This window comes from Eucyclogobius newberryi, unplaced genomic scaffold, assembly GCF_026437365.1.
Source record: "Eucyclogobius newberryi isolate DKJ021-1_F unplaced genomic scaffold, fEucNew1.0.hap1 SCAF_1, whole genome shotgun sequence".
Taxonomy (NCBI): Eukaryota; Metazoa; Chordata; class Actinopteri; order Gobiiformes; family Gobiidae; genus Eucyclogobius; species Eucyclogobius newberryi.
This window is the reverse complement of record NW_027315723.1, coordinates 16,058,066-16,202,244: the sequence shown is the minus strand read 5'-3', so window position 1 is coordinate 16,202,244 and position 144,179 is coordinate 16,058,066. Positions and strand designations below refer to the sequence as shown.

At 41.0% G+C, this 144,179-nt stretch overlaps 5 protein-coding genes and 1 long non-coding RNA gene across 17 annotated transcripts in view; 3 read left to right on the top strand and 3 right to left on the bottom strand.

Moving 5' to 3' along the window:
• The window catches only part of LOC140353968 (RCC1 and BTB domain-containing protein 1-like), a 10,068-nt gene extending 7,889 nt beyond the window's left edge, over nucleotides 1–2,179 (bottom strand). Inside the window, exons 1-3 of one of the 3 annotated variants that reach the window (XM_072438807.1) lie at nucleotides 2,089–2,164; nucleotides 1,978–2,007; nucleotides 772–1,111 (exon numbers count right to left, since the gene is read on the bottom strand). In XM_072438807.1, coding sequence (XP_072294908.1) covers nucleotides 772–1,111; nucleotides 1,978–1,994 — 357 coding nt within the window. In that variant the 5' untranslated portion in view covers nucleotides 1,995–2,007; nucleotides 2,089–2,164. Of the gene's footprint in view, nucleotides 1–771; nucleotides 1,112–1,977; nucleotides 2,014–2,088 lie in introns of those variants that run through there. The other 2 variants (XM_072438963.1, XM_072438881.1) reach the window with 2 other exon arrangements.
• A 1,748-nt stretch (nucleotides 2,180–3,927) lies between these two features.
• On the top strand, nucleotides 3,928–31,033 carry LOC140353765 (fibroblast growth factor 14-like). Of its 3 annotated transcripts, none has more exons than XM_072438534.1 (5): nucleotides 3,928–4,646; nucleotides 22,774–22,884; nucleotides 26,738–26,841; nucleotides 29,258–29,456; nucleotides 30,441–31,033. In XM_072438534.1, the coding sequence occupies exons 1-5, from the start codon at nucleotides 4,079–4,081 to the stop codon at nucleotides 30,584–30,586; spliced, it is 1,128 nt and encodes a 375-aa protein (XP_072294635.1). In that variant the 5' UTR covers nucleotides 3,928–4,078; the 3' UTR covers nucleotides 30,587–31,033. The 3 variants fall into 3 exon arrangements, with proteins under 3 accessions (XP_072294635.1, XP_072294793.1, XP_072294711.1); XM_072438692.1 differs by lacking the exon at nucleotides 3,928–4,646 and adding an exon at nucleotides 11,007–11,117 and having other exon boundaries at nucleotides 30,441–31,026; XM_072438610.1 differs by lacking the exon at nucleotides 3,928–4,646 and adding an exon at nucleotides 16,552–17,205 and having other exon boundaries at nucleotides 30,441–31,022.
• A 7,163-nt stretch (nucleotides 31,034–38,196) lies between these two features.
• On the top strand, nucleotides 38,197–40,997 carry LOC140364741 (uncharacterized). Its single transcript, XR_011927730.1, has 4 exons — nucleotides 38,197–38,852; nucleotides 39,488–39,640; nucleotides 39,831–39,987; nucleotides 40,311–40,997. It is a non-coding gene; the product is annotated as an uncharacterized lncRNA (long non-coding RNA).
• Nucleotides 40,998–43,627: 2,630 nt separating this feature from the next.
• On the bottom strand, nucleotides 43,628–60,483 carry tubgcp3 (tubulin gamma complex component 3). The gene is made up of 23 exons (XM_072438407.1): nucleotides 60,272–60,483; nucleotides 59,171–59,278; nucleotides 57,556–57,623; nucleotides 57,398–57,478; nucleotides 56,799–57,046; nucleotides 56,264–56,469; nucleotides 55,794–55,909; nucleotides 55,177–55,302; nucleotides 55,027–55,095; nucleotides 54,578–54,713; nucleotides 53,350–53,516; nucleotides 52,305–52,415; nucleotides 51,685–51,793; nucleotides 51,130–51,319; nucleotides 50,794–50,929; nucleotides 50,651–50,719; nucleotides 49,310–49,445; nucleotides 49,036–49,124; nucleotides 47,902–48,033; nucleotides 46,778–46,918; nucleotides 44,900–45,016; nucleotides 44,501–44,595; nucleotides 43,628–43,985 (listed from the first exon to the last, which is right to left on the bottom strand). The coding sequence occupies exons 1-23, from the start codon at nucleotides 60,345–60,347 to the stop codon at nucleotides 43,919–43,921; spliced, it is 2,793 nt and encodes a 930-aa protein (XP_072294508.1). The 5' UTR covers nucleotides 60,348–60,483; the 3' UTR covers nucleotides 43,628–43,918.
• A 3,592-nt stretch (nucleotides 60,484–64,075) lies between these two features.
• On the top strand, nucleotides 64,076–113,276 carry LOC140353147 (phospholipid-transporting ATPase IH-like). Of its 8 annotated transcripts, none has more exons than XM_072437968.1 (33): nucleotides 64,076–64,272; nucleotides 79,412–79,534; nucleotides 80,306–80,395; nucleotides 80,486–80,566; nucleotides 80,743–80,850; nucleotides 81,429–81,557; nucleotides 82,157–82,260; nucleotides 82,344–82,391; nucleotides 83,463–83,527; nucleotides 86,459–86,540; nucleotides 88,059–88,209; nucleotides 90,039–90,236; nucleotides 93,378–93,491; nucleotides 93,976–94,032; nucleotides 94,139–94,305; nucleotides 94,788–94,859; nucleotides 94,969–95,042; nucleotides 95,133–95,236; nucleotides 97,217–97,398; nucleotides 99,440–99,691; nucleotides 99,805–99,991; nucleotides 101,153–101,255; nucleotides 101,412–101,557; nucleotides 102,591–102,650; nucleotides 102,730–102,857; nucleotides 103,078–103,213; nucleotides 103,946–103,969; nucleotides 104,479–104,544; nucleotides 104,945–105,048; nucleotides 105,646–105,811; nucleotides 108,133–108,260; nucleotides 110,859–110,924; nucleotides 112,184–113,276. In XM_072437968.1, the coding sequence occupies exons 1-32, from the start codon at nucleotides 64,228–64,230 to the stop codon at nucleotides 110,908–110,910; spliced, it is 3,546 nt and encodes a 1,181-aa protein (XP_072294069.1). In that variant the 5' UTR covers nucleotides 64,076–64,227; the 3' UTR covers nucleotides 110,911–110,924; nucleotides 112,184–113,276. The 8 variants fall into 8 exon arrangements, with proteins under 8 accessions (XP_072294069.1, XP_072293987.1, XP_072294148.1 ...); XM_072437886.1 differs by having other exon boundaries at nucleotides 108,133–108,296; XM_072438047.1 differs by lacking the exon at nucleotides 112,184–113,276 and having other exon boundaries at nucleotides 110,859–111,739.
• A 19,927-nt stretch (nucleotides 113,277–133,203) lies between these two features.
• On the bottom strand, nucleotides 133,204–134,617 carry LOC140352988 (transcription factor Sox-1b-like). The gene has a single exon (XM_072437791.1). It carries the CDS (start codon nucleotides 134,228–134,230, stop codon nucleotides 133,331–133,333), a length of 900 nt encoding a protein of 299 aa, XP_072293892.1. The 5' UTR covers nucleotides 134,231–134,617; the 3' UTR covers nucleotides 133,204–133,330.
• Between the last annotated feature and the right edge of the window lie 9,562 nt (nucleotides 134,618–144,179).

The following is a 144,179-nucleotide window of genomic DNA, read 5'->3' as shown; positions in this document are numbered from 1 at the left end:
GTTTTTTGAAACGTCCTATAAGTTATCTGTCCTTTCCCCTGTATCTACTGCGTTGTAAAACCGAAATTTCCCCATGTGTGGACATTAAAGGATTATCTTATCTTATATCTATTTATTTTATTTATTTATTTATTTGCAAGGGAAAGTGCACATTAATAAACACAAGTGAATTACAGTGTAAATATGGCAGATTATAGAAAAAAAAAGGCTAATTTCCATCTATAGTCACAAGGTAGGTTACACAAAATTAGGACACAGGACAATAAAAAGCCAGTTACAGGTGCTCCCAGACCTGGTTTTCCTTCATCTACAGTTGAAGGTGGAGTTTGAAAGTAGACAGTGATAGACATTCTCTTGTCTATTCCAATAGAAGGAAGAGATGGGAGAAATGCACAGAACAACTCTGGCTATGATTTATGGACTTAAAAACGTCACAGATCGGTGAAATTCAGAATGGAGTGTTTATGATGCTTGGAGGGGAGAGCACTTTTTAAACCGGATTCATCAAATAGCATGAATGAGGCTAAATGATACTCCAGGTATGTTTTTGATGAGGGAACAATGTTATAACATGGTTTAAAACTCAAAACAATTAAGTTTAGCATATAATGTGTCCGCTAAATTGAAGATTTAGTTCACGAGAGAGGACAGAAATCTGAACAGCTAAAATTATTCCATGCATTTTAGATCATATTTGCAGAGGTCTAAATTACAAGCTCAGCAGCTTTAACACAGAAAATGACCACATGAGGGAGGATTAGCGCTCTGTACCTCGTTGCTGTGAGTGATGTAAATCACTTCATTGGCCATTGTCCCAAACACACAGGCCTGTCTGATGGCACCAAGCTCCTCCGGGTTCAGCAGCGAAAACAAGGGCCAGCGACTCAAGTCCACCATGGCTCCCCCCAGGCTGGGTCCAAGTCCTGATCCAATTCCTGGGTCAAATCCCAGTGTGGGAGTTTCGGAGCCTGAGAAGCAGACAGGAGCAGAGCTGGGGGTGCAGGGCCCAGCAGAGGAACCAAAGCTCAGGTGAGAGCGGGGGGAGCTAAAGAGGGGAGAGAGGGAGACGTTTGGGGGGGAGGAGGGAGGAGAGTCAAGGGTATCTCTCAGACTAGGACAAGAGGGAGAGCAAAATGCAAAAACAACAAATGTTGTTAGAAAAATTTGCAAGCATTATAAGTTGATAAGTACCAACCCCATGCAAACTAACAAATAATCAAATAATACATTATGTTATTTAAATTAAATGATTTGTAATTTGTATTCTGGAAATGCAAGCAGTTTTAACAAACGGTTGGTGCAATACAAACTCAATAGCGCACGGGATTGTGACGTCATAGCATTTTCAGTTTGCCAAATATCAAAACAATGGACATTAGAGACATTTATTATTAAGCTTAACGCTCATTAAAAAGTATTCGAACACTGTAGATTGTTCTCTGTGTAGATTGTCCCCCCCCCCATTTTGCATAGCCTTTGCTAATGCATCTTTTATGCACATTAAGCACACCAGCAACAAGCGTGGCAGATTTCCATGGTAACGAACCTTTTTTTAAACTTTCCATCTCGAGCTTTATAGCAGATTAACACAATAAACGATAACACTGCAAGTTCCATCATCAAGCTATTGTCAAAAATGCATGTTTCCTTTATTTCCCATAAAGCCACCGAAAAAAATCAACACACAAGTAGTGATAAAAGTGATAAAATGAAAGCATAAGTACTTTGTTGCTGTTTACATAGTTAGCACTAATGGGACATAACGTGATGCTAACATGGAGCAAAGCATTTGAAGCGTGTTTGTTTTCAAAGCCGCATACACAATCTTGCCATCTCTGCCGGAATCATTCTTTGTTGAATGCAATGAGAGGTGAAAACAAAAGCAAAATACGAAATGAAACCTTTAAAACGCGTTTGTTTGGAGCAAATGTGTAGCCAGCAGCGGCTAAAGCTACTAGTTATTTCAGCTTTATTTACCTACAACACCGCTCCATCACCACGACAACGCTGAGAATACGTAGAGGAATATCAGGGAAACAAGTACGTAAATAGTTTTAATGAGATTTAAAGTGAAAAGATCATAATTACCGACTAGAAACGCGCTCATGTGGACGCTGTGCTCAAAACATGATCCAGATCCGCTTCCTCTCCAGTCCAACAGTGACCTCTGCGGGCGGGGAGAGGAGCTGCAGGCGCGCGCAGGACCCAGCCCGGAATCCTTCTTATTTAGATATAAGTCATTGAATGGCATGAGGAAGGCATATGGTCCATAATGCATCAACTTAAAAACACTGGTAATCTACATTCACTGGAGGCTTTCAGCAATGAATATAGGGTTAGGTCAGAATCACAAACGGCCCCGTAATTTCTGTGTTGAGAAACGTTTGGTTATTACACGTTTACATTAATGTGTAGTTTGTGGAGTGTTCAGTAGAGGGCGCTCCAGCCTTTCTAGTTCTTCTTCTTCGGTGTTGTAGTAGTAGTAGTAGTAGTAGTAGTAGTATTTGTTGTTGTTGTTGTTGTTGTCTTCTTCTTCTTTGGTGTTCCACGGTGGCCGGCATCCATAGTGCCACACCACAGCCACCCACTGCAGCCGCGCCTCCTGGAGTCTTCTCTCCGTTGCAACTGTCGCCCTCCATGTCAGATTGTAGTGTAACATGTCAGATTGTAGTGTAACAATCTAGTGTAACACTACAACGACGCACCAAACTCTATAACCTTCCACTTAACCCTGTGTTATATAAGTAAGTAACTATAGCCTTTCATAATCCCTGTGACTGGATTGTATGAATATTCATCAGATTGAATAAACCAGGCTTTTAAAAGTTGCGGAGCTCCTGCTCTTGTTGCTCAGGTCACAAGCCATAGGCTGCCAGTGGAAACGGGCCTACTGCCACATTAAACAAGTTTTATTGCCATTTTCAATTAACTAAATTCCCAAAACAGGAACTTTCTTCGCTGCAACAATCGAATCTCTTGCTTGAGGGAAAAAACGTCATCTCAAGAAAATGTTCAGACAAATAATTTCACTTGACACTTGACAGAACAAACTTCAAAAGGTTATTGTGCATTTGTTAACTAATTTTTCAATAAAAAAAGTTTTGGACAAAAAAATCAATGTAGAAGAAGGCTCGTCTCAAACCCTTCGACGTCTGACTGACCTTTTAATGTGTAACTACTGGTTTCAGGACCTCGGACAGAGACCATAATAAACGAGGGACGAAACCATGATAAAGCAAGCAAGACTAAACCAGGCCTAAAGCAAGACTAAACCAGGCCTAAAGCAAGACTAAACCAGGCCTAAAGCAAGACTAAACCAGGCCTAAAGCAAGACTAAACCAGGCCTAAAGCAAGACTAAACCAGGCCTAAAGCAAGACTAAACCAGGCCTAAAGCTGAACTAAAGCAGGTCTAGACCATGAAGCAACAGGTTCAATATTTATTGCAGGAAGTTGTTGGAATTTCACCTGCTACTGCAGCGCTTGTTGGGCCCACGCACTGAGCCCGCGAGACGCACGTGGGAAAATGCGTAAAAAACAGGTTTCCACGCGTCACTGCGTCAAGATGCACGAGCGCATCAGACACACTCCGTCTCTCTGGACTTCAGAGAAGTACACTTATAAAAACTGGACTGTATCTGAACTTTTAATTTCGATATGATTCGCGTTATTTTGACACATCAATATTCAGCGTTTTGTTTATTTTATGGTCAATCTTCTGACATCACCAGGAAAGACAGTTTAGTGAGTCCAGACACTTGTTATTAAAGGGAATCTCCTGCACACGAGGTGAGACTGTGCGGACTCCTCGCGCCTCCCGGTGCTCCGGAGTGAAAGAGTGGGCGAGAGGAGAGACATCCCCTGCGTCAGTGGTGGTTCCGCGCGAGTCTGACGCAGCGCGCGCGTGGATCAAATATTCATCAGAGTTTGTGAAGAGCGCGCGCAGAGATTCCCCGCAGTGATTGGAAGCGCACATACCAGCGCAGATCACTCTCGCACTGCGGTGCGGACACATGCCACCGCGCTGCCGCTGACGGACGGACGGGCGCGCCGACCGCTGCCGAAACACGAGTCTCTAATATGCAATGTTTTTTTGGAAAGAAGCCCACAGCTGCCGCGTACAGTCGACTGCACGCTAGTGCCGCCGCATGTCTGTCCGAAGACGCGCCGCGCGGCAGACGACGCCATTTGAAGAAGAGGAAAAGCGCGCGAGGGCTTTCCACGGCGCGGCAGAGACACGAGGAGGGCGACACCGCGGGGAGGCACAGCAGGCACGCGGCAGAAGCGTCGGTGCTCCTGGGGCTGGAGCAACGCGTCAAGGTGCGCGGCGAGGCGGAATTCCTCCTGCTGCTCTGGTCTATGGTGCAGATCTACGCACTGAACGCGCGGTCCAAGCCCTGCCACTGGCCGCCTCTGCTGCGGGCGCTGCTGGCATGTGAGCGGCACGCAGGACCGGGCTTCATGCGGTGGCTGGTTCTGAAAGTGCAGCATCGCACCACCGCCTCTGCTGCATCCGCCGCCTCGTCCTCCTCCTCCACAGTGTCGGCCAAATCCATGCGGTTTATTTGGAACAACATCTTCAGTAAAGGATCGCATATGCTGCAGTGTCTTTGTGGCAAGAGCCTCAAGAAAAACAAGGACCCAACCGGTGAGTTCTGACGCGTGTGCGTGTTGCACTGCTGTTGACGCGTTTGCCGCGCGGCTCCGGGTCCGCATTGGTGTTGTGCAGACAGAGGAAGTTCAAACTGTCTGCGGCACGGTGTGGTTTACTGCGGAGACTTTGCACTTCGACTTGGGCTGGGTTTGGTGGGATCATGTCTAAAAGTGGGTCTATGGTGCAGATCTACCGGGTCTGAACCGGGACTTAAAGCAAATTCACGTTCTACCACCAACACGCGTGTCATTGAGATTCCGTGCACATCATTGCTGTTGTGGAGTCGCGTGGACAGTTCCTGCTGTGATTGGCCGCAGGCGCAGATGTAGGTCACGTGCTGTGTACATTGACGGCACGGTTTGGTCTGACCTGGTTCTGTTGGACTCAGTGGAAAAGTTTGTCCTGTTTTTGAGTGTTTACGCGCCAGAGGGGCGGGTCCGCGTGCAGCAGGTTTAATCACTTCCCTATCGAATCGAGTTTAATACAGTTTAATAAAAGATGAAGAAGAATTATGGTTTGGACCTGGTTTGTTTCTGGTTTGGTTTAGTCCTCGTTTAGTCTTTTTCTGGTTTTCTAGTCTTAGTTCTGGCTGTCCTGGTTTATTCTGATTTACTCCTGGCTTAACCCTGCATTATCCCTGGTTATATCTGTTTTTTGTTTTACTTGGTTTAGACCTGGTATAGTTTCTGGTTACAGTTTAGTTCTTATTTACCTCTGATTTAGTCCTAGTTTATCCTAAACATAGTTCTCCTGGTTTTAGTCCTGGTTTAGTTCTTCTCCCTGTTCAGCCCTGGTTCGCAGCTGGTTTAGTCCCAATTTATTTCAGCACCATGGTCAGCGCTGTGATCTGATTGCATTTAATATAATTTTGAATTTAATCCACAATTTTGATGGTGCCTTTATTTTTCCCGTCCATAGTGCCATCGTTTGGACACTTCATACTTGTTGGTGATAAGATTTTCTCTACCAAACTTGACCCAGGGCAGACTGCAAAATTGTGGCTGCCAGTCTGCCTTACAACCCCCCCAACCACAATCACCAATCACTCACACAACGCATGGGCAAAGCGGTCAAATGCCTAGATATTGTGATGTGGTTGAATAAATATATCAGAATAATAACTGATATAAATGATCTGGGGCCTCATTTATAAAGTGTCAGTACGTTCAATACTGTGAAGTATAAAAATACTTTACTTTACTTAACTTGTAAACTTGTCGTCCATTTCCAAAACGTGAAGCTTTATGTGTGTGGGCTTTCATTGACGAGCCAAAAGGAAATCTGAGGCCAAAGCAGAAAGATTCTCACTTAAATCAGGAAGTGTGGGATTTTATGCTTTGTCCTTAGGTACAATTGTAGTTGGACTTGTAATTTTATGTAAAGTTTTTTTAAATGAGACCCCAGGTTACTTTAAGTCCTGGTTTAGTCCTGGGTTTAGTTCTGGTTAAGTCCTAGTCAGCCTGAACATCTGCTAAAGAGCTTTTGTTCAAAAGGGTCAAAATGTCACACAGAACATATATGTTGTGAATGAACTCCCTCCATTCCTTTCCACTCCCGTTCTCTCTTCTCTCTCTCGTGACATGTTCTCTTCTCCCACGCCTCCTTTCTCCATTAGAAACTTTATGTTTAATTCACAGACACTCTTCCAGCTCTGGTGCTAGTTCAGGTTATTTTAGCCCCACGTGTGTAAATAATGCATGTGTGTGTAAGTGCAAGCATGTGAGGGCTGTTGAGGAGCAGAGGGGACCCCAGACTGGATGGCGGAGGTATGAAGAAAACAGTCTGCTGGGGAACAGACACAGTCATGAGCAAACTCGTCTTCCAAGAAATACATTCTGGATTAGTGGACTAAAGTATGGACTCTAACATTGAAAACGTAGAAAGGAAGAACGACTGTTGCATTAAAGAATGTTGGGGGCTGTGAATGTGGTGGATAAGTATGTGTATGTGTCAACAGTTGTGTTTAGTCCTGTTTTGAGACTGTTATTTTAAGGACTAAACCTGGACTAAAACTAGACCAAATCAGGACTTAACCAGGATTAAAATGGAACTACACATCAGGACCAAGCACTAGACCATCAAAAAGATATCAGGACTAAACATGTACTATGGCTATGAGTCTCTGCAAGACATTTTTGAAGCTTTTAACATTCAAAACTAAATTCTTATCAATGAATTTAACATACAACACTTTTCTTGTGTACATCTAAAACTGTGATTCAGTCGCTAAAGCATGTTTTACCTGAAAGTTGATTTGAACAGGACAGCAAAATATGGAGTAGAGAGTGAGGAGACATTCAGGAAACTGGAAGTGCAATATGCTTTATGGCCTAGCCTCAACGCTACCATGCAATTTGAGTATAAATACAGGGCTGTCAAAGTTAATGCGTTATCTCATGCAATTAATAATAGAAAATTGGCTTTCCTATAAGCCTATATAATACTTCGACTATTTAAGTAACCTTAATATATTCATCCCAGGATCTCTGTAAATTTAACTGTAAACCTAACTGAAAAATTCTGAATTGTCAATGAACAGAATTCACAACATAGAAACTTGCTTTGGTGATTCGGTGCAACATAAAACAATGAACAATGATAAAACAACCTATATAAAAATCAAAAAGGGCATGTGTTAAAGAAAAAATATTTAAATCTGCTATAGGATAGAAAATAAAAATAGGCTTACTATGTACACAACATTTACAGTTAAATTTGCAGCTTTAGTGCAGAAAGTGAACAGTGCAGTGAATGATTGATTAACTTAGTTAAAGTGTCAGTGTTTAGGAAGTGTTCATGAGTCCAACGGCAGAGGGAAAGAAACTGTTCTTGTGGCGGGAGGTTCTGGTCCGGATGGACCGTAGCCTCCTGCCTGAGGGGAGTGGCCTCCTGCCTGAGGCCTCCTGCCTGAGGGGAGTGGCCTCCTGCCTGAGGGGAGAGGGGCCAGGGTGAGAAGGGTCGGCTGTGATCCGACCTGCTTGTCGTACAGTATTGTGTACATACTAAGTCTATTTCTATCGTATTAGTAAATTGAAATCGTTTTTTAATGCAAGCCTTATTTGATATATTTTTGGTCATTATTTTTCATTGTATGTTACACTGAATCACCAAAGCAAGTTCCAAGCCTGTGAATTTTGGTCACTGACAATGGCAATAAACCTTTTCTGATTCTGATCTGATTCTGGTTCTAAAAAGATGTACTTAATAATGTGGCTATTGCCAGCTGTTTCCTGCTCATAAATGCCTTTAAATTGTCACAGCCTTTAATTTAGGATGTGTTCTTCTTTTGGAATGCATGTGCTTTTATAATCCATGTGATGTAACACTAGTGCATTGATTTATATATGAAATATATATCTATACAATTATGTTCTAAAAAGATATACTGACTAATGTTGCGTCGTCTTAACTCAGAACTCCTGCCATGGACACAACCAGCAGCTCTCTCTGGAGCCTCTTCCTGGCTGCACCAAAAAAAGCCCTCACAAAAAATATATAACACAAAATGCACCGACAATCAATCAAGGACTGGACCGACATTATAATGGACATTCGTAAAATGGAAAGGATTCATTTCTGACTTAATTTGAAAAGGAAATTCGACAGACTGTGGACTAAATAGGATGTTTTTTGGGGGTTCTATATCATGATTTCTCTTTTTTTGTTCTGTTTTTGTCTTATGTCTACATATTTTGGTTTATGTCTTTTCTCTCGTGTCTTGTTCTCATACTCTGTTATTTTATATGTTTATTAATTTGGGGGAAAAAACTTTAATGAGGACATCTGGACGTTTTATGTGGCTCTTCATACAATTGAAAAGTGTATAGGGGGATATGAAGCAGATTTTTTTTTTCAAACGGACCTGCAGCATGCACTGGGGCAGTTTACAGCCGAGTGTGAAGCAGCTGGGATGAGAATCAGCACCTCCAAATCCAAGGCCATGGTTCTCAACCGAAAAAAGGTGGCTTGCTCTCTCCAGGTGGGTTTCTTGGGGTCTTGTTCACGAGTGAGGGAAGGATGGAGCGTGAGATTGACAGGAGGATCGGTGCAGCGTCTGCAGTGATGCAGTCGCTGCATCGGATCGTTGTGGTAAAGAAGGAGCTGAGTCGAAAGGCAAAGCTCTCGATTTACCGGTCAATCTATGTTCCTACCCTCACCTATGGTCATGAGCTTTGGGTAATGACCCAAAGGACAAGATCGCGGATGCAAGCGGTCAAAATGAGTTTCCTCCGCCGTGTGGCTGGGCGCTCCCTTAGAGATAGGGTGAGGAGCTCAGTCACACGGGAGGAGCTCGGAGGAGAGCCGCTGCTCTTCCACCTTGAGCCAGCTGAGATGGCTCAGGCATCTGTTCCAAATGCCTCCTTTGGGCATGTCCCACTGGGAACAGGTCCCATTGAAGACCTGGACACGCTGGAGGGACTATGTCTCTCGACTGGCCTGGGAACGCCTCGGGATCCCCCCAGAGGAGTTGGAGGAAGTGTCTGGGGAGAAGAAAATCTGGAAGTCCCTGCTTAGACTGCTGCACCCGCGACCCGGCTCCGGATAAGCGGAGGAGGATGGATGGAGATCATCTCTTTGGACTCTAAATTGTTCTTGCTGTCATTGATGTCTGACTGTATGGGAGCTACACAAAGGGGCAGGGCGCTCCTCGTGTCATTCTGCGCTCTTGGAACTTGCCTCTTGTGCACAGCTGATAAAGGAGCAGGTTTGTTTCACTCAAATGAAATGGGCATGTGCAAAGAGGAAACCTTTGAAGTGGGAAGCGCCCCTTTGTCCCAGTGTCACCGCAGACACCGGTCCTGTTGGTGCCCCGATAACAGCTTTACATGTGTGAATCATGTGTCAATCTGTCTCTCGCCCTCTTCTCTCTCTCAGCCCAGTGCTGACCTGTTACTCATCTCAGTCACTGATGGGGCCAGCACAGTTTGTTCTGGCGCTGTGCTATAAAATGGTTTAATAGCCTACACGTTTGTGCGCAAAACAAAAGCACAAAATCAGAAACACACATCAACATGTTGAACCCACTATCTCCTTGTTTGTTCACGCACATTTACCTGAAACCTGTGACCACACATATCATGTCTTAACTACAGATTGTAGTTAAGCTTTTAAATAATTTATTACATGACTTTTTTGATTAAGAAAATGCAATTAATCGCAATTGTCAGCACTAAAATATGTTTGACCTGAAGTCCTCTCTGTGTGGAGCTTTTATCTGCTGTTGTGTCTGAGGCTTTGAAGCTGTGAGGCGTTCAAGAGCCTTGGGACACACCACACTCAACACTGGGATCACTCACAGCTCCTTAAATACTCCCTGTCTATGTTTGAAGTGCACATGACAGGTTAGACTCATTTCACTAAAACGTAATAAACATGATTATTTTTCAGATTTAACACAAATCTTACCTAGTTATCTCAAGTTTCACAATGTTGGTGAAGTGTATCATTTCTCCTTCCCTTCCTGGTTAGACATGGGCAGCAGATGTGACAACACAGAGGTAATTCCTCAACTGTTACTTATGGCAGTGTTGGGAAGTAACTAAATACACGTAAATACATTTTGCAAATACAAAATGCATAGAATATGTTGTTGTAATTGATCCTGTAATTTAGGCTTCAAACTGCTCAGTGTTAGAGAGAAAAATAGAAAACACTGCTTTTGTTGTGAGAGTGTTTACATGTTTTCCTTGTGTAATCAATGTTGGTAAATGCACAACAAACATAAAGCAGTTTTACACTATAATAAAATGCGACCTCAAGTGAGTATTTAGTGAGTAAGCATTCTAATTATTCAGATGTTACAAATACATTCAGTTTTCTGTGACTAAAAGTTATTTTTTATCCGTCCCATCACTGTTACCCAGCAGCCATACTATAAACAAGGACTAATACTTGTCTAATTCACATAAAAATAAATGGCAATGCCTTTATTTTGCTATAAATGTTTGTTTCTTGTGGATTTGGATGGACGTTTGCACATTGATGATGACATAGATGAAGGGCATCTGACACACAGGGATACTGGAGGATGGGAGGGCATCTAGTGACTCTCTCCTATCTAATCTGCTGTCACTTTGGAGGGTGATGGTTCAATCCCCACTGAGTGTCAGACCCTCAGCCCTTCAGAAACACACTTCACTCTCAGACATGACTCACAGACGCTCGACGTCGGCAAGATCAGAACCGGTCTTCGTAACACCCGTCCCAAGATAGGGCCAGAACAGGGTCTACAAGTGGACCAAGTTTTAGACCTGCTCAGAGTCCGGTTTTCAGACAAATCAGGGACAGCAGCGGGATTTTGAAATAGCATTAGCAGGAAGAGTAGAAGTAACTCCAGTAGTTGTTGTAGTAGTAGCAGTAGCAGTAGTAATAGTAATAATTGTAGAAGTAGTATTATGGATTTTGATTTGATTGTGAACATGGCAGAGAAGAGACTGAGAGTTGCTCTGGGGAAACTACCGGCCGGTAAGACTAAAATAATGTAATACCGTTAAAATACCTTTACCCTTTAGCTTTCCGTGTCCCACCAGATATAAACCAGATCTATAACAGGACTATACCAGTTCTAAACTAGGGCTAAAGCTGGTCACAAGTAGGACTACACCATTGCTGCAGAAGACGAAACCAGAGGTGGGGAAAAATATGGATAAAATTGATTATAAATTAAGACTAGAACTGAAGAGAAGTCTGCGTAACAACAGCGGAGGGTGTAGAGTAGCTGGAGCAAAGTAAGAGTAACTATTACTGCAAAAATAATTACTCAAGTAAAAAAAAAAAAGTAATAGTGCTGTCTGGGTATAATATCTGAATTATAATTTGGAATTAAACAATGCTCAAAATCTGGTATTTTAAACACAAAAATAAGAAAAATTGTATTCTATTTGAAGAAGTGGTGCAAAAAAACTCCAATCTTCATCTTTTTAATATTGTCAACATAAAGCTTTTGTCACTTATAGACTTAAACTAGAGCTAAACCAGGTCCCAAAGATCTGTTGGTACTCGGAAAGCCAAACGTTTGCTTGGGTGGTGGTGTGAAAAGTTAGCATCTGTAAATTATTTCAGAACACTTCTTAAAAAAATGATTGAAACAATGAAGGTGCCCTAAGCCGTCTAGTCGCCACCTGCTTGTTTCTATGGCGATGTCATTTAATCCAATAGTCCATGGATCTATCAAGCCGGTGATGCCTCTACGCCAAGTTACAGGAAAGATCTGTGACGAGGCGACCCAGCTTACAGTGAGAATGTACGTTTTACGTAGGTATTTTTGAGCAATGAAAATACCTGTAGTAAAATATATGTCATATATAAGCAATAACACCTCTATTTAGAGTGTTAACAGCTTCTGAAAAGGTGATTTCCCTGCTCCACTTCCTGTTTGCAGACCAAGACCATGATTGACTTTTGTGATAATTCTGTCAGACAAGTTACACAACAGTTTGTCCTAAAATCTCACAAAATCTCACTAAAACATGTATCCTTACAGTGAGGGAGCTTCTCCACAAATCTGACCTGCAGGAGCCTCCTCTTGCTTGTTGCCATGGAAATGTCATTCCTTTGGCTATAATATTCCACAGTATGGGATAAAATGGAGAATGTTCCGTAGTATGGTTTTAACTTTCTAATTCCATGTGATCATGCAGGTGATGTGCCACCTCCAGAAAGTTACATATTGTTACGTTATGAATAAAGTTGATGTGACTGTGTTTAGGGGATTGGCACAGAAAACATTATTAATTGAATCATGTGTTTTATGATTAATTAATCCCAATGAATCTGACTTTATTCAGGTTGTGAAAGTGTTTGTCACAATGTTAAGTCCTGAGGATGAAGGTTAAATAAAAAAGATAGCCACTGTGCATTAACATTCTGACAGATGTGACCTCGCCCCAAAGCTTTGTTTTATCAGAAGGAGTCTATAGCCTGCTCTTGTACTTGTGTCTCTCTGTGGACACAGCTGTGATCTCACACTTGTGCTTAGCACAATTAAACTAGGGTGAAACCGGACTAATATGACTAAACCTGGACAAAGGCAGGTCTGAACCAGGATTGATCAGGGTCCATTTGAATTGAATATTATAGCTATATATAATATCATTATTTTGTAATTTTTCAGTATTTTTAGTATGTGTAATATTTGTGGTATTTGCAGCATTTGTCGTATTGTGTATGTTTTTGTTGTACAGAGGGTCTGTTTTTGGACCTCATCTGAATGCAGCAAGTGAATATGTCTCGTTCTCGTTTGTGCGTCACCAAAATCTGTCTCCATAGAAACACAGGACTTTCCCAGTTCATTCCTTCTTTCTCTTTCTCTCTTCTGTCTCATCCATCTCCCCTCCCTCCCTTTCTCTCCTTCTCCCCTTCTCCCACACTCTACTCTCTCCCTCCTTTTCCTCTTCTCCTATTTCTTTCTTCTCTCTCTCCTTCCTCAGTCTCTTAAGTCCTCTTTCTACATGTCTTCTAATCTTGTTTCCGCCCTCTCCTCTCTCATGCATTTTCTATCCTCTTTTCTCCTCAATTTACCTCTTTCTTTTACCTCTTTCATCCTTCCCTCCCTTCCCTCCCTCTTTCACCCTATTTTCAGCTTTCTCTCTCCTCCCTCCACACTTTTCTGTGTGTGATGTCTGCTGTGTTTTGCGTAGGAGGCCAACATGACTCATCCTTGGTTCATTTTAAACGGCTTCCCCAAGTCTCTCCTCTCTCTTTTGTGAATTAATCATCTAAAGTCAGTGCAAAGCTCTCTTAGCGGACAGACAACGCCATCATCAGGGCAACTTCAGAAGTGCAGATGGGAAATGTCCAGGATATCAGCGGCAGTTCTCTCCTTATTGAACCCTTATAAACATGCACTTCAAACGCCTTCAAACTAATTTGTTGACCTGGTTTATGGATAATATATCTATAATTACTTTTTCAGCTTCCTGTCAATATAGGCGCCATTTTCAGGACTTTTCACCATTTCAATATTTTTCTATATTTTTTGGCAAATATCAAATCATAAGTAAAACATGCAATGAAACCAGGAAAAGTAATACCATCTCCATGGAGACAAGAAGGTGGTAAACCCTCACCAGAAAAGCAAATTGTTGAGCTAATTTTATTTACTTGACAGCCATGGCTTGAACAGGTGGCTTTTCCCCCCTTGTGAGTCCTGTAGAGGGCGCTGCAGGCCGTGAGCAGAACAGCTGCCGATCTTGAGCCTCTGGAAACATCTGGTAAATGAGAGCAGGCTTTTACCACCTTCTAAATAAATCTAAAGAGAGAACATTCATTTTATTATATCATTCACTTGAGTAGTTAAGGTTTAGTCCTTGTTGTAATTCCTGGTTTGGGACCCAGTTAATACTCGTTTAGTTCTTATTTAGACCCAGTTAAGTCCTTGCTTTATCTTCTTTTAGACTCTGGTTTGGACTTGTTTTTCTTTTTTGGCCGTCACAAATAGATACTTTCAGGAAATCCATAAAATTGTGACCGTTCTTGTGAAGAGTCCATCACTGAGGCTGTGATCCTTTATTGTCCCACATGGGGAAATATTAATTGATGCAATGCAGGTAGATACAGAGGTAGATACAGAGGAAAAGAACAGATAACTTATAGGAAGTTTAAAAAACACTCTCAATAGAAGATCTCTTATGAACAAAAACTCCTATAGACAAAACCTCCCATTTCCCAACAAGGGATGGAGGGGAAAAATAATAAAGATTTAAAATAAATAATAAATAAATACCATTGCATGTGATCACGACAGTAATTGCACATGAATATGTGTCATTTTTAATATAATTATAGCCACATGTCTTGGACAGGGGCTGAGCTGTCAGCCAATCACCACTTGATGGTGAGTCTCTGAATATTTTGGGACCCTTGACTGACACTTCTCAGCAATATCGCGCAGCGATCTGGGGAAAGTACCTCTGGACTGGCAGACCGGGGTGGTCCTTCTGTTTAAGTAGGGTAGAATGTGTTCCAACGATCAGAATCAGAAAGGGGTTTGTCAGTGAACAGAATGGCAATAAACCTAGAGGGACCACACACCTCAGCCTCCCCGGTAAGGTCTATTCCCTTGTGACTGTGTCTAGTCTAAGCCCATGGCCTTTTACCAACACCATCATTAACTCACAGCCAACAGAGCAATGGTTAAAGTTGCACAATTTGAAACTACTGCCTCCTTTTGTTTGTTTTTTGTTTGTAGTGGCTGTTTGTGTGTACTGTAGTAACTGTCAGTAGTAGTACTAGATGCTGCAGGTATTTTCAGAAGCTGAGGTGGTACAAGCAAAACTCTTGGAATTGGAGAAATAATAAACTACACAATTTAAGTCTGCGTAATCCCTCATTTAAAACTTTTGTATCTCCATGAAAACACAGGATCACGTTACCGTCAAATCTGTGGAGCTGTGACCTAAAAACACCTTTACCTAAATAAATGCTAGATAAGTATAATGCCATACTGTGGAACATTCTGGGGAAAGCAATGGAGACAAGCAAGTGGCAAGCAACCCAACCAGAAAGGTTACATAGTGCACCTTTAAAGTACATGTACAGACAATTATGAATATTATTATGCAAACATTTTATTGATATTCATAGACAGAGGTTTTTAGGTTCTAACTTAATAAAAGAGATACAATTCCACCCATCCATCTTCTTCCGCTTATTTGGGGCCAGGTCGCGGGGGCAGCAGTCTAAGCAGGGGGTTCCCATGGCGTTCCCAGGCCAGCCGAGAGACACGAGTCCCTCCCATGTCCTGGGTCCTCCCAGGGGCTTGTTCCCTTTGGGACATGAAACACCTTCCTAGGGAGGCGCCCAGGAGGCATCCGGAACATCCTTCCGTGTGACTGAGCTCCTCACCCTATCTCTAAGGGAGCGCCCAGCCACCCCGCGGAGAGAACTTATTTCGACCGCTTGCATCCGTGATCTTGTCCTTTTGGTCATCACCCAAAGCTCATGACCATAGGTGAGGGTAGGAACATAGATTGACCGGTAAATTGAGAGCTTTGTCTTTCGACTCAGCTCCTCAGCTCCACAACAGTCAAATACAGCGATCCTATCACTGCAGAGCAGGAGGAGCTGTGTCCGCATTGCCGGCAGTTAGTCAGACCTGTTCCCAGTGCGTGTTGGACTCTGCCAGGGCTGCCCTTTGACAAAGATACAATTCTCAAAGTTAATTACTCATAACAAATACACTGAAATGTTTCAAAACGTCTCATAAGTCTAGAACAGTGTCCCGTTTCCTGGTCTGTGTGCTGTCCATGGTGCTGAATCATCCTCGATAGCATGGCCTGGATTCTCCCATTATTATTTCATTTGTGCCTCACCTGCCCCTCGGGGGCTTTTAGCAACAAAAACATGGAAAACTCAGGAATTAATACACCTTTTACTTATTCAAACATATTTAATTTTTCATAATGCCACAGAAGTCTATTATTGATGGACAAAGGGGATTCCAGGAGGAGTTTTAGGTAGAAATAAAATGGAAACCAAGTTTAAAGCCTGGATCATGTAGGAAGATTAAATTTGACAAATAAAAGAGCTTTGAGATTCAGTTAAATGTTTTATTGGTTGAAATCCCTGACTGACAATCCAAACCAGGAAAAACAGACTCACAAATTACAGGTTTGGGTTTAATCAGGGACTGTAAAGCAGCAATAGACCACGAGCAGAAAGAAGACTGTAGTTCTACACCTTTTCTCACATGACCCACCAATTGATCAAAGATTATTTATCACTTTCTTATTCAAAGAATTTGATACTGGCTCAGGTCTGAAGAAGGGTCCAGTGAGAGGGAGGACATGTGCCCGGTGCCCCGACCCCCGTTTGGGAAACACCTGTCTGAACGCGCCGCTGTTGTGTCTGCGCGCCTCAGTCACCACCGATGACACAGACGCGGCTCAAACCTGACAGACACGCGCGCAGACGAGGGGCGCAAGGTGGGAGCGACAATCCGCCCCTTTCTAGCTCGAGCCGCGCACAAGTCGCGCCACTTTACGCAGCTGGAGAGGGAGGCGGCACAGACGGCACATTTGGCAGGACGCGCAGTGCTTCTCCATCTCAGACAGGGATTTGTGAGAGGAGAGAAGAAGGCGCGGACAAAAGCAGCTCCGGGCGGTGTGTGCGCGCAAAGGCGGCCGTAATGGCAGCACAGTCCGGTGAGATGTGACGGACAGGTGCACGCACAGCTCCGGATCATGGCCCCATAACGACGGGGTTTTCACAATGGGGTCGTTTTCTCTCGGACACGCGTGAGCGGCGCAGACAGGAGCGGCGACAGGAGCGGTGAGGCGGGGAGGAGTGCGTTTGTGGCGGGGAGACGGGCGGAGAAGAGTCGAGGAGTTTTGAGGAGACCAGGACGCGAGCGTCAGAGACATGGCAGCGGCGATCGCCAGCGGTTTGATTCGGCAGAAGCGGCAGGCGCGCGAGCAACATGCCCACCGACCCACCCCGCACCGGAGACGGAAGAGCCCCGGGAAAAAGCAGGGGCTGTGTAACAACAACCTGGTCGACATATTCTCCAAAGTCCGAATCTTCGGCCTCAAGAAGCGGCGGCTACGGAGACAAGGTGCGGGGGACAGGGGGAGCGGGGCGGAGCGGGGAGCGGTGACGCGCGCGCGGTGCACATACACACGCATGTGAGGAAACTGCGCGGACACTTTTACGCACATGTTACACCGCAGACAGCCGCCTCACCACGCACACACACACGCACGCACACGTGCACACACACATACACGCACACACGCACACACACACGCACATACACGCGCGCACATACACACACACGCACATACACGCACACACACAACACGCGCACACACACGCACATACACGCACACACACATGCACACACACACATACACACGCACACACACGCACACACACATGCACACACACACATACACACGCACACACACACATACACACGCACACACACACACACGCACATACACGCACACACATACACACATACACGCACACACATACACACGCACACACACACACACGCACATACACGCACACACATACACACACATACACACGCACACACACACACACACACACAGCAGTGGTCCGGTTCAGCAGGGTCCGGAGCGGAATGTGGCGGCACCATTTCAAATGAATTTTAACTGGTAGAAGCGGAATGTGGAAGAATTTCCACAAATGTTAAATACACGATTTAATGAATAAATACATGCAGCTTAATATTACCACTTTTATTTCTTAGTCATCTATAAATAGTCATTTATATGCCTAAATGTGTTCTAAAGCCGTAAGCTTAAAACTACAATGTATTGCTTATATTTTTCTGCATTTATTTAATTTTGAGCACCATTTATTTGATAAAATAGACGATTAGGTGCACGAGAAAGAGACAAAGCTGTAAGCTGTATCTCACTTATTTTCAGTTTAATCAACCATCCTTGAATGAATCAGGATGCATTCCGACCCAAAACTCTATTAAGTCAAAAGTCTGTGATATTTGTTTCCCAAAACATTCTAGTTGAGATTTGAAATCAGATTTTCCTTTGTACAGAGCTGTACCACTTGTAAAATGACTCAACCAGACACCAGAGGCCAAAATGACATCAGATTCACAAAGAGACCAGCCATTTGGTTTAGAAACAGCTTTAGTTTGAATTACGGCTCATTAGTCAGGCATTTTTTGTGAAAATCAAAGCATTGATTTAAACTGAAATCAAATGTTGATTAAATATATAATGTTTGGGCAGTACCACCCATGTTGTTTTGATCAGACAAATCAATTGAAATTTGAAATGTTCTATTCATATTCAGGCCATGTTCCATTTTTGTCCTGGTTTAGTCCTAATTCAGTTTAGTTGTGTTTTAGTCCTGGTTTGGTCCTGTTTAGTTCTTGAGGAGGAGACTGCATTAGCACAGGGTTAAAGCTTCACTGCATAACACTCACATTTGAACCGGGTTACTGAGAGAAAAGGAGAATACGGAAGGTTTAGTGCATTGTTTAGCCTTGAATGTTGAATCATGGACATATTTCAAAAGTCTGGACACTTTTCTTTTTCTCTCAGACACAAATGTGAAGAATGTAAACAGTGAATCCTCAGGACGATTCTGAAATATCTTTAATATACATTTAATATTGTCGCTGTCCGTCAGTCTGTAGATTCATAAAAGAGCAAACATGGCAAGGGCACAAGCAGCTCACAATCACTTTAAGACAAGGAACTGTATTATTTTTTATAAGGTCAGAACTTGTAAGCATTGTACCTTTGTGGATTGTCTTAGTTCTAATAGTTTGAACATTTGTGACTTACTTTTGTGGTTTGAATCTCCCCTGCTTCTGATCCGCCGTAATGATCCTTAAATTACAGGTTTGAATAAAATGAACATTGGAGGAGGAGAAACACAGCTGTGAGAGAAAGAGACAAACCTTTGAAAAGATCTCAAAAGACTCAAAAGGTCTCAAAAGATCAGCTGGAGAACGAATAAATCATTTTAGAGGAGAAATATTGATAAACATTATCAAAGAAAGAAGAGAGTTTAGACCTGGTTTGGTCCTGGGTTAGTCCGAGTTCACTCCTGCTTTAGTCTTAGAGTCTCAGAGACAGATGTTTTCTGTGGAGTTTGGCCCAAAACCCTGTTAGTGAAAGATCCAAGTCTCCCACAGACTCTGCAGCTGTGCACCTGGAGAAAAAGAAGGCTAAGCAGAAATGCAAATTTCCCCTTTTTTAAAATGGCAGACAACTTTAGACGACCACAATAACAAAATTAACTGAACAAACTGTGGACAATTTTACCTGCTACAGGATTGTCTGATTTTGAGTTTTTAGTTTAGGGGAAAAAGAGACAAACAGTAGAAAAACAAGGACATGTTGTTGAATGTGGTGGTACAAGGAGGCATGGGCATGGGATCAAAGAAATGCAAAAAACATCAGATCAGATCAGTTTTGATCAATCGTAACGCACAGAGAGAGATTGAAAGTGCTAAGCTGTTCTGGCTTTCAAGGTTATAACCTTGAAAGCCAGAACGCCCAAAAAGTCTTATGATCAGGTTTTCTATGTACTTTTAATCTCTCTGAATATCATTTATGTTGCATCAATGAAAAAGGGGGGCATTCTCTAAATAAGTTGGACGAGAGGCCTAAAAGTTGTTCAGAAGGATCAAAAGATGGCCAGGTGTTCACTGACACGATGAGTGACACGGGACTGGAATTTGTTTGTAGTGTTATCCTTTTGGGGTTTATAAGTTAATATTATCTAGGTGTTTGAGGTGTTATTTTAGTGGGATTTTGTTCATATTCATAGAGCGCTCCCTACTCTGGGACAGTTCTCCATTTGTTTAATTGCTGTGAACGTTGCTTCTTTCTGCTGGTAAAATTTAAAAAAAAAGTGCAGAAGTAACATTATATATTCTTTTTTTTGGGTAGATTACACTGTGAGTTTATGCTCTGCCAGCTCTTCATGTAGTATTATAAAATATTCCCCTTATATCACCCAAGTCTTGCTCAGAAGCCCAATCCATGTGTTAAGAATTGTTGCTTGGACCAAAAGATGCAAGACCGCTGGATAATAATGGCAGCCACATTAAAGACCCCAAGGCAGCTTGTGGCAGATTTATGAGGAGTCAACAATAGAGCTTTGAGAAGTTGTGTGATGGAAGTCATTATAGGAATGTTGGTAATGCTGTTTTTCTCTGTTTCAGTTTCCAGAATGTTAACGGACAAATAAATGTTTATCTTCATTCTCTTGGTGTGGGAGGATTTCTCTTACCTCACACAGTTAGGTGTTGTGAGGAGTCCTGGTGTTGTCCTGGTTTAGTCTATGGTTTAGTTCGCTTTAGACCTGTTTTAACCTGGTGGATACCTGGTCTGAACATGCTTTAGTCGTTGGGTAGTCTTGATTTATACCTGGTTTTAGTCCTCGTTTAGATCTTGTTAAGTCCTGGTTCATTCTAAGTAAGCCCTGCCTTAGCCCTGGTTTAGTCCTGGTTTAGTCCTAGTTTAAACTTGGTTTGATCTGATTTAGACCTGGTTTATTCCCATTAACATGGTTTAATCCAAATACCGGTACTATAGGATTGGTTACTCGCAGATAAGACCTGGTTTTGTCTCAGCCTGTTTCAGTCTGAGTTTCGTGTGGTTTTAGTCCTGTTTTGTGCTGTTTTAATCTTGGTTTAGTGCTGACATAACCATCGTTTATAGACAACGTTAATTGTTTAGTCCTGGTTTAATCAGTTGATCCAGTTCATACATACAGACATCTTTTTTGGTCTTTTGTTGAAATTAATGAGCGGAAATAGCATCTGTTTCTGAGTTTTATTATAGTATTCATGTAAATGAACATGTGTGAACGAGAGAAGAAAGAGAGAGTGTGTGAGAAAGAGAAAGGGAAAGGGAGAAAGAGAGAGAGCATCTGACACAGGAAAAGCCATACAGCTGCTTGTAAACCTCTCATGCTGCTCCCCTATTTTATATTCTGGTGTATGCGTTTCTTTACTGTGAAGAGAGAGAGAGAGAGAGAGAGAGAGAGAGAGGGGGACACGGGGAATACCCTCTTTCAAAATCCGCAGTGAACCACAAATGCAGAAATATTGATTTGATTTGAACTTCAGCAGAATCAGTATTTGTCACTGTAAAGTTTCAGACGACATCTTGTTCACTGAAGCTCATTACCGACAAAATGATCAAATGTTGCGGATTATTTTTGACTTTTTCAAAATTAGTCGATTCATCTTTTTAGCCCTACACACCACGTTTAATGATGAACCACTAAACCAGGACTAAACCAGGACTAAACCAGGTCCAAGACAGGGTCAAAAAGGAGTTTCAAACCAGGTCTAAACTAGGTCTGGTCCAGTGCGTGAGTATCTTTACTGTAGTGAGTGTGGGTGAGGGAGGGAGACGGGGAAATACCCTTTGTTTGCTGATCGAGCTGGAGTCGGTTGTTGTTTCCATGACGATGGGGTAGAGGATCAAAGGGACCGGGAATCTCCCTGGTAACAGACAGAACGACATCACCTTCAGGACAGACAAGATGGAGAGGGAGAGAGGAAAAGAGGGATGGGGAAAAGAGGAGAAAAATGCAAAACCTGACAGCGCTGACAGTTCACACACAGAGAGAGGAAGGGGAGGAGGCCGAGGACCGTGAGAAAGGCGGACATCTTTGGAAACACCAAAGATTACTGTTTATTTATTTTCTGAAACATTTCGTTTTTCATCAGACAGGAGGAGGTGGAGTCCCTCGCTTTGAATTTGAGCAGGAGATAACACTTTGGAATGTATTGAAGGGAAATGCCAGCCCAACTAACACAAAATGGTTATTTCAAATGATGTATATTTTTTATAAGTGACATTTATGAAGACATCTTGGGTGGATTTTCAAAAGGTTTGCAGCAATCTGTTAAGAATTTGTCTGCTCTATTGATTTAAGATGGAGACAGAAAACTAGGACAAGACAGGGACTAAACAAGGATTGAATGAGGAGTAAACCAGGGACTAAACCAGGAAGAAGACAAAGACTGAACAACAATTGAACCAGGGTTAAATTAGGGATTAAGGGTGCGTTCACACTTGCACACACACCACATCAAAATTGGGGCTAAACTGAGATCAATCAATCACAGAACTAAACATTGACCAGCCCAGGAATAAAGCAGGACCTGAACAGGACCAGGACAACCATGAATGCATCCTTAATAAGGACTAAATAAAGACTAAATCAGGACAAAACCAGAAATTAAACTAGGGACTAAATCAGGCCTGAACCAAGTCTAAAGCAGGACTAAACCAGCTCCTTCTCTCTCCACATTGAGCCTCTAAATTGGGTCACGCCCGCCTCATTCTTCTGTCTCTTTGCCTCTGTGTTCTGCCAAGGCTCCTAACAAAAGGGATTCCCCCAGTCCTAGTTCAGGCCTGGTTTCTGGTGGGTTTAGACTTGGTTTAATCCTAGTTCAGCCCTGGTTTGGTCTGGGTTTAGTCTTGGTCTCTGGGGTTCAGGAGAAAATGGTGGAGTGAGGTGAATAGAGAAAGGGACCAGACGAGAGAGAAGGACAAGGGGAATGCTGGAAAAATAAGAAGTTAAAAAAGAAATCTGTAGTTTTGTTGTCATTTTGTTGTTAATTTTGTTGTTTATTTCTTTGTTTACTCCTTCACAGAACCACAGCTGAAGGGAATCGTGACGCGGCTCTTCTGTAGACAGGGTTTCTATCTGCAGATGGCACAGGACGGAACACTGGACGGAACCAAAGACGACAGCACCAACGCAAGTCAGTAACTAACTAACATACTAACATACTAACATACTAACATACTAACATACTAACTAACTAACTAACTAACTAACTAACATACAATTTACTAACCTATGTCAGGAACTAACTGTGTAACGATGCAAACTTGTATCACACCTTCAAATTACAGTTAAAACAAGTGCTCATTGCAAACCAGATCTGGCAACACTAACTACACCCGCTCTCTCTGCTGCCCCCTGTAGGCCACCTGCCCTGTACTTTCTTGTAACTAACATACTGGGCCGTATTTTGCCCCCGGAGGTAGCATTAACATGGGCGCAGCAGAGCTCATTTCGTCACACCTTGCAGTCGACGCAGGGCGTGGAATTCTAAACAAGAGGTGGAGAAAGTAAACTGAGGGCGTGGGCTGGTGCATTCTGTGAATGGCCAGAATCGTAACTAATAAACTTCAAAACTAATGCGCTGGAGTTGTGTTCATAATAAAACAACCTTCATGGGCATAACTAACACAAATAAGTTACAGAATAATGAATACTCAAAATTGTATGTGGTTCTTTTTTCCCCACTCATGTAAACAGTGCAGCGCAACCCCAGCAAGTAACTAAATAACTAACTAACTAACCAACATACTATCTTAGTCCATCCAGATCAGTGTAGAGCTGAAATAAGATCTTGTGTCACAATATCTCATGAGGTAATCTTGCACAAGTTTATGCACACATGAAGAAAAGAAAGTGTGCTATGGTCTATAGTATCTTATACAACTAACTACCACCAATGTACAATTGTTTTAAAAGGTGGTCCTCTGGACACTGTTCTAAAACTCACTGCTAGTTTACAGACAGTATAAAACACCCCCGATCATTGAATTCAACACCCAAAACGGATCAGTACCTGCTCTTTGACTCTAACCAGCCATTACAACACAAGCTGGGGGTGATCATGATACTACAACACAGAGCCCAGGAAGTGCCCACCAGCTCAGAGGGCAAGAGAAAGGAGGAAAATCATGTTGGGAAAGCTCTCTCAGCCTGTGGTTATGCTGCTTGTGCTCTAACCAAGTAAAAAGGGCCAAAAAACCAAACAAAATGGAAATAGAACCAAGAAAGAATGGAGACTTGATCCCCTATGTGACTGGACTGTCTGAAAAACTACAAAGTATTTTTAGACAGTACAAAATCTTTGTTCATTTTAAACCAGGCAACACTTTAATTCAAAAACTGTAGTGTATTTTATCCAATGCAGTGAGGAAAGAGCGTTTCGTAGGTGAGACTGAACACTTCACAAGAGGCTGTATCAACACAGAAGGCATGGACATTCAGGATTACAGAGCACCATGCATCTTCACAAACCACGTTTTTAAAGGCAGTGAAGTGAATATTCTAAGCAGGAGAAGAGAGGGTTTGGAAGAGACAAGGAGGCCATTTTTGTAACAAAAGATAATCCATCTTCAAACAGAAATGGAAGTTATAAGGTTCAACTTACCCAAAATATACAGCAGCTTTTTGAAGTCATGGGGTGGTATCAGCCCGGGCATTCTGATGCTAATGAAGTATACATCAGTGATTGGGGAACTGCAGCCAACTAACAATAGGATTTCTACAGCCCATTGCAAGGCTGTTAGCGGAACAATGAAGATTAGTTTCAGGGGAAAATTAAAACTGGTCTACAAATAGATAAACAGGACAGGCAATTATCACAAGGTGCCGCACAGTGGGCACGACTTCACCACAGCAGAGAGCGAAGAGTGAGTCTGACCACAAGCGCCATCGCCTATGTTCATTATCATTACTTAATAATAAAAGTCTGAATTGAGAATTGAATTAAGGACTTTCATACACATACGTGTAGTGTGCATGTCTCCTGGCCAATCGGAGACACACATGGTCCGTCTTTTTCAAAACAAATACCTGAATGTCTGCTTACAAGGAGAAAAAAATATCAACCACAGGGGACTGAAAAACACTGCGGATTTCTGCAGAATCAATAAGCAAAGCTCTAAACTCTGGGAACCAATGAGCTCCTCCATTTCACATGCGTCAGTAAAATGAACAAATCTTATTGCACGGTTCTGTCTGAGTGTGGCTTGTGGTGCAATGGAAGAAGTGGTGACCAAACTGATATATCATTCTGTATAAAAGAATACAGAGAGACATCATTCAGGCAACATGTGTCCCGCCTCTGGTCCACAGGAGCAAAGTCCGTCCCTGCTCTGGTGGTAATGATGCGTTTATTCTAGTGAAGGATCCAAATGTCAAACCAAAAAAACAGATCGCTACGACCTTTAACGGTTTAATTTATGTATTTTATAATTAAAACTAACTCTTCGACCACAGTTCAGTTTAACAGGGAATGTAGTTCGGAAAAGTATACTTGAATAACTTGAAAACCTCAAGAAACCAGGAAAATGCACTAAAGCCTGGGTATGTTAATGTGAACTCTCCATAGTGCTGAACCAAAGTAAACTCAGTTGTTATTATGTTGCGAGAATTTAAAGGCTGGTGGTTCAATTTCAACTGGCCTGTGGATACTGCTGTTGTGTCTTGTGCTATAGTGTTAAAAATACTGGTGGAAGTAGTCATTTGAGGAAGTAACTAGTTGAAGTACTAACAGTTGTAAACCCGAATAATAGTATTAAAACTTTGACATGAGCAATGAAAAATTAGATATACCTAGCCCTGGCTTAGTCCTGTTACAGACCTAGTTTAGTCCTAGGTCTTGAAGCGTCTTTGGGTCACTGAAAAGCGCTATATAAATAAAATATTTATTATTATTATTATTATTATTATTATTATTATTATTATTATTATTATTGATTTAGCTGTGGTTTATTCTTGATTTAGGTTTAGTCCTGAGTAGGGATGTCACACGATAACTTTTGTGAGGAAAAACAACACGATTTAACAATTATTCATGATTATTGAGCCTAAAAACACAGTTATATCTTTAATTTTCTTTAATTTCCATTGTCTAACATTTTACTGTTCCTCAAGTTTGTGACTAGTTTTATGAAATTTTACTTTCTTAAAGACAAAAACAGCCAGATAAAAAAGTTATTTACATTTAGGTCTATTTATTGGACTCTGAATTGAACTAAAAATACTTAATGTTTCTTATAAAATTGTCAAGACTATTATTTGTTGGTTCTTATGATTATATTGTGACCTGAATAAATACGATTATGGATTCATATAATAATCGTGACATCCCTAGTCCTGAGTTAGTCTTGGTTTAGCCCTGGTTTAGTCCTAACTAAGGTGTAATCAAAATTACTTTTATTCATCCCCAAAGTGAAATGAATTTTGTTACAAACAGAATAAATAAAAGCTATAACAGGTCTATTGTTCTTCCCTCTCTGGTGGGACAGTTTACAAACTGTGTGAAAGTGGCAAGTGTCCTGCATCCCCCGTGTGATCTTAGCCTGCAGTCCTCGGGGATGTCAGAGAAGCTCGCTGGAGTTTCCGCTGCTTCAATACCATCAGCTGGTGGTCCGGTATTAACATTTTAAACAACGCTTAGGAATACCAAAAAGCCTCCAAAATCCTCATGTTGATGACTTGTATGGTTTACAACACTGATTCCAAAAAGTAAAAATGTAATACTAATACAAACTGCAAATGAGTTGAAACATGCACTTATTCAGGGCTATATTGTTGTTACATTTAAGATTTGACGCTTTTCTTCTAACGATTCATTATTTCTAATCAATAACTAATTCATCAGAAACAGTCCTAAAAATAAACTAGATCATCATCAGGAACATGGTCTCCTGCTCCACACCACATTCCATGTCTGAAATAACTCCAGCTGGTCTCAATGTTTTGGTCAATTTTAAAATAATAACAATATTTTTTTGTTCTTCATTCAGCTCTGTTTAACCTGATCCCAGTCGGATTGAGAATCGTGGCCATTCAGTCGAGTAAAACCGGACTCTACATCGCCATGAATGGGGAAGGGCATCTGTACACCTCTGTGAGTTCTTTCACAATAAATCTACAGCTCTAGCCTTCAAAATATGACAACCTTCAACGTAAAACTACAAAACAAATCTCTTCTTTAATTGGATACATTATAGTAGCCAATAGCAATAGTAATAGTAATAGTAGTAGTAGTTATTGGGATATTTGAGGTCACCTTTGCAAACTCCTGTCAGTCTTCAAAATAAGAGCCCAGACAATCCAATATAAAATCCCTATCCCATATGACACCTTCAAAATAAAAGGCATGAAAAGAATCAATGCTGCAGTTGAGCGGTCTCAGGTTTGGTCCCAGATGGAAACATTTATCATTTTTATTTTATTTTTCTGCTGTCGGGAAAGTTTAGTCCTGAAAATATGTGTGACGGAAAATTGAACTTGTTTCACCTGTCGGACAGATGAGGTTTCCAGTGAAGCAGAAAGTGCTAGAAATGTCTGGAAAAACTGTTCAATTATGTTTTACTTCAGGTTTATTGCTACTTTAGACACTAGTTTAGTCCCTGGTTCAGTCCCCTGTGAAAGCCGGGTTTAGTCCTGGTAAGTAAGATAAGATAAGATAAGATATTCCTTTATTGTCCCACATGGGGAAATTTCATTGGTGCAACGCAGGTAGATACAGAGGTAGATACAGAAGAACAGATCACTTATAGGTAGTCTGAAAAACACTTTCAGTAGAAGATCTAAGTATCTGTTCTGGTCTTGGTTTAGTCCTTGGTCTAGCCCCAACTCTGTGTGAATCTTATCCCTTGTTGACTGTTTGGTTTAGTCCTGATTGAATACTGATTTGGTCGTGGATTAGACCCTGATTTATTTGTTCAGTCTCTGGTTCAGTCAAGTTCTAGTCCCAGTTTAATCCTGATTTAGTCCAGATTTATTCCAGATCTTGCACTTATTTACAAATGCTTATTTGTTGACATTTTCTGATCCAAATCTCCAGGTAAACATCTTCAGATACAGACCCACTCTCCCTTCTCCCTCTTATTCATGAAGGATTCACAGATGAGTCAATGATTAAACAGGGATTTCCTCTTTTCCTCCGAGAAACAAATGATTTAGCAAGATAGACAGAGAATATCTACTCCAATATCTACTTTTAATCCAGTCCACAGAGTGAAGGAGGATGGGAGGGCATCTGACACACAGGGATATGGGGGATTGTAGTTGATTTGTCGGAGCCTGTGTTTAGAGTGGGAGTGTTTTCATTCCACACTGTTCATTATCACAGCCGTAATTACCCCGGGGACGACTAAACAATCAGACAGGCTCCAAACAACAAGAGAGAGAGAGAGAGAGAGAGAGAGAGAGAGACGGGGGGAAGCACTGCAGATGGACAATTATCTATAGTCTGGTACAGAGCACCTCTTCAATGTTTTCTTTTATCAATGCTCCTGTACATAGTCCCTGTGAAATCAAAATTGAAAAAAAAGAGACCGAGGAGAGAGAGGGAGGCTAAGCAATCAGACTCCAAACAACAAGACAACAAGAGAGACGTATTATTTAACCCTCACTGATAGTTCTGCTTTGACATGTGTTTGAGAACGAGGAGGAGACACAGCAGATCTGGCATCAGTGAGTTCAGGAGAGAGAGAGCTCCTGGTTCAGTCCTGGACCCGGCCCCAGAAAAGTGAGTTCAGTCTGGGCAGGAGTATAGACCCTTTTCCAGATCTAAAGGACTCTCTATCACATGAATACTTACTAAAACCCAACACCTTTGGTATGTAAGTAGCTATGTAACTAGCTATGCTGTCATTGGCTGAGAGTCTCGATTCCTCTCCTGATTGGCTATTGTGTTTCATGCTGAACTCTCTTTATTCCTTTACCACTTGGCGTGCGCGTCTGCACACCTTCATGTTATTGTCACTCGGCTCAGGTTTGGCCCAGTTTTCCTTGGCAACGGGAGAAAGAAGCATCACCGTGGAAACGAGCAGTGCCGTTACCCACGACTACAGCAATGTAATGACGACGCAATGACAGTGGCCAGACAGATGTGCAGAGAACATTACCGTGAAAACCTTTATCCCCATTTAAAGAAAGTCTAATCTTTTACTGGACGAGATCTGGAGAAGGGTCCAGTCGGGTCCAGTCGGGTCCAGTCGGGTCCAGTCGGGTCCAGTCGAGTCCAGTCGGGTCCAGTCGGGTTTGTTTTCACTGGTCCTGACAGCTTTAATCCAGAGAACTGAAGGATGGGGCAAATGCAGAAGTGAAATTTGTGTTTATGAAATGTGTAAAAAAAATCTTACATTCACGAACATGCTTTGGAATATGACGATAATGATGACACTTAAGGCTTCATTTTATTTAAGATTTCTACAGTACATCGAGTCTTGATCCCAAAAAATTACAATGAATGTAGCACAATAATACTACCTTACATCTTACATGTTGTGATTGTTTTTGTGATCTATCTGCAGGAGCTGTTCACGGCGGAGTGTAAATTTAAAGAGTCTGTGTTTGAAAACTACTACGTGATCTACAGCTCCATGCTCTACCGGCAGAAGGAGTCGGGACGGGCTTGGTACTTGGGACTGAATAAAGAGGGCCAGGCCATGAAGGGGAACCGCGTCAAGAAGACCAAAGCCGCCGCACACTTTCTACCCAAGCCCATAGAAGGTACAACAGCAGTATAATAAAATTGAGTAGAAACCGCGTCAAACCTGGAATTGAACCTCCAAACATTTTGTGTAGTAGTAGTAATAGTAGTTGTAGTAGTGGTGAGAAACAAATAAAATACATGTAGCTTCTAAAAGTTAATTTTGTATTAAGCAAGACAAACCCGAGAGGTCACTAATAAAGGTCCAGTTTGAGAAAAAGCCAAGGTCCGGAATCTGGAGTTCTGACACTTTTATATAACAATATATATTATTATATTATACGTAAGGAGTATTAAAAGGCCAAATAATCTAATGATATTTTTAAAATAAATGTGTTATTGCTCTTTTAAAAGTTAATTTTAGGTGGAACATAAAGCTGACATGAGATGTGGATCAGAATTCTGCTTTTGTTCTGATCAGAACATCACACACTGGACTCTGACTTTCCTCTGGATGAAACAATGCAGAGATGTGATTGTCTGATTGCCGCAATAACCTTTATATTCCTCACGTTGCACTAAAGAGCTGAACATTTTTTGCTAAGAGAACTCTCTCATCAGTCAGCGAGAGAGGGGACGCGAAGGAAAGACTCAAACTCCCAGACTATTTGAAACTGTTTCTTAAAGCCACTCATCTCTAACACAGGGAACACTTTTGCTGTTCATTCTAAAGTTTTGTCAGCGGTTTGGTTCCAGGCGGGACTGCGCCTGGGTCCGGATCCGGACTGGAGTCCACCTATTAGTGACCTGGAATCAGCTCCTCCAAACACCACCAAGTCTCACTCACATATCAGATTCATACTCGGCTCCAGAGCTCAGGCTGTGTGGAGATGAGCTCGACTAGATCCTGTCGGTTCCTCTTGACTTCCCACACAAACTTAGCTGAGGTTTTAATAAAATACAAGTTAAATTTCACACTGAAGATTGTGCACCACCTACTGGACTCATTACAACAGACAGTCAAACAAAATGTGTTCAAGTATTTTCTCTTTTTTCTTCCTCAGTTGCAATGTACCGTGAGCCGTCGCTACACGACGTTGGAGAGACTCTGCCTAAATCTGCTGCTCCATCATCTAAAAGCACCAAATCCGGCCCAGCACTGGTGAATGGAGGGAAACCAGTCTGCCAGCCCAGCAAAGACCCAACATAACAGCGCCTGTACTGAGGAGCCAGGACAGCACCCCCTAGAGGTGACCAGGGGCAGTGCATGCAACACAGCCCCCAAAAAGACACCAAAATTGGACCAAAAGCTAGATTTGAGATGGGGCCAAGGAGAAGTCCCGCCTCCTGGATGTAATTGGGCGGATCTGGAGCCTCAGCACAGGTGACAAGGTTACAACCAATGAGAGCAGAGATTGTAAAGTAAAGGAAATTTTGGTTTGAATGTGAGATGAACTTTTAAGACAGTTTCTGACAGTGCATTTAAAAAAAATTAAACAAAATGGTTGAACAATTTAGATCGAATACAACAAGGATTTTGCTTCAAGAACCAATTATTTAGAACATGCATAGCAATGTGATATAATTATGGAATAATCAAAACAGTTAAGATGTTTGTTTAAAGGCACAGCCATTATGCTTTAGTCCTGGTTTATTTTTCCATTGAATAAAGTGTCTTATCCGACCCAGGCTTAGATATGCTTCAGATAAGTCTAAACCTGATGGTTTAGTCCTCAGTTTAGACTCGGGTTTTGTCCTAGTTCAGCACAAAATTCTGTGCCCTGGGAACAATCCCTGACTATACGTTCTCTGAATGAAAAGTGCCCAGCACTGGTTCCCAGTGTGGACCTCCACCTCTCACATCCAAACAGAAAATGATCTAAACTGACATTTTCACTTAAGACACAAAATCGTGTCAAATTTATGAACGCCGTGCTAACATGTTAAAATTATTTCATTTGACAATCTTGCTGTGTTGTGTTGGTCAGTGTACGGTGTGTTTAGGAGCCGCTTGTTTCCCAACCAAAATAAAAACAGATTAAATGTGTTCAATTGTGCAAAGAAAAGCAGGATTTCAGAACAAAATGTCATCTAAAATGTTATCAAAAGTGAGCAAGGAAAACAAACTGTGCTACAAAAATGACCTTTAATAATATATACTTTTTAGAAAATGCCATTTGAAATTCACAAATAATTGTTTTCTTTAGCCTTTTATTCTTTTGAATTACCATATCTTTGGTTCAGACATGGTTTATTCTAAGTAATATCCTACTTAAGGCTTAGTTGGTTGAATCTTTGTTTAGTCCTGGTTTAGTTATGGGTTTACGTTTGACCTTGGATTAGACTTGGTTTAGTCAGGGTTCAGTCCTGGTTTAGTTATCATTACTTCAACTATAACATCCCTTAAAGTAAAAGTACTTGTCCAAAATAATCAAATTATATACAGGGGGCGGTAGTGGATGTAGCATTAGCACTTAGCAGTCAGTGTTTACATGGAGTAGCAGAAGAAGAATCTGTAGTTCTCAGATGAAAACATTTGTAGTTTTTCTGTTGCCTTCCCAATACTTGAACCTACTAATGGAGCGCATGAGGGTCGGGTCAAACAGGGTCAAACACAGCCACAGCAATGAACACTACTCACCACACATTACTGAAGGAACTACACTACCCACAATGCCAAGCGGTGGTAGAACAAGCTTATTTGAGCTTAGTTGACCTTAGTTATTAAAATAGAAAGGATCAGACAAGGGAATTTGTAAATGTTTAAGGGGCACCAGAATGTTTTGAAATATTTTACATTTCCTGAAATATGAAATATAAATATATATGAATGGTCAAAAATACATAGAAAAGTAGTTTAAGTAGTGTTAAAATTATTTGAACGCTACAGACAGACAGTTTGGGTGAGATCTTTGTTTATATCCTGACCTTGATTTGTCCTTGGTTATGTCTCAGTTTAGACCAAATTTTATTCAGGTTTAGACATAATTTAGATCCAGATATGACCTTGATTTAGCTTTGTTTTAGAAATAAGGTCCTGGGATTGATTCCTGGACGGGCCCTTTCTGAGCAGAGTGGGATCTTAGCCCTCCTTTAGATGATTTTGTCCTGGTTTAGATCTTGGTGCTGACCTGAAAAGCCTGTCTTAAACTTTCTAATTACTTAATTTTAGAAATGTTTCAAAATTCAAGAACATTTTCCAGTTTTTACAACATAATCTCCTTCACACCATACATTTTATTGTGGCTCTTATATTTTCAAATCCCTCTCTTTATCAGCTCATAAATTATTTGTACGTCCAAAAGAAAGATTTGAGCAAAAGAGAAATCAAACCAAAAATATTCAAACCCATTTAAACCTCTCACTGTGAAAATGTGAAATAAGCCTCCAAAATGTAAACATAAATTCACTGTAAAACAGAGAACGTACCACAAACTGTGAATTGTGAGTTAGAAAGATCAGAACTCAGGAAAAGAGAGACCGTTTCAAAATAAAAGACAGAAAATTAGAGAGGAACGTGAAACATTTTAAAATAAAATACATTTTGAGTCCTTAACTGTTTCATTGGTCATCGGCCAAATCAAGTTTAAAAAAAAAGGGTTAACATAATAAAATGTGTCAGTATTTTGGGACTGGACTGTTAATGTCAAAAATATAAACCATGCTTTTAAGAACCTGTTTCGTCCGGATAATGCCTGGTTTAGTCCTGGTTCAGAAGTTGCTTTTGTTGCTTGAGATCTTGTTTACACCTGAGGATAAATATAAAAAAATGTTTCTTGTCTGAGTTTTGTCCCAAACTCAGAAGTTTCATGTGAACTGAACTGTTCTGGTCTGAATGTGAAATCAAATATTTGAGGAAACTGAGAAATTTCAAAATAAATGCTGTAGATTCTAGTGCCTCTGCGCCGCGTCCATGACACAGGATTATGATTTTATTTTTAAATCAAGACCAATTTATTACTGGTTTAGACCTGGTTTAGACCTGGTTATGTCTAATTCACGACCTGGTTAAATCCGGTTTAGTCCTGGATTCAGTCCTGGGTTGGACCTGGATTAGACCTACATTGGACCTGGTTTTGTCTTGGTTTAGTTTTGGTTTAGACCCAGTTTAATTTTGGTTTTAGTCCTTGGTTGGACCTACATTGGGTCTAGTTTAGTCTTGGTTTAGACCTGACCAAGTTGCTTCAGAAACAATTACTTTGAAACAAATATAGATACTTAAAACTAAAGCCTGGTCTTGATAATTTTGTCATTAAAAACAAAACTTTAACTTTTAAAAATTTATATTTTCACGTTTAGTTTGGTTTAGTTATTTCATGAGACAGGAACAATTTATCGTTGTCATGGACGCGGCTTCTCTTTCCTCAGACCCTTCAGTGAAATCAGACTAAAGTTTGTGAGTTAATCCTGTTTCTGTATTGACATGTTTCTAATATTTACATGTATTTAATCCCATGTATGTTTAAAAGTCTGTGACCCAGTCTGTGCTGTGGAAGGTCAAACCGACAATCAAAACTTCAATGTTCACAAATATTTAAAAAACGACTGTAGAAGAATAAATGAACAGAGGGCGGGTTAAATCAAAACTTGTACACATTATATTCTGAAATCAATTTGGTCTAATCGAAGCCCCCTCAAACTGAAATAAAGGCCAACATTAGCACTTATCATTATATTACATGAAATGAATTGCTACAAATCCTAAAAATATTCTCATACAATTCAAATATTTTCTAATTTTACAAAGTGGACAAGCTCAATAAAGACTTACAATGGTTAAAATGTATGGAAAATCTTTTGAAGCTTACAATAATTGTGATTCTGGTTCAAAATGTTCCCACAATTTTACAGTATTGTGAGAAACACTAGTTGTAATAATTTACCCGGATTGTTATTTGATTAGAAAGCGCACTTTTTCTTTTTAAAGTAAATAATCAATGTTTTATTGCATTTAAAGTTTATTGTGGACAACATTTTGAGGCAGAATCTACAGAATGACTTTGGACCTGATGCTGTTTGTGTAAAGTCCTTTTCTGTATGAATATATTATTATGCAAACAGTTACATGTACATGTTTGTGTCCATTCTATACACACACAAATATTATTGAATAAAGATTTATACAAGGAAAATAAGACTTTTTATTTATTTCAGACCCTCTCCTCTCCATCCTGAAATGAATCACTGTTAAAAGCAAGCGTTCTTATTCTGCAAAACTATTATGTCTCTATGGAAACTGAACCTTGTCAATTCCATTTAGAGAAGAATGTCTTTTATTATAGCGGAAAATTACAGTGTTATTTTTGACTCTCATGAAACAGGTGAGTCAGACAGAAGAAAAATATAATTAAATATCGTTCTTGGATCATTCTTGCAGTTTCAGAGAGGGTTTTTTCTGAGTTTAGTATCTAGCTTAGTCCTGGTTTACTCTTATTTAGTCCTAGTTTAATCTTTTTTAGTCCTGGTTTAGCCCTGGTTACTTCTGGATCCTCCTTGCTTGGTCCTTGTTTAATCCCTGCTTTAAACTGTATTTAGCCTTGGTTTAGTAACTGATACTGTCCTGCTTTACGCCCAGTTTAGTTCCTGTTTAAGACCTGGTTTAATTGTATTTCATCCTATTAAAATGTACAGTATATACAAGATTCCACCTTTCATACTTTACTTTTAACGTGAAGAAGGGTCGGGGGGATGGGTTGTTTCCGCTTGTTAAGGATGCTGTTGCCGTTGCTGTGGTGACTAATGAGCAGCTGTGACGGAGAGGTGTGATTGGCCGATCAGTATTCAGGGAACGCGCTCAGTACGTGTCAATTACACCTCAGACTAATGAGAACTGGATCTGGATCTAGTTTAATTTAGGCCTTGGTTTGGTCCCTGAATTAGTCCTGGTTTAGTGTGTGGTTTAGTACAGTTCTAGCCCTGGTTTAATGCCGGTTCAGTTTGTGGTTTAGTCCTGTTTTAGCCCTGGTTTAGTCCTGGTTTAGTCTGTGGTTTAGTCCTGTTTCAGCCCCGGTTTAGTCCCAGTTTCCCCGGTTTAGTCTGGGATTTAATGCTGTTTCAGCCCGATTTTAGTCTCCAGTTTGGCCCCGTTATCGCCCTGTTTTAGTCCTGGTTTAGTCTTTGTTTTAGCCCTATTTCGGTTTGGTCTCCAGAAAGGACTTTTGTTTTTTCCTGACATTTCCAAACACTGGCTTTTCCCTCACATACACACACTCCCATTGTCCTCGTGCACGCTCTGGATCACATGCACTGTCTCCTCGTGCACGCTCTGGATCACATGCACTGTCTCCTCGTGCACGCTCTGGATCACATGCACTGTCTGGATCACATGCACTGTCTCCTCGTGCACGCTCTGGATTACATGCACTGTCTCCTCGTGCACGCTTTGGATCACATGCACTGTCTCCTCGTGCACGCTCTGGTTCACATGCACTGTTTCCTCGTGCACGCTCTGGATCGCATGCACTGTCTTCTCGTGCACGCTCTGGTTCACATGCACTGTCTCCTCGTGCACGCTCTGGTTCACATGCACTGTCTCCTCGTGCACGCTCTGGATCGCATGCACTGTCTTCTCGTGCACGCTCTGGTTCACATGCACTGTCTCCTCGTGCACGCTCTGGATTACATGCACTGTCTCCTCGTGCACGCTTTGGATCACATGCACTGTCTCCTCGTGCACGCTTTGGATCACATGCACTGTCTCCTCGTGCACGCTCTGGTTCACATGCACTGTTTCCTCGTGCACGCTCTGGATCGCATGCACTGTCTTCTCGTGCACGCTCTGGTTCACATGCACTGTCTCCTCGTGCACGCTCTGGTTCACATGCACTGTCTCCTCGTGCACGCTCTGGATCGCATGCACTGTCTCCTCGTGCACGCTCGCAGCTTCACATGCACTGTCTCCTCGTGCACGCTCTGGATCACATGCACTGTCTCCTCGTGCACGCTCGCAGCTTCACATGCACTGTCTCCTCGTGCACGCTCTGGATCGCATGCACTGTCTCCTCGTGCACGCTCTGGTTCACATGCACTGTTTCCTCGTGCACGCTCTGGATCGCATGCACTGTCTCCTCGTGCACGCTCGCAGCTTCACATGCACTGTCTCCTCGTGCACGCTCTGGATCACATGCACTGTCTCCTCATGCACGCTCGCAGCTTCACATGCACTGTCTCCTCGTGCACGCTCTGGATCACATGCACTGTCTCCTCGTGCACGCTCGCAGCTTCACATGCACTGTCTCCTCGTGCACGCTCTGGATCACATGCACTGTCTCCTCATGCACGCTCGCAGCTTCACATGCACTGTCTCCTCGTGCACGCTCTGGATCACATGCACTGTCTCCTCGTGCACGCTCGCAGCTTCACATGCACTGTCTTCTCGTGCACGCTCGCAGGTTCACGTGCACGCTCATATGACGCAGATCCAGAGTAAATATCTCCAGGTGTAAGACCCACTCCATGCAAAAGGTCAGAGACAGAAACAGGCTTCAAAATGACGACTGAAAAAAAACATTGAAAAATAAAACTTAACAAAGAAAATGTTCTGGATTCTTCTTCTTCCTCCTCATACATGTTTTACAGGTTTGATTTAAATCGCCTGTATCCAGCTGCACTGCCGTTTCTCACCGTTACCCTGTCCTAATGTCCTGGTGGTCCCTCTTTGGCCATGCTTTAGATCTTGGTTTAGTCCATAGGCCATAGGCTGTAGCCTGTATCGTTCAAGTTCGCTACACCTGTCACAAGACTAAAAAATTACTTCAAATATAAAATTATCATTGTACCATTAGCTCATGACCAAAAGTTCTCCACTCGCATCGCGCCAGTTTTTTTACGGTGATAACTTAAATGCGGAACTATATTCTCAGCCTGATAGCGCAATATCCCTACGCCTGAATCATTCCGCCTCTGAATCAGCCAATCAGGGGAGAGATTACTACAACAACATCAAACATGGCTGCTCCCGTGGAGCGGCATGTTGTCTCTCGAGCCGATAGAAAACGCTATGAAAATATGGATTACACGTGCATCACACACATTTCATCGGTAGAAAAAGAACAAACACAGCCACAGACTGTTGTCCGCTGGAGGAAGCTGGTGACTTGTGCTCGGAAGTGAATAGAAATTACGTCATAAGGCGCTGGTACAGCTAGCAGCCCGGTGTAAACGCTCTCTCTTCTTTCTCACACTTATTGTGCTTTATCTCCTATATTTTGTAAATATAGTTAGTATATTTTTTCTATTTTACTGTACGATAGGGACACACGCTGGAATAGTTTTTTAATTCAACTGTTTTTGACTTTTTTCGGCTGGATTTGAGCGTTTTTCGTTGCGTTCGTCGTGTTGTTGTGACGTGAGCTAGCTCCGAGCGAGGCCCCCCCCCGCGCCCTCCGGCCGCGCTAAAGTACGGCGTGTCGTCGGTACACGTTTATATACACGTTTATATGAAAGAGGAACTTCACGAACGATCGGGACACGCACTGGAATCGCTTTAAATTAACTTGTTTTGACTTTATTCGGCTGGATTGAGTGTTTTCGTCGTGTCGTGGCGATGTGTCTTGGCTCCGCGTTTCCACAAAGGAGGAACTCATGAAACTGCGGAGAACAGTCGTCTTACCCGGAGAGCGTCACGTTATCCCGTCGCAATACTGACCTAACCTAATACTGATGTGCAATTCTGTCGTATGTACAATTGCTGTTGGAATTCATGTGCAATTCATGTGCAATTACTGTGAAATTCATGTGCAATCTATGTGCTGTCGTGACACATATTCATGTGCAATTACTGTCGGGATCACATGCAATGGTATTTATTTATTTGTCTATGGGAGTTTTTATTTATTTATAGGAGATCTTCTAGTGAAAGTGTTTTTCAGACTTCCTATAAGTGATCTGTTCTTCTGTATCTACCTCTGGATCTACCTGCGTTGCACCAATGAAATTCCCCCATGTGGGACAATAAAGGAATATCTTATCTTATCTTATCTTAAATTGACGGAATAGACCGCGCGTTAGCGGCAGCTGTTTGTGTACACAATGACGACTTCGCCAAACAAAACTATCCTACGTCTTCTGTGGCTTCTTCGGACGGAAATCTTTCTCATTTCTGGAAAGTAACAAGCCAGGCTTTCACCCTACATGCTATAGACGTTTCACCCTACATGCTATAGACGTTTCACCCTACATGCTATAGACGTTTCATTGACAAGAAACGAATTACTAGTGCTGAAAAGCTTGCGGCAAAACAGTCGGTCTGTGGGCTGCATGGAGAGGGTGAGGATGACGCTGAATCTACCACATCAACTCTGCCACTTTCCCCCAAACGACTGAGATCTACCACAGATGTAAAGACAAAATCATCTAAAAAGTCAAGCAATGTACTTCCTGCAGTTTGCATCATTTGCAGAAGGTTGATCGCTGTATCAAAGAGGCTCACAAGACAAAGAAAGATAAATTGGTCCAAGCTGAAACTTTAACTGCTGGTGAGTAGATTATATATTGATTCTTGCATGTGTGTTTTCTCTTGCTCGTGGTAAATAGGACTAATCACAGTGAAATAAGTTGGCGAAAATATACATAGATAAGATAAGATAAGATATTCCTTTATTGTCCCACATGGGGAAATTTCATTGGTGCAACGCAGGAAGATCCAGAGGTAGATACAGAAGAACAGATCACTTATAGGAAGTCTGAAAAACACTTTCAGTAGAAGATCTCCTATAAATAAATAAAAACTCCCATAGACAAATAAATAAATACATAAATACCATTGCATGTGATCACGACAGTAATTGCACATGAATATGTGTCATGACAGCACATAGATTACACATGAATTTCACAGTAATTGCACATGAATTCCAACAGCAATTGCACATAAGATAATCCTTTATTGTCCCACATGGGGAAATTTCATTGATGCAACGCAGGAAGATCCAGAGGTAGATACAGAAGAAAAGAACAGATCACTATAGGAATATGTGCCTAGTTTATTACATGTAGGTGTAGATGTAATGTACGTAAGACTGTATGATGATGTGAGTTGAATAAAAGGGCAATACAACTTTTGCGATTGTTTACTGATTGTGCTCACCCTTGATTGAAATTCTTTTACAAGGAAGTTTGGTCAAAGCAGCTGAATAAAGAGCAGATGAATCCATCCTGATGTGTACCAGAGGTAAAGATTGTGTTGCCATTGAAGGCACCTCTATCACAAGAGGTGTTACAAAGAATACTCAAGCTTTCCGACAAAGAAGACAAGTGATGAAAGGTAACATTTTGGTAATCAAATAAAATATATATATTTCCATATATTTAGATAAATTCATAATTTAATTGAAAATTATTGTAATGACTACACGATAATTTTAACGACGTTTGAATCAAAGCAAATTTCTGTTTGTAGTGAGCTAGTATATTTCAATCACTGACCAATCACTGCATTTCCTTGCTTTATACAGGTTACCTAAAGTCTGGGAGTACGGCGATGCATATACAGTATTCTGTGACACTGTGTCATCCGGACACGACTGATTGAAAATCAGGAAATCCTCAGAAGATGCTCTTGTCCCTGTTCCAGAAATTCATCAAAAAACACCATGGTCATGGAAGTTACCGGTAATTAAATTATTCTTATTGTTTATGAAAGAAAACAAGAGACGATCAGATAAACATCACAGCTATGTTTATTCATGAAATTTCATTCAAGATCAAACCAATCCTGTTAGCTACAGGAGTCTACATATTTTCATTAATTTTATTTATTTATACAGGGAAAACCCAGTGAGAAAAGTGGTTACCCTGTTAAAACACAACACAAAATAAACAACAAACATAGGATACTAAAACACAAATAAAATAATAATTCTAAAACTAAAACACAAATAAAATAGTAATCTATCAATACTTATGAATTTCTATTCCTTCTCTAATTTTTACAGATCCGATCTTCTGAAGAAGAGATTACAGCGAGACTTACCACAGCTGAATATTCACAAACCACCAAAAAGAAACCTGAGTGAAATGGTTTCCACAGAGACGACAAGACTTCTCCACCAGGATTTTTCAACTGAAACTGATATGTCAGTTTCTGAGATGTCATGTAGTGATGGAGAAATGGTGCCAGAAAGTGGTAAAGATGCAGCACTGCGAGAGCACTCAAGGACAGTTTACAGTGCAGGTGTATTACTGAAACAAGCGGTCAAGAGTGCCCCTAGGATGGATGTAAATCTGCCTCCTACATCAGAGGATCTAAATGTTTCCTCTGCCAGAAAGATTGTGCCAATTGAACTTTATAACTTACTAGCTTGGTGTGTAGGTGCTAGTGATAAATTGACATTGTCTAACATGGTAAATGTATCCGAGGAGGTTGATCTTTATTTACTGTCAATTTGCCAATATATATATTTGTCCTCAAAAGGTAACTATCAAACCAGTGTTGTACTTACACATTTTGACATCAATCATACTTATATCATTCCTCTGTTTGTATGTATATCCTATTCTGCAGAAAGTTTGCCTTATACTAGATCGAAAGATACACATGTTAATTAACCTGTTTATCACGCTGTAAATACTGCTTTTATGATTGTAATTATTTGTTCATATTGAAAATACATTACATAAAATTATATCCGTTCTATAGAATAAAACCTTTACCAATAGCCTATGTTTTCTTTCTTCAAATGGGCAACTGGTGTTGAAAGGGTTAAAATACTACTTTTAGATTATGTTTTTATAGTGTAGTATGAATCAAGAATAGAGAATTTGTAATTGTTGAAGCATTCAGTTGAATACTAAATGTGGAGTAAGAGTTTTCAAGTGCGTAACGATAACATGCAAAATTGTTAAAATTGTTTTTTTAACTTACGTTTGCACATAAACTGAAGCACCCAGAGTCTCACCACTTTACATCCTCCAAGAAAGTAGTAATGTCTCTGAGAATCTGAATTTCTGAAGTAATCAATCAAAGAATGAAAAAAATAAGAAGTTATGAAGATGGGTGTACACCCCAATTTGTCACATATTTGGGTAAACTGGCAACTTCGACACCTATTTTCTCAAATACTGGCAGAAATCATGCGGAGAACTTTTTCCCCCAGCTCAAGTACATCTTTGAGATTGGAAAACCACTTTTGAAATGTAGTCTTGATGTGGTGGAGCGAAATTCATTTTCTAGCCACATTCTGAGTTACAGCCTATGGCCTACCAGGTTCAGTTCTTGTTTGGTTGGTTTAGTTTGGTTTATTCAGTTTTAGTCCTGGTTCAGTCCAGTCCTGAGAGTTTAGTCCTGTATCTTGTCCTGATTTTCAAATGTCCCAAAATGTCAGTCTTGAGTTTGGGCTTGAGTGCAGAGAATGTCTCGAGAGAAAGAAGGTTTTCGCAGATGTTATGTTTGGTTTTGTTTGCATTTGCCTCGAGCACTACCTACAATGCACTGCAGCAGCTTCCAAGCCACAGGTCAAAGGCCACACCTGGGGCTCTGCTTTTGTGGCCAGTTTTCATAGTACCAGGGGCTTTTCTGGCTCTGTTTCACTAACTGTTTACCGTTTTAGGCTTTTCATAATAAATTTGTGATGCGTGTTGAATAAAACAGGTTCAAATCTATTCTAGTCTGAGTCCGGGAGGTCACTGCGGACAGCGGGTTTTCAGAGAGGAAAAATATTTGTGAACTAAATACAATTACCAATATAATTTAAGAGGTTTAGATTAAACTCCAGCTTTAGTCAGAAGCTTCATGTCTCACCTTTAGTTTACATGAAACTTGTCACTGAGCTTTTTGCACGTCAAATATAAACCAGGTGCTAGTTATACTTGAGTAAGTGTCTCCAAATAGTGTTTTATTTCTTGGGCCACTATTTTAGTAATATTATTTTACAGTAGGAGAGTAAGGATGCTTTTACCCAAGTACCTTTTTGGTGCCAATTTTGTTTCCCCTGCGGTTTCAGTCCAAAGAGCAGTGTTTAGTACGATAATTGCAGTGTAGTGCCCTCTTCTGACGCAAAACATGCATTTCATTTGTTATGTTTCCATATCTTAAAAATGCATTTAATTCTCCTTGACAAATAATCCTAAATTAACTTTTTCAAATAAAAATACAAAACCAAAACAAAACATTTTTTATTAAAGAAGCAATGGTGAAATTAAGCTTGTACATTTAGCTTTGGTGCCTCTGGTGTGCCCTCTTTTTCATTGATTTTCCTCAAGTTTAAATTCAACTTCACACCAGCATCAATCCATTAAAATAATGTGAATTTAACACATGTCCTGGCTGTGAAAAGGAATATCAACTCTGTTTGAACAAAAATAAGTAATTCATGTGAGAAATGTAACTGAACGACAAGAGTTGAAACAAAATAACTTTTAAATATTTATCCATAGTCAATAACAGAAATTTAAATAAGAGTCCATATATAGACAATATTGAGACTAAACGTTTTAACAATTGCTAGTTTAAACATAACATTCCAACTTCCAACAGAATAAGAAAATAGAAAATGTAAGGAAGTCAATGGAAAAATAGTAGATATGTAAATATGCTTGCATTTTATGTAAATATGCTTGCATTTTATGTTCAAAGTTAAAATAGCCATATGTTCGTTTGTTTATTATAATGAAAACAATTTTGAGTTTAGAATATAACTACAAAATGATCAAGGAATACAAAACAATGTATATTTTAATGTTGACATTATTTGGAAACAGAATTGTGGGTTAGTTTTCAGCTCAGATAATTTGCGTAATGTCCTTTCCAATAAAACCTGCGGGTGAAAAAAATCCTTTAAAAAATGTGAATGTAACGTTCCTATACAGTAAGCAACAACAAGTCCATGGCAACAAGCAGACCTACCACCACAAAGGACACATAGTGCATCTGTAATATATTATTATATTTATATGCATGTCGGAAATATAACTTTTCCTCTATGACTTCCATTGATTTTCCAACTTCATTTGCAAAATAAAAACAAAAATCCTCAATATTCGGTGTGGTAACATATCTTATGTTCAGTCTTACACATTTTCTCTTCTTAAATACTTTTTCCAGACATATTTATAATTGTAAACAGCTTACTGGACATAGAAAAACCTGGATTGTTACAAAGCACAGTTTTTGACCAAGAAATTCTCCAGCTATAACATTTTCACCAAATGTCATTAAATTGGTCAAATAAATCCCTTTTCAACTGAGTCCCAAAGCCATTTTTATGTATATTTAGGGAAATTATATTTATAATTATGGATTTTGGAGCTAAACCAAGCAGAAAATATTTCAAATAAGGCAGATCATGTGAAAAAGTATATTTGGATAATATATTTGGCTTTGGACAGTAGTGGGAATATTAGGGGTTAAAAATTGTACTTTAATACTGTCCTTTTCTGTGTGAGATTGGTGGGCATTTTTATCCGCCATGTTTGTAGTTCTCGATGAACAATAGTCTTTTTTGTATGTTATTTACATGGCGGGCTGAATACATTTGTTGTCCTTGTTTAATTGTTCTTGTGATTTTGCAGATTTGTTGATGTAATATACAATAAGTCTCCGGCCTCAAATGCTGGACAGGCGTCGCCCTCTAGTGGTCCCTAAAGACGCTCGCAGTCTTGGCTCTCGCGCTCTGAGGAAGAATTAAGAGAAAAACATATTACAATAATATATACATTTATCATTTCATCTACTAGAAATTGCTGCATATGATGGATTATTGTTTTTTTGTCTTTAATACCCCCTACGTGTTTTCTCACACTAGCAATTATAAACAAATGTTATATTTTCAAGTTTTAACTATTTTTGATTAGAATTCAAGAGTTTAATTAATTAAAATAGGATGTCAAATGTACTACATAGACTATTTTATATTTAAATACTATTAAATTCCACCTTTCATTAAAATCTTTTAAAATTGAACTCATTCCAAGTCCCTCTGTCAAACGCTCACATGCTTAAATACAATTTCGATATAGTCTATTTCTGAACATTTCCATAGAAGACATTTATGACGAGCTGCTCAAGTTTGGGTCTGGCTTTTCCTGCTTTTGTTGTTGATTGTTTTTATATTAGGATTTCAAGTCTAACTTCAAATCCAACAAGTATTGAATCGTATTTCGGGTCTATAGTTGTTATAGTTCAAACCTGTAGTGTTCACTGAAGTCCAGTCTGAAGCTGAGGAATCGGAGACTCTCGTCTGGACTGGTCATGAGCAGAACCAGGAACTGCTGAACAACGCTCTGTACAAAACAAACAAGTCAAAGTGGTTTTATGAGCCCGGGAATGAGATGAGTTAGGATGCACATAGTCGAGTTCACTCATTTTGGAAAAGCAAAGAAGTGCCAACTATCTACGTCTCATTTAAAGTGGTAAATCAGTGCTAAAGTTTGTCCAGAGACAGGGACAGAGGAGAGAGACATGCGTGCTCTTGATTTCCCTTCAAAGTTAAAACATTTTTTTTTTACCTATCTACTTGAAAAATGGTGGGTCGGGTTACAGCAAACAGACAATTTATTTGGGGCAGCCTTATACAGTGTCTTTTACCTGATAAAAGTGAGTGAGTATTCTCAGCTGTGAGCACATCTTTGGAATCATCTCTTGAAACTCCTTGATCCTCCTCTGCTCCTCAGCCTCCTGCTCGGCCGTCACACCCCACTGACCCTGGAGCATCAGGGAAAATCAGGTTCAAAACATGATTCATATTTACAACAGTAATAACTTACGGGAATCCAGACCAAAGACAGAAAATTGGGCCCTGAAAACAATATTACTGTATTTTTCTTTCCCTCTCTCACTCCCTACATCAAGAATCCCTCTCCCCTCCACGTCTCTCTCTCCCCCCCCTCTTACACACCTCCTCTCTCTCCCCTCTTACACACCTCCTCCTCTCTCTCTCCCCTCTTACACACCTCCTCTCTCTCCCCCCCTCTTACAAACCTCCTCCTCTCTCTCTCTCCCCTCTTACACACCTCCTCTCTCTCTCTCCCCTCTTACACACCTCCTCCTCTCTCTCTCCCCTCTTACACACCTCCTCTCTCTCTCTCCCCTCTTACACACCTCCTCCTCTCTCTCTCCCCTCTTACACACCTCCTCTCTCTCCCCCCCTCTTACAAACCTCCTCCTCTCTCTCTCTCCCCTCTTACACACCTCCTCTCTCTCTCTCCCCTCTTACACACCTCCTCCTCTCTCTTTCTCTCCCTCCCCTCTTACACACCTCCTCCTCTCTCTTTCTCTCCCTCCCCTCTTACACACCTCCTCCTCTCTCTCTCCCTCCCTCCCCTCTTACACACCTCCTCCTCTCTCTCTCCCCTCTTACACACCTCCTCCTCTCTCTCTCCCCTCTTACACACCTCCTCCTCTCTCTCTCCCCTCTTACACACCTCCTCCTCTCTCTCTCCCCTCTTACACACCTCCTCCTCTCTCTCTCCCCTCTTACACACCTCCTCCTCTCTCTCTCCCCTCTTACACACCTCCTCCTCTCTCTCTCCCCTCTTACACACCTCCTCCTCTCTCTCTCCCCTCTTACACACCTCCTCCTCTCTCTCTCCCCTCTTACACACCTCCTCCTCTCTCTCTCCCCTCTTACACACCTCCTCCTCTCTCTCTCCCCTCTTACACACCTCCTCCTCTCTCTCCCCTCTTACACACCTCCTCCTCTCTCTCCCCTCTTACACACCTCCTCCTCTCTCTCTCCCCTCTTACACACCTCCTCCTCTCTCTCTCCCCTCTTACACACCTCCTCCTCTCTCTCTGTCCCCCTCCTCTCTCTCTGTCCCCCTCTTACACACCTCCTCCTCCTCTCTGTCCCCCTCTTACACACCTCCTCCTCCTCTCTGTCCCCCTCTTACACACCTCCTCCTCCTCTCTGTCCCCCTCTTACACACCTCCTCCTCCTCTCTGTCCCCCTCTTACACACCTCCTCCTCCTCTCTGTCCCCCTCTTACACACCTCCTCCTCCTCTCTGTCCCCCTCTTACACACCTCCTCCTCCTCTCTGTCCCCCTCTTACACACCTCCTCCTCCTCTCTGTCCCCCTCTTACACACCTCCTCCTCTCTCCCCCCCTCTTACACACCTCCTCCTCTCTCCCCCCCTCTTACACACCTCCTCCTCTCCTCTCCCCCCCTCTTACACACCTTCTCCTCTCCTCTCCCCCCCTCTTACACACCTCCTCCTCTCTCCCCCCCTCTTACACACCTCCTCCTCTCTCGCTCCCCCCTCTTACACACCTCCTCCTCTCTCTCCCCTTCTTACACACCTCCTCCTCTCTCTCTCTCTCCCCCCCCCCTCTTACACACCTCTCTATCCACCTCTTACACACCTCCTCCCTCTCCCCCCCTCCTCTCCCCCCCCCTCTTACACACCTCCTCTCTCTCGACCCCCCTCTTACACACCTCCTCCTCTCTCTCCCCCCCCTTACATACCTCCTCCTCTCTTTGCTTCTTCCGCTCTTCAAACTGCAGTCTCAGACTCAGCTCCCCCAGGGCAGAACGGTACAGTGAATCTTGGGCATTCTGAAACTCGATGATCTGGTCAAAGATGGACCTGAGCTGATGCAACAGCGACTGCAAAACAAAAGGACACATTCATGTGAACAGGACTTGTCCAAACCCTACAGTTATTGTCCACCAGACCTTTACAAACATGATAAAAAGGTCCACTGTGTGGTTTTCATGAGATGTTATTGTTTGGCCTGGAATGTTTCACGCATTAGACAAGATTTTTGTGCGACCAGAGTAGCAGGTCAGATCTGTGGCGAGGCAAGCCCACTCTGTCACACCATGTGACTACGTGTGCTTGCCTGGGGTGCGTATTTGACCAACACAGATCAGGTTCGCTAGAACACAGTAAAGAACTAACAAAAACAGCTTTTAAAAAACACTACAGACACACTCCAATCCTGAAAAACATCCTAATGCAGAACAGCACCTGTCGTTCTCCAAGGTCAGTGTAAAGCAACCATAGATTTTAAACACTTTGGGTGCAGCTCGTGGCATTTACTGCATGTCATTCCACAGTCAGAGCCCATTTCGTGCAGTACAGTCTTGTCAAATAAAGCCTACGAGCCTAAACACTCTTTACACTCTCGATACAGTATTTAGAGTGATTCATGTTTTAATAGTTGTTATTCTTCGGCATTCACAACACCATTGCTCTAACAATGCCAGTTTATTATTATTATTGCTTTGATACACGTACTTGGTAGCATAGACATTTTGGTACAAATAGGAAAAAAAATCCACAGCTCTCTATATTGATCGGCAGCTGTCGTCATGACGTCATGACAAAGGGGCAGGCGGAAAGCAGCGCCTCAGTTTTCAATCCGGACATCTGCAGACTCGTTCCTACGTTCAAGTCGCTTTAGACCATATTATCTGAAATGTACAATATTATTTAAAATGTACAAAACAAAAAATGATCCACCGGGTGTAATAGATAGAACAATATAGCAGACAAAAGAGTCATATTTCTCGTCACCCTCCTGCTGTTGGCGAGTACATTGAAAACGTGCATTTCAAAAGGTCACACTCTTAAACCCTGCACATACCCGGCTGTTGTTGTCGAGCAAACACCTGCAAATGACCGAGTCCAGAAAAGCCTCGTGCGCTGCAATGATGTGGTCTAAGTCCTGCGCCTGCTGCACTTTGTTCCACAGCTCGTCCCATGAACACTCCAAGACCTGAAAATCAGACAAATATAAACTCTCTCCAAATACTTAATAGCTTAAGAGAACCTGCCAGTCAAAGGTCACACAGGAAATGCTTGCTGGGGAGAACCAGGGGAGATTTAAAGTATTAAAGTATTATTGAATTGATTAAATAAGGGGCAGAACTGTGTTTGGCAGTAATTGCTTTAATAACTTCAACCTAACCTTGGGTATGTTGCAGATATAAGTTATTATGGCTGAAAATAGAAATAGAAGCCGCAGCAAAAAGATTTATCGTCAATTTCCCTGAACATGACCTCAGCAAACTCGCCTCCTGTGAAGCTACCAGACCACAAAGGTGTCCTCACTGTCCAGGGTTATTCTACAGTGCACTTCATGCACACCTGCGAGCTCTCCGATCCTCCTCCTCTCTCAACCTGACTGCACCAACATCCCGACTCAAAACTTTTGGCGACAGAGCATTCTCCCGAACAGCACCCCGACTCTGGAACTCCCTCCCCCAACCTGTCCGCCACTCTCCCTCACTCACAACATTCAAATCCCGCCTAAAAACATACCTCTTCACCCAAGCCTATGACCTCCCCTACCCCTAGCCTCCTCTACCCCATTGCCTACACTTCTACCCCCTGTTACATCCCCATCTTTTTCTCTCTACTTCTTCTGTCTTGTTCATTTTATCTGTATATTAATGTGTTCTGTACGTGTTGTCCCCCCTGTCTGTAAATACCCCCCCCTTTTTTATTATGTTCAGCGTCTTTGGGTCACTGAAAAGCGCTATATAAATAAAAGTTATTATTATTATTATTATTATTATTATTATTATTATTATTATTATTATTATTATTATTATTATTATTATTATTATTATTATTATTATTATTATTATTATTATTATTATTATTATTATTATTATTATTATTATTATTATTATTATTATTATTATTATTATTATTATTATTATTATTATTATTATTATTATTTGACTGTAGTAGGCATAGTAGTAAACAGTAGTACCTCAAAAGTTATGTAGTACTGCATCTGGTGAATGAAGTGAACCATCTCAGAGGCCAAAATGTGACACTGATGCAAAACTCCGGATAATTCTGGAATGAAAATAAACAAAAATACAAAAAACATAATCACCACAGGGATATGAGAGGGCATCTGACACACACAGGGATATGGGAGGGCATCTGACACACACAGGGATATGAGAGGGCATCTGACACACAGGGATATGGGAGGGCATCTGACACACAGGGATATGGGAGGGCATCTGACACTGTACCGGGCATGGTCTTGAGCAGTTTGGCGTTGCACATCTGTCCCTTCCAGATGTCCGTTAGCGTGTACTCCATCCTCTTTGCTCTCCATAGGAAATGAAACACTCTCAGATAATGTCCCATGCACTCCCTCGTGAACACCTGCAGTATATGTAAGAATATAAAGAAACCAATACTAAAAGAAGCAAGAAAAATCAGATTGAAAATAAAAACTAAAATTGCTGCGTAAACTTTCTTTAAAAAAAAAGTGGAAAAATATATCCATTTCTATTACTAAAGGTTCACCATTTCACTTTTGTGGTGGAGGTTCACGACCTGTCTCCATCAAGACGTTATCCATCCCATGAGATAGACACGTTTAAAGCCACACTGAGGAACATTCTAGGCAATGACATTCATGGAGACAAATAGGTGGTCTTGGCTTTAAACCAAATTCAAAACGTTATCATCCAGATTTTTTTGATTTTTTTTTAACTTTAGGGAAATTACTTAAGTCAATTTACAATGTGTATCCTGCAATATTAAAAAACAGGACTAGGTAAACAAACAAAAAAAACAATGCATGCAGGATAAAAAGAAGAATCTATTAATTATTTAAAGGTTGAATGGACCTTTTTTTTGGCACAAATCTGAGTCTTATTTCCTCGTGGTGTGGACTGCAGATTAGTCCTGCCTCGTATCAATCATAAAACGCACCTATCGCTCACCTGCAGCCGCGTGCGGATCGTCCCACGTTTCCGCGTGTCTAAGCGCATGGATCTATCATAATATAGTTCCCTCAGTGTACGGGGCAAAATGAAGACGGAAAAAGACAGTTTGAGCTGACTCAGAAGTAGACGGAAATCTACGGGAGACGAGAGATGCGATGTGATCGCACGTGTGTGTTGTATCAGTCCGCACGGAGGAGTGCGCATGCGCACTTCCGCCTGCGTTCTCAAATCGGCGAAAAATCGTCCATTGCGCCTTTAAGTTAGGAATAATTTTCATTAGGGCTGAAACTAGTTAATCAATTAATCATAACTAATCAATATTTGGAATATTTGTCTACTAATATAATAAAGAATAATCGTTAACCAGTCTACATAAGCTCCAAAACATGCCATGAGCTGAAGAGGTTTTATGAGCAGTATTTACAGGAAAATTACACGGGAAATGTGCAAATTCTGTGTTTTGGATTAAAAACTATTTTGTCTGTTAACACCTAATTGATTAATTAAAGGCTTTTGAGCTTGCTTGCTTGATTGATTGGATTGATTGACAAAATGGTCATTAGTTTCAGCCATATTTTGCAATCATCATAGTTCCTCTATTATGGCTTACATAAAATGTTCCTTTTTTAGTCTTACCGTGGCTATAGGCCCATCCACGTGGTAGTCCAGACTGAACACATCCCAGCCTGTGTCACCAGGAGAAACCTTCAAACAAAATGGGCAAAGATGTTGACAAAATTCAATCAAATCGAAAACTAGAACGAGAATGGCATTTTTACCTCCAGCAGCCTCACGTCGAGTCGTTTGAGGATCTCTACATGGTCGAACTGAGCATTTGTGGCTCGGACCGCTGTTTCCAGGATCCCTGTGAGATTGTGCTGGTACAAAGTGGTAGCAGGACGTGCCAGCTCCGGTCTGAAAACAAGAAACAGTTAATCCTCTACCTCCTCTGTTCCATCTCTTCCTCTCCTCTGCATCTTTTACTACATTTGACCCTCTTAATTGCAGCATCTGACACTCGTCTCTGCTACATCAAATCTAGTCTAAATCAGTACTTAACAAGGACTAAATCAGGTCTAAAACAGGGACTAAACCAGGACTAAAGCAGGTCTTACTTGAGCAAGTCCATGAGATGCCTGATGAAGTCCCCTTGCCCCAGCAGCAAGTACCTCCTCATGGCCTGGAGGTGTTCGAGGAGGAGGTAGTTACGGTTCAAAACGTCCAGAAGATATTTGGACGTGTCATGGTACGCAGCGTCAATCTTCTCCTGGAACGCCCCCTCCAGGTCAGACAGTAACACTGCAGCTACAACACGGAGAACAGATTTATGGTCATTTCATGGAACTACTCTGCCACCTTTTAGTCTCCGTGGAGATGCTATTGCTTTGCCTGGATTGGTCCAAATTTAACAAGCTTTCAAAACAATAACATCTCTATGGAGACAAGCAGGTTGCAGACCCTTAACATTGTATAAGTTGTCAGCTGTTCAAGTTCACATTATTGACAGTTTTGTTCCATTAAATTCCAAAGCCTCAGTGGAAATGTCTTTGGAGAGTTGGACAAGGTTAGAGAGCGGGAAAGCTTTTATACCTTCATCAATATCATAATCGATCTCACAGATGGGAGATGAGGCAGCAGATTTATATTGATATGAGGCTTAAAGGTCGTACCATCTGTTGGGTTCTCCGCCGTTTTGGAGACCGGAGTGATTTTTCCGGGAGGAGTTCGGTCTTGACAAACCTGGTGCAGGAAGTTTATGGATTTACCTATGAGAAGAACCTGGAAAATTAAACAAAAATGAACTCAACAGTTTAGAAAATGTAAGAGCAAATATTTAAAAATATCTGTATTATTTCTCTTTGATGAAAACCAAGAAAAAAGATCTTAATGATGACCAGTTATTAATGTAATTCTATGACTCCATGGAGACTGTCAGAGGGCGGAGCTGAAAGCACTGATTGTTAGAGAACACTAAAGGTGCACTATGTAACTTTTCTTTTCTGCTTCCATTGATATATTATTGCTTTGCCTAGAAGGTTCCACAGTGTGGCATTAAACTTATCCATCTCCATCATAACATAACCAGGCCAGGTATTTACTTGGCAATAAAGACATCTGTAATTGAATAGATGCAAAACAGAGGAGTTTAATACCATAATGTGGAGCAATACAGGGAAACAATAACATCTCCATGGAAACAAGCAAGTGGCAAAACCCCTACTTGAAGCATTACATAGTGCATCTTTAACAAATTGGTACATATAATAAATGTACTCAACATAACTCTTACCTTGCGTGCCTGGTCCATGGTGATGAAGGAGGGGATCATGGACTTTCTCAGAGAATACTTGTCGTGCCAAAGTCTGTCTGTTTTCACGTTTGGGTCTGAGGCCACGAAAAACTATAACATAAAACAATATCTAAAGGAGTCATTCGTGAAACTGGACCAAATCAGGATAAAACACAGGACTAAACCAGACGGATTCTCCCAATTCTACACAGATGATCTCCGTCTGGTCACCTCCTACTCCACCGCACCTCACATGTGAAACAGAGGTGCATATTGGTCATTTGGAGCTAAATTTAATTTATTTTACCCAAGACTAACACTAATCCAAGACCAAACCTAAACTATACCAGGACTAAACTATGAGAACCCCTGCTTTCGCTTTGATGAGTGCTGTGGCGTTTGTTTCCTTCACCTTGCAGACGCACTGATATACCTCCCCTCCCCAAGTCCTGTGGAGACAGTTTAAATACAGTTGAAAGTGAATTAAAGGCGTAACGTCACGAGGGTCCATTAGCTCAGGGCAGTTTAGCCTGGTCATACAGACACTTTGATGAGCCTCCTGTGTCCTCACTGGGGACAGACACGAGGATTACGCCTCAGCGAAGATGAATCTCAAATACCAGGATAACATTAAAAACTAAATAACAGTGTAATTGTTTTTAAAGTGGGGACATAATGCATTATTTAGGCTTTTATTAGCCTTTTAAAATGGTTTTGGTCGCTTTGGCATTAGCATTTATCATTCCAATTGATTTTCTCTAAAACGCCTGACTAAAATTAACCCCAATTAAAAGTGAAGCCGTTTCTGAACTATTTGGGGCACAAACAAATGACTGGGCTCTGTAGTTCTGGGCTCTGTAGTTTTGGCCTCCGCCGCCTGATTTACTTGAATGTATAAGAAGAGTGTCTTATGTGAATTGCGCAGGAGACTTCTGGGCTTCTGTAAGAGATTAGCGTTTCTTCAGAGAGTTCACTTCACTGCGATTGGTTAAATCCACCTGTCACTCAGAGCATGACAGAGTCTCATCAATGGGAGTAACTTTACCTCGTGGTAGGTGTCATCCAGCTCTCCGTCGTAGATCCAGCGACACAAACAGTGCAGGATGGGTTGAGACACCAGACTCAGGATGTGTTGGATCAGGGCTCTCATCTGAGGGTCACCAGTCTTAGTGTAGGAGTGGACCGCAGACGCCAGCTCCCCACCTTTACGACCTGCAGAGAGTCACACCCACGATTAGTTTGTTAAAACTAGAATATGTTTGAGGCCATAACTTAGGAGACCCAGAAAGCCCTTAAAGTGTCCTACATAAAGCTGGGCGTACACTGTGCGATTTTGTAAGCTTTGAACACCAAAACTCGCACTGTGATTGAATCTCATTTGAGGAGGGCCCGAGCTCAAGACAGGAGTGAGTGCCATGAATGGATACGTTTACCTGCTCACGATCTACAAGGGACATGTCTTTAGTCCAACCATCTTCTCAAACGTGTTAACTTTAGCACTGCTTGCAAAAAACCTTTCTGGCTTAAACCTTTTCTGGGTTTCCTGTGTGCGGTGATTTGTTCAGAAGCTGGTCAGAGGTGCTTGCTGTGCCGGGTTTCACCTCTGTGTCTCTGGCTCAGCTCCAGCCCCCCTGAGCCCTTATACTGCCGTCTGCAGTTGTATTTTACTGCAGCACTCGGACCCTACAACTCCCAACAAACGTCAAACCTATCTGCCCCCTGCCCCTCCCCGTCGCCGTATGATCAGCAGTCGTGCGTTCATTGTGAGCAGGTGATGGCAGCTCATAATCCCTGTACACTGCGTGATAATGACACATGGAGAAGCCAAAGTTTGTGATCTTCTGAAGTTCTGATAATTGTAAAATATTTCATTCCAAAACTGGATAATGGACTGCAGCTCACAAACAGGACTTAGGCCAGTTGTATAAAATAATTTGACTGTATTGACTATCTTAGTTGCATTATAAATGCATCAAATTGTCTTCTATGAATTATTCTACCACTTTGAATCAATATCGTTAACAAATAACAGTTTAACCGTTATTTGTTTAATCAAGATCCAATCATCAGCTTGGGTCTTTTTTAAAAGTAAGTTCAGTTGTTTACGTTCAGAAAATCATGTTGAAATTAATATGCATTTATTTTTAAATGACAAAATTAAAGTGAAAAGAAAATTGAGATCATCAATACAAGCCCAACCCTATGTGATTGTGCACATACAGTTTTTAGAGAGTTTAGTTTTATAGAGACAGTAGTTGTGAGCAGACACAAACCGTGGCAAAAGTCAACGAGTGCAGCAAGAGTCTTGAGCCTGAATTTGGGCTCATACATCCAGACCAGGAGCCTCCTCAGTGTCAGGGAGCCATCAGAGGGGAGCGCCGGAAGACCCTGCTCATCTTCCACCTGCAGCTGAGAGACGGGGGTGGGAAAAGGTTTAGAACTGTTATTTTGGAACTCGGTCGCAGTCTCGCTGTGACTAACCAATCCTCAAAGTAACAGCAAAGGATTGCAGCTGTGAACAGGACCATATCTCTCCAATTCCCCTTTATTTTTTTAAGTACAATACAACTTTGGTGACTTTACTTCACTCAGAAAAAAAAAATGCAGTGGACACCAGGCTTAATGGTATCTGACCACTTCTTTGCGCTCTAAAGAGAGATACGGTAAGGCAACAGAGGAAAAAAATGGATATAAAAGTTGGAAATGTTAAAAAGGCACGTACCTGTGAATGCAGTACCGACAGCAGCCTATAGTACTCCTTCAACTCCTCATGTAGAGACGCACAGAAACTCTAAAAACAAACAAACACACTCAAATATGTAAAAGGGGATGAGGTGTGTGACCCAACTACATAACAGAGCCCCAGACCCACCTGTCCCACTAGTCCGAAGGCCCGGTCCAGGCTCCGGGAGTCCGCGTACTTTCGAACTTTGTTATGAAGCCAGCCGAGCTCCGACAGTCTACTACTGAGGTCATGGAGAGATTTAGAGACTGCCACCTGCAGGAGACAGAGACAGGCGTCAGAGGCCCTCCCATCCTCCTGTATCCCTGTGTGTCAGAGGCCCTCCCATCCTCCCGTATCCCTGTGTGTCAGAGGCCCTCCCATCCTCCTGTATCCCTGTGTGTCAGAGGCCTTCCCATCCTCCCGTATCCCTGTGTGTCAGAGGCCCTCCCATCCTCCTGTATCCCTGTGTGTCAGATGCCCTCCCATCCTCCTGTATCCCTGTGTGTCAGAGGCCCTCCCATCCTCCTGTATCCCTGTGTGTCAGAGGCCCTCCCATCCTCCCATATCCCTGTGTGTCAGAGGCCCTCCCATCCTCCTGTATCCCTGTGTGTCAGAGGCCCTCCCATCCTCCCGTATCCCTGTGTGTCAGAGGCCCTCCCATCCTCCCGTATCCCTGTGTGTCAGAGGCCCTCCCAACCTCCTGTATCCCTGTGTGTCAGATGCCCTCCCATTGAGAGAAATGTGGTTATTTTCAAAGTCTTTACCTTGGAAGAGTCGATCTTATAGCAGTCCTCCTGGTTGCTCATTCGGATGAACTTTCCATCGATTCCCTGGAACACGTAGAGAATGTCCCGGACCAGTGCCGTCTCGGTCACCTCTCCTGAGGACAGAGAACAAATCATTTAACAAGTTTAAATGGTGTTTTAGTTGGACCAGGCAGATATTGATTTTGTTTTTGAGTTGATGCCAATGTTGAGTGACTTGGTGAATCAACTGATGTTTACATTGATTTTAATGGTGTAATTTAGCATGAATATCCTCATCACTTACAAGCTTATAGTGCGTCCCAAAAAAGAAAAGCTACTATAGTATTTAAACCGCTTACAAATACTATATTATAGTATTTACACCGCTTTTCTTTTTTGGGACGCACTGTCAACAAACTGACAGGATTCAGGAGGTTCTGAGCTCTAAATGGAGCCATGTTCATATTACAGTTGAGTTGTAAGCCGACCTGTCATGTCTCCGTCTCGCCGAGTCCGTGTCATTTTAGGCGACGGCACAGTCCTTGCTGTGGGTGGGCCTAATGCAGAAGATGGCGGCGCTGTGGCTGAAGAGGGCGGGGCCGTGGCGGTAGAGGGGGCAGGGTTTACAGGAAGAGCCCAGGCAAGACGGGAGCCCAAAGGGGGGACTGGTGCAGCAGCAGACTGAGGAGGCTGACTGGAAAACATACAGGAAAATAGATTACTGCTAAATAATGTTATGATATCAAGTAAAAGTACTCAATTAAAATCAATAAAATTACTACTACTACTGCTGCAACTAAAGCATGGACTACCATTGATACTTCAAATGCTACTGCTCCTACTACTACTACTACAACTACAATAAACTAAATAAGAGTTGTGATAGGAGTAGCAGTAGAACTAGACGTAGTAGCATTAGTTAGATACTTGCAGAATCAGTTACATTAGTAGCTTTAGAATTTGAAGTAACATTTGGAGGTAAAAAGTAAATGGTAGTTAAAGTTGTAGAAGTATTAAACATACCCCGCCAGTAGAGATTGAGGTGTAGGCGTGGGTCCATTTAAAGTGTACACCCCAAGACTTGAGATCCCGCTGGTCCCAAGACTAGACCCAAGTCCAGGACCCAGACTTGGTCCTAGTCCAGAGGTGAGACCAGAGGGGGGGCGGTCTCCGTAGGCCAGGGACAGGCTCTGTGGTCGGGTGCAGTAGAAGGGCGTGGAGTGGGCATCACGAGGGAGAGGCTGAGCAAAGAGGGAGCTGTACGGACCAACCTGCGAGAAAGAAAATACTGTCAAAAAAAACAGGGTCTAAACACAACTAAACCAGAACTAAACCAGAACTAAACCAGGAACTAATCCAGGAATGAACCAGGGTGTAAACCAGGACTAATACAGTCCTAAAACAGGTTTAAAGCAGCATCTAAAGCACCCCTAATTTTAAAGGATTAGAACTAAAGCAGATTTACGTAGATCTAAATGACTAAAACAAGGTTTAAATCTGCAAGGAATCCTTCAGTGTCTCTGGATTAAACCTGTCAGGAGCAGTGGAGCAGGATTCTAGTCAGTAGAACCTACAAATTAAAAGTATGACCGTTAGATTTGGAGTCTGTGGTCCTCTCTCACCCTAGAGGAGGAGGGCTTCCTGGGGTCTTCAGACAAACTGAGTAACAGATAAAGGACGGACCAGCGATGCTTCAACACGCCCTGAATACAAACAAACACACGCCATAATGTTTAAATCATAAATACAACATCAACATTTTATTTCAAACGGCGCAGACCTGGCCTTGCAGTTTCTTATGCAGCCCTGAGAAAATGTCAGCATCTTCTCTTCTTCTCTGCTTCAACACTGAAATGACAAAAAATTCAGTTCAGCCCCTTTTTAGTAGTCAATAACAGGCCTAAATATATCACCGTAAAAAGCCTCTCTTCCACTTTGCTCTTTTTAAACCACAGTAAAATCCATAAATACGTTTTCCATCTACACGTTGGACAAACATAAGTGGTTATTTTAAAGTGTTATTTTGAGATTAGACAAATCAATAGTTTTTGCACTATCCTGTGGGATTCACCGTTATAAAGCTTTTAGAGTTTTAGAGATCACCAACCCGCAAACAGATAAAGTGATTTATTAAGTGGGGCAGCACAATATATTGCAAAAGTATCACTACTGCAATTGGTTAACACCAAAATCTATTTTTGTGATTTGTAATTTGTGATTGGCAGTGTTCAGCTTAGGCCTTTTTAATGCAATGGTCCACAGCCAATCATCTGTCGATAAAAGCATGTGTTTTGGAGCAGAGTTCAGACTTTGGGGTGAGAAATTTTACTATTTTTGTGTTAAATGCATTAATCATTAAATGCCTGTATGTTAATGTTCTGTTAACAGTATATATTTATATAAATCGCAACATAAAGGTTGAACTTGAATCATTAGAAAAGTCCTACATTAGCCTTTATTTAATTTTGTATTGTGCAAGAAAGATTGAAGAGTTAAATCTTTGATAAAACTGGTGTTAAGATCTTGAGCATTACGAAAATAAATGTAACTGAATTAAATCAAAAATATAAATATACGTTTTATTTCCTTGGTCTCTCAAATCAAATGTAATGAATTATTTTAGAACAGGTTGTTAATAATTGATGTGTTAAGCAACATTGGAGGTTGGAAGGTTAAAAAGTCATCCATAAAATTGTAAATAATATTCTTATGTCGTGTTGAATAATTTATATAGTTTTTGCATGTTATGGGGTTTTTGCAATATTTTCGTTTTGTTTGAGTTTTTACAGGTCTTCTCAGACACCATCAATGAGACAATTGATTTTGAGGTAAATTATAGTTAAGTTTCATATAATTGCATCTATAAAATGTATTGAGACTAAATTCAATCCCGATTGTACACTTTAGCCCTAGTATTTTATTGAGTGCGTTCACAAGAGACAAAGCAGTATCCCAATTCCCATTAGCAGTGAACGGAAGGGCTAAGGCAAAGGGCTGTACACCCTTTCAAAGGGAACCAATGTACTTCAAACAAAGGGAGGAGTTTAAAGAAATAAGGACATCTTCTGGTGATTTGCAAATCTGACTTATAAGTCACTCCAATTACATTAATAAACCAATTTATTTTCCAGCAGCTCTGTGACATGTGTCGGTTAGTGGATGAACATCTCTACACAAACTACAAATGCGCTCTAATACAATTAAAGAAGCAGTTGCATAATTGCATTGTCATTGGCGTTAGTGTATCACGGTCGTTTAAACTGGCATATGCTCGACTACATTGTTTGTCTGTGCAAATAATACGCGCGAGTTAGAGCAACTAAACAAAAAATAGGTCGCTCCAGTGCCACGAGTGAAAAAGCTTAGTCAAGTGTGAAATTATTACGAGTCCTTACATTCTTGCTTGATCTTGGCTGAGACCACAATCTCATCTCGCTCGATGGTGGGGGCGTAGTTACTCCCGATCACCCGCACGGCGTATTGGAACTGATGAGCCACTTCAGCTGGAGACAAAACACAGTCAAATAATGTCATTAAACAATTCACAGAAAGTTAAATACAATTATACAATTTCATACAATTACTTTTTATTTTTATTTATTCATATATGGAAAACTGTTTTTAGGACTTGGGATTGCAGGAATTCAACAAAACAATACCAGAGCTAATGCCAATGAATTATATCTTGCAATAGAACGAATGTATACAAAACAAATGTGTCAATATAAAAGGCTAAATTTGCAGCTAACTTGGCAAACAATTCAACACAGGTCTATAGCAATTTACCACATCCCTCTAGGAACAAGTATCGGGTTAAGAAATTAATTAATTTATCCTTTTAATATCAGAGCCAATGTTTTCAGTAACCCAAGACCGAGCTGCCATCACACAATGCAAAAGATAAAACACGGGACCAAGGCTAAATACATACATTTACCTAAACAAAATATAATTCACTTCCATCTAATTTTACAATATTTAACGTGTAGATGATGCTGGCTGCCTGCAGATAACGTAACGCTAAGAGACAAACAACTTATTATTATCGGTCTTTGTGTAAGTTCAGTATTGTTAATTGAAAGATTTGACATTCGGATTTTGGGCAGCAGAAGGCTGATAGCAAATAAATGTGTTAAAATGTCATAATGTAGCTACTGAATGAGTCAATGGTATGGTGTTTAGCATGTACACGGAAGTATGTGAACCAATCAGAGAAGAGTTTTTCTCCAGTTCAACCAACCATCGTCGACTTTTAAAACATTGGTTAAAACATCAAATTTTACACTGAAAGGAATTACTTTTGGACAAAATTCCTAAGCCGAAATATGTATTATGAAAACTGGGAAATGTGAATATGTGTTTAGGTCAATCTTCAAAGGGGATGTATTTAAAAAGGAAAAATATAAATTTAAATATGAACTTTTGGGGCTGAGTCTGGGATAAACCGTGGTTCGGGCGATGAGAGCGGGAGCCCATGCTGATGTTAGCCGCCTTACCTTCGCTCTTCCCGGTCACTCTGCAGCACAGGCTTTGGAGCAGCACGTTGGGTGATTTCTGGTCCAGGGTGGCCATTTCGTCTCCAGGCCTGAGTGCGCTCTTTTTCGGGGTGTTTTGAGGGGTAAACGGTGCAGAAAGAGACGGCTAGTTCCAGCATCCCACCAGAAACAGCGCCATTTTGACAAGCGAGGAAAGATAGAACGGTGTAAACTTTTTTTCCCTGTGTTCTTTCAAAATAAGAGCTTCAAAACACAAAATAATAAACTTGTTAGCATGTTTCTTGACTGTTCTATGGTGGTTAAAGTTATATGGTTTGGATTTTAGTCAAATGTATAGAGAAATTTAGTGCAGTACTGTGCCGAACTGACGGTGTTGTCCTACAGCAGAATAATTGTTCCTAAAGTGGGACAGGCAAATCTCATCGTATTAGGCAGAGCTTCTCAAACTTTTTCTGGCGCACGTCCCTTGTGAAATTAAATAAAGTATCCTCGCCTCCTCAGCCTCTGGGACAGCGCAGAACTGGCACTTTTCTCTTTTATATAAGGTATAAGATAAGGAGAGACGCACTCACATTGTTCTCTTCACTTTTATCCTTCAGCTCCACGTCACACACAGAGCGGGACAGACTGGGACCACTGCGGTTATGGTTATGGTTGTGGTTATGAAGCGAATGCACACGCATTCTTTTCACATATGCTTTATGTCGTCAGTGAGCGGTCAGTAGCAGAGCAAGTTGAAAGTTTGTAGACAGGATATTCTATATCACATCTTCTGTTTGATACTCTCTGTCCAGAGGTGTGAAGGTCTCCTTGTGGGTTCCTGCCCATGTCAGGAGGATGGTAATGAAATGGTTGATTTTCTGGCAAAAAATTCCCATCAATTGATGTTGTTCAATCCAGTCACAAGAAATATGTAAGGCTATAGTTGCTTACTTAAATAACACAGGATTAATTGGAAGATCATAGAGTTAATAGCGTATTTGTAGTGTTACACTACAACTCATTTTAATATTATGGTTTCCGTTATCTGTCCACACTCAATCCAGTATGTGGCGGCAAATGCACCTTTTGGGCTGCCAACCGCCATTAAAAGTAACACTACTTCACTGACATAAAGGTGTACTTAATCCAGAAGAAAATCCATAGAAGATGTAATCGGACTTTTTTTCTTAACCCATGTGATGTACAGATTTCATTGGTTTAATTTACTTTCATTAACTTACGACAGAGCTATTGGCGAGATAAAGTGTCCTAAATTAGGGCATATTCCTGTACAACATACACATTTTATTCTGTAGTTACAAACCGGATGTAGTATTACTCCTTTTTCTAAACTTGCATTTGATTTTTGAAGCAAACGCGCCGAAATGAGTTCAACACAGACATCACTGGCTTCGCTTACATCATGGATGTTTCTTAGATCTATTAAAGTATCTGGATAGGGTATTACTTTTTCAAACCTGTTGTGAGTTGTCACTAGCACTGCTTAGTTAGTCCATCTGGAAGTTAAAAATCCTCTGTTGCCCAGAACGCATTTTTAATCAGTTACATCTCTTATCAGATGTAACTGTTTACAGGACATTTTAATAATCTTATAACTCCAGAAATCAGTCAATGACCAGATTTTTGGTTTGCATGTAAACAACAGTAATCAGATATAATTATTGGGTTTTCTGATTATTATAGTTATGTGATTATTTACTGGTCATGTAAGTATGAAATAATGGTATAAAGAATCATCTATGGCCACACCTTCACAGATAGAGCAGAGCTTCTGCACAGAATTGGAAGATAGCTTACACAAGAGACTAGGCTAAGAGTTTAAAGCTAACTCTGTTATGTCCACTTCAATTTAAAATACAACATAATTAATAATTCTGAGAGGCCATGTGTAAAGTGTTATACAGGTGAAAATTCTCTGGTATTATAGACCCACAGTGGGTAAATTCCAGTGTTGCAATACACAGTTCAGAACAGCACGAGAATAGAAACAATTCTTCATTGCTTCTTTTGGTGTTTAGTTGATGTTTATTTGTATTTCAAATTTCACTCTCTGGTTTTGTGCTGTTCTGTGTTTATTCTTTACAAAAATTGCCAAAAAATATATGATAAATAAAAATGATATATTTACACTGTGATCATCTTGTTCATTGTGTTTCCTTATATTCTACTTGTATAGTGATGTGTTAGTTTTATGTCTATTTGTGTTGCTGCAATCCAGTAGGGTAAAACTAACAACATAATTGACTACAAAAAATATACATAAAGCTAACACATCAGGATATATATATATATATATATATATATATATATATATATATATATATATATATATATATATATATATATATATATATAATTAGTATTGTACCAGTGATGATTGATTCACATGTTTCACGGCAGTGTTCATTGTACAGACAGACAGCAGCAGGAAGGAAAGACCTGTGAAACGTCTCCGTCACACAGCAAGGGTGGATCAGTCTGTCACTGAAGCTGCTCTCCAGAGCGGACAGAGTGTCCTGCAGAGGGTGGGACTCATGGTCCAGCATAGACGTGAGTTAAGCCAGGACCTTTCTGTCTCCCACCTCCTGAGTCTTGGTGACCTCATCCAGCTTCTTCAGCTCCTGCTCCGTGATTCTGCTGCTCAAGCAGACCACACTGTATGAGGCTGAAACCACCACACAGTAGAAGGTCCCCAGGAGTGGCCCCCTCACACAGTATACTGATAGTATTCCCTTGCACAGATGATTGTACAATAGACAGAGCATTAGGACACAGGACTAAGTTTAAAGAATCCGGTTCAACATTGTGGATTTTCTTTTTTTGCACTTTAAATTTATGGCTTTAACAAATAATGTTGAACCTATTAAAATTATAAAACAGACTAGCAGACAGGTCTAAGCAAAAGTGTGGACTGAATGATATGACATTTGAAAACACACATTTATAATTATGGCATGCTGGGTCTTGCCTTTTGGAGCCTGCTGTTTCTCTAATAATAGTAAAATGAGTTGCGAGTTTGAACATGTAAGAGGAGCGGCATGGTTTCAGGGTTTCTGTATGTGAAGAGGAAGCTTACTAAGTAATAGTCCACCTCCTCCTGACGCTGTCCACCAACATGGTGCTGAAAAGCATTTTCAATCAAGCTGAAGAGAAATCAAATGATCTTCACATCAATTATCATACAGGTTTTAGAGAGGCATGTGTCTCGCAATGAACCGAAACTTTTATTTCTTATTACAGTATTAATAATGCATGCAATATATTTTTGTTTGGGCTTACTGCATTATTTTCACTTATATATAGGAAATAGAAAATTAAAATATAGAAATAAAATACCTTAAGTGTTTCTAGTATTTATGCATTTTAAAGGTGTTGTAATTATACATTATTGTCCCCAGTGCATTTCACGTTCCAAAGTAAATCTTCAGTATTCATGCCAGTAGTTCGCTGATCCTAATTTGACCCTGTGTCAAAGCCTAAAGTTGAATCTAATCAATCTAAGGATCATAACACCGTCCACCACACTGCGCCTGCGCCGGAGCAGACCCACGCGCACCGCACCGCACGCGCACCACCTGGTTGGCTCCTCGTGACGGAGATCAAAGCAAAGCGCCTTTGGATACGGCGCGAGACCCTTTTAATCCGCGCACGAGGCTCCGCGGCTCCTCCAGACCCCGAAACCCCGAGGCTCCGCGCGCTGCCAGGCCGGATGAGGAGCGCTGACAGTGGAGTACACAGCCTCCCCGCGGCTCCTCGCCTCTGACTCACTCCCGGGTCGGACAGCGGCAGGTTTTTTTTTTTATTTCAGGAAGAAGTCTGTGTGAGAAATGGAGCGAGCGGCTGCGGAGGAAAGAAGTTAGCGAAGGAATTTCATCAAACCATTTTTTTAAAATTTGGACCGAAACGCGAAGCCGACGAGGAGCGCAGGAGCCCCGGGGAGACGCGCACGCAGGATGGGGTTGGATTTCAGCACACTCCGGACCCTCATCAGCAGATACGTAAGTTTAAAAGACATTGCAAACACTTAGAAACACAATGTATCCGTGCGTAAAAGCCCGGGCCAAAGGAGCCTGTGTCCGGGGCAGATTAGCGCTGTATTGGTTTCAGATTCCGATGGAGCCATTCACCGGGATTAAGTTTCACTTGCAAAAAGAAGGCGGAAAGAAGCGAAAATGAGCCGGTGCAAACGAGTCAACTCTCCACGACGGAGAGAGGATGTCGAATGATTTTTTGCATTTGCTCATTTCGTGTTAAACCAGTTTTAATGGCCGCAAAACGGCCCGGGACGAACGTTGGATTAGCGCGTAATACCTTCACGCTTAACGCAGCGCGTGCTCTCGATGTGCGAGGCTCCGGTTACAAGGTGAAAAGAATAGTCAGACTTTTTAATTAGAAAAGTGGAACGTGAGGTAGTTCAGGTGGCGACAAAACCTGGCACGACTCGTAACAGCGCTAAAAGGTTCAGACAGGACAGGTTCAGGTTCAAGTCGTGACTTGTAGAAGCTGGAAAGAGACGGGAAGAAGTTCGAGTTTAAGCCGCAGTAGAAGACAGTAGCCCTGCTCATTGTGTGTCGTTTTACACTTTTATAAAGACAGAGCCAACATAAATGCGACTTTACATTTTACTTTATCATAACATAAGGCTAAAATCACGGTTTCTTTTTCTAAATTGAAGAAATGTATTAAATGTTATAAAATTGGCATTAACTGAATATTTAGTTTGTTTGTGGTAATGTCAGTGCAGTGTAGTATTATTGATACACAGGGATAGAACTAACTAAAGATAGAATTCTGTAATTTTTTAGTAGTATATTCTATTTAGAGGTTGGTGAAGTTATATAGGATTTGTCGAACATAGTAGTAAATTGTGTATTTACTGTAGAAAACTGTCAAGATGAAAAACGGAAATGTAAGTGTATTTAGTGATAATGCTGCACTCCATTCACTATTTATGTGATACCGGAACGTCAACTAAGACATTTAAAAGGTTGTTTCTGCCGAACTTCAAAATATGTATCGGAAGAATAAAAATCCACACTAAGAAAATTGTGCTGCTTCATGAGAGATGCTTGTTTAGGCCGTCGACAAAATATTTAGCGTGCCTGATTCCTTAACTTCAAAGTATTTTCTTTGTACTTTGTGAATAAATAAATAAAAACGGAGCTGGATCAAGAGTTTGGAAATGTAGCATTGACAATTGAGTAAATTCGATAAGCTCTAAACTAGAAAGCAGACCAGACGGACAAAGAGAAAACTTTACATTTTCCTTTTAAATCCTACAAAGTAATTTACACTTTAATTTACAGTTGGGCAAAAAATGTAAATGAAAAATCCCCCCAAAATGTATGAAATGAGCCTTGTCAAATGAACTTTTGATTTGTTTTTAAACTGCTGCTTATTTTTCCATTTAGCCTCTGATCGTGTCCATGTGTCTTATTATTCTCTCTCTTTCTCTGGCTCTCTGGCTCCATATTGAGTGATCTGTCATAAAGCCGTATTGACAAACATTTGGACATCTTTAACCTCCTCCTCTCTCTTCCCACTTTCTGTCTGCTCCGGTGGTGTCCATCATTTCTCCTGTACAGTTTTTCCTGAGCTGAAATCCAATAAAAGCAGGGGCCTAGCGAATATTGTTAAATGCATTAGAGCTAATGTAGGTTCCAAACATCAGCGATCGATCAGGCTAAAAGTAAACAACTCGATTACGTGCTGCAGACGGGAGAGAAAGGAGAGACGGGAGGTACCGGCAACAGATCTAAACACTAAACATACACAGGTGAACCAAGCAGTCAAAATAATGTCCCAGGGAGAATGAACGGGGGGTGGCTGTCCTGGTACAGTCCTGGTGTAGTCCCTGGTGTAGTCCCTGGTGTAGTCCCTGGTGTAGTCCCTGGTCTAGTCCCTGGTCTAGTCCTTGGTCTAGTCCCTGGTTCAGTCCCTGGTTCAGTCCCTGGTTCAGTCCCTGGTTCAGTCCCTGGTTCAGTCCCTGGTTCAGTCCGTGGTTCAGTCCGTGGTTCAGTCCTGGTTTGTAAATCAATCTGCGATGAATCTGAGGTTTTTGTTCATTATTAGACTTGGATTAGATTTCTGTGTAAAATCCCTTTGGTTTGACTTGTGCTTCCATGAATACTTCAGATTACTCAGTTTACTTTTAGTGTCCGACATATTTGATGTATTAGTTTTATTTCGTCAGTACGTGAGAGAAAGTACTGTGTAGTTGTGCTGCATTCCAGTTCAAATGAGTCAGAAGTACGAGAAGACAGGAAGTTACTCTTGTCTGCTCTTGCTCCTGCCACAGTTTAGAGTGATGACCTCATAATGTTCAAGAAAACAAATTAGTTCAAGTCAATTCATTTTCTAAGCAATCGATTGATCACCACCGGCTTATTGTTGTCGTTGTTCATGACATTTTACTGGCAAACTGGCAAAAATATTAAGCACCCATTTATTTTTTCAACTGATTGAACTTTTCTTATTACAAACAAAACTGGCTTTTAATATGAATTTCCTGAACAATAATAATAATTGATAATTGCTTCACATGCTTTTACTGGCAGCTGTGGAGCTCTACATTTTTCTTTTTTTTTTTAAATTCAAGTGCATATGACAGGCTTTCATGTTTTAGTTTCTTAGTTTGGTGGGATAGTCCATGTAGTAAATATTTATCATAGTTTTACATCACTCAAGTTGCAGAAAAGATAAATTCAACTTAAATTGACAGGAAGCAGAGCAAAGTTCTAAAACTGATGGCTTCCAGGAGTTCAGAGCTCGGATCTTCCGAGTTGTCACTGGAACACACTTCTAACTTGGAATACCTGAAACTGAGAACATTTCAGAGCCAAACATGCTCCTGCTTTTGAACACCCGCCAGCTTCATTATTGATAGTAGTTATTTTACCTTTATTTGCTTTGTCCTCTCATTTTGCTTGTGTATAAGGCTCTAGTTGGCATTTTGCCTGATTTATTTATCAGGTTTATTGCACATCAGTTCAAGTATTCACTGTTTGAGGCCTCGGGACATTTCTATCTTACAATCCTGTCATATCAACACAGAGACAGGAAAAGGGGCTTTCAACAGCTTTGCTCCCTCCCTGTGGAACAAAACACAGAGACATTTTAAATAAATCATTTTATGCCTTTTAATGATTTTAAAGAACTGGTTAAGGAATTTCCCCAGTGCTGATGCACTTGTTTTATATAATTTTATCTCATGTTGTATGTGTAAATGGGTTTTTATGTATTGAATGTTTTATTTGTGGTTTAGTATCCTGTGTTTGTTGTTTACTTAGTGTTGTGTTTTAATAGTGTACCCATGAAAAAAGATAACTTTTCTCATTAGGTTTTCCCTGTATGAATAAATAAATTGAATGAATAGATTCTGAAACGTTTATACTATTCTTCTTTCTGTTGGCTCCACTGAAACGGAGCAAAGGATCATGGTTCATGATCATGGTGAGTTTCTCTGTGTTGTATGAATAGTTGTCAATCAATCATGAGTCGGTTGTTGTTACAGTAAGTTGATGTGGTTTTGGTAGCATGCCTGTCACTTCCCGTTCCCAGGCAGGAAGTGGAGGTTGGAGGAAGTAGTTTTCGTTGACTTCCTGTGAGCGGACGCAGAGGTTACTGTGGGTCAGAGAGTCTGGTTTTAATCCAGGACTAAGCCAATCTAAGACTTTACAATGCATCTGCTATTGGAGACTATACAGGGACTGGACCAGGGACCGGACCGGGGACCGAAACCAGGGACTGAACAAAGGACTGGACTTTGAGAGGAATCGGAACTAAAAGAAAAGTCTAAAGTACAGGGTCAGCAGCTTTTGGAGTAAAACCTCATGGAGACACAGGGTCACCAAGAGGACGGATTACATCAAGAACTACAGACTTTGACATATGATAATTGAGACCATTTAAATTAGGATTTTGAAATATACTTTTACGTGTTCTCATTCCTAAACAGTATCTATTGTTCAGCCTCCGCCTCACCTCGGCCGGCTATCAAACACACAGCAGTCATGTTTAAATCGGCCGCCTTTGTTTTTCGTTATTAAAGTGAATTCCCAGTAAGTCACATTGGTGCAGACATGACATGGCAGTTTATATGTAGAGTTAAGGTCGAATGCATTATCCCTGTCGTAAATGTGTTCTCTGCGTTTGCCCCATTCTTCAGTGTCTGGCTCTTGGCTCAGCGGGATTGTTGTTCATGGTGAAAGTCAGAAGTCTAATCCAGGTTAAATCCTTGGCCTGGCCTCTGGTTCTCAGTGGATCAGGATCTGGTCCAAACCATTTAGAGACCCAAACAAACATGCGTCCTCCAGAAAAAAGATTATCCTGAGATACTGAGAAGGACAACAAGAAGAAAGAAGTTACTAAACTTCTGCTACTACTACTATGTTGAAATTTCTATTTGAATGTTTGTCTCTGTGTCTAGATGGGGTCTCGGCACAGTTGTGTTGTATTTGGGAGAATGTTCACGTATGGAACATCAGAAAGTAGAAGTACATCTCCTTCTACTGTGCCCCGAGTCTGAGAGGTCTTTGTCCTGCATCATGTGAATGCCTCGTGGGCCTCGTGACATCTTCAGTTCCAGAAGCGGAGCATTCTTTACATAACTACAGAAATCAACTTTAGTCAAACAAGAGACTTTTTGTAAGGAGAAAGAAAACAGTTCCTACGACAACAATAACTACATAATTACATTCTAGACAAAGCAATAACATCTCAACCAGAAAAGTCCCATACGTACAGTAGTTCACCTTTGAATACATGGGTTACTATGGACACTATGACAGAATGCACTGCTTGGAGCTGGGATTGAACGCTCCTCTAAAGAAATCTACAGTAGTTTTCAAGCTGAGACCTGCTTCTGAGTCCTGAGACAGCTTTACATTGGGTGTAACTGAACCTAAACCACAACAAGCCGAACACGGCCAGAATGAAAAGTCAGCGCTCCTGGACAAAGTGTGGAAGCTGCTGCTCCACAATAAATATTTGATGGACTTTAGTGAAGCGGTGAATCTGCTGCTGTGTTTGAGAGACACGTCCAGAGTTTAATTCACAAATCAATAACAGCACTTAGACTCCGAGAGAGAGGGCACGAGCAAGCAGCCAAAACTCTCATGAAACAGACCTGGGTTCAGTCCTGGTTCAGTCCTGGTTCAGTCCTGGTTCAGTCCTGGTTCAGTCCTGGTTCAGTCCTGGTTCAGTCCTGGTTCAGTCCTGGTGTAGACCTGGATTTTGTCCTGGTGTAGACCTGGATTTAGTCCTGGTTTAGTCCTGGTTTAGTCCTGGTTTAGTCCTTGTCCACCCCTTGCTTGCTACACCTGGTGGTTTGGTCTTGGAGGCTTAGTTCTGGGTTCGGCCCTTGTCTGGATTTTGGTTTTAGTCCTGGTTTAGTCCTTGTGTTGATCAGTGTCTAACAGCAGTTGTGTTCTAATTAAATCAATACTTTATAATTAAATTTATTCAGTGCCTACCACTGCCACTATCCCAAAACCTACTACTACTACTATCCCAAAGCCAATGGCTTTCTCTTATGGGAGTGTCTACAGAGCCGCGGCGTGCGGCCGAAACGGCCATGTTATTTTGTGCCGCGGCTCCTGAAACTGCTGCGCTATTTGACCGCGCCGTTTTAGACCGCGCCGGGTTAAGGTTAATGTTAAGGTTAGGGTTAGGGTTAGCCATGAGGCTATATGGCCGTGCCGCGGCTCCTGAAACTGCTGGGCCATTTGACCGCGCCGCGGCTCTGCAGCCACGGCCTTCTCTTATAAGGTCATGTCTATCCATAAATGCAGCAGAGATGTAACGTTCCATGCAATGATTTTTGTCCCATTTTTCATATTGTGTCAGTGTCTGGGGGCAGGCCAATCGGTCAGTGATAAAGTGCTCTCTCTGTACAAACTCTAACGTGATGGTCCAAAAGCTCACTATTGCAAACATTTAGAAAAGTCCAATTTGATAAGTTATTACAATTTTCTAAAGTACTCTTACACAAAACTGTTAAATGTGTCAATGGCTTTGCTCCAGATATATCGCTGGTATTGTAATTAAAAGATGTCAAGCTCACGAAGTCATCACAAGGGGTGTGGCCAGTGCAGACCAGTCAGCTTGTTTGGTCAGAGCTTGCTTTAGTCCTGCTTTAGTACTGGTTTAGACTTGCTTTAGTCCTGGTTTAGACTTGCTTTAGTCCTGGTTTAGACTTGCTTTAGTCCTGGTTTAGACTTGCTTTAGTCCTGGTTTAGACGTGCTTTAGTCCTACATTAGTCCTGGTTTGGACTTGCTTTTGTCCTGGTTTAGACTTGCTTTAGTCCTGGTTTAGACTTGCTTTAGTCCTGCTTTAATACTGGTTTAGACTTGCTTTAGTCCTGGTTTAGACTTGCTTTAGTCCTGGTTTAGACTTGCTTTAGGCCTGGTTTAGACTTGCTTTAGGCCTGGTTTAGACTTGCTTTAGGCCTGGTTTAGACTTGCTTTAGTCCTGGTTTAGACTTGCTTTAGGCCTGGTTTAGACTTGCTTTAGGCCTGGTTTAGACTTGCTTTAGGCCTGGTTTAGACTTGCTTTAGTCCTGGTTTAGACTTGCTTTAGGCCTGGTTTAGACTTGCTTTAGGCCTGGTTTAGACTTGCTTTAGTCCTGGTTTAGACTTGCTTTAGTCCTGGTTTAGACTTGCTTTTGTCCTAGTTTATTTCCTGTACATGTGTCTAAATCTGGTTCTTCCTGTGGACAGTAATAATTCATAAAGTCAATAACTGTAATTAATAAAATTTCCTGTTTGAGCTGTAATTTACCACAGCTCATCAATACATCAAGACTTATCTAATACAACATTTATCTGGCTATTTAGACACAGATCACATGTTACAGGAGCATTCACATTGAGAACTGCTAAACTAATGCAAGAATCATGTATTTCAGAACATGTTTGTAAAGGCCTAAATGGGGTTTGCTGCTTTTACACTGAATAAGGCCTCACCCAGGGACATTTAGCTCTCACAGAGAAAGGGATTGCATAAGAATGGACTTTAGGATCCAGTAATTGCAATCATTGAATCTTCAGTTGACATTCTGGTTTGGAATATCAAAATATAAACATTGTGTAATTTGTGTTACAATTATTGTGAGAAGAAACATGACAATTTTTCAATTTATTGACGATTATTATCACCTTGACCAAACAAAGGTGAAATCCTTGGCTCACATAGTCTAATAGATTACTATTCCTCTAGTCCAGTGGTTCTAAACCTGGGGGACGGCACCCCTACGGCCGGGGGCCATGAAATGATTTCAGGGGTCCCCAAATGATGTGGGGATCATTGAAATGTATGCAGCCTTGCCACCCTTCAAATGCAGTGGTAAATGTATTTTACTGCTTGCTGACCTAGCAAATTCATTTATCCAGGCCTATGCCCTGAAAATAAAAACAATAGAAATAAGGCTACTTTAACACTTTGGTGGTTGTCATTATGGGGGTTGCAACTGAAAAAAAACACTGCTCTAGTCTGAGCAGTTTTATGAAATCAAATCTGAATGATAATGTAAAGTAAATATGACATAAATGGACTTAATTTTCTGAGTGCATCTTAAATTGGAGAAGAAAAAAAGCTTTTAAAAGGATCACAAACATGTTTTAATCTCATCATATTGTGACCTGAATAATCACGATTAACAATAAGACTTTAGACATGATCCTTTTTCTTTTGTACTGGTTTAGTCCTGGTTTAGTTCTGCTTTAGTCCTGGTTTAGTCCTGCTTTAGTCCTGGTTTAGTCCTGGTTTAGTGCTGGTTTAGTCCTGGTCCTGTCCTGGTCCTGGTCCTGTCCTGGTCCTGTCCTGGTCCTGGTCCTGTCCTGGTCCTGCCACTCTTTAGTCTGTGGCAGTAGCTCAGTGCTCGTCTTCTGAACCAAAGGTTGGCAGTTCGACTCCCCGCTGTGTCGGCGTACATCTGGTGTGTGAATGGGTGACTGGTTCCTTGATGTAAAGCGCTTTGAGTGCCTTGACGGTAGAAAAGCGCTATATAAATGTGTAGAAAAAAATAAAATATAAAATGTCTGTATTGTTTAACGCTTGCTGTTACTTGTTGTGAACTGAAGGGGTCAGGTGCAGGTCACATGAGGCAGTTTAGATCACATGATCTGGTCTCAGTGCTTGAGTTCTTGAGTACAAAGATCTGGGTGTCACATCCGTCTGCTCCTCTCACTCAGAACAATGGAGTTTTTCATTATGAATCTGGAGACCTCTCTATGAGGGGTTAGGGACTGGGGTTTCTCAGAATGTGTTTGGGGCCGAACAATCTTTCCTTTGAATATGTCTTAAAGGCGGTATGGACGATTTTTCGGCGATTTGAGAACGCAGGCGGAAGTGCGCATGCGCCCTCCCCGTGTGGACTGATACAACACACACGTGCGTTTGTTTATTAGCGCAACGGAGCGCATCGCATCTCTCGTCTCCCATAGATTTCTGTCCACTTCTGCGTCAGCTCGAACTGTCTTTCTCCGTCTTCATTTTGTCCCGTACACTGAGGGAACTATATTATGATAGATCCATGCGCTTAGGCGAGCGGAAACGTGGGCACGAACCGCACGCGGCTGCAGGTGAGCGGTAGGTGCGTTTTATGATTGATACGTGGCAGGACAAATGATTTATCCTCGCCACTAGGAAATATGATAAAAAATTTGGTGAAAAAAATCGTCCATACCACCTTTAACAAAATATCATAATGGTACACAATATGGCTCCTGCTCAGCCTTAGAGAAGGAGCCCACATTCCACAAGATTTGGTCCTGGTCTATCCATGCTTTAGTTCTGGGTTTGACCTGCTTCATATAGAACGGACAGAAACAAAAATACATACTGTAAAAAAGAGAGGGAGACGAATAAAGCGAGGATAAACGTAATGGGTTAGAGGCATTTCCGTGCTTCACATGGGTTTGAATAGTTCCCAAACCAAAGGGCAAGAGTTCACACTCTGATACATGATTAAACAAGGTCATCAAGGACAGCTTTCCATTTGCTTAATTCCTGTGAACATTGGTTAATCTGCTTCTCTATTTCTGACCAATGACTGTTTCATTGTGTAATTTTCTATCATACTGCTAGCAAAATGAACAGTTTTGGAAAACCCCGTGAAGCAACTGCTCTTGTGATTTTGGGCTTTATAAAACTAAATTGTTTTGAATTTAATTACCGTACTTTTTTCATAGTTTTGGCCGGGGTGCGACTTATACTTATATTTATACTTATACTGCGGAGCCACTTGTATGCAATATTATTTGTTATTTTCACACTTGCAACTGTATTTAATACTCCAGTGCAACTTCTATATGTTTTTTTCTTCTCTATTATGCATTTTTTTGGCTGGTGCGACTTATAGTCCGGAAAATACGGTAGTTATTTTTGTTCAGTATTGCTTTAGTCCTGCATGACTCCTGGTTTTAGTCGTATTCCCTGCTCCAGTCCTGGTTCAGTCCTGCTGCAGTTATTTGGTCTTGATGTTTATATTTTGCATGATACCAAATAAAACAAGCTTTTCATTCTATGAAACCAGAGAGAGATTCTTTCTTTGTGAAAGTCCATCAGTTCCTCTGACTTTCTTCACAATAAACAAGACATAACTATTTTCAATCTCCATTGAACTCAACACTTTAGAATAAAACTGTGAAACCAGGGCAGTTGATGAGTAAGGAGTGGAGCAGGGTGAATGAGGCTAAAACAATAGCTGCTTACACTTGTTAGTTATAGTGAAGGTATAATCTGATCTGAGACTGGTGAAGGTGCATGAAGTTTACACTGGAGCACTTGTGGGTGACCACCTGATGATGCTTTGAGGTCTGCAGAGGGAGACACACTAAACATGTGTGAATGAAACGGGGATGAATTTGAGGAGGAAACAATGTTAGAACAGGGTTAGCGAGTCACGTAGAATACAGAGATTTAAAAAAATGGCCTTGTCCTAATGGCCGTAGTGTCCTTTACAATTTGTTGTCAGTCTGGTCAGTAAAGATAAACCGCTGGAGAACAATAGCTCCACAGATGGATCTGGTGTTGGGCTGGAGAACAAATAAAGATATCTGCTTCTACAGACAGAGACACCGGGACAAGAATTAGAGACATTTCTGCTGCTGCTGCTGCTGCTTCTGGCTTTGTGCAGCCAAGATGTGTTCACACATGGGGCCAGATTTACCAAGCGTTTGCACAGGTGTGAAACGGGTACTGGACCTGAACTGGAGCAAAAAGCGTGTGTAGGTGGTGAGATTAGCTCCAAAGCGTAAAAATTTGAGAAAAATGCAAATTATATGTCTTTATCTAGCAATTATCCTGTAGGAAGCTTGTACTTTACTGTATTTGCTTAGTTGAATCCAAGTCATGACTTTTTTTTTGGACAGGCAGTGTACTTTTACTTTTTTACTCTAAAAGTGGGTAATGCAACACTTTCACTCCAGTCGATTTTTTTACTCTTGAATCTGTAGTAGAAAAAGCTTCAGTTGTAGTCATCTGGACTCAGTTAGAAAAAATAGACGTTTCGACTCTCATCCAAGAGTCATTGTCAATAAAAGAATTTAGATCGAGAACTCCGATATTTATACTGTTCTGTGGTAAGACCCGCCCATTGGGAGGAGCCTTCCTGAAGTAGGAGTTGTTTGTTTCAACTTGAATCTGTACTTTTACATTATTCTTCAGAACTCTCCATTTCTCTCACCTAATCGTCCTCAGAGAAACCCAGTCTAAAAATATCACAAAGAAACCAGGACTAGAGCAGGATTATGTAAACACAGTAAAAATAGGCCTGTATTTTCAATATGTTTTAAATCAGAGGATATGATTGACTTGATGCAACCTGGTTTATACATGTGGTGATATTGTATATTATATTACTCTAGGACATGAGAAAGACATGGGTTTATGTGATATTCTGGTGAATTTTAAAGAGATAAAGAGAAAATATGATTTATTAAAAATATTTATATTAACATTTTTAAATAGATCAGGTAAGTTACATTTTCTCAAACAAAAATAGGAATATTTATTAACAACCTTTTTTTTAAATGTGAAAATGATTGTGAAGTGTTTGGAGGTTGTAGATGGAGCTGGACAATATGTTTTTTTTTTCTTCTCATTGATCATTGTCGATTGTTTTTTTATTAGATTTCATTTGGTCTATCCAAAAACAAAGTAAAAATGGCTTTTCATGAACATAAAGTACAGACTTTTAATCTGTGTCATTTAACAGAAATACCGGTACTAATGAAATGTCTTTCTTCAAAGTCTGACCTCTGACCTCTTAAAAAAAAACCTCCCAAATAGTTGACGATTTCACATGCCTCGATCTTGATCTGTCGATCTTTCGATTAGTTGCCCAGCCCTAGTTGTAGAGGCTGATAACAAATGGGCAGCCATTTCTCTGTGAACACACTCAAGTACATCATCTTTTCCCTAGTTTATTTTATTAATGATAGTACTACTTTTATTACTAATTATGATAGGAAAATAAAAAGGAATATTATGATAAATGCTTAATATTGAGCTTGGTGTCCCTAAGGTGTGCAAAATTACAAAATGGGGTTATAGCTAATAAGAACAGAAGCGTGTCATCTTCTATCTGAATCTGATCATTTCAAATTAAGATTATTTTTAATTATTAATTTAGATTATATTGTCAATATTTCCATAGTTTAAAAAAGACTTTCTGAGAAATTGAAATCAATTCTAACAATTTGAGTTACTTGTTTCGCGTCCATTTACATAATTGCATTTCAGCTCCATTTGGATCAGAACCAATGAAAACCATGAGCGTAGATTGTCCTCAGACTGGATCATGTTCCTGTTTATTACATAATCATCTTTTATTCCATCTATATGAGCCGCGTGTAACTGGAGATTCCAAATTTAAATGGGACACTTAGGATGGATATAGAAACACATAAATGCACCTGTCTGTCTCTAACCCAATCACAGCTCACCTGGAATTGGCATCACTTCATGTAAATTGAGTATTTACTGTTATCATATAGCATGAAAGCAAATGGATTAAATTGCTTTTACATATGTCCTGGTTTGTGCGCTGTTAAATCGCTTGGTTTAGTTACCGTAATTATTAGTTGGTCCCAGTTTTGATTTGTTACGTGTTCAAGTCGCAGCCTTAATCCATTTCATTTTTCAGGTTTAGACCTGGCGAAGTCTTGGTTTAGCTCTGGTTTATAGTCGGGTTTAGTACTTTTTGTCCTGCTTTAGTCCTAGTTTAGTCTTGGTTTAAAATCAAAACAATAGAACTTACCCTCCTGACCTGGCAAGTATTTAGTATGTCTAGTTTCACTATGGGGAACTTGTGTCACGTCTGACTTACTGCAAACAAATCTTTTCTTAAATATATTGTTGAGTACGTTCTCTAAATAAACATTTTACGTAATGAAGAAACATTCCCAATATTTTTACATACATTTAAATCATATTGAATCAATGATAAATCTGAATGATTGGTTTGGGACTTTATAAACCTGTCAGAAGCAGGTGCCCTCACTGGACCCTTCTCCAGATCTGAGTCAGGATTTCTCAAAGTCACAGCTTGTAACTTACATAAGACTTTGTTGGGCTCCATTTGTGGTTTTCCAAATTTAATCATCTGCATTATTCATTTAGCTACTGTCTGAAGAACATTTAGAAACGACATTATAAAATCAATATTAAAAGACAACTGTAGATCTAAATTCGTCCACTATAAAAAATATCCAAACCACTGTTATGCTATTAGGGGAGGGAAATATTTAAGATATGAAAACTATTATACAATCCATCAGAAATGTGCTTAAACATTTCTTGGTCATATCACACAAAAGTGAACGATTTGTAAGATTTAAAAATGGAAATTTAGTTTGGAAGAATGTGCTACAAATTTACTTATTTATTGATATAATGATATCAATAAATGTCATTATATTTATTGATATATAGATAATCCTTTATTGTCCCACATGGGGAAATTTAAACTATATCAGTGCTATGATTATTATTATTATTATGGTTATGATGATGATGATGATGATGAATATTGTTTTTGGCTCCTTTTTGATCATGCATTGTTGTGATTATTTTATTTCTCTATAGCTATAAACAAGGGTGGGCACAACAACATAATACAGATGAGAGCAGTGCAGGTGTGTACTACCTCCATGTCCACTCCTCACACTTCCTCAGTGTATCCATCATGTAGCTGAAGGTGTTACCATAGCATACGTACACCTATTCATCATGTTTAATCTGTAATTATTTTAAATTGCATTTTATGAAATGTCTGTTCTTGGTCTTGGATTTTATCAGATACATTTCCCCCAAAAATGCGACTTATACTCCAGTGCGACTTATATTTTTTTTCTTCTCTATTATACATTTTTTGGCTTGTGCGACGTATAGTCCGGAAAATACGGTACTTGCCCTCCCTCCTCGTGGCTGCTCCTCACCATCCCAACATGTCCGCTTGTCACTCACTGCATCTGCTGTTCCCTCCTTGCCCCCCGCATCTCACGCTGTTTCAATGAGTCAGGTCATTGTTTTGGCCCTGGCACAATTAGGCCAGCATAGAAGTGAATAAATGATCTATTAATATCCTCATATGAACTGTGACCTGCAGCTATGAACTTAATAATTGGAGCTTTCTTTCCGTATCTATGCCAAACAGAAAGTACATGCCTAAATTTACAACACACAATCAATTGAAGTCCGCAGTCTAAATGAGTAGAAACGGTGATTTCCAGTCTACTTGTAACAAAACAGAAATAATCACAATAAAATAATTGTTTTTACTTTCCATTGTTCTTATTGTTATGCTGTTTGATATAGGACGGAGAAAACAAATGGACAACAATTTTTTTGTTGTCAGATCCAAGATCCAAAATTTGTCTTTCATTGAAACAGCAGCTCGTCACATAAACACAACACAATGACATCAAACACAAACAACGAAGCATACTGCCCATACTACCCAGCCAAATATAGTCACACATTTACTTTCTGAGACTTTTATAATGGCCCACCTAAGTTGCTGCAGTTTTAGTAAATACGCTGTATACATGTTTTTGAGTTTCTTATTTCTTGATGATTGATTGAGTGTTGCATTTAGTACTCTGATGTTGAGGCGGAGCAGGATTCAGATCGTGTTAAACGAGTGGGCGAAGTGTGGACTCCAGAACGTGAAAGGAAGAGGACCACAGGAGCTTCTTTATTCCTGGCTTAGTCTTGGTTTCGTCCAGCTTTAGTCCTGTCTTAGTGCTGCTTTAGTCTTCGTTTAGTCCTGATTTATTTCTGTTTCAATCTTGGTTTAAACAAAAACATTGGTCCGTCCCTGAGCAGACAGACAGCCAGCCATAGTAAACCATTCAACGGTGTTATCAGTTTTTGTGAGTAAGATTCCTTAGAGGGTCATGTGAACTGGGTCTGTGTTACCGTGGAAACGCACCCTTTCATTCATAAAAAGCCTGTTACTCATTCACTTCCATGTCAGCCCTACACCTGCTGTAAACTTGCTGTAAAGGTGTGAGACTGATACTGTACATGTTATTATGAGACTGGACACTTACGAATCCGAGGGACGGACAAAAAGCCAATAGAGTAGGCTGCCGTGTTCTGTCTACAACTAACAATAACATTTGATCAATTGTAATCCCGGAAGATGGAGCTGTAAGCATCTCTGTTAGTCTTTGTGAGAGCATGTCGACTGTGGGAGGGCGGTCGGGTCCACCCTGTTTCACTTCTGAAAAAGCAGTTATAAAGCTGTGCCATTTTTGTACCGTATTTTCCGGACTATAAGTCGCACCGGAGTATAAATTGCACCAGCCAAAAAATGCATAATAGAGAAGAAAAAAACATATAAGTTGCACTGGAGTATGAAATGCGGTTGCAAGTGTGAAAATAACAAATAATATCACATAAGTTGCTCCGGAGTACAAGTATATAAGTATAAGTCGCACCCCGGCCAAAACTATAAAAAAAAGGTGCGCAAATTACGAAATACAACTTCCATAATTCAGAAATGGAAAAAATAAAGTTTGAAATACTTTTAGGGAGACATAGCAAGGTTCCTTCAGTACATGGTTAATATAGAAGTACTGCAGTAAAAGACAGTGCTGAAGTAATGTCTTTTATGTTCTTATTTCCAGTGCGTGGGGGAGGAGAATTGGGTGGACAGCCGAACCATTTACATCGGACACAAAGAACCACCACCTGGAACTGAAGCCTTCATTCAGCAGAGGTTTCCAGACAACAGGGTCACCTCATCAAAGGTACGAGAAAATAGTCCTTATAGGAGCTTTAAATGGATGATTAAAAGAAACACTAGAGGTGCCATCTTTATTCTCGTGAGGTGATATCCACTATATATATATATATATATATATATATATATATATATATATCTACAACCAAAATACCATATTATTATACATCTTGAACTATCAAAGAACCCAAAAGAATATGTGAATGGCAAACATGACTGGCTTGGCTGAGGTTGTCATGGTCATCCTCGGAGACTGTGCTCTCTTAAAGAGACGGCGTGACAGTAACCTGAGCACAGAGTGCGCTGCATTCAACACACAGCTACTCCAGCTACTACAGAGAGCAACTCCAACAACACGGTTGTACACAAGAACATCTCAAATGATAACATAAATCCCCACCTCTAATAATAATAATACCCACAGTAATACTGATATCTGATGACGGCACACAGCAAGTCTCTGGAACACAAATACTCTACTTGTGCATTGATCACGTACGCACACAACACTCGACAGCAGAACACAATCCCAAACGAGTGTTCGCTGCCTAACTAAACTTAACACATAAACGAACTAAACTATGCGCTAGAGCACTATTCTTGCAGCCTCTCCGACTCTGAGCCCCGATACCTAGCCTCAGCCCCGTGATACGGGTCACAGAGTGGAGCCAGAGCCCTGATTGGCTGCTGCATGTAGTGTCAGGCAGAAAAGTTTGTGGATGCTGGAGAATTGAGCCTTTTAACAGTGATTTTAATGTCAAGATGTGTTTTTGTCCAGTACACCTTCTGGAACTTCATCCCCAAAAACATGTTTGAACAATTCAGACGAGTCGCCAACTTCTACTTCCTCATCATCTTCTTAGTTCAGGTGAGGGTGGTAGACACACAGGGGAATGCACAGTAAATACATTTGAACTTGAATTCTTACAGTAAATGTGTATGTTTATTGTTTCAATAGTTAATAATCGACACTCCGACCAGCCCAGTGACCAGTGGACTGCCTCTGTTCTTCGTCATCACCGTCACCGCCATCAAACAGGTTCAGTTACACTCTACAGAAGGAAAATATTATACTTCATATACATTTAGTCTAGATCTGGTTTAGTTTTGGTTTACTCTTAGTTAAGGCGTGGTTTAGTCCTAGTTATGTCTGGTTAGTCCCTGGTTTTGCCCTAAATGTTTTCTAATGTAAGTGTGTTTTTGTGCTTGTTTTAGGGCTACGAGGACTGGCTGAGACACAAAGCTGATAACTCCATAAACCAGTGTCCGGTTCACGTGGTGCACAACGGAAAAGTGATCTGCAAACAAAGCCGAAAACTCACGGTCACGTTTATATTTCATACTACTAATACTATACCACTATTACTATTAATACTACTACTATTAAGATTAGAATTGCAATTTCATATGACCAATTTTGATGTTTCACAGTGCACATCCCCAGGAGCCTTAAAGCGTTAACGCAAAAGCAACTTTCAACAACGTTTTAATTGTTTTCACTTCTCTTTTACTCACCGGGACCCCCCAGACACGCCCAATGCTCTTGGCTTACTTGCTTCTGCGTTTTTGTGTGTGTGATACTCGTAGGATTCAGCTGCATAGCCAGTTTGGTAAAATCTTTAGAAAAAAGTCCCACTCGCTCTCAGGATCTGCAGCTCGCCATAGTTGGGGACGTCAGGCTGGTTCAGTTAAGTGGCTCTTTGTTGTGATGGTACGACATTGTACCCGTCCAGGAGCAGGTGGAAATCCGAAAACCAGCTGACTTTATGTTTGTAGAGGTCTAAACTACAGTGTGTGTACAACTTTGTGAACAGCACAGAATAAGACCCCAGAGACACAGGGACATTAAGTTCTTACAGAAAACAGCAGATTAAGTAACGTTTTACTCTTGTGTGTTGCAGGTTGGAGATGTGGTGTTTGTGAAGGAGGACGAGACATTTCCCTGTGACCTGATCCTGCTGTCTTCCTCCAGAACAGATGGAACCTGTTTCGTTACTACAGCCAGTTTAGACGGCGAGAGCAGCCACAAGGTACTAATATTAAATAAACTACTACTACTTTCTACTGCTACTAATGTTCTACAATGTTGATAAATGTCATAACATATTTGAGAGTTGGGAGGAGGCCCATCTTGTCAAATAACAAATATTGATTTAATATTTCTTCTCTTGACTTGTTTTTGGTTGTAGTGCGCATTGTAACCAAACGATTTAATAAATAAAAATAGTAAAAAAAATACGACAACTTCAACTACTACTTCAAATACTATTACTTGCTCTGTAATTACATCTTACGTTTTGAGATCAACCATAAGGTAAAAAGAAAAAAAAAACAAGACGATGAATTTAATTTATTTTAAAGATTTTTGGCCCGTAGGCTTTATTATACAGGAAAGAAGGCGTGAAATGGGGGATGAGTGAGAAGGGAGGACATAGTCTGGCATATGTGTGCTGTGCCTTAACCACTCGACCACCGGGCAACACATGATTTTCAAATAAAATAAAATAACTTTATTAAATGATTATTATTATACATCAGCACAGTTTTTGAGCTGTTTCCTTCTTGATGAAAAAATTGTGCATTCTTGATTTTCTCATCTGAACCTTTTGAACTTCTCTTTCTCTCTCAGACGTACTACGCTGTGCAGGACACTAAAGCCTACAGTACAGAGGAGGAGGTGGACTCTATCCACGCTACCATTGAGTGCGAGCAGCCGCAGCCCGACCTCTACAAGTACAGATCAACTTTTAACAAATACTAAATAAAAAATAAAAAAAATCTAGTCCTCGTAATATTTTTCTTCTTATCTTTTCTAGATTTGTGGGTCGCATCAACATTTACATGAACAACGAACCAGTGGCTAGGTAACTACTGACGGCAATGTAAATTAATAAAATGTCAAATGTTGAACCTTACCTGTTTAGTAAGGAGATTGGTAAGTGTGGACCATATTAATCTCGGACCGTATTTTTCCCCTGGAGGTAGCGTTAACGTGAGTCTTTTCCAAGGGGCAGTGCCAGGGCGCGATTTTGCTACCTTCCCGACCATATGGTTAGTGTAAAGAGGCTGTACTTGGATGGAGGCTGGAGTGGGATGGTGCCAGTACATGGTGATAGTATTTGATCCAATGACTGATGAGCAATAACGTTGTTTGATTTTCCATTTTTCAATTTGTTGCCAAAATGTTTAAATTAATAAAAAATAAAATGCAGCCTTGGAGCATTGTTTATTTAAAGGAATAATTGAGGATTTTTTGCTGATTTGAGAACTCACGCGACTGTGTCCCTTTTTTTTTAAAAATGTGCATGCGCACACTCACCCCCCACTCTCCTGTTGTTTCCAAGACGCCGCCTACCATCAAACCCTGTGCGGAAGCTGCTACGCGTATGTTTATTTGCGTCGTCTCTGCAGATTTCCGTCTCTTCTGAGCCAGGTCGAACAGTCTTTCTCTGTCGTCATTTTTTACTGTACACTTAAGGAACTCGCTAAACACACACCGGCAAATCAACCACGCATGCTTGTTCATGACCCGCATTAAGGCCAGTTCATACTTCATAAGAAACAAGTTTGTTAGTGCTCCTCGTGCTGTAAGAAGAAAATGACGCCTTTGTTGGTCAGTTCTCGCAGCTGGTTCTTGACACATCAGCTGTCAAAATATGGCTCAATGTGTTTGTTTGTTTGTTTGTTTGAATAAGGTCACCATTTTTATTGATAAAGTGAAAAATAATTCCATTTATTTTGACAGAGAAGATGCCGAACACATATAGATAGGCTCAGTAATTACAGAGATATTAACCATAAACCAAGTCAACAAATATGTATTTGGACAGTTAAAAGTAATTGCCACCATTCAATTTTGACTTTTCCACAAGCGTATTAGAAATTGTCACTCACTCAACCTAATTAAAAATCATGATTTTGTATATTTCTTCCAGACCATTGGGATCAGAAAACCTGCTGCTGAGAGGAGCTACTCTCAAGAACACAAAATACATATATGGTATGGAAAAATAAATATCTTGTTTTAGGGCTGTGCAAATGATTTTAATTATTACACCCGACGATTGCAAAAAATGCGTAACTGAGAGTTGACTATTAATAATTAATGTCAGCAATAACGTGCACACCGAGCCACTGGCTGCTGCCTCTCCCTCCTCTACAGAGACACATTTGCAGGACAGACTGCTGCTGTGTCCTGCCGGTTCTCCTCCGTGACGCATGGGAAGCTGTCGATTCAGGACTTCGTTAAATGCGAGACGCGAGCCCCAGCGCCAGTGTTGGGAAAGTTCACTTTCTACATGAACTAGTTCAGTTCATAGTTCACACATTTTAAAATGAACTAGTTCAGTTCATAGTTCATAATTCATAATTTTGAACTAAGTTCACAGCTCCAAAAAATGAACTCAGTTCAGTTCTTTTTTTCAACATTATGCTATGTTTCTAAATTATTACCACAGGCAGCAATTATTTTATTAGTTTAATGCTGAAACTATGTGTCAGATTTCATCTTCATATCCAATTTTGAATCCTTATCCAACCAGTGGGTAACCACATTCACATTGAAGGGACAGACTTCCCCAGAGGCAAAGTTTGCACAGAAATGCAGATTGTTCCCATCCTCACCGACCTTATCATAAAACTCGCGTAACCGGTCGTAGGGCGACTCCTGCTGTTTTGGTGCTGTCGCGTCCATGCTGCTTTTTGTTTTGATGCGCATGCGCAGTGCGGTGCGACACGCGAAATCTGTCTGCGCTACAACTCTGGAGCTCTCACACTTGCCAGGCTCTTTTTGGGCAACATAACGGTGTGTTTTTTCCTGGAAGTCTCTAGAAATCTAACACCTTATTGAACGAAATTAAAAAGAACGAACGTGTCAGACACCAGAATGAACACGTTCATATTATCGTTCGTTCAGTTCACCTTCACCAAAATTATGAACGCGTTCATGAACTTTCGTTCAATGAACGCGTTCAGCAACACTGTCCAGCGCTGTGTTGGCTTCTTTCAAAACATTTCAGAGTTCTCTGCAGTTTGCTTCAAGATACTCATTTGAAAAGTATATTTAGTGCAAAATGCTGTAAAAATCTTAAACTTACCCCGTACAGGAGTGTGGGTTTATCCTGGAGCCAATGACATGAAGCGATGCTAGCATACAGCCGATGTGCTGCTGTTGTTTCACCTGCTTTTAACTTGTTTGTCATATAAATAAATGAAACTCCTCAATATCATTCTAGCTGCAGTCACAGACAAATCAAAACTCTTTAACCAGAGGTTTACAGGTCAAGTTAGGCCGTAGTTATTTTATTACTTGGTTTACGGATTCGCCGCACTTAGATGATTGATTTCTACAATATAAAAAATAAATTATTATAAAATTTTTGAAGTACCACCGACAACGCAAAATAGCATTAAATGAAATATAAAAAGCGGTATTAAGTCAAAAGATAAGAGCGCGTGAAACAATTTTTTGTCAAAATCCTGCGGGAGTCTGTGACTGAGCCGCTCCGTCCCTGTGCGCGGTCCTGGCGAGAGCGCGTGTGCCTGTTCCCCTGTCTGTTGCGCGCCTTTATATTGCAAATCTACATTTTAAACCCGTTTACTACATTTTCTCCAGTGCGTTTTGCCGTGTCTAAGGGTGCACACTTAGAAACGTTAATTCTACCAATGCAAAACGCGCTAAACCTACTGTTACACTCACCTGCACAGTTTGATTATAAACTCGACGCCCTGACGCCACGGTGTGAACAGAATTAGTCTTGCTGGCAAGATTAGTCTATAAATGCTTTTAAATTAAATATTCTAATACATGGTCTATCAGGAAGATTCATGTTTCATATAGGCTTGACCTACGGTGCATTAATTTTACTTGCCACAAGCTGTGAAATTCTAAAGGCAGCTAGTCACTTTGACGGGTTGAAACGCAAACTATTTAGTTCTACATAGTTCCACAGAACTTGAACAAAACTCAAATAAAGCAATTATAATATTCATACTAAAATATATATATATATATATATATATATATATATATATATATATATATATATATATATATATATATATGTATACATACAATATATATGCATACATAAATTATGTATACATAATTTATACGCAGTAGAAGCGAGAAAATGTTCAGCACTATTATGTAACATAATAGTGCTGAACATTTTCTCGCTTCTACTGCGTTATATTTCCTTTGCAATATCTTATATAAGGTTAAATACAGAGAAGTGTGACCATGGAGGAGAGGAAGAGACGAGCTGAAACCACTGAGGCACACCACATCAGAACATGCCATTCTGGGTTTAGTTTTCCCTGAGTTTAACCTTAAGGCACATATTTTACTGCGGAAACAATTGAAAGTAAAATTACCAGTTTATTGGAATACAAATGAAATGTAGTTTTAGAAAGTATTTAGCTTATCTTATCTGTTAGAATGTATCTAGTTTTGCTCAGCAAAACCAGCAACCAATGAGTATCTTTGACGTTCCCTACCGTTCAGCAGGGGGTGCTATTGCTGACCTCTGCACCCATAGTTCTCCCAGTTATGGAAACGGGTAAAGTAACAAAGTGTGAAAGTATCAAAGTGTCCCAATGAGCTAAAATAGTGGTAAGTGGCTGGAAAGTAACTGCATTGTATGGACCAATAATATCAAATAATATTGTGGACAAGCGATTGTGGTGCCAGCTTTTGCATTCGAGTCGGCTCCAATAAAAAGGACACTCTGCAATCAAGTCCATGCCATCGTATCCATAATTCTACTCTGCAAACTTCAAAATAATCAAGTATACCAAATTGGGAGAGTTTATGTCTTGAGATGTACAATCGACGAGGAGACGGTTAACTCCTCAGAATGTGACCATACACTCCAAGCGCATGCTCAGAAAAGAAAGTTATGAATGTTAAATCTGTTTTTTGTGATTTCAGCTGTGGTGATCTACACGGGAATGGAGACCAAAATGGCTCTGAATTATCAGTCCAAGTCTCAGAAGAGGTCCGCTGTTGAAAAGTGAGTTTCAATTTGTATTGCGACCTTAAGAAGGACATCACATTTGTTGCCAAATAAGGACAATTATTACATTTCTTCAATAATTTCATGTATAAGATTCATAGCAAGTCTTTTGTCATCTATACTGTGTGTGTGTGTATATATATATATATATATATATATATATATATATATATATATATATATATATATATATATATATATATATATATATAAAATGGATAGTATCACAATAGTTGTTTTGGAGAAATTAGAATATTGAGTATATTGCCTATAATTAAAACTATCCAGAACAATACAGTGATACAGCACACATTTTATCACATTCCTGAAACATTTTTAAAATATCTTCTGAATAACTTTGAGATCCTAAAAAATGTGTTTATTAGGCCCTTTAAAATGATCGCGTTAACGCAATGCATAAAGTTTTTCCTTTTAATTGCATTATATTACACAATGCATTAATTCATTGGACCCTCCTCCCTTTGTGCACCCTGTGGTTATTGCGTTGTAACGTCCACAGAAGCACCTGTGTCTCTGTCCTTCTGACCAGCAACACAGAGGAGACGAGCCTCTGTTAAAGGCCCCACAGTGAATCATCCATTGTGATTTAATTTTCACAGGCAGAGCAGCATGTTGTAGGAAAATCAGGTTGAGAATGGGGAGCCGGATTCGAACTCCCGATGTTGTGGGTTGCTCACCACCAAGCAGCACTCAATGTCTAAATTTTCAATTTAATTCAGAAAAATTGCGATTAGTGAGGGTCTGTTTTTAATATATATATATTTTTTTTAATCAATTCCCGCCCCTAATATTTATGGATACATCACTTCAAACCACATATCTGTGTAGGCCTGACCAAAAACAAGGCAAACATTAATAAAGGACACAGAAGACCAAGTATAAGATCAAAGATTTTATTTTAACTTCTGGTTTCACGTTCTTATTTTATTGAATCAGGAGTTAATAAAGAGAAAGAAGGAACACTTACAAAAAGAACCCCATGCCCAAAAAAAGAACAACTGAAAGATGGACCTGGTGGGCCATCCAAACCGAACAAACGGGGGCAACACCGGGCCAGCCCTGTACAGGGCCGTAGGAGCCGGTGTCGACACCTCTAATTTCGAAAGTTCCAAAAAACCTAGCTAAACCTCAAGAGGAGAACGGAAATAGGACTACCGGTCCCACCAGGCCAAACAAAGTGCTAAAGCTAACAAAAGGCTACATACCCATGCGAGCCAGCAGGGGGCAGCGGTACGGAGCGTGGTAGGTGCGCGCTCTGATGAGTGAGATGGGACGGGGGCTTCATTTAAAGGCTCCAGGGCACGCAAAAAGAAAGCTGCGAAAAAGCAAACTACAAAAAATACTATTACCAAAAATATAAAGAACTGATCTAAGAAACAGAGCGGGAGAAATATGAATACAAAAATAGGGAAAAGGTTGTACAAACCTAACAATGTCAGATGCCCTCCCCTCCTCTTGTATCCCTAATCCTTGCTGTTGTTGTCACCCCTGCAGGTCGATGAACTCCTACCTTGTGGTGTACCTGTTCATTCTGATTGGTAAAGCTTTTGTGAACACATTACTGAAGTACGTGTGGCAGGCCGACGCGAACAGAGATGAGCCATGGTACAACAAGCGCACGGAGGCAGAGAGGGAGAGGCACATCGTAAGACATGTTCTTTATCATTTTATTTATTTAAAAGGTATGCAGATTGGACATACTATAGAGTTTGATGTGCCTTTTTTGTTTTACATACAGCAAAAACATAACCCTAAAACAAATAATCCATAATCACACCAGATTGGGATCACCACAGCATTTGGACATTAGTGTGTATAAGAAAGTGATGGGTGTCTATAGTCTTTTCATAGCAGGCCTAGAAATAGAATACAGTAGCCTTTTAATACTGCTGTTTGAAATCGTATCCCCTAGTGTTAACAGCATACTACTTTATAGTCAAAAGACTTTGAAGAAAGCATAAACTTTTACTCTTTGTTCAATATAGTATAGTAGTAGTAGAATATTTAAATGGGAGTGTCTGCAGAGCCGCGGCGCGCGGCCGAAACTGCCATGTTATTTTTGTGCCGGCCGCGCGCCGCGGCTCCTGAAACTGCGCCGCTATTTGACCGCGTTTTAGCGCTGTTTTAGACCGCGCCGGGTTAAGGTTAGGGTTAAGGTTAAGGTTAAGGTTAGGGTTAAGGTTAAGGTTAAGGTTAGGCATGAGGCTATAACGGGCTATAAGGGAAATGCCGCGGTCCCTGAAACTGCGCGGCAATTTGACCGCGCCGCGGTCTCCAGCCACGGCCTATTTAAGTACTATAAAGAAAGAAAAAAAAGAAATACTATTATACCCACCACAATACTTTTCATCACTGCAGTGTGGATTGTGGCTCCTGCAAAATGCTGATGTAACGCTTCTTTGGAGAACACATGTTTTTCTTTTTGTAAAAGCGCTATATTGAAGCTACGTAACCACCTCAATGGTTGGACATGCACCTCAGATTGCGAGCATTTACAATCTCATGTCTTATTTTTCACATTGCTATTGATTATAATTTCTTGGAGACCATGAAAGCAATCGATAATCAACAGCACACCTGCGTGAAGTAAAAAAGTCTGTAGCCACTTGGCTATGTGTTAGCATGCTGCAAACAACTTTCTGTATCTGAACGGCAGTCAGACAGAGCAAACTTATTCAGCGCTAAAACTTTCCCTTCACCGGTCCCTGAATCACCGCGAGGCTGTTTCCTCTCGGGGGAGCTGAGCTTGTAGCAAATTATCTCCTGTAGATCGTTGTAGTGAGGGTTCACATTGACACCCTACTTTTTGTTAGTTTCTTAAGTTTCACTTCTCTAAGTTTCACGTCTCATGCCTGACAGCTAGGGGGCGATACTGTTCTGTTTACCTGTTATACGTGTCTGGGTGGGACCGAGGGAGACGTTGTTGTGCAGCTAACCTGAACGTGGTGTTCACGAAATAAATGAACCAAATCAAAGTGGAGTTATTATTTGGACTAACACTTTTAAAATACAGATCCAAAAGTAATGGAAAGAAGACTTGTTGTGCTTTTGTCTTCTATATAGTTCTAATCTACGCTGCCCGTGGATCAATATGTTGTATTTTGGACATCCTAAACCCTAATATTGATCTAAAACAACAAGTTTTATAATCAAGTCTGGTTGAAAATTGCCACGTTGATTTGGGCCCGCCCCTTTACGTCATGTCACCTTTGGAGAGCTGCCAAATCCCACGTGCATCACCGTTTAAGAAAATAAAATTACGGAACAAAGTAGGTAAAGAGAAGTGGGCAATGAAGTCTTGTCCACAGTAGAATAAATATTACTGGTACTTTAAATATGCATGAATCACTCTAAATACATCTTCGAATGGTTTATTGAAAAGAGGGGAGAGGTATACGTAATATGGTTAAAAGTTCATAAAAGGCTATTTTTCATTTAAGAAGCCTAATAAATGCATAACTGTTTGTCTTGCAGATAATCCGAGCGTTCACAGACTTCCTGGCCTTCATGGTGTTGTTTAATTACATCATCCCCGTTTCCATGTACGTTACCGTGGAGATGCAGAAGTTTCTGGGCTCATATTTTCTCATGTGGGACGATGAGATGTTTGACCCCGAGCTCGGAGAGAGGGCTGTGGTCAATACCTCTGACCTCAATGAAGAACTCGGACAGGTACTCTACTGCTACTGCTACTTAGTGGTGTATCAAAATGCTAGGTGCTATGCTTATTTGGTTTGGTTTCAGTTTTGGGACGCATCAGTTCAGTATATTTTGGTACATTTCTAATACGGAAAAATAAATGGTCTAAGTGAGAAAAAGTCTTCAATCAATTATAAATTTGCTGAAATGTATTTTATGAAAAAACATATTTTCCTAAATCAGATCAAAGGAATAAACTAGCCTGCCTGTAACAAATTAACCCTAATGCCCTGCACCAGGCTCCAAATTACTAAAACATGACACAAAAAAAGCTTTCTGTAGTCAAAGATAGTCAGATAATTTCTTGTTTGGCTTAACTTCTCTCTCTCTCTAAAATCAGATCATCAAAATTACAGCTGTTAAACCATGCATTGGCTCACTGCTGGATGCACATGAATGATCAATGGATCATTGCAGTGAATGCAGTGTCTGTGTACACAGTGCAACAGGAGCTGAGTAGAACAGCTAAGAACCTTGGGAGTGTACTGGTGGAATCTGCATTGGCGCGCAAGTTGGCCTCGTTCAACCTGGCTGCTGTTTACATCCGGCCGAGCGCGAGCGTGCAGGAGGCGGAGCGCGTGCTCGCGGACCAGGTTCTGAGTGTGGAGAGAACCTTCCCAGACTCCTTGTGTATCATCCTGATTCCCCCATTTTAACATTGGGGGAATCTCAGCCAAGCGATCAAAGAACAGACAGTTTATTAAAGTCCCGGCGAGCTGGCCCCCGTCTTTACTGGCATTTTTAAAACCTCCCTGGAGTCATGCCAGGTCCCAGCCTGCTTCAAGTCTTCCATCATTGTCCCTGTCCCCAAGAAGTCCCGGATTACTGGACTTAATGACTACAGACCTGTGGAGCTGACGCCTGTAGCCATGAAGTCATTTGAGCGCCTGGTCCTCCCCCACCTCCCCCCTGCTAGACCCTCCCCCACCTCCCCCCTTGCTGAACCCTCCCCCACCTCCCCCTGCTGGACCACTCCAGCTTCACTCTGCAGCATCTGGACTCCCCGGGAACCTACGCCAGGATCCTGTTTGTGGACTTCAGCTCGGCTTTCAACACCATCCTCCCCGCTCTGCTCCAGGACAAGCTCTCAGCTCAAAGTGCCTGACTCCACCTGCATGTGGATCACTGACTTCCTGACGGATCGGAGGCAGTGCGTGCGACTGGGGGAAAATGTCTGAGTCTGTGTACTTTCTTTCCTGCTCTTCTCCCTGTACACGAACTGCTGCACCTCCATCACAGACTCCCCCATCCCCACTGTGTTCTCCCTCCGCTTTCTCTGCATCATCATCACCCGGGACCTCAAGTGGGAGCTCACCATCAGCTCCCTCATCAAGAAGGTCCAGCAGAGGATTTACTTCCTGCAGCAGCTGAGGAAAGCAAAGCTGCCTGCGGAGATGATGGTGCAATTCTGCACGGCAATCATTGAGTCCATCCTCACCTCCTCCATCACCTTATGGATGGAGGAGGTGAGGCCTTATGGAGAAGGTGATCGGCTGCAGACTTCCATCTCTGCAGGACCTGAACGTTTCCAGGGCTCTGGGACGTGCAGGTCGGATCACAGCCGACCCTTCTCACCCTTGACACAGACTATTTAAGCCACTCCCCTCAGGCAGGAGGCTACGGTCCATCAGGACCAGAACAGGCTCATGAACACTGCCTAAGTGTCCCACCTTGCACTCACTGTATTCACTTTTATTGCACTACATATTTTATGACCTATTAACCTTATTTTAACTTTACTTATTTTTTTTTATATATCCAGAGCTATTCATGGTCCATTGTTTTGTATTCATGTTCAATGTTTGTTGTTTGTGTTGCATCAAATCACCAGGACAAGTTCCTATGTTTGCGATTTTTTGTTCATTGACAAATGGCAATAAACCTTATTCTGATTCTGATTGCACACCTTGTCCATGATGGATGTCCAAACTGAATTGAAAATAAACTAAACGTATAAAAATGTATACAATGTGATTCAGTGAGTAACAGGCAAGGGTAGACTGGCATGTGAGGATTTTCCAGGTGGGCTGACGGGTAAATGGGCCGGTGTGGGCAGAGCTGTAGAGGAGACGAGCAGCGTCGCTGGCCCCCGTCAGCCTCTGCCTTGGTTGTGTCGGCCCTAGAGCCCTTCAGTGGACGGGATTTCTTTGGGGTCAAATGCTGCAGGATCAGGCAGATTTGCGGGAGCGCCCCTTTCCCGCAGAGTATCGCTCCACGCAGAGACGAGCAGCGCTGCCAAGTGGTGATATGGGGCGTGCATATGTGTGGGAGTTGGCAACCACCCAATGTAACAGGACCGAGCGGAGGTCCTCCTGAGTGGGGGAGAACTCTGTGAATAAACCTTTTGGTGTCCTATATTTCTCACTCTTAACAGTGAGTTTAGTTCAGACTAGTTTATTTATCTAGTAGGGATGTCACGGTTAACCGGTTTTTCAATCATTGCGATTATTTATGGCCACGATAGGTTATTTGTGTTTTTTTTGGAATCTATGGCTAACCGCAGTCACAGGCACAACGCGAGTCACGGCGGCGTGTGCACACACGTGCCTTTTTCTCAGAGCCCAGCGTGTCAAGACTGGATAAACGCACACGTGTGTGTGCCTGATCTGTTTATAATGATTGTCTGTCGTACACGTGACTGCGGCATGCCGAACGATCAGTCCATTACATACAGAGGTCCACAGGTTTCTTCTTTGCTGTTTTTTTAAAGCCTTAAATTGTCACCAAAATCGAATTGATCGTGATTACATGAAGCTGTAGTGAGAACGTCATCCCGATTCTGGAGCCCAGAACTAACCTTAACCTTAACCTTAACGCCTAAACCTTAATGTTTAAACCCGAAAAAAAATTAATTGTGCCAAAAACGGAAGTCAAACTCAAGACTTCACACATGCGAGTCCGCGTCTCTAACCACTGGGCCAACACGTTTAGTAGACTGTTTGCTGCGAGACAGAGAATTTCTCCAGAAACGTTCTCGCTACAACCGCATGTATCGTGATTAGATGAGAGAAATTCCCAGAATTGCGTGCTGAGACCTGGAAGTGAGAGGCCGGCTTGAAAAGAGCTGAAATCATGGATCTATGTTTAACTTTAAACTGTTTAATCTTGTTGCAGGTGGAGTACGTGTTCACAGATAAAACTGGGACTTTAACAGAAAACAACATGGAGTTCATCGAATGCTGCATTGGCGGACATGTATATGTGCCCCACGCCATCTGCAATGGACAGGTATTGATATACTACAACAACTACATCTGTAACAGATGTGTAAATATACTTCTATAGATAATAATTCTAACCTTCTAACCCTGTGAAAATTTGCTGTGATTTTCTGTTCAATGCAGCTCTTGCTAACACACTTTTCCCCACCAGCTCCTCCTATTGGTCAGTCTCTGTCATGCTTTGAGAGAGTGACACGTGGATTTAACCAATCACAGTGACTTGTGAACTCTCAAGCAGCAGACAGTTGGCTTGAGTTACTTCCAAATGTCATGTAAAATATATTAATTCATGAATTTGATATGATATGGATGAATATAATAGCTGGAGGACTCACATTGAAGTTAACAGCAGGATAATTTGTGCTATGAAAGAGGATTTATTGAGGAATTGTTACAACTTCAAACATCTACTGTACCATAAACATCAAAATCTCTACTTTTCCTGCTTGCAAACTGTTGGTATAAATACTTCTGTTGTATTGTTTTTTTAGGTAATGTCAGGAGCTGGAATGGACATGATTGACAATTCTCCGGGTCCAGACTCGAGAGTAAGTGTTTTTTATCTAATTTTATAAAGCAATATTTTATGAACATTTTGTGAAAACGGAGGAGAGGCTCAAATGGACCAGAGGATTCTTACCCATTTTGTTCCAGGATCACGAGGAGCTGTTCTTCCGTGCTCTCTGCCTCTGTCACACGGTACAAGTGAAGGAGGAGGAAACGGTGGATGGGATCAAACATGGCCTCCATCAGGGAAAGTCCACCTCCTTCTACATCTCCTCCTCTCCAGACGAGGTCGCTCTAGTCGAGGGCATGAAGAAGTACGTATGATGATTGATGAGTGATTATTAGGCCTACAAACTACAGCACACTCCCAGAACAAGTGATAGGGATAGTTTCCTGTTGCACTCTGAGCTCATTTAACACACTACAGTCAGCGCCTTTCATACCACTGCCCCTTTACGTGATTGTTTTGAGCAAATTCTGGTCCAGATCTGCCTGTCCTCCACTGGGGACAATGTTAAATTAGTTAAAAAAATGTTTTGTTGGGAGTTTTATGAATAGCTGTAGGGGGCCGCGCGCCGGATCAAAACTGGGCCAGGTGTGACTTAAGTTGTGGGCTTTAGATTGCCCACCTTTTGATATAGACACACGCAGATCAGCTGGTCACCCGGAAGTTTAGTTATGTTTAGGTTTAGAACTACGGTAGTTTGATATTACAATAAAGAGTGTATTTTTAGAAGAATAAACTAAAATGGCAGGGACACAACCATTTAAAAAGTTTGTCTTTGCTTTGTCCCAGGTTGGGTTATACGTATTTGCGGTTACAAGACAGTCACATGGAGATCCTCAACAGAGAAGACGAGATTGAGAGGTGCAGAGATTTATTAATCTCATAAATTTACCTTGTGGTGCTCTTAACCCACTGTTAGACTGGTGTATGCTCATCAAAGCATTTTTGTTTCTATATCTCTGTGTTTAAGGTTCGAGCTGTTAGAGGTCTTGACGTTTGACTCAGTTCGAAGGAGAATGAGCGTCATCGTCAGAGCCTCCTCGGGTAAAGTTTCAACAATAACAAAAACCTTAAAACTACATTAAATTATCTGTACATAGAGAACTGTAAAAAATATAAATATTGTTTTTTCAGGTGAGTTGTTCCTGTTCTGTAAAGGAGCAGACTCCTCCATCTTTCCTCGTGTGGTTTCTGGGAAAAAGGAGGAGGTCCAGGCCCGAGTGGAACACAACGCTGTGGTGAGTCCTGGTTTATTCTTGGTTTAGTTCCAGTTCAATCTTGAATTAGTCCTGGTTTAGATCTTGTTTAGACCCTGGTTTAGAGCTTGGTTTTGTTCTGGTTTGTCCTTGTTTAAGTCCTTGTTTAGTACTGGTTAAGATGAACACGTAAAATCTAATCGGCCAACTACGTCAGTTTTCTTTTGTGTCTAAAAACAATATAATTTATTCAGAAATAGCTTATATTCTTATTAGTGTAAATGTGTAAAATAATATATGTCCATATGTATATATATCTATTAATAGATATAGATGTATACTTTGTTTACACGCCGCGTGGTCCGCTGCGCAGCCTGCGTCACTTTTCTACGTACCCGTGAGCCCCATAGAAAAGCAATGGGGATTTTTAGCCAATCAAATCACAATCAAAAGTGACTACGTCACTATGGTTTTCTCCATAGGAAAATAGCGACTGATGGGCGCAATCTTGAGCGCCCTTTTGAACGTAATTATTATTTGTTATTAGAAAACCCATGAAAGAAAGCTACAAATGACAACTTTCCAACAGCAATAATGGCTGTGATGTTTAAATATAAAATTGTAAATGTTACACATGTAGTTCAGGGTAATGCCACTTAGAAGCTGTATTATGAAACACCAACAATTGTTTGTGTTTTTATTTCCTCTTCATGTAGTAATGTCTACTCTGCACTATAAGTTACAGTATCTTGCTCTTTTCAATCTGATATTTTACAAAGTGTCAAATATAATTTTAAGTCATTGTATTATCATTAACAAAAGTAGAAATAAAGTGTGTTTACTTAATTAATTCATTTGTAAATGTGTATTTAAAATATGTATCCATATAGTCAATGTTAAAAAATTCAATTTTGGACATTTAAAAAAACAAAAAACAAAAAAACACTGTCATGCCAAATAGCCCCCCCTATATTTTGTACCACCAGCTGCCACTGCAACCCACATAAGTCCATAAGCATTGGTGTTTTTGATAATTATCTGAGCAATCACTGTGCCCTCAGTCTAGTTAGAAATGCTAAATTGCTGAAACTAAAACCCATATCTTGATCAAATGTGACCGGAAACACTTGAGCATGAGCAGAGATTCTTACAGGCCCTCTCTCACTGTGAGTGGAGCAGGATTTTTCTAACTGAAGACATAGATATGGCTTGGAAATATTGTTTTGACAAACTCCAGAGCTTAATAAAGCATGATATCGCTTAAATTATGACTTCTCAGGAAAATCCTCTTGCGTTTGTTTCAAATGTTAAGTACTTTGGCTTTATATTAGACCAAGAGCTCTCTTTTAAGGCTCAATTACAAAACTTGGTTTAAACATTTCAGATAAAACTAGGTTTTACTATCCAACTAAAGCTTGTTTTATCCTTGAAGCCTGCAACTGTCTGGTAATGTTGGAATATGACGATGCCCTATACAGAAATCCCTCTGCCAAATGTCTTAAATCGTTGTTTACTGTGTATCACTGGGCTGAGATTCACAAGGAGTTGTGGGAGGCTCACGCATCACTGTGAACTTTATGCCAAGGCTGGATGGCCTCCTTTGGGTGCCAGGAGGTTCACACATTGCATGTGTTTATTATATAAAGTTATATGTGGCTGGTCACCTTCCTACTTGCGTGCCATGGTGCGGAGAGCGGAGGGTCATTATGTTCTGCACTCGCGTGATCTGTTTGGTTTGTTTGTCCCTCATCTGAGGACTGACTGGGGGAAAGGAAGCTTTCTCCTATGCTGCTCCTGCAGCTTGGAACTCCTTTCAGACAGCGTTGTAGTTGCAGTTTTAAAAGACAAATAGTGAATTGTTTTTAGTTTTTCTTTTCTAAGTGTCTTTTAAATGTGTAATGTTTTAAAATGTGTGTGCTGTTATACGGTATCTTTACTTTGCCCCAGGTCACCCTTGAAAAAGAGGTTTCGATCTCAATGGGTTCTTACCCGTTAAGGTTAATGGTATTTTTGTTTTTCCAGGAGGGTTTGCGCACCCTGTGTGTGGCCTACCGCAGACTTTCCTCTCAGCAGTACTCTGAAGTGTGCGCTCTGCTCAGTGAGGCGCGTTTAGCCCTACAGAACCGAGACAAGAAGCTGGCAGAGGCCTACGAAAAGATCGAGACAAACCTGATCCTGCTGGGAGCGACTGCTGTGGAGGACAGGTGAGAGAGCAGGGCGTTAAGGTTATTTAAAGAGAAAAGATCATCTAAATACAGGGGGCACTATGCAACTGACTAACAACCTACTCAAACAGCAGTCTTTGCCCACACAACCGTGCTCCAAGACTTTGGTGATGAACAGTTCTAAAACGTTTGTGCGTGTGTGATTTTAGTTGCATGGTTTACGTTTTGATTCGCACACATAAAATTATCATTAAAAACTTAAACATGCACAAAACTGCTCTCAAGCAGATCTGATCCACGCTTGGATGGTGCATTCAGGGGCTGCCCAAAGCTTGGAGATTTATGCTTTTTGTTACTTGGGAAAATGAGGCAAACTCGATCAGTTCCCAATGTATATTTAAAATTTTATATAAATGAAGTGATATAAATAACACAGAAAACAAAAATGCTTGTTTACTTATTTTTGTACTGATACAATTACAAAAGCATTTCTTTGTTTTCTTCATGCTTCACAAGCGCACTGCAGTCATAGGCGCGGGAAGGGTGGTGCGTGTGTAAAATGTTTATTGTGCATATATTTTAGGCACTGTAAGTTTTATATATTGATAATTTTATGGCCCTTCTATTATTTGTGAATTAAAACATACAACTACGATCAGAAAATTAAAGCTGCGATAGCGGCAGTGATGGCTCTTGCCACCCGCGCGACCATGTTTTGATCGCGATTGCCCCGATACTGCATTCTCTTAGACTTTATTCTTTAGACTTTATTCTTTAAACCCCCTCCTCCCTGCACCCCCGTCACATAGCAACAGAGACTCGCCGCTAATGCTAAGACCATGGCACAAGAGGAAATGTTCCATCAAAATAAAAGAGGAAGAGGAAGTGAAGGCATTAATTGCGCCAATCCGGCCCTGGATAAAGCGGAAGAAGATGGATGGATGGTGAAAAGACACCATTTTTTTGCACTTTTTTTCATGGCGTCTTAAGGAGAATATACACCATGAGTTTCAAACAAATCAGACAGTTGAGTTTTTCACACAATGGGTAGGGGTCGCTATAGAGTCAATTTGTTACATGGTATTTATTATTTCCAATCAGACCATAAAAACGCATTAGTGAGTGAAATATGAGCTCCGTAGATCAATTCCAATAGGTGTGTTACGCAGAGACCGTATTTTTTTTTAATATTGATTCAATTTCAATGTCTTTAGATGCAAAAAGTGTTGTTTTGAGCTTAAGTACGATTATGAAAAAAAAAAGTCAAATGTGGCATAGCCACATTTGACGTGGCGTTTTACTCGTCAAAGGTCAGAGGTCAAAGGTAGCTCTATCACTGTCCCAAGTTTCATGTGCCAAGGCCAAAGATTAAGAATTTCATGTTTTTTCTTTTTTGAACTAGTCGGCTCTGTTGCGACGGGCGTTCTCGCAACCTCCATTTAATTGGAGTTCGGGCCGAGCCGATCGCGTCTATGTCCCCATGTGTGACATTCATCAATGTTAGGGGGTCAAAAATGCCCGAGTTGTGGCAAAATGATCATGAAAAAAATAAAAAGAAGAAGAAACCTGGCAAGAACAAAGACTTGCATTCCATTCCATGGAATGGCTCGAGCCAATTACACGTACAACTATGTTAAGTCGCAAACAAATCAAAAATAATACTATAAATCACACTCAAACTGTACATGCACACATGTAAAGATTGAAGTGTAGTGAACCTGTGAGCTAGGTCCTGCGCTTGAACACAAAAATAAGGATTGGCACTGCAGTTGGAGCTCCCACTACTGTGCAGGATCCTCTGTCATGACATCACAATCAATTTCAGAAGTTTAGTTTCCTTCAAAAACTTAAATTGTTTAGGATTGTTTATCATAAGAAATTCTCAAAATGTGCAATTGTAATGATCAAGATTTTAAATGACCCCTTAACACATGTCCAAGGGGGCCCCTGGCACTATTGTATGAATGTGTGTGTAGATAAAAATGCTTTATATAGAAAAAGTGCATTAAAAACAATGTATTTAGATGAATTTATTTCTGTTCAAATTGCTGCATATTATAGTATAATTTCTTCCTTCCAGGTTGCAGGAGAAGGCGGCCGACACCATAGAATCCCTTCATAAAGCAGGGATGAAAGTATGGGTGCTGACGGGGGACAAAATGGAGACTGCAGCCGCAACATGTTACGCCTCAAAACTGTTCAGACGCAGTACACAGATTTTGGAGCTGACCACAAAGAGAACAGAGGAGCAAAGTCTTCACGATGTTCTGTTTGACCTGAGCAGGACTGTCCTCAGACACCAGGGGACGATGACGAGGGACAACTTCTCTGGGTAAGACCTTCAAAGAATCTAAAAGATGTTTTAAGAGTGTCCACTGTGGATGTCCTTAGATGTATCTGACCGCCGCTCCTCCTGACTCCTTACCCTGACCTCTTCTCTCTCAGGTTGTCTGCAGAGTATGGTGACTACGCAGACTTTGGCCTGATCATAGATGGAGCCACCCTCTCTGCTGTTCTCAGACCGCCTCAGACGGAGTCAAACTGTGGGAATTATAAAGAGATCTTCCTGGAGATCTGTCGCAACTGCAGTGCTGTGCTCTGCTGCCGGATGGCACCACTGCAGAAGGCTCAGGTCAGGGGTTATGATTGAAATTATTCTAGTTTATTTTTTTAAATGTTAAAAAAACTACTACTCATTCACTAGTTTCAATAGCAGTAGTAATATTTGTAGGAAATTAAAGATTCACTGTGTAACTTTTCTGGTTGATGGTTCATCACCCGTTTGTCTCCATGAAGATGTTGCCTGGCATTAAACAAGCAGGTTCCACCACCAGTGCTTCACACAACAGGGGGACAAATGCATTGAAATCACCAAGACATGACCGAAATCACAAAGCCTTTTTTTCTATTCATTCAATTTAACAGTTTTGCTAGCATCAATCATACATTTTGTCTGTGTTTAGTGATCTGCTAGATGGGAAAAAAAACAAATCTATTGGACCACACTGGCAGACACTCCAGACACACTTTCCCATATTTATTGGACATTTCCAGCGTGACACCTGTCTCCGGGATGGGCACAACGCTGTTAGATTGATACTTTCCCATGATTCTTTCCACCTTATGTGTGGCACTTTTGTATCTTTAATGATGGACCAAGTCTCGTCTGCCCCTCCCTAGATTTGGCTTTTGCTAAACTAATTGTACCAGACAAAACTGGACCAAAGCTTTTAGTGTTAAAACTCGCTCTACACTGGACCGAATGTGGTTCAAAAGATGACTAATCTAGGAACTAAACCATGTCTCTGCAAGAAACTAACCAGAATTAAGACGGGACCAAAAGCAAAAGAGCTAATCAGTACTAAAACATTCCCAAAGTTGATTAAAAAACTTGAGTAAGCCAGGGACCAGACTGTGGCTTGTAGCAGAACTAATCCTTGGACTAAACCAGTGTCTTTGGACTTGATCCCACAGTGAGTGCCCTGGCAGTAGTAGATTGTTTATAGCTGTAAATATTGATGTGAAAATGGGTTTTATTTCTGTCCTTGAACCACTTCAGATCCATCAATAAAACCCTTTGGAGCACTTTACAACGAGTCCCCAGGAAATTATTGGATTTTCAGACATTTTCAAAAACGCAAATGAAGAAGCAGAAGAAATGGAGCACAATATAAAGACTATCAGGACTAAACTGGACCTAAAGTAGATAGGACTAAATCAAAAAACAAATCCAGGTCTAAATGAGCACTAAACCAAGGTAAAACCAGTACTAAACCAGGTCTAATGTTTCCAGATTGTTAAGTTGATAAAAACATCTAAAGAACATCCAATTACAATGGCAGTCGGCGATGGAGCAAACGACGTCAGTATGATCCTGGAGGCACATGTCGGGATCGGTGAGTACTAAATACTGCCCCTACTAATGCTTCTACAACCTTCTACTTCAACAACTACTACTTTCTACACATCAATAGTTTATTTACATTTATGATTGTCTTCAAGCCCTTATCTATGACTTCATGTTTTATTAATTCTTTTCTGTTTTCCTGTAGGGATTATGGGTAAAGAGGGTCGTCAGGCAGTGAGGAACAGCGACTACGCCATTCCAAAGTTTAAACACCTCAAGAAGCTGCTCCTGGTGCACGGACATTACTACTACATCCGAATATCTGAGCTTGTTCAATACTTTTTCTACAAGGTACAATATAGAAGACTGAAAACTAACATGTTTGTTCAGGTCTAAACTACAGAGTCAGCAGGCTTTACTAGAATAAGACCACGTGAGGACACATAGACATTTAGTCCTCAAAGAGGACAGGAGATTATGTGAAGAAGAGGGCATTTCAAATTCTTCTTTTGATTGTGATAAGTCTAGAAGCATTGTTACCAACACTAAAACCAGGGGCTGAACCAGCACTCAAATAAGGGCAGGGACAAGAGCCAGGGGACAAGAGCCAGGGGACAAGAGCCAGGGGACAAGAGCCAGGGAACAAGAGCCAGGGGACAAGAGCCAGGGGACAAGAGCCAGGGGACAAGAGCCAGGGGACAAGAGCCAGGGGACAAGAGCCAGGGGACAAGAGCCAGGGGACAAGAGCCAGGGGACAAGAGCCAGGGGACAAGAGCCAGGGTGCAAGAGCCAGGGTGCAAGAGCCAGGGTGCAAGTAGGGTTTACTTCAAGTCCTTTCTTCTTCAAGGACGTATTTAGTTAAGTATAACTTTAAGTAAGTATAAGTCTATTTATTAACCTTTATTTAACCAGGTAAGAAACTTATTCAGATCGAAACCTCTTTTACAAGGTTTACCGGGGGGGAAAGACACGACGGCACACAAATCTTAAAAACCTTTTCCACCAATAAGACCCCTATTGAACCCAGCTTCCCAAGTCTGTTTGAAGGGCGTTTCAAGGTGCTGGAGCTGCATAAGAGAACGCTCTCTTTCCCCAGTCAGTCCTTACATGGGCTTCGACAGGCTGTACAAGTCAGGTGAATACAGGGCTTAATGACCCTCCGCTGTCTGCAGCAGGGCACAAGTACCCACTACTTTATGAACTAAAATCATCCAATGTGTGACACTGGGTTACCCAATGAAGGCCACCCAGGTCTGGCATAGGCCTACTATGGCCAATACTAGACACTATTGTATAGCAGCAGCTTGTACCAGTAAGATTGAGTAAAACTGTATTGTTAATGTAATTTGCTTATGTATTTAATGTATTTTCTTTGTTTTTGCAGAATGTCGTGTTTATTTTCCCTCAATTTTTGTTCCAGTTTTTCTGTGGATTCTCACAACAGGTAACTAAATAAATATTAAAACCTTTATATATACTTATATAAATAAATAAATAAATACAATTCTACTCTTATTTTCCAGCCTTTGTACGACACCGCATACTTGACACTGTACAACATCAGCTTTACCTCTCTGCCTATCCTGGCCTACAGCCTCATAGAACAGCATATAAACATGGACATACTCAAGAAGGATCCCACACTGTACAGGTACTACTGCTGCTACTATTACTACTGCTACTACTACTACCACTACCACCACCACCTCAGATGCCCTCTCATCATCATATATTCCTGTAGTGTTTAACTGAGCTGGAGCAGGTCAAATGTCTCTTGTTAATCTGCATTTGTGGTTGGATAAATACAGCATGATAATAAACTGCATCACTAGTAGAAATAGAAAGATATTAGATTGTATTGTATCTTCCAGGGACATTGGGAAGAACTCTTTACTAAGATGGTCAACGTTCATCTACTGGACTGCTCTGGGTGTGTACGAGGCTGTGGTTATGTTCTTTGGAGCCTACTTCCTGTTCGACAACACCACTTTCACCAGCAACGGACAGGTGAGGGGCTCGAGTTAGAACTGTATTAGGTCTTTGTTTAGTCCTGGTTTCCTTGATGCATGTGTAATACTTTCATTACGAAGTATTATTAAAGGAGACATGTTGTGCTACAATACAACTCTGAGTCATACACCAAACAATGGGTTACAAAATTTTAAGCAGAAACAAGAACACACCATATGAAATTTGCTGCTTTGAAATGAGTCATTTTTTAATCAATATTGTGATTTACAATTAATTAAATAAAATATAAAATATTGTTCTACAAATAACTAGAGAATAGCATAAGAATGTTATAACCGGTTTGACCACTATATTAGACATTTCCAGCATCTTAATTTTATAATATTTATATTTAAAATATTTAGTGTATTTCATGAATTATTAGTAGTTTTTTTGGCTTTGTATTTATCGGTAGTTGACCAACCACACTTATCTAATAAGTATTCACAATTTTTTTAAGATTATTTACAAACGTCCTTCTGCATGGCAATATTTCCACTATATTTTTCTATTGTATTTTCTTGTTTAAAATAGGGCTGTAAAATTGTAAACATTGTGACTCATATCTCATTGAAATTACAGATTCTTTTGATTCAGAAGTCTAAGTTTGCAGCCCTATATTTAAGCGTCTCTCTTTCTGCACTGTTTATTTGTTTTAATTTTTCTTCTATAATTTTGCTCTATATTTCTCCTTTTTCTGTTTTGTATTTTTGGCTTTTCTTTGCTCAGCTCATGACCTCCAACACGCAGATGGTAAGAACAAAACATTTAAAAGTTAAGCCATCCTCCATTTTAACTTCCTGTTCATAACTCACTCTTCACCTCAATTTGCTGTGGTCCTGGTTTAGTCCTGGCCCAGAACTGGTTCAGTTGCGCTTAACGTCATCAAATCTGTGTTAAGTCCCGGTTTAGTTCTTGCTTAGCCCTAGCTTCATTTTGGTTGAGTCCTCATTCAGTCCAGGCTTAGTCAAACTTTAGACTTGGTTAGTCCGTGATTTAGTCCTGGCTCAGTTCTTGTTTAGACCTGGTTTAGTCCTGGTTCCTCACGTTTCACCTCATTATTGAGCCTAGCACTAAAAATTCATTTTATTTTAAAATGCCTTCAAAATTCACCAATTTTAACCATTTGTGTTTTTAATTTGTACCTCCTTCACCAGTCATTGTGAGCGGTCTCTTCATAACTTGCATGAATTCAGAATTTGAGTTTTGATTGACTTAATTGACTTGATTTAATTTCTTTACTTTTTTGTTCTTTTTTTCAGATGTTTGGAAACTGGACATTTGGGACGCTGGTCTTCACTGTTCTTGTTTTTACTGTCACTTTTAAGGTAAATATTAACAAGTTATTTACAATTGTGGAACATTGCTTTGCCTTAAATGTTACGCAATATGACATTAAATGTACATCTCCATGATGAAAAGCAGGAAACGCCACCTGCCCAATGACAGGTCAGGGACCTCATTTATAAAGCCCGGTATGCACAAAACGAAGCCCAAAATGTGGGTACACATTTTTTCATGCAAGAGTGTGATCTATTAAAAAAATACTTTATGTGAAGATTTAATTTTTTATTTAAATGTTCAGGGAAAATATTTGTGGAATTGTTTTCTTTTGGATATTTCTCATGAAAATGATGGGATGGGACACATCTCATTTTACTGTCTCTTGAACAAAAAATGCTTAGTTGGAGAATTAGATATGTATTTACCCACACTTAATATTCACAGTTGGTGCTGGACACTCATTACTGGACCTGGATTAACCACTTTGTGATCTGGGGCTCGCTGCTCTTCTATGTCGTCTTCTCTCTGCTCTGGGGAGGCATCATCTGGTCAGTACTGGTCGGGTTTAGATCTGCCTTAGGCTGTGTTTTACGATGTAGTTTTGACTTGGTTTGGTCCTTGGTTAAGTCTTTAGTTTAGTCCTGCTTTAAAGCAGAACTAAGTAACTTTGGCAATAGAGCTCTCGCTGCAGCTCTCTTTTGAAAATACATTGTCAGAACAGCCACAAGCTTTTTTCTGGTCTCAGCATTAACTTAATGGCCAGAATCTTAACTAATAAACTTCCCAGCTCAACAGTCGTTACTATTCCCATATGGATGAGACAATCATAATAAAACAGTCATGGGCAACATACATTATACGATTATAATGATAGAATAATGAATGCAGTCCAACTTGACTTACATTTTCTCTCCCCCACTCTACATTAAACACACAGCGCTTAAAACTCTTTGCAGGACACTGCTTCTGCACGGTCTGGGCCAGACTGGACCGTGCACACTTGCGTGTGCTCAGCTTGAAGATGAATGTCTATTTGGGATCCCCATAGTCACCATCACATTCACCCAAAGACAACGGACACTTTATATGACCCTAAAATACACATACCTGGTTTATTCATCCACATGCTCTGTCTTTTGGTCCAGGCCGTTCCTGAACTACCAGCGGATGTACTACGTGTTCATGCAGATGTTGGCGAGTGGCCCGGCCTGGCTCAGCATCATTCTGCTTATTGCTGCCTGTTTAGTGCCTGATGTGGCCAAGACTGTCCTGTGGAGGGCGCTGTGGCCCACAACGACAGAGAAGATACAGGTGAGACAGGGGACTTTTATGAACTACAGCAGGGAGAACCTGCTTTAGACCCGTTTTAGACCTGCTTGAATTCTAGTCTAGTCCTGAGTAAGGTCATTTTTAGACGTGGGTATAATCCTTCACTGTTGGTTTTAGTCCGGGTCCTCATTTCATCCCGGTTTAGATCTGCGTTTGACCTGGGCTTAATCTCGGTTAGCGTGAGAACCCCCTAAAACCCTGGTGTAATTGGACCAATGTGACAAGGCAAATTGGATCAACTTTTTTTTGTTTAATCAATTAATCTTAATTTTTGTAACATCCAAAATGTTACCTTTAATATTTGTTTTAATCTGGTTTTATTAGACTTTTGCTGGTAAAGGTTACCACTCAGCTCTTCTCCATGTGAGTAACTCTGAGGTTCATTTGCAGTGAATTTGAAATGTAACACCTGGTTTTGCATTGTTTCTTTAGTTTAATTATGCATTTTATCTGATCTTTTTAATTTAGCAAAGTTTTAGCATGTAAACAAAAATGAATGGTGTTTGCAGTGAAAATATGAGTACAACAGGGAGAATGGTAAAAGTTTTGAAATAGTTTTCTTTCCATCTAATCCTGCAGATGTTCAACATTCACTGGAACATTTGAATGTCTGACTAACCTGTTCCCCTTCTCTTCCTCCTGACTCCTCTTCTCCTAACCTCCTTCTCTACCTTCTTCTTCACCTCCTCTCTCTCCTTGTTTTCTCTCACTTCCTCACTTCTCCCTCCTCTCCAACTTCTCCCCCTTCTCTTTTTTGTTCCATCCCTCTTTGTCTCACTCTCCCCTCATTGTTTCATATCCTCCTTCACCCAACTCTTCCTCGTCTCCTCTTCATTTCTCCCTCTCTCCCCTCATTTCCTTTTCTTCCCCCTCTGACCCGGTGCAGTGTAAGCGTCGTGCCCTCTCCTCTGAACCCTCCACCATCTTTATGCTGACCTCTCAGACCTCCAGCAGAATCAGCCTGTAATCTCCTCAGGTGACCCTTATCTCCTGACTCCTCCCCCTACTTCAATTTGTGTCCTTTTTACTTCACTTGTTCTTCTCTCATTTTGCCTGTGCTGCATGAACCTTTATTGTAACAATATTAAACAGTTATTTATGTTGTACTTTTTGTTCTTTTGCCAATTTGAAATTTCAGTTTGAGCACTAAGATTGAAAAAAAATAAATTGTGCTTATGCTATCCTGGCTTAGTTAGACGTCAGTTAATTGTGTATAATTTGCTTTTATTCTATATTTATACTTGTATACTATGATAAACATTTTCTACTTTTTCTTTTTATTAAAACACTTGGATTTGAAAGTTCTGACGAAAGACAAAGACGTTTTACTATACTTCAATGAATTTTTATTTTGTGTCCGTCAAATTTTACAATTAAAACAATTTTTAAAAACTTGCTCTCTCTTGCCAAACAATGCATTTTCTATCAATAATATTTATTGTTTGTTTGGCTAGTCTAAATCTTGAACTTATTTTGACATTTAAATTCTATGTTGTTGATTTCCAGCGAAGCACAGACAGTACAGATCTGGTCCTGAGAGAACATGGAAGCTCTGACTCGTTATTAGACGGAATAGCCACATCTCGAGCATAAATCTCCCACATAAAAATGGTAAAAATATACAAAATATGAGCCCTGCGTGTGGTATGTGGGTTTGGAACAAAAACAAATTAACGGGTGTGTCACAAACAGGAATGCGTTTGAATATTTGGGTTTTAACAAGGTTTCCGAGGCTGCATGTGGTTTTTCTTTGGTTTTGCATGGGATTGGAACGCAATGTTTTGGGTTTTAGTCCATGTACTAAGCTAAATATAGATGGAAGCACATTTAACTTTTATAATGATCAAATATGTACATTTGAATTGGGGCATGATAATCAAATTTACTTACATGTTTGTGATTGGCAAAAACTCCCATTAGTTGTAAATAATAACAGCTGTATGGGAGTATTCTAAAGTCCTGGTTTATTTGTTGCGAAGTACATGGACATTTTGGAAATATTTTGTCTGCTTTGCAGTTCAGACTGAAATTTGTTTTCACAGCTGGTCAATGGGTAGTTCTGGAATGTAAGACACAAATGGATTTATAGTTTTATAGTTGTATAGTATCTTAATTAGTAATTGCAGTTGTTCCAGCAGCAGAATCCGTATCATATTTTAGACCCTTTGTATTAAACACAATGTATACAAGCCTTGTTAAAATATTTAAAATAATGTATGTAATCTAATATATATGTGTATAATATATGTAATCCGCTCTCACTCTGCCATCTTGTTTTCCTAAATAACTGTCTTCTCTTGTAGAGAGCGGACCGCCTGTACCAGGGACACCTCTCCGAATTCACCCCGCTCTCCTCACTCCGTCCTGTGGTGATATCTGGCCCTGAGGCCCCTGGACCGGGCCCCCGCCTTCAGGAAAACCAGAGGAGCAGGTCTGGGCACAGCGCAAAGAAAGTTATGTTCACTAGGTGGCGCTATAGAGCCATCGATTACTGCAGCTTTACGCCTCTGCTGCCCAGGTTCAGCTCCGGGACGAAGTACGGAGGGACGGGCCACGAGGCGCATGTCTAGATTTAAGACTTATGACACTATTTTAGGAATTTATTTATTTGAGTTAAAAGAGGGAGTGGGACGTAAAACGTGCAATTTAAAAGGACTAAAGTAGGATTTAGTCTGGGTTTATTGATGGTTTAGACCTGGGCAAGTCTTTTAGTCCTTGGTTAGACTTAAGCTGCATTAACTATTCTAAATCAAGACTAAACCAGGTCTTCACTTGACTTAATGAGACAAAATGAGCCATGTCCTGGTTTAGTCCAGGTTTAGACATGGTCCTAAGAAAACCGGAATAATACTTGGTTTTGGACTAATATCAGTTCTAGTTTCAAACTGGTTAAGACTTCACAGTCAGTACAAATCTGTAATATGTTGCTTATAAATGGAACTAAATTAAGACATTTTTACAGATGACTTGAGTGTCCTTGAAAGCCTCACGGTACAAAGGATTAAACACTGTTAAAATATGCACTGGACTTTACTCTGAGAATGTATTGTATGTGTTTGAAGTTTATGAAAATATAACTTTATTAACGCACTTTCTTGACGCTGAACCCTTTACAAAGTGTATGTGACCAGAGCATGTCGACATGTTATCTGACTATTTTCAAATGTGTTACAGAATATTAGTTCTTCAGAGCAAAGGCCAACGCACACTGAAATAATGACTATGCAGTAGGGCATGGAAAATCAGATACTAATCAATACTAAAATTGGTATTGAAATTTGATACTTATTTAACAAGTATCAATACTTTTTTTAAAGTTATAAACTGAACAAAATTTGACCTTTCCAGCATCAGCAGAATTAGTGGAAGAGTACCTTTTCAAACTTTAAGCCACTACTTTTCCCCCACACTTTGAACCCTGTGGCAATTACAATGGTGTGTCTAATTTATAGATTTTTACTGGTTAACGGCCACCGGGGGCGTTCTAGCCTCAAGTGCATGCGTTTGACACACTGTAGAAGAAGATGTCAGTGTCCAGAGGACATGTCGTGTTCTGTATTTTAAGCTTCAAACACAGTGAATATGAGTCTGATTGTAATAAAACGCAGAGAAATTAGTCTAATGAGGAAGTGAATCTAGACACGACTAAACGCAAAGACACACGTGGAGCACAGACATGCAATATACGGCGAACCTGCTGCATTGAAATTAAACTTTCTTGGCCTGACCTGACCCACGGGTCAAAAGACCCGTGCATTACAACTGTGGAACATATTTCATGTTACAACGCAACACTCACTCGCTGTGCACAAGCTCAGGAGCAGATGAACCAGATGTGATGACAGACACAGGTAAATCAGCTCACACAGAGTATTCAAGGACAGAGGGGACAATAGAGACAGCTCAGCCTTGTTCTCTGTTAAAGGACTTATAGAGGATTTTTTTTCATTTCCTCGTGGCGTGGACAGCCGAGCAATCCTCCCACGTCAATCATTTCTTTCGTGCTGTACTGCACACCTGCAGCCTCGTTCTGGCTCGTTCCCTGGATAGCAGCACAGTTCCCTGGCTGTGCATGCGTGGTTGTTATGCCGGTGTGTGTTTAGCGAGTTTCTTCATTGTAAAGTACAAAAATGACAGAAAAAGAGTGTGAGCTTAGAAGAATCGGAATGCAAGCCGTTGCGCTAATAAACAAACGCAAGTGTCGCAGCGGGGCTGTTGCGTGCTTCTGCACAGGGTTTGATGGAAGGCAGTGTCTTGGAAACAACAGGAGGGTGGGGGTGAGTGTGGTGAGAACAATTGCTAAAGTTCTCAACTCTGCAAAAAATCCTCTATTATTCCTTTAAGCTTCAAAATGCTGTTTGTTTTATTATAATTGAAACTCATATTCACTGAGAAATTAGTCTCGGCAGATTCGCTGTGAGACGGTTCAAAAGATAACTGGCGCAGCACTACAGTGTACTAAAATGTGCAAATATCTCATGTAACAACGTGGGCACCTGCGGCTTATTGAAAGATGCAGCGTATATGTACCATTTGTTTTTCTTTGTAAATTTCATTGGTGCAGCTTTTATTCAGGAGTGCTGTATAGCCCATGCTAGTTGTCATTAGCAGTAGCCCTTCAATTTGCCGCTTTAAAGTTGTGGAATCCTTTTGGACTGCTGCAAACAGTTTGAAATGATCAACAACATCTCTAAAAGTGTGTGTCCTTGTGTCGATCTGCCATAAGTTTGATTCCGACAACAATTTGCTGAATGTCCTTCCCTCTCAACCCCATTTCAGATAAAGGATTATCTTATCTTATCTTATTTCAGGTTGCACTGTCTTGTCTAGTAAAGGGTCCTGTGCGCGTTGGCCTTTAGTGTTTCATTAAAATCTTTGACCTCTGACACAGCATTGTCAGAACAGATGCTGTTCGGCAAACATACACTTGCCTACCACCTCCCTGTGTTACACCCGTGTTACACCCGTGTTATTACCCCCGTGTTACCCCAATGATGGTGCTCTCACCTCTGCATGTGTTTGTCCTCAGGCCGACTTGGTGCAGGCCGTGTGCAAATGCTCTGTCCAGGAACTCCCCCTAAGGACACTTCTCTCTGTAAGGAGCTAGGACACAGGAGATAGGAGTTAGAAAGCTAGGAGATGTTCAAGTGATGGAAATGGGACTTTTAATGCTTAAATGCACAAAATGGCAATCACAGCTTTGTCAATCTGCCCCAGGGCGTCTGTGGAATGGTCACCACCAGACTGTGACACAGGTTGAATATGAAAAAATCGAAAAATTAACAATATGATTGTAGAAAAAGCTTCAGTTGTAGTCGCCTGGAAAAGACTGTGGCAGAGCCTCCCAATAAGGAGATCATGGGTTCGATTCACGAGCCAGACGAACGTCACATGATCTCTCTGTGGAGTCTGTATGTCAACCCCGCTTCCTTCCACCGTGCATGTGTTAGGTGAAATTGGCGACTCTAAATTAGTGAACGGATCCGAGAGTGGATTTGTCAGCGTGTCTCTGTCTCTGTGTTAACCCCGCGCCGGCCCCTGTCCAGGCTGTGCCCCGCCTAAGGCCCAAACTCACCCGCGAATGGTATGAATGGTTAAAATAAGCCCATTTTCATCACTTGAACATGTGTAATTTTGGACATAGAAATATTTTAGTTTAGTTAGAGTGAGTCTAAAGTGTTAGTCCTCTTGCCCGTGTATCCATCCCTGCCTTGCACAGTACAAAAGTGTTAGTGTCTTCTTGATCTGTAATATTACTCGTTAGCCTGTTGCAGTAAAGCACATAAATTACACAAAAATAACTTACAATTTCGTACAATTTACAGGACACATTTTGAATGAGTAATATTACAAATAGCTTTGAACGACGCCTGCTTAAATGTTTTAAATCAAAGAAACTGTCTAATATTTAGCACCTTAAAAGAAAAGGAAAAAATCAAATATTCTTTCCAACCTTTTAAAAAATATTTTCTGCCTTAAATATTGAAGTATTTATATCTAAATGATGGCCACAGAGGTGAAATGCACAGATTTTGTGGTAGACATTTATAGCCATTAATCCCCCTAATCTTTTCAAAACTTACTTTTTTATACGCAAAACAACTCTTTTGCATTGGAAGATTTGTATACACTGCCTGTCCAAAGTCCCCCCGATTTTTTTTTTGTAGCACCACTCACTTTTTTTTTTTTTTTTTTTCATATTTAAAAACATAACATAATAATACAACTAAAGTATTGTCTTCTATCTCCACTGTCTAATATTTTTTGTAATCAGATTTCATTTTTATTTTAACCACAACAACAAACAACAAACATATTTAACGATTTCCTTTCTTCTCATTTTGTGCTGAAAAGTGGATTTTCCTACCTCCAACTGCAAACTCCATCTTTTTCCTGCAAAATAATGTTCTTTTAGATTTAGATCCACACTAAACTGATAGACATTTAGCCTGTGCCTTGTGTTAGCCTGTTACATACTAAAATTAAAATTTTATATTTGTTTTTGTATCAATTTTTTCTACAACCATCCCCAAAATGTTAATGCATTACAAATGAGGAAATATTCATCTTGTGTATCAAGGCTTGAAATAAATTTTGTTTTGTACTTGCAGTTATTATTGCTAAATAAATGAATGTAGTAAAATCCTATGTCAAAAAGTAGAAAGTACTTTTGCAACTACAACCACCACCACCACCACCACCACTACTACTGCTACTTCTCCATAATAAAACTGCCTTTATTTTTTTCCTACGCCCATTTTGTTGAAAGCTGCATATTAGAACAAGTGTTGGTCTAATTTTTATACCAATTCTGAATATGTGTCTACTTTGAGTAATTTGGGATTTAAATGCCTCTAATTGGATTCTGTAAATATGTTTAACGTTTTTATTTTGATCTTCAATTTCTTCAAACGATCTATGCCATAGTTCCTTTTATAATGTCACATTTTGTTGTTTGTAGTAATTGTAGTGATACTCTTTAAACGTAGTCCAACATCTTGTGAAGTACTTTAATACTCTGAGTAAGTACTGCTGAAGCTGCAGCAATGACTATGTACTTGTGTACGTTATGTTTGCTACACACAAACTAGAATAGACGTTCTAAAGTTGTATAGACTCAGGTTACTTTCAAACACTCATTACTACTTCTACTACTGCTACAATAAACGTTCTGCTCCATAATTCTCTGATGGCCTTTTGAATGTTGGTTGTGCTCCTTGTTAAAAAAAATGTATTGTAAATATTATCACTAATATCCAAGCACATATTATATTGAATTCATATTTAAAAATACTGCAGATGTATTGTAGTAACTGTGTGGCTCTTGTACAGTTTTGGCCTGTTTTGTATCTACTTTTTAAACATATCTCAAATATTATTGTGGATTTTTGCCAATTTGTCTGTAGCAAATGTAAATAATGCTTCAAAATTAAAAAATTCAATTCAAGATTTTGTCGTTTTAATTGTGGGCACAAGAGGGCAGCAAAGGAGAGGAAATACAGCTGCGATTGCTTTTCTAGTTGAAAAGTTTCATAAGCAACATTTATTTCAACTATTCATTTGACAATGTCCGCAGGAAATGTTGTTTTTATGTATATAAAGCTGGAGGATAATTCGGAGTTATTAAAGAATCAAGCTAAGCTGTTAAAATGCAAATGGTTATTGTAGTTTGGTTACTCACTTGATGGAGCTCAACAGTGACTGCCCACTGGAAGTACATTTTCCTTAAATTTTTTCCCCAGGATTTCTGGAGGGTAAAAAACAAAAGCTGCTTAGCCTCCGTTGTGTTTTGTACTTCTTGATATTCCAATTTTTCGAAATCCCAATGGAAAAAAATAATGAGAACTTTGTGGACAAAGTGAAACATACAAATGGCCTCAGTGGTTACGTATGATGTGGCATCTCTGTTCAGCTGTACATGGAGCAGTTTAAGAAGGCATTGACCTCCTTTTTAGGCACTGCTCCAAGTCTTTGGTACCACTACGTGGATGACACATTTGTGACAATAAAGAAACAAGAGCAGGAAGCGTTCTCAAAGCACATCAATGTGGTGGACCTGAACATCAGGTTTACAAGAGAACACGCTAAGGAGAACCGCTTGGCCTTTCTGGATTCCTCTATCAGAGGAGAGGACGGGAAGCTTCAGATAGAATTATATAGGAAACCTACACACACAGATCAGTATCTGCTCTTTGACTTTAACCATCCACTGCAGCATAAGCTGGGAGTGATCAGGACATTTCAACACAGAGCCCAGAGTCCTGCTTCACACTCTACAGCAGCATTTTGAAGCCTTGGCCAATACAGGTCTGTTAGGGTAAACATAAAAATATTGGTTTCAGGATAACTTTAATCTATAAGGCTATTTATTGTTGTTCAGAAAGCTAAATGTTACTATGACCGTTGCTACAGTCTCAATTATAGCTTGTCAGTACCACAAGTACAGACTTATTAGGGGAGCCTTCTCCTATGCTGCTCCCGCAGCTTGGAACTCAGAATTTGGTTGTGTGAGCTAGTTTCAATAAAGGGTTTTTGCTAAAAATAAAAAAAGAGAATCCTACAAAACATGTCTGTGCATTCAGTTATGTTTTTTTCTTAAATGTCTATTAAATATTTAAATCCTTTTCCCTTTGTCCCAGGTCACCCTTGAAAAAAAGATTTCCATCTCAATGGGTTTGACCTGGTTATATAAAAGGTTAATAAAAAGAGTCCTGTAATATCTGACTTATAATTTAATGATAATGTAATTGGAAGTACAACACATTAACTAATGCACAAAATGGTAGCTCTAAGGTATTGACACAAAAAAGAGAAAACCTGAAATATATCTGAAAGAGTGATGCAAAAAACACAAATATTAAAATAATTTGCTATCGTCATGTTTTCCCATTTTTGTCACTTGTAGATTTACAGTGATACAGATGCCCCCTTAGAGTACTAAGAAGGGTTCTACACAAGAGGCTCTTAACTTTGAGACAAGCTGAACATCATAGAAACAAGCTGCTTTTCCTGCGACTCGTTTTGGTTTCACAAAAACTGTTCTAAAGAAGAAATGAATGACCATCTAAAAGCCACAAACAAGGATGGTCCCAGGAAGATAGAGCAGGGCCATTGTAGAGCCTTGATCCACCCTCCTGAACCAATTAGCCAGTTTGAGATTAAAGAGCCTAGCTGTCAAAAAGGCTTACCTTACAATGTACTGTATATAAGGACTGTCCCAAATTCCTCTACAGACTTTGGCAGATCCTGAAGACAACATGGAAACTGGGCAGCGTGGGCCACCAGTAGATGTTTACAGAAAGAGTCTGGATCCTAAAAGAAAATCAAACAAAAAATATCCATGGTTGAATGGCAAGACCTAAATTGCAACACAAGTGTCGCCACTCAGTGTTGAAGGAAAAAAAATTTAAGCATTGTTGCCAAGCGCCTGACAGATTACCTCTTTAAGAACTGCTGTATTGACATGAGACATCTCAGGTGTGCCAGGCGTTGACACAGTTGAGAGAAGACCTGACCTAATTCTGTTGTGGCTTGAGTTAACAAATGACATGTATCCCCCTTCCCCTCCATGATTTCAGCCTATAGAATGAAGTATGTGCAGCAGTAGAGCTGTAGGGCTGCAGAAACAGGGGGCCTGGAGGATAAGGCAGCTGGATCACCCCCTTCAGGTGCCTCCCTCCCTCCACAGAAGATCCCCAGACATTTTGTCAGCTGGGGAGACCACTGCCCGCACATGCACCACATCTGGTATGCGGATATCACCCCAGGGTCACAACGGTGTTTGAACAAAATCACCCGGGGTTTATCACTCAGGATGTGTCCAGGTGCATCAGTGTGATATATTCATAATAGACTATATCAGAATAACACCAATATTTAATAAATAAGTATCAGAATAAAGACATTGTAAGATATTGATAATAATGTCAAAAAGAAGTGCGTTTTATCAAACTCTTTTTCTTCTGCCTCCTTGTCCTCTCACACGGATCCATCTTTCAGGCCGTAAAATGTATTTGTTTTAACTGAAATAATAGTTTTAAATTAGACAATTTTCTGGGTAAATGGAGCAGATGTGATTCTGTCGGCAGAAGATGAGAGTTTGACAGAGACACAAAAGACCAGAGCAGGAGACAAACGGGTTTAATGAGTACAAAAATGTATCTGGAAAACTGAATGTTTAGGTATTTACGAATAAGGAGTTATTCTAGCAACAACAATTATAATCCTCTGACTGAAATCTTTATTAACGCATATTAATCAGAACTTTCAAGGCGGGAATAATATCTAAAGTATATAAATGCATCAATGACCTGAACAGCCAATCTACAAAATAGTCAAATGAAATGGGAGATGGTCATTTTGTTTTGACAGATGAGGAGAGAAGAAGTTTGCACATCACAATGAAGACCCACAATGTCCCATGTTTGGAAGGAATTCTGTTGACTTTGTATTTGGGCCTTAAAACCCGTGCCATGGGCACAATAAACTCTGTGTTTTTTTCCATTTCCCGAATGTCAGAATCGTCATATGGACTCTACTTCAAAATGGACAAATTTGACAGAAAATGTAGTAAGTGTAGTTGGAGATGTAATCGCTAACTTAGATTCGGGAGCAGGACCACGCCTCAACCTCTTACTTCCCCAGCAACCACACCTCCACTCTTTAACCACGCCTCTTATTACCCAGAAGGCCTATATATGCAGAGGCCAATCCCAGCATCTCTTGTCGTCTCTGCTCTCTCGACCCCACCCTCCCACCCCATGTCTCTATCATCGTCACCTTAACACATAACCATCCACGGAGGGGGGGGTTCTGAATCGGCTGGGCTGATTACCCGAGACAGAGCCCCCATCCTGAGTCTCTACCCAGCCATCTCATCGATCTCTCATCGATCTCTCTCATCTCATCGAGATCTCTCATCTCATCGATCTCTCATCAATCTCTCTCATCTCATCGATCTCTCTCATCTCATCGATCTCCCATCGATCTCTCTCATCTCATCGAGATCTCTCATCTCATCGATCTCTCATCGATCTCTCTCATCTCATCGATCTCATCTCATCGAGCTCTCTCATCTCATAGATCTCTCTCATCTCGTCGAGCTCTCTCATCGATCTCTCTCATCGAGCTCTCTCATTGATCTCCCTCATCGAGCTCCCTCATCGAGCTCTCATCGATCTCTCATCGATCTCTCATCGATCTCTCTCATCGATCTCCCTCATCGAGCTCTCTCATCGATCTCTCATCGATCTCTCTCATCGAGCTCTCATCGATCTCTCATCGATCTCTCATCGATCTCTCTCATCGATCTCCCTCATCGAGCTCTCTCATCGATCTCTCATCGATCTCTCTCATCGATCTCTCATCGATCTCTCATCGATCTCTCATCGATCTCTCATCAATCTCTCTCATCGATCTCTCTCACCGATCTCTCTCACCGATCTCTCTCATCGATCTCTCTCATCGATCTCCCTCATCGATCTCATCGACCCATCATGACTTATCAATAAACATTCGTATTTCATTGTTGTGGCGTGGTCCTTGCTAGTGAAATGGGACTTTATTTTGGACTTTGTGTGTCTTAACTTTCTTTTTCGTTGGATGCCCCACTTCCCAAATGTTTTGTGTTCCTCTCTGGTCTTGTCTTGCTCGTTTTTGTTTTGATTTTTAGAAAAAAGCTGAAGAGAAATGTCAAGTACAATGAACTTAATTAAACCACAGATTTATCATATTCAGGTTTAAAAATGTGGTCTGCATCTGCTCCATTCTTCAGTGTCTCTGGGTTAAGCTGGTCAGGGTTAGAACCTGGAGATCATTGTGCATGTTTAGTGTACATTTACTTGGTTAATGCCTTTTTTATTATATTTTTCTGATGTGATAATCCAAATGTTATGTTTTTATTTAAATATTTATATGGAAACATCAAAGTTAATGTGAAGTGACTTAAATCTATGAGAGGAACATTGCCCTGGGCCTCGGTTTGACATGTGGATCAATAAATGGAAACATTTAATTGCTCCAAAAAACAAATGTTAAAGCGACAGGTATAACTAAATTATAGGTTCAGTCCTTGGTTCGGTCCCTGGTTCGGTCCCTGGTTCGGTCCCTGGTTCCGTCTCTGGTTCCGTCTCTGGTTCCGTCTCTGGTTCCGTCCCTGGTTCCGTCTCTGGTTCCGTCTCTGGTTCCGTCTCTGGTTCCGTCCCTGGTTCCGTCTCTGGTTCCGTCCCTGGTTCCGTCTCTGGTTCCGTCTCTGGTTCCGTCTCTGGTTCCGTCCCTGGTTCGGTCTCTGGTTCGTTCTCTGGTTTCGGTCCTTGGTTCGGTCCCTGGTTCTGAACTCAGTTCAGTTCTGTATCTCTCTGATTTATAAATGTCTCTTTGTGCTGCTCTTTTGATTGTCCTCTGTCCTTCTCAGTGTCAGACCTGCATTTGGAAGAGAAGAGACGAGCGAGAATTTAACAAAAGGGACAAAAGAGGAATGAGCCATAAGACGTCTTCCTTCAGAGAGAAAGAGAGAGAAAAGAGAGGTGGCAACTTGTCACCTGCTCAGGATCTGGTGACAAGTCGTCGGGTGCAGTGCCACAGCTGCTTACGACACTATCATCATTGCAAAATACATAGCACAAAAAATTGCTATGTTTTGAATACATTATCCAATTTTCAATTTCACAGCCATTTCTCAAGATCATTATCACTATGATTCTCCCACCACTCAAAAGGATCGCCACATCAACATCCAATGGCCAATAGCAAACCTAAAAGAGAAATTACGTTTGGCCAAGCAGCATTCTTCAAATCTCTAACAGAATGGAATAAACTGCCAACACATTTCAATTAAGCAACTTTTGAAAGTTGTTTGGAAATAAATCAATGATAAAAAGAAACAGCATTAGTAAATTAAAAATAACTAAACATGGAAAGGAATTACAGATCTTCATACAATTTCTAATTATGAAATTACTACTACTGCCATTTGTGTGCATTGCATTGTTTTATGCCGTTTGTCTGTTCTAAAGTGGCTTGGAAAATTATTCCTACCCCTTGAACTTTTCAAAATTTTGTCACGTCATGCACAACAAAAAACTTAAATTACCGTATTTGTTTGGCATTTTTTGTGAAAGTGCAACACAAAGCACCACACAATTGTGAAGTGGAAGGAAAATTATACATTTCCAGATTTTTTAAAATATAAAAAAAAGGAAATGTACCATGTGCAAAAGTTTTCAGCTGTGTCAATACTTGGAAGTCTTTGGGCTATGTTCCTACCAGCTTTGCACGCCTACAGACTGACATTATCAATTCTTCTTTGCAAAACAGCTCAAGCTCAGTCACATTTGATAGAGAACATTTGTGAACAGAAGTAAACGGTTTATAGATCTTATCGCACATTTTTGATTGACTGGGTGTGTTTTGTTTTGAACCATTTCATTGTAGTATGCCTGATAATTTGGCATTCAGTATTGTGTATCCATAGTAACACCTGACTGTCACGTAATCCTTAACAACCATTTGCTTAGGACATGAAAAGATTCTATTCTCACTCTTAAGTCCAAGTCAGAGTTATTTCAACTTGATTTTAGTTCTACAATCGAACAGAACGGCAGCGACCAAACCCGAGAGCACTGAACAAAAATTTTGTAAAAGTGGGACAAGACCCTCTTAAAGATGTCAAAACACTTTACACCGAGGACTTCGACCTCACGGAGGTGCTTGGAATAAAGCCTGAAGAGGTGGACCAAACCTCTGAAACCTTAACTGTAGAGCAGTTGGAGAAGGAGAGTTTCAGCAGCTGGGCTTGACTGTGAAGCACCTCAGACAACAGTGTGTCAGTGAACCCCAGCTTCAGCAGAAAGCAGGAGACAAGACAATCTTCTGAAACAACTCTGAAGAACTCAAGAAACTCCACGAGCATGAGATGAAGGGGTCAGAAGGCCAACGAAGAGGACGAGCGGGGCATGACACTAGTTATGTCATTACTGGAACCCTAAAGCTTCAGAGGCTCAAACTAGGGAAGAGAATCTGTTGGAGAAAGAGGAGCTGTAGAAGCTCAGAAAAAGAGACAGAGGAGAACAAGTGGCTCAAACATGAAAACGAGCTGAGCATCAAACGGCACAAAAGAAGAGAAGATGAAGTTACCAACAAAGGAGATAATAGTCACTCCTGAGACTGAACTGGACAAGGTCAAAGAGGAGAACGCAATACTGCTTTATGAGTCTGAGAAACAGCAAACCCAGATTCTGTCAAAAGATACTGATTTAAACAGATTGCTGACAAACGAGTGAGAGAGCTGAGCAGAAGCTATTTTGAAGAAGAGCACCACCTGCTGGAAGTGCACTGGAGCAAGAGCTGAGAGGGGCAGAGGAAGAGTGCACCTGATGGAGGAGAAGAACCGTGCACTGGACGAAGAGCTGAGTTGGGGCAGAGGAAGAGTGCACCTGATGGAGGAGAAGAACTGTGCACTGGACCAAGAGCTGAGGAGGGGCAGAGGAAGAGTGCACCTGATGGAGGAGAAGAACTGTGCACTGGACCAAGAGTTGAGGAGGGGCAGAGGAAGAGTGCACCTGATGGAGGAGAAGAACTGTGCACTGGACCAAGAGCTGAGGGGGGCAGAGGAAGAGTGCACCTGATGGAGGAGAAGAACTGTGCACTGGAGCAAGAGCTGAGGGGGGCAGAGGAAGAGTGCACCTGATGGAGGAGAAGAACTGTGCACTGGAGCAAGAGCTGAGGAGGGCAGAGGAAGAGTGCACCTGATGGAGGAGAAGAACTGTGCACTGGACCAAGAGCTGAGGAGGGGCAGAGGAAGAGTGCACCTGATGGAGGAGAAGAACTGTGCACTGGACCAAGAGCTGAGGAGGGGCAGAGGAAGAGTGCACCTGATGGAGGAGAAGAACTGTGCACTGGACCAAGAGCTGAGGGGGGCAGAGGAAGAGTGCACCTGATGGAGGAGAAGAACTGTGCACTGGACCAAGAGCTGAGGAGGGGCAGAGGAAGAGTGCACCTGATGGAGGAGAAGAACTGTGCACTGGAGCAAGAGCTGAGGAGGGCAGAGGAAGAGTGCACATGATGGAGAGAATGTGAAAAGCAATAGAGAAACAGCAGAAGTGTTACAGAAATCTGCTGTGCCTCTGAACCTCACACATTATTCTGAGCAGGAATAAAAAAGCAAAGCAATAAGATGTATTATTTTTCTTGTGTTTTACACCACTAGATGGAGCTCCAAAGTCCTACCCTCTTAGAAGTCTGAAGTTCCAGGAGTAAATTTGTCACTCAATATTTTTAGTCAATATAACACATCCTTGATTAGACCTGGTTTGACCAGGTTTGTATCCTAGTTTAGTTATTAGTATTTGTCTGGATTAGTTTCACATTTTCCAGGTTTGATATTTGTTTAGAATCCTAGTTTTACTAGAATAGACCTACTTTAGTCCATGTATGTCCTTGATTAGACCAGGCTTAGTCCCAGATTAGATGTTTTTAGATGTGTGTTTAAATATTAATATCCCTAGTTTAGTCTTAATTCGGTTCAAGCTTTAAAACCTGCTTGGTGGCCTTAGGTAAACAAGGGTTTATTTTGAAAGTGATACAAAAGTAATGAAAGCTACAAAAGTGATGAAAGCTTTATGTTGCCAAAGTCATTTGAACATGTGGCTTTTTGCATTGCCCTTTCAGAAAATATTTTGTTTGCATCTTTTATCTCTCCATCCATCCTTTAAAACTACTAGATTGTGTCAATGGTTTGTCAGGGGTCGCAGCTGACTGGAGCCTATCCCAGTGACTTTGGGCCTTAGGTGGGCCACACCCTGCATAGGGGCCGGCTAGTCGCGGGGTTAACATCAGGTTTCCTTTATTTTTTTTAATGCATTTATATAATTTAGATAATATATAATTTCATATTTATTTAGTCAGAGGGCTATAATATTATTTGTAAATATCTATAAAAGTCCTGTTTATCCAAAGATTTTAATTAGATTTTCTTTATTATCTGGAAATACACTTTTAAATACCTTTTGCATTCCACACCCAAACCTTTGGTCGGTGCTGTTTGGAATGTTTTGTCTTTCCAATTCAAAGTCAGATATTACATTCAGACTCACAGTTTCACAAAGACATTTACTTCCAATGACAATAGACAATCTAAAAGCAATAACAAGCTGAAAAAGCTTAATAGTGGCATATGCTTAGATTTGAGTTTTCACACTTTTGACTCTAGAAGCGTGACCATGAATCATGTAGAAGATGAAGTCTAAACTACAGGGTTTTACACAGAACACGAGACATGTGGAAACACAGGGACGTTCAAATATGAAGAGTAAAAAGGAAAAGAAAAAGAAAAGTAACTTGCATTAATAATTGTGACCATTTAAATTATTTTAGAACCATTTGTGAATAATCTTTCATTCCTCGTGATGGCACACTAGGAAGACTGTTAATAGAGTAATAATCCTTACCCAGTTTCAGATTACATTTGGATTCAATTGATGGTGAAAACATTAATAAAATATAGTGCTAAAATATAGTGCCCAATAGCTCCACATGAGCACTTCAAATGCGTGTTCATGACGAGCCGCTGAAGTGTGCAAGGTTCTTAGAACGTTTGCTTCTGCCTTAGCAACTTAGCAGTGAGCGCTAACAAGACACAATAGAAAGGAAAGTCTAAAATGTATATTTTGAATAAACCTGAAACTGTCCAGTAACAACACTGTAAACAGTTTAAGCCTGTTTGTTTGTTTGTGGTCAATTCCACAAATTATCTAAACTAAACTGAGCTGTGGCTTTAGGATTAATTCAACTGCAGTTTAACACCATTAACAGCTGTTTTATGCCGCTGGTTTTCTTGACCACATTCACAACACTCTGAATGTGGATTGTCCCAATATTATCCTGTTCACTGCGCCTTTGTGCAACAACACACTCTGTGCACTTTCAGAAATGCACACTTATATAGAGTATATAGAGTGCAATGCGGATATAGGGACAGGGCCTATGTTTAGGGTCATTGTCCTGCTGAAGGTGAACCTCTGCCCCACTCTCAAGTCTTTTGCAAAAGCCAACAGGGGTTCTTCTAAGATTGCCCTGTATTTGGCTCCATCCAGCTTCGCATCCACTCTGAGCAGCTTCCTGCTTCTCTGTCCCTGCTGAAGAAAAGCAGCCCCACAGCATGAGGCTGCCCCTCCATGTGTGACAGTGGGGATGGTGTGTTCAAAGTCATGTGCAGTGTTAGTTTCCACCACACATAGCATTTTGCTTTTAGGCCAAAAGTTCACCTTGGACAGATTCCACACAGATATTAGAATATAAACATTCAGTCTTTCACCAATCATCAGGCAACTTCTGACAGCAACTGGTTGCACTCAGAGAAAAGAGGCTGAATAATTTAGCATGCTGCCATTTTCCTTTTTTTTTCTAAAAATAAATATCTAAATCTTTGGACACGACGTAAAAAAAATTACACAAATTCCAGGGATACAACACTTTTGCAAGTCACTGTATGTGTTTCATGTTGCAGGGATTGCAGATGGAAATTAATAGCATATTATCAATGTTTCCTTAGATTAATGACCCTGTATATGGTCCCTATAATAAATTAAAATAAAAAACTGCTCCTGACAGGACACAGTGGGACCAAAGGATGGTCAAATGCAAGCGACAAAGTGTACCTTAACCTCGACACCTGAAACGGTGTGCTCTATTTCATGTTTTTCAACCTTTTCTTAAGTCACGGCATACGTTTGTTAAAAAGATTATGCAACACATGCTCAAATCACACAATTTTTGATCTGTGTCTGGATTCAAACTACAAAAAGGTTAAGCATTTCATTAAATGTTCACTGAAAATTGACATTTTCTCAAGGCACACCCTGCCATGCAACTCTAGTGGTTGAAAATCAATGCTCTATGTAATGAGGAGTTTTAGTCCTGGTCTAGTCCTGAATCAGTCCCTGGTTCAGTTCTGGTTCAGTCCTTGTCTTGTGGACTCATTTAACTCCTCCCTGTGGTTTTGTATGGACTGTCCCTTTCTCTGTGGACTTACTAGGACCAGGGAGGTCTTTGTGCCCAATCCATGGGTGTCTACAGACCTACAGGGAGGGAGGGTGAGCGTGGGGGTAGAATATAGTAGAAAACTCTGAAGAAAATGATGATAAAATGGCATAAAACCGTTCCTACAGAGCAGAGAGGAGGACGGCACAGTAGGTCGGGGCGAGGGTCGATGTGTGCTTTTCTTTAGAGTCACTTTAGGATCTGTGTTCGACAAAGATTGATTTAGAATCTTACAGAGAGCAAGAGAGAGAGGAGAGAGGGATGAATAAAAAGAGAGAAGAGGGGAAAAAGAAAGGAGAGAGACTTCCTATTTTATATGTTCACACTACAAGTCGATTGGAATTTTTCCCCCAAATGTGACGTGATCTGATTTTTTTTCACGACAGTGTGAACAGCCTGAATCAGATTTGTTCAAATGTGATCCAGGCGACGTTCACACTGCAAATCTTTTTTTTTTTGAGAGGCAGATCACATTGCAGACAAAACAACCCTAAAGTGTCTGATGTGGAGAAGAAAACAGACTATAATGAGGAGGCACCATTTGGTCATCTTTATCTTTTGTCTTTAATAGGAAAAAATGTATATTTATTTTTTGTCACAGTAAAATATCAGATTTGAAGCTGATCTTTTATAAAGTGACTGCAGTCTGAACACCCAGATCACATCAGCCTGAACAGGTGGCACATTTCTTCACTTAAAATTGCATGAAACCTAAATAAACAATAGAAAGTGTGACACAAATAAAATATGCCTAAGGTCAACTAAATATATGACAAATCTGACAAATAGTCTGACAATGTGACATCAGCACAAGCCCTGGTTTTGTCCTTCTGCACATCAGACCACTTCAGGGTGTTTGGAGATGCACATGAAAACACGGCAAAAATCAAGACAAATGTGAAACATGCACAATATCCTTTAGCTAGGTACTCATGACTAGCTCATTTTAGGTCTGCTCTCTTCTGCCTCTCTTCTGCCTCTCTTCTGCCTCTCTTCTGCTCTCTTCTGCCTCTCTTCTTCTCTCTTCTGCCTCTCTTCTGCCTCTCTTCTGCCTCTCTTCTGCCTCTCTTCTGCTCTTTTCTGCCTCTCTTCTGCTCTTTTCTGCCTCTCTTCTGCTCTTTTCTGCCTCTCTTCTGCCTCTTCTGCCTCTCTTCTGCTCTCTTCTGCCTCTCTTCTGCCTCTTCTGCCTCTCTTCTGCCTCTCTTCTGCTCTCTTCTGCCTCTCTTCTGCCTCTCTTCTCCCTCTCTTCTGCCTCTCTTCTGCTCTCTTCTGCCTCTCTTCTGCCTCTCTTCTGCTCTCTTCTGCTCTCTTCTGCTCTCTTCTGCCTCTCTTCTGCCTCTCTTCTGCCTCTCTTCTGCCTCTCTTCTGCCTCTCTTCTGCCTCTCTTCTGCCTCTCTTCTGCTCTCTTCTGCCTCTCTTCTGCCTCTCTTCTGCTCTCTTCTGCCTCTCTTCTTCTCTCTTCGGCCTCTCTTCTGCCTCTCTTCTGCTCTCTTCTGCCTCTCTTCTGCTCTCTTCTGCCTCTCTTCTGCTCTCTTCTGCTCTCTTCTGCCTCTCTTCTGCCTCTCTTCTTCTCTCTTCTTCTCTCTTCTGCCTCTCTTCGGCCTCTCTTCTGCCTCTCTTCTGCCTCTCTTCTTCTCTCTTCTGCCTCTCTTCTGCCTCTCTTCTGCCTCTCTTCTGCTCTCTTCTGCCTCTCTTCTCCCTCTCTTCTCCCTCTCTTCTGCCTCTCTTCTGCCTCTCTTCTGCTCTCTTCTGCCTCTCTTCTGCCTCTCTTCTGCCTCTCTTCTCCCTCTCTTCTGCCTCTCTTCTGCTCTCTTCTGCCTCTCTTCTGCCTCTCTTCTGCTCTCTTCTGCTCTCTTCTGCTCTCTTCTGCTCTCTTCTGCCTCTCTTCTGCCTCTCTTCTGCCTCTCTTCTCCCTCTCTTCTGCCTCTCTTCTGCCTCTCTTCTGCCTCTCTTCTGCCTCTCTTCTGCCTCTCTTCTGCCTCTCTTCTGCCTCTCTTCTGCCTCTCTTCTGCTCTCTTCTGCCTCTCTTCTTCTCTCTTCTGCCTCTCTTCTGCCTCTCTTCTGCCTCTCTTCTGCTCTTTTCTGCCTCTCTTCTGCCTCTCTTCTGCCTCTCTTCTCCCTCTCTTCTGTCTCTCTTCTGCCTCTCTTCTGCCTCTCTTCTGCCTCTCTTCTGCCTCTCTTCTGCCTCTCTTCTTCTCTCTTCGGCCTCTCTTCTGCCTCTCTTCTGCTCTCTTCTGCCTCTCTTCTGCTCTCTTCTGCCTCTCTTCTGCTCTCTTCTGCTCTCTTCTGCCTCTCTTCTGCCTCTCTTCTTCTCTCTTCTGCCTCTCTTCTGCCTCTCTTCTGCCTCTCTTCTGCCTCTCTTCTGCCTCTCTTCTGCCTCTCTTCTGCTCTCTTCTGCCTCTCTTCTCCCTCTCTTCTCCCTCTCTTCTCCCTCTCTTCTACCTCTCTTCGGCCTCTCTTCGGCCCTCTTCTGCCTCTCTTCTGCCTCTCTTCTGCCTCTCTTCTGCCTCTCTTCTGCCTCTCTTCTGCCTCTCTTCTGCCTCTCTTCTGCCTCTCTTCTGCCTCTCTTCTCCCTCTCTTCTGCCTCTCTTCTGCCTCTCTTCTGCCTCTCTTCTCCCTCTCTTCTGCCTCTCTTCTACCTCTCTTCGGCCTCTCTTCGGCCTCTCTTCTGCCTCTCTTCTGCCTCTCTTCTGCCTCTCTTCTGCCTCTCTTCTGCCTCTCTTCTCCCTCTCTTCTGCCTCTCTTCTACCTCTCTTCGGCCTCTCTTCTGCCTCTCTTCTGCCTCTCTTCTGCCTCTCTTCTGCCTCTCTTCTGCCTCTCTTCTGCTCTCTTCTGCTCCCTCCTGCTCTCTTCTGCTCCCTCCTGCTCCCTCCTGCTCCCCCCTGCTCCGGTCTGCTCCCATTTCCCCCTGTCTGCTCCTGTCCTTCTATTGTTCTTCTTGTTGTGAATGAAACTTGTTCCTTGTTCTGTTGAAGAGCCTCACATGTTCTTGCCGGTGGGGAGTTATCAGGAGAACGCAGAGGTGGCGCCCCCCGCAGACCGTTGCCAGCTCGCGCACTCCTTTGTGTTAGCGCCACGTCGCTAAGGTGCTTTAGCCGGGATTAGCAGAGCGCATTAGCCTAGCGCAGAGGAGACGGGGGATTAAGCAGGATGCCACGGAGATGGATTATACATGAAACAATATTTAACTTTAACTGCTCCAACTTTTAGTCTTCTGCTTTTAACAATTTAAAAACAGAGACAAGTTATAAAGGCATTAAAGGCAAAAATACAGGCGGAAAAGTTCTGTCCTAGTCAGTCCCCCGGGTCAGTCCCCCGGGTCAGTCCCCCGGGTCAGTCCTGTTTTAGTCTCCAGTTCGGTCCTTGGTTCGGTCCTTGGTTCGGTCCCTGGTTCGGTCCCTGGTTCGGTCCCTGGTTCGGTCCCTGGTTCGGTCCCTGGTTCGGTCCCTGGTTCGGTCCCTGGTTCGGTCCCTGGTTCGGTCCTGGTTCAGTCCCTAGCTCAATCCCTGATTTACTCCTGTGTCCGGAGGATGTTTCTAAAATAATCATCTTAAATCATATAGAGGATTTTCCCGTTCTGTCAGAAATTGTGAAATCGTGGATTGTTAAATAGGATTATTCTGCTTTTGGTTTGGCCCGAGGTGAGAATCTGATGCAATAAAACGAAACACAAACCAAACGAGAAAACAAACATGTAAATCACACACACATTTTTGTCAGCCTATCAGATTTATCCCATTATCGCACTTACTGACCTTAAGAAAATTGTTTAAACATTTTTTTAAAAAGTGATTTGGGTTATTTTTAGCAGTTCAGCACCCTACAGTTGAACTATGAGTAGAACACAATTAAACATTTAGACCTATTGTTTGTTTCACACAAATTGACAACATGTTTGTTAAATCAGGTTTGTCTTTGGGTCCCTGCCCCAAAAGTCCCACTCTTTGCTCCGCCCATGCAATACCTGTAGATCTACTGTATGAACCTTCAATTTGACTAGACTGTGCAGAGGAAACACCACAGGAGCACAAACTCCTGTCAGGAGAACGTCTGAACGTCTGTTTTATGTTGCTTTGATAGTGATAGTTTTGGCTTTAGTCTTGCTGAGAGGCGATAACTTTGTGATGTTTGTGTGAACATTCAGAGAACCAAACCTGTAATGTTCCCCAGAGGATGCATCACAGAACAATTCAAACTTTCTATAGGACTAATTTATGCATCTATGAAACTAATTTAAAACTAATTCCTTGCTTTCATTTTCCCAAGAAACAATTGTTAGCTAATGATGATGTTTTTTAGTATTAGTATATCATTTTAATAAGCAAACTTCAAAATACTTGAACAATTCAATAACTATGAAATAATTTTAGAGATTGTCACCAGAAGGTTTTATCAAACCTGACTGAATGAGTGAAAAGTCATATAAATTAAAAGAAACAAGCCCTTTATAATCTCATTTAATTTCAAATCAAAGAGTAAACTAAAAACTATGCAAAATGTACATTTGACCAGGAGCTGCAGAGGTCAGACAGGTTTAACCACTTTTTTTTTGGAATATGCCTAAACCAATTGGCCTGTCAATATCTTCTGTGGGAAGGATTATTATGTTTTGTGGAGGGAAATGATTGTACAGACAGTTTCAGTCTGCTCTGCTGTCATCATTTGGATTAAAAACATACCCAGGTTGTGGCTACGTTTTTTCTTTTTTTTCCATTTCCCACAGCCTTCAACCCATGTTACAGACGCATGTGGAGAGTGAAGTATACGATTCCAACTCCACTAACAGGGTTAACTTTATTGTTATCTATAAAATGTGAACCAATGTGATTGAAACTCAAGTTGGGAAAAGTAAGTTTTAATTAAACCTTAACTAAAGTATACGAATCTATGAGTAACAAAGACCTTTGGAAAATTAAAATACAATGGAACATGGCATTCCTCATGCAATAAATGAGTCATTAGATTTTCTTTTCTTTTCATTTCTGGGCAAAACCATTTCTGGTTTATTTTTCTTATTTTATTTTTTTGGGGCAAAAGGTAATTTTGAAAACAATACTACTACCCCCCTTCAACTAAGTCTAAATAAAGGCAAAATTCTTCAAACTTGTCAATGGTAAACTGAAAATATTTAGATTGTCATATGTTTTCAGTTTTGATTCTGCTGCTCATTATGTCATTGTGGAAGGGCTTTCAGGCTAAAACATGGAATCCTGTCTGATTGAGAAAGGAAAGAGAAACTGCTCAAAACTCAGGTCAAAAGTTTCACTAAATCAACAATAGTTTTATTTTTATTTTTTTTTGTGAGAGGTTGGGGTAATTTTATGTTTTAAATTAAGAGAGAAAAATTGGAGAGAGGAAGAAGAGAAAGAGAAAGTGTGGGAGGAGAGTGGGAGCTAACGCGGCTAATGTGGCTATCGCTAACGACACAGCAGCTCTCAGGCCTCCTCTTCAAGAGGTTTACACTTCAGGAGGATTTTAGACCAACCTGGCAATGCACAGGAGAATGTTGAAATGCAGGAGGAGGTTGAGGGGGTGAAATGGTGTTACAATTACGGCTGTCACCGGTCGGTCTGTAAGGGCTTTAAGTTTGTACCTACTTCGATAAAATGATCACTGCAATAGCTGTACAAGGACTAAAGCAGGAATAAATTATACCAGGACCAAGCTAGGTCCAGAACAGAACAGGTACATTGTAAAATCAGCTCTATATAATGCGACCAGTGTGTGGCATTATAAAGTACATTAACAACTGTTTTCAGTGTTACATTACCAAAACGTAAAACAAAACCAAAACGTGGTCTCTGAAAAATGTGAAAAATGCTTACAAACTAGCTGTGATAATTAGGATGATCGGAATATTAGGAGAGTGAGGAAAAAGTTTGGACTGATGCAAACTGTTTCAAATGAATTTGTCAGGTTTTTTACGGTAAAAAAGGCCTTATCTGACCCGAGTGTCGATCCTCTGTACAGTGAAGCATGGTGGTGGCAGTATCATGCTGCAGCAGGAACTAGAGACTAGTCAGGATGAGCAGAAAGATGAATAAAGTAGAGCACAGAGACATTCTTGATAAAAACCTGCTCGAGAGCGCTCTGGACCTCAGACTGGGGCAAAGTTCATTATAAAAGACAATGACCCATACGCACAAAGCCAGGATAACAAAGGAGTGGCAACAGGGCAACTCTGTGAATGTCCTTGATTGGCCATTGAACGATAATTGAACATCTCTGGAGAGATTTGAAAATGGCTGCGAACCGACGCTCACCATCTAACTTGAGGGAGCTCGAGAGGTTCTCCAGAGAAATATGGGTTAAACTGCCCTCTAACATTATACTTACCGGTATACTTAACTTATACTTTAGACTTGAGGCTGTAAGTAGTGCCAAAGGTGCTTCAACAAAGGCTGTGAATACTTGCGTACATTGCTTTTTTTATTTTCTTTTTTTTTATAAATTTCAATCAACCTTCTTTCACGTCATTATGGAGTATCTTTATAATTTTTAGGCAAATAATGAATTTTATCAATTTTAAAATAAGGCTGTAACATAACAAAACAATAAAATGTACTTTTCTGGACAGAGATGTTTTTCTTGGGATCTGCTCAAACCATTCCTCCAGTTTGGGGGTCACTGCCCCAAGTGCTCCGATCACTACGGGCCCCACCGATACCTTCACACTCCAGGCCTTCTCCAGCTCCTCTCTGAGGCCTTGGTATTTCTCTAGTTTCTCCTGTTCCTTTTTCTGGATGTTTCCATCCCATGTACTGCAATGTCCACCACCACAGCTTTCATCTGACCCTTGTTGACCACCACTATGTCCAGTTGGTTCACCATTATCATTCGGTCTGTCTGTATCTGGAAGTCCCAGAGGACCTTGGCTCGGTCGTTCTCCACCACCTTTGGAGGTGTTTCCCACTTTGTCCTTGGGGTCTCCAGCCCGTCCTCTGCACAGATGTTTCTGTACACTATGCCAGCACCTGGTTATGGTGCTCCATGTATGCTGTCCCTGCAGCATCTTACACCCTGCAGTTATGTGCGGGATGGTCTCAGGGCCCCCTTTGCACAGCCTACACCTTGGGTCTTGTCTGGTGTGGTAGATCTGGGCCTCTATTGATCTGGTGTTCAGGGCCTGCTCTTCCCAAACTGGAGGAATGGCTTGAGCAGATCCCAGGAAAAACGTGCATGCCTAAACCATCCCAGAGCTCATACTTTTTTACTCACCCCATGTCTTTTAAAATATTTTTTGTCCTGTCTCCCTCTCTGGCCCTAGCACAGATGTTCAGGACAAGTACAGACTCTAATCATGCATTTCATATACATTAATATTTAAATTAATTCAACATTCATACAATTTAGGACAGTCAAACACTTTTTTTTGCGGCTCATTTCCTCTTAAACACCTGAAATGACAATGACAAACAAATGGCTGGACTGTGTGAAGCTGAGACTCTCATAAGTGGTCGTAGGCTCTGCACATTAATTCTGATTTTAGTCCTGCATAGTTTTTCTGTGGTAAATATATGAAGGAGTAAAGCTGCTATTGTGAGGTATGTCTTATTGAGTTTGGCAATGTGTTGGATTTTGAGAATTCCTCTATAAAAACTGAAGCTAATTTAACTAAAAATTATTAACTAGTAATTTAGGGACTTGTAATAAATAATGTAAATATAAAGTCCTACACATTGTATATCTTATTTTAGGGTAATGTCTGAATGGTTGATTTGACTAAAAATAAGAATGTTGCAGCTTTATTTTTCTGATTAACCTGCCGACCAGCTTGATTGTTTCCTTTTATTAGATGGTGGACAGAAAGGAATAAATTAGTCCGGAGGACCCTCAGTGAACCTAAAGCTTTTTAATAGTCTAGTATGCCCCTTTTCTGGAGGTTTCCACCTGCTTGTCTCCAAGGAAAAGTTATTGCATTGCTTAGAATGTCTCACTTTTCTAACAAGAGTTTAGATTTATGATTTTCGTTTTTGAATCAAGCTTCAGTTCACAATTGAGCAGGATCTTACAAATCAAATACAAATACAAATACAAAAAAGCTTTACTAATTGATTTATCTTGTAATTCTAGTTTTGGATGAATTGATCTGCGTGGGGATATGACATTTGGACTCAATTTGACTCAGTTGAAGCCTGCTCCTCTCCTCTCAGCACAGGGCCTGTTTTTGAGACACAGGAAAATAATGATTACTTGATTAGTTTATGACAATTCAAATCATTGATTAGTTTGATTAACAGGATCTGTAGCACATTCCCAGTGGAATAGAATTGTACTAAAAATCTTCTGTAATTGATCAGCTCTGCCTTTCGAAAAACGATACAGCAAAAAAGGCTAAAACAATTAATTTCTCAATCAAAAATCGTTCTTTATCAAGCTTTTAAAATGTTTCATTGGCACAATTTCCAGGTTAGATTTATAAATTGCAGCTTTGCACAGCTGTTGTGTGCTACAGATGCGAATTTGATGTAAACCCTATTAAATGCAAAAAAGTGGCCCATTTTGTTTAAAAAAGGGCTACTTCTACAGCGGGACCCCTGAGGGGGAGAATCTGTCTTTTAGTTTGGCTGGGTGCCCTGTTATAGCTCTGAGGGAGTTAGTCTTTGTTTATTTAAACCCTCAGCTAATCCTGTTATTTAACTCTGCTCCTCCGATATTTCTTAAAAAATTAGAATAGAACAAAATGCACAAATTAACTAATGCTTTTAGAAAAATGGATGCACAGTTTGGGATTTTTGGACAGTTTGTGAATGTTATTTATGAATAATATAGATGAATATGAATATGAATGTCGTGTAACCGTTTGCAATTGCAGTTCTATTAGGTGTGATCAAAAATATTCATATTTTATATTCATATTATATATAGGCCTAAAAGAGTAAAAAAAAAACTAAACAAACATAAAAAGTAAACCGATTTTAAGTTTATTTTTGAATTAGGTGAAGTTTAAAAAGAATATCAGCAAAACATTCTGGTCTGTGAGAAATTGCCTCAAATGTGAAACAGTTAATATTGAAATGTGCAACACATAATTTTATACACATAAATATATTTTTTATTCAAAAATAATATGAATTAGAGAAAACGTTTTGCAAAGCAGAAATCAAAGTTGAAATTACTTTTTGACATGTGCATCAGGAAAGGTAGATCTTTAAAAATACATTTATCTTGTGTAAAAATAAACGAGCAGTGATTCCTTCAGAACATTTCACTTTAATAAAACAGAATTTCAATCAAAATTCACAGTTTGAATAAACACCAGTCAAACAGACTGCAATAAATTATTTTGGTCCAGACTCAAATCAGGACTCTGCCACGGAACCGGAGTGAAGTACACACGTTTGAAACCAGGATTACTCCGGGATCTTGGGCCAAGCCCACGCGGGTTCAGACAGAACATGTATCACAGAAACTCACAGAAACACACAGAACAAACAGGTCCAGTCTGTGCGCACTGACCGCGCGTTATATGTGCGTGAGCGGCACCGTGCCGCTGACCGCGCCAGCGCTCGTGTAGTGCTGCGGATGCAGCGCGTGCAGTCTGGGCAGCGGGTCCGCGTGATCCGCGGGCGGCAGGTACACGCGAATCATGTCCCGCAGGTCTCCCGCTGAGCAGGGCGTGCGAGCGCTGGACACTGGAGGACTAGCGCTGGGCTCGTGTTTTACCCCCGGAGACGCGCTCTGGCCCGGGTGCGCGTGCGTGTATCCGGTGAGGCCTCCATAGCCCGGTGGGGACGCGCTCATGTAGCCCTGCGCGTGCGAAACCGGGCTGTAGGAAAGCGCGCTCGTGTCGTACCGGTGCGCGTGCTGCGGGCTGGCGTGTGCGTGGTGTGGGTGGGTGTACAGCTGTGCCTCATGCATCATGGCCACGGGCCCCAGGTACGAGCCGCCGCTCCAGCCGTTCATCGCGTACGCTGCATGGCCCGCCACCCCGTGACTCTCGAGGCGCTGACACGCACCCGTGGAAAGTAAGTTTCCCGCCAGAGAGTACTTGTCTTTCTTGAGCAGGGTCTTGGTCTTCCTCCGGGGCCGGTATTTGTAGTCCGGGTGCTCCTTCATGTGCATGGCACGCAACCGCTTGGCCTCGTCTATGAATGGCCGCTTGTCCACCTCAGTCATCAGCTTCCACTCTGCCCCGAGCCTCTTACTGATCTCAGAGTTATGCATCTTCGGGTTCTCCTGCGCCATCTTCCGCCGCTGGCCCCGGGACCACACCATGAAGGCATTCATGGGCCTCTTGATCCGCTCTGCAGGCAGCTTCCCTCCGCTTGCCCCCGGGTGTATCCCCGGGTGAGCTCCCGGAGCCACAGGGCTCAGCGGGGGGACCGGGGTCTGCAGCTCCGACTCCAGCATCAAGCCGTACATTCATCCGTGTGAGCGCCGCACGCGCCCCGAGGTCAACACAAAAGGTCAGTTCCACGCGCACGAGCGCAGACTCAAAAACACGAATAATAAACTCCAACGGCCCTTTTAATCAGCGTGACCCGGGCCCGCGGATGGAGCGCAGAAGTGTAGGGAAACTTCAGAGGTATGGGACAGTCCTCCAGACGCAGGTCATCAGTCCGTGCTCTGTTCCCTCTCTCTCTTCGCCCCTGGCTCTCAAAGAGGCTGACACTTTCTCACATGGCCCAGTGACAGCCCAGGACTCAGACCCGGTTCAGACCAAACCACACTTCTCTACCTCTCCCTCTTCTCCGATGAACAGAGTATAAGTTGGAGCGTGCCCAGGCCACGCGCTCTCTGCGCTAAATGAGCGCAAGGGGCCAATGGAGAGGCGCTCGTGCTGCGTGACGTGGGCGCAGTGGTCACGTGCTCAGGCTCACGCACACGCTTCAGTGACAATGTGTGACATTCCAGCACATGGCACTCTGACTTTTGTTCTTAACCAACTTTGACCTGTTTAAAAACTCACCACAACCTGTAAGAATGCTGAACGAGGACGTGAATAGAACGAAAATAGTTCAAGACAGGATTAAAACTTGTCAGTGTTTTATAGAAGGGATATCATTATTTGAACGTATGATTCTTAGTCTGCAGTAGCCGTGCCAACAACAGCAGTAAGGCCGTAAAAGTATCAGCAGCAGTAGCCTAATTAAAAGCAATAGTATTAGCAGTTGTCCGTATTCCTTTCAGTCTCTTTCAGCTGGTTTCTCGTCAAACGCAGCAGAATTCACACAAAGCTCCTCGTGCACGCTCGCCTCTTGCATGAGAGCTCTGAATGAATGAGTGACACGTGCACAGTGTTACCGTGGAGACGTGTACACAGCGGTCTCCACAGAAACGTTCTCAAAATCAAAACAGGAACAAAAGCAGAGGAAAAGAGGGGGGTCAACTAACCATCCAACAGAACTCCTTTCTGTTCAGCCCTTCCCTTCCTGTTCTTAAAGGTGAACTTTGTAACTTATCTGTTGGAAGCTTCCGTCATCTTGTTCCCACAGAAATGTGGTTGTTTGCCTGGATTTTTTCACAATATTGACAATTTTACAGGTGTATTTAAAAAAAAAAAAAAAAAGTGCAAAAATCCCTTGAAAGACCTTTGTTCTTACAGTGAGCAGGGTCGATATTCCACAGATCTGACCTGTAACTGACCAGTAATCTGTCATTAAATACCATACTGTTGAACATTTCAGGTAAAACAATAACATCTCTGTAAGAACCTCTATCAGAAGAGCTACACACCGGTAAGTCATGTTTCCATAGGAACGGTATGGTGCAGAGCAATGAGGTCCTGTGGTGTTTTTACTGTACAAAATGATCTGTGCTGGCCCGTTTGGAGGGGGCCAAAGGGGGTCGTGAGGTACTACCTTATCCAAGGCTGGTTGTTTATATAGAATACCAGCAGAAGGCGCAAGCAATCTGTATTAGGCATAACATGTATCACAGTTCAAGAACAGCAGGACAATAGGAATATGGTGTATAAAATACGTTTAAATCTAACACAGTCAGCAGGTCAAGCAAAAAACAGAAAACTCTTGAAAACAATATGACTATGATGATGGACAGTGCAGCGTATGGATTCAGCAGTGTCGCGAAACTCCACTGCTCTCTGAACTGCAGTTCTCCACAGTCAGCAGAGTCTGGCAGAGCGGCACTTTGTTGAAATAACATTTATGCCGTTTAAGTTCAATATAGTGATTTCAAATGTTTAAAATATAAATTAAGGATCCACAGCCGTCATATATCAACTATAGCAGACCAAAGCATATCTTTGAAAACACAGAGAAACCATTCTGGATTACCACCCTGGTGCAGCATTTCCCCCCGGACCAATCGTTAATGGGAGCCTTGCCCAGGGGCCGTTTCCAGGTAACTTTTGCAATCTTCAAGACTTTAACGCTGGTGTGAAGAGGCTGTACTTGGCCACTGGAGGCTAGGGTGGGATAGTGCATATACAGCCTCAGAGCGTGGTTTCATTATTTAATTCACCTTTATTTGTATTGTACAGCGTAGAGAGCTCAATTTCACCCCCGGGGAATGGAGCGTCCACTGGCTTTTTCCCAGTCTGCCCAGACTAAACCAGGTCCAGAACCTGGAGATACTGAGCACAGAATGCCCCACAGCCCACGCACACATCTCTGCTTGGAAACTCGAAAAACGTAAAATTGGACTGTATTCATTATTCATTATTCTATAATTTATCATTTGTGTTAGTTATGCTCATATAGTTTGTTTTATGATGATTATCTCGTCCATATAGAGATAGCAATATGACTTCAGGAAATGTCTTGGGCATGTTAAGTTTTTAGGTGCACTATTGAAGTTTATTAGTTACGATTCTGGCCAATCCCAGAATGCACCACACCCTGAATTTGCTTCACTCCACCTTAAATTTCGGTACGATCACACATCGGGTTTAGAATTCCACACCCTGCGCTGTCAGCAATTGCGCCGACACAATATTTCAGGAAATGAGCGGCTCACTGCCCAAGTTAACGGCAAAATACGGCCCCTGATGTCTTAGGTGGAGTGTTAGTGCTGCAGAGGGAGGCAGATGAATTCTGCAGGATTACTGATATGTGCGAATGAAACAAAAAACAAGGAATATTTTTGAGCAGGAAACTATATTTGGTTACAGAAAGTGAAAAGACAGTTTAGAAGAGGACTGCTAAAAATGTTTGAGGCCATGGACGCCTGAATATATCCCAAGGACCTCCTATCGTACTCAACGATGGCAACACGGTAACATTTTGAATTTCAAACCATTTTTACAACTTTCCTGGGCCTTACTTTGAGAACCACTGGTTTAAAACTAAACCAAATAAAAATAGACTCAAACCAGACCCAGAGTTTATGGAAATGGAGAAAACCACATTAATTACAAATATTCTCACTCATAAACATCCTCTGTCTGAGTCGGACACTTCAAAGCAGGTACAAGCTTTAACGTTTGTAGCTTTAGTGCTTGTATTAGCTTTAGCATTAGCGCTGTAGTGGAATCTCAAAGAGTCCAGAGTCTGAAGGGATCAAAGGGGTTTGTCCAGGACTTAAAACATATCACAGGCTTGTCACCCCACATAAATACTACTGAAAAAATACTATTATATAAATACTACTACTATTACTACTACTACTACTACTACAATCACTACAAACTACAAATACTACTACCACTGAGAGGAGGAGACAAGATAACCACTCTGCCGCCGCCGTCAGGCTGATGGTTAAATGTAGCAGATAATTGTGGTGTATTTAGGTTTGACGGCCAAGACCATCTCAGACACGCTTAATATTGATTTTAAAGAAAGACTATAAAATAATGTACAAAACCATCTGAGTCAGATGCCCTGGTCCAGTCCTGTCAGAATCTCAATCAGTTTTTTTCTTTTAATCATTTTGAGTCATTGTAATTGGAATAATTTAGTGTCATATGACAGTAATTATATGCACTTTGCTGAACATCCACTGAGACGTTCCTCCTAATGTTCTAAATGTTCTTTAAACATATGAAGCAGCGTTTACATGTTCCAAATGTTCTTTTAATAGATGAGGCACTCTTTAAATATTCTCCATGTTCTTTTAAATGATGAAATATCATTTAAACGTTCTAAATTTTCTTTAAACAGATGTATGTTTTAAGTATTCTTCAAACAAATGAAACTGCGCCCTGGAGGGTGTGATTTAGGCAGAGCCCGTTTGGAGCATCAGGGTGAGAAGGGAGCGCCATGCATCAGACTCGGGTCATTACAGCACAAAGAGGGCTTGGTTCAGTCCCTTGTTCAGTCCTTGAATCAATTTTGGTTTGTGTCCCACTTTGCTTTAGTCCCCACTTTAGACCCAGGTAAGTTCCTGGTTTAATCCTGGTTTAGATCCCTCTTACACTACAGTTGCTATTGCCCCAACGTTTACATTTGAACAGACTATTTTAGCATGGTGAAGAATGTGCTGGACTGGTTTGGTCTGTCCTGGCCCAGCCCAGAGCAGAGGGGGCAGGGTTTGGGGATAAAGGCTGATAGAGGGCTTGAACTGGAATCTAGACCTATTGTGAGGCTAAGTCAACACGGGGGCCAGTGTAACGAGAGGCTAATGTTTACAGACAGGAGTTAGCAACGCAGCTCAGTGACATTAAAGTCCAACTACAGAGGGAAAAAAGATAATTATACCTAAATTGTTGTTTCTTTAACCAGATTAAGATCAAAAGTGTAAATTCAAGCGATAATTGTACATTTTATGTAAATCATGGATTTTACTCTATTGTAATAAAAAAAAAAAAGAAATTAGTCTAATAAAAGGTATAATGAAAATGTATTTAAACCTTGCTTAAGGCGAGACACATTTTCTTTTTCCTTAAGTTTACTCACTCAACATATAAGCTATCATGTGGAGTACAATTGTCCAAATTGCACCTACATTTTATTATTTAATTTGAGCAACTTCTATCCATAGATTTGTATGAGGTTGTGAAACTTCAAAGACTGTTTTATCCAAAAGAATTTTTCTCCCACAGAGACAAAGATCAGCTCTTATAGTAGCATCTGCACACACCTAAATACAATTGTACTTAAGATTTTTAACAGATTGTACACGAGTTGATGATATCTAATTCTAAACTTGTTTTATAATAGTTTTAACTTCAAAAATTTAGGCAAAGATCTAGTTCTAGTTTACTCAAATACTAAATATATCTAAATATACCAACATGAAGTAAGAATTTGAAAATGTGTTTTTGTGGAGAAATTTGTTCTGATTGTCCCTGATTGTATATGAAAATTCTAATTTTATACATAAAATGCAAGTTATATATTTCTCCTTTACATTTGGGTGAATAAAATTCAGAACATTTATTTCTACAATATTTTTTCCTTTTTTACCTCACCTCAAAAGGCATGTTGTACATATTCACAACCGTAATAATTGGGTTGACGGACTTTGTGATAATGTTAAAAATAGATGTCAAAATTATTGTTCTACGATATACAAAATTATATTATATTCATATTTTGTCTTTAATGAAAATAAATAAATGAATGTAAAATGCTGCAAAAAGAAAGTGATCATTTATATAAAATTTTATAATTTAATTTGTGGTTAATTTTACTTAGTTATTTACTTTGTGTTATACTTTCACCTCAACTAAGACAATTTGGCACATTTTAACACATTTCTGATGGATTGTAAAAATATCTTCAAAATATCATCATAATCCATAGTAATCAGTAAGTAGTTTGAGAAATCCAGATATGAGGGAGGCATTTTTTCCCGATTTAGAAAACTGTGTGCTCAGATAAGATGAGGCCGGTTTGAATGAACAGGACCATCAGCAGTTTCTATAGAAGTGTAGAGTGTTCTGAGAGCAAAAACATGTCAACGACAGAAAAGAGTGGAAAAGCAGAGAAAAAACACTAAATCTAGTCACAAAAAGTGTGTGTGTGAAAGAACATAAGTGGTTTTGAATCAGAATGGTTCACAATGAGGATGTTGCAAATATAAAATATTTTGTTTAGATTCAGATGTATTGGGCATTAAAAGCAATATCTAAAGATAAAAATGTAAAGGTAACATTTGTGGGATTAATAGAAAACCTTTGTTAAACGAGCGGCCCATTTTCAGTGCAGATCTGTTTGCATCCTTTGATTTAATTTATTCACAAACATTTACATTTGTGTATCATTATAATTACTCTGATTGCAGCTCGTTAGGGCGGGTTATGACTTCTGATCAGGTGAGTCATCTACACACCTGCAATTATTTAAATTATGTGTTTATACTGAAGTCAGCCATCACGACTTAAAGGTAGTTTGTATAAATTCATATGTGAAGAAAACAAGTGTTTAGACCTGCAGTGGGCACATGGTAGAAGCACATTTTAAATCCGGGTAAAGTACCGTAAAGTCATTCCTCCACAAAAAACCTATAGGTTTAGAGGAACGTGGTTAGATCACACATGGACACATACGTAAGGGAGCCGCACGGTGCGGGGCGGGGCGGGGCGGTGCGTGGCGGTGCGGGGCGGTGTGGTGCAGTCCGTGGCCGTGCGGGGCGGTGTGGTGCGGTGCGGGGCGGTGTGGTGCGGTGCGGGGCGGTGTGGTGCGGTGCAGTCCGTGGCAGTGTGGTGCAGTCCGTGGCAGTGTGGTGCGGTGTGGTGCGGTGTGGTGCAGTCCGTGGCAGTGTGGTGCGGTGTGGTGCGGGGCGGTGTGGTGCGGTGTGGTGCAGTCCGTGGCAGTGTGGTGCAGTCCGTGGCAGTGTGGTGCGGTGTGGTGCGGTGCGGGGCGGTGTGGTGCGGTGCAGTCCGTGGCAGTGTGGTGCAGTCCGTGGCAGTGTGGTGCGGTGTGGTGCGGTGTGGTGCAGTCCGTGGCAGTGTGGTGCGGTGTGGTGCGGGGCGGTGTGGTGCGGTGTGGTGCAGTCCGTGGCAGTGTGGTGCAGTCCGTGGCAGTGTGGTGCGGTGTGGTGCGGTGCGGGGCGGTGTGGTGCGGTGCAGTTCGTGGCAGTGTGGTGCAGTCCGTGGCAGTGTGGTGCGGTGTGGTGCGGTGTGGTGCAGTCCGTGGCAGTGTGGTGCGGTGTGGTGCGGGGCGGTGTGGTGCGGTGTGGTGCAGTCCGTGGCAGTGTGGTGCAGTCCGTGGCAGTGTGGTGCGGTGTGGTGCGGTGCGGGGCGGTGTGGTGCGGTGTGGTGCAGTCCGTGGCAGTGTGGTGCGGTGTGGTGCGGTGTGGTGCGGGGCGGTGTGGTGCGGTGTGGTGCAGTCCGTGGTGTTTCCACTGAGCTAAAATGATCCATATTATGCAAAAATGGACAAAGTATAATGTGACAAAGACAATGAAAGAGAAAATGTTCAAATGTACTTTGTCTTTAATAGTCATTCTGAAAAATCCTTAATAGGCTGATGCACATCCGCCTGAGTTGTCGGCGAAATATCGTCCATTACGCCTTTAAGTTTGGGTAAAAAAAAAAAAAAAAGCTGAATTTTGTGAATCCGAGCTTTCAGAGATGAGGCAGAAGGTGATCTATGCTCAGATAAATTAACATTTAGTGAGCTTGAGGCCCTTTCTGTCTTGTCAGTATGTACACTTTTAGTAAAAATTCCACGTTACGTTTTCTAAATAAGACTGTGGAGGGAAGAGTTTTTTTTTTTAGCTCCTTTTCCCTCTATGTCTCTCTCTGACAGATAAACACAGCTTAGTTTGGAGCAGTGACCCGGAGCAGGGGAGCAGGGCCAGAGAGCAGACAGCACTTCACCCATGCAATTATTATTATGGAGCTGTCATCGAAATGCATTTGACACAGAGCCACTATAAATGTACAGGTAACGAGCGAATACTACAAACAGGGCTGAAAAAATATAAAAGCATCATTTATCGAATCCCAAAATCTGCAGTTCTTTGTATCCTCTGTGAGAATGAAATCTTCCTGTGTCTCCATGGGGTTTTATTCTGTGTAAAAGCTGAAAAGTCTGTTAGACATCTTCAAACATGTTCTGAAATGCATGAGATTTTAACAGCTCGGATTCTAGTTTTCGCTCAAATGTTAGTGTTTCTAAACAGGTTTAAAATGTGACCTGAATCTTCTTTTAAAATATAATCTCAATTCTACTAATTTTGACACTAGCCACAAAAGCAATTTATACGTCAAAAAAGTACATGAAACAGAGCCTCTGGACAGATGGGTCCAGTGTGTCAGAATAACCATGACAGATGAGAGTAACAAGGCGTTTTCAGGCTTTAAAAGGTCATTAAACCAGAGCCCATTATATTTAATAGGGGGGTAAGGCCCGCCCATTTCATCTGCTGCCCGTCAATCAAAGGTCCCGTCTCTCACACACGGATGGGGATCAGTACTCAGAGGAGGGACGGGATAAGATCTGAGGAAATTAAACATGAGATAGAAACAGGTCGAGCAATAATTTACATTTTAGAATTAGATTTTGTCTCAAGAAGAAATTACTCATGAAAATAACAAAAATCAACTGCATGTGTTGGGTAGAGGTACTATCATCCCAGGAAATGTGTCTGTGGGTTAAAGCCTTGAAATCAAACCTACAGATCTGTGCATCGAAGAATTGCCTACAAGGGTATGAGGCATTGGCACTGGCAGAAGCTCTCAGAAATTATAAGGATCTCGCACAAACGGATGAGAATAGTAAATAAAATAACGATAATAATAATCTAATTATTAGCCAATCAATTAAAAGTTTGATCGACTAAGACGCAATCAACCAACTAAAATACTTCAGTCTTATAAACCTATACTTTCTCGCTGTAAGGCTGTAACCATTCTGCCAGTCATAAAGCAGGTGCCATATTTATAGAGCAGAGACTCGTACTGAGCGCGTGCAGGAGCAGTAGTAACTATATAACGATTGACACAAAATGGAGGGAGTATTGACACAAAGTACTGCAAACCTCTTCACCTACGGTTTAATGTAATACACGTAATAACGGGAATACACTCAAACGTCTGAATAAGAGACACTGGACCGGACCATCTCCTGACAGCTGCTCTTTTGTGGAAAATATTTGAGCTTGAAATAAAATAAAGATAATTTTGAAACTTTAAGACGTGCAGATATTTGCATGCAGCTGATCCAGAAAATGGTAAACGTTTTGATGAGAGTTTGACATTTAAAGTGCATATGACAGGTTTCAAATATTTTTCTAAACATTACTCCATTTGTTGTGATCTACTTCCAGAAACGAAGGCCAGCTCTAAAATACAGGAACAATTTAGTGGCAATGGACACAATTTCCTGACTGTTTTAACTCTAACAAAATAAAGGCATTTTTATTTGTCAACCAATAACTACTGTGCAAATTACATTATGTAACAGTTATTGAATTACCTATTAAACTATTAAAACTTGGCCAAAACTTTCAAACTAGGTAAACCAAGGCAAAAATATTAGCAAAATCTAACCCAAAACCCAACCTTAAAGGTGGTATGGACGATTTTTTTCAGCACATTTTTTATCATATTTCCTCGTGGCGTGGATAAATCATTAGTCCTGCCACGTATCAATCATAAAACGCACCTACCGCTCACCTGCAGCCGCGTGCGGTTCATCTCCACGTTTCCGCGTGCCTAAGCGCATGGATCTATCATAATATAGTTCCCTCAGTGTACGGGGCAAAATGAAGACGGAGAAAGACAGTTCGAGCTGACGCAGAAGTGGACAGAAATCTACGGGAGACGAGAGATGTGATGCGATCCGTTGCGCTAATAAACAAACGCACATGTGTGTTGTATCAGTCCACACGGGGGAGTGCGCATGCGCACTTCCGCCTGCGTTCTCAAATCGCCGAAAAATCGTCCATTGCGCCTTTAACCATGTAGAGGTAAAATAATAAATTGTTCCCAGCTTATTAAAAACGTGTATTTTGCACTGGATGTGACGTACAGCAGCTGCAGCTCCACAATTCTTTTAAGAGTTTTTTTTTCCCCCTGAGAAACATTTTCACCTCATGTTAAAAGTCACATTTTCACCTAAAGTCCTATACACCTGTAGGTGAATGAACAAGAGACACTGAGGAGTCTAAGGAGAAGTTTGTTCTTTCTGAGTCCACCTGGAAGACGTTGCTAATAATTCAAATCAATATAATACCAAAACTAAAATAAACATGATCAATGAGTTATCCGCCTTTTTAGCCTTTGTTTGGTTATTTGTTACACAGTTTCTCCATCCTTCCCCTCTCTCATCTCTCTCCCTTTCCAGTTCTCTCTTTTTATTTTAGCCTATTTATTGTTCTTTCGTTTAATATTTTGATCGTATCCGAGCTCTTATCGTTAAAACCCATTTAAACGTCACATTGTGTATTCAGGTTTGTTCAGAGAGTGTTTGTGTTGACAACACCATCTGAAGACAGAAGACTAATACGGAATCATATTGTG

Excerpts from the sequence above, each read along its gene's own strand:
- LOC140353765 (XM_072438534.1), top strand. The coding sequence starts at position 4,079 with ATGCAATGTTTTTTTGGAAAGAAGCCCACAGCTGCCGCGTACAGTCGA. Across the intron at positions 4,647-22,773 it reads GAAAAACAAGGACCCAACCG|AACCACAGCTGAAGGGAATC; the intron begins GTGAGTTCTGAC and ends ACTCCTTCACAG. Across the intron at positions 29,457-30,440 it reads TCTACCCAAGCCCATAGAAG|TTGCAATGTACCGTGAGCCG; the intron begins GTACAACAGCAG and ends TTTCTTCCTCAG.
- tubgcp3 (XM_072438407.1), bottom strand. The coding sequence starts at position 60,347 with ATGGCCACCCTGGACCAGAAATCACCCAACGTGCTGCTCCAAAGCCTG. Across the intron at positions 57,479-57,555 it reads ATAAGAAACTGCAAGGCCAG|GGCGTGTTGAAGCATCGCTG; the intron begins GTCTGCGCCGTT and ends GTTTGTATTCAG. Across the intron at positions 45,017-46,777 it reads AGAAGCAAAGAGAGGAGGAG|GGTCAGTGGGGTGTGACGGC; the intron begins GTATGTAAGGGG and ends CTGATGCTCCAG.
- LOC140353147 (XM_072437804.1), top strand. The coding sequence starts at position 64,228 with ATGGGGTTGGATTTCAGCACACTCCGGACCCTCATCAGCAGATAC. Across the intron at positions 99,992-101,152 it reads CACCACTGCAGAAGGCTCAG|ATTGTTAAGTTGATAAAAAC; the intron begins GTCAGGGGTTAT and ends TAATGTTTCCAG. Across the intron at positions 105,812-108,132 it reads CAACGACAGAGAAGATACAG|AGAGCGGACCGCCTGTACCA; the intron begins GTGAGACAGGGG and ends CTTCTCTTGTAG.
- LOC140352988 (XM_072437791.1), bottom strand. The coding sequence starts at position 134,230 with ATGTACGGCTTGATGCTGGAGTCGGAGCTGCAGACCCCGGTCCCCCCG.